Source organism: Heptranchias perlo, chromosome 3 (assembly GCF_035084215.1).
Source record: "Heptranchias perlo isolate sHepPer1 chromosome 3, sHepPer1.hap1, whole genome shotgun sequence".
Taxonomy (NCBI): domain Eukaryota; kingdom Metazoa; phylum Chordata; class Chondrichthyes; order Hexanchiformes; family Hexanchidae; genus Heptranchias; species Heptranchias perlo.
In genome coordinates this window covers 130815162-130921356 of record NC_090327.1, presented here as the reverse complement: position 1 = coordinate 130921356, position 106195 = coordinate 130815162, and the positions used below count along the sequence as shown (strand labels likewise).

Below are 106195 nucleotides of genomic sequence, written 5' to 3'. Positions count from 1 at the left end.
TGTTTCAAGATCTCCTTGAAGCCTACGCATTTATACATATTGAACAATAATACATGGTGTTTACAGACTGCCCCTGCAACTGCCCGTTGCCAAGGCAATCACCGTGTTCAGACAGAGAGGTGTTACCTGCAGAACCTCCGAATACACATTCAACAAAAAAACAAACAGGGTGATTGCCTTGGCAACGGGCAGTCTGTAAACACCATGTATTATTGTTCAATATGTATAAATGCGTAGGCTTCAAGGAGATCTTGAAACATTTGCCTGAGGAAGGAGAAAATCTCCGAAAGCTTGTGAATTTAAAATAAAATTGCTGGACTATAACTTGGTGTTGTAAAATTGTTTACAATTGTCAACCCCAGTCCATCACCGGCATCTCCACATCATGACTACCATCGACACCACAAACTGCCGGCTCACAGTGGAAAGGATATCCAAGAAGATCGCGCATTTAGACACAGACATCAAGTTTTTACAGAGCTGCAAGAAAGCAGACAAGATCCCGAAAGGACTCCAGATCACGAACCCACTCAAGTCCACATACAACTCGGATTACGCTGAGAGCCTCTGCCGCCGTACCTCTCGCACACTCCGCAACCATCTCATACACCAACTCTACAGCAGACGCCACAACCTCGAAACCAAGATAGAGTCCATACTCTCAACCTGTACTCAGGACACAGCAGACCAGCTACGTTATACCGCCAAACAGACGAGGCAACGGAACTACGCTGCCTACATGAAAACCAAGAGCAGGAAGCTTGAGAAACTCGGCATCACCACCAGCAACGACCAAGCTTCCCCTGGTACCACGGTTGCAACCACAGGGAAGTCTATTGTCAATTTATCCGACCACACCCTTCAACCAGACGAAATCGAAGTTCTCAGCCGAGGGCTCAATTTCTGCCCCACTACCAAAATGGACCCCACTAGTCTCGCGGCGGACACAGAGGAATTCATCAGGAGAATGAGGCTCCGGGAATTCTACCACAAACCCCAAGATTTCAGCAGCGAACCCAATGAGACAATCGACGATCCGGAACAGCAGACAGAGGGATCCGCGGTACAGCAACCGAAGAGGAAAGAGTCAAACTGGACTCCTCCGGAGGGTCGCTGCCCTCAGCTGGACATGTATGCTCAAGCTGTCAGGAAATGCGTCAATGCCAGATTCATCAGCCGCACTCAGAAGACAGTCCAGAATGTCACCCGAGCACAACGCAACGCCATCAACGCTCTCAAGACCAACCGCAACATCGTCATCAAACCAGCGGACAAAGGAGGAGCCATAGTCATACAGAACAGAACAGACTATTGCAAAGAAGCATACCGACAACTGGACAACCAGGAACACTACAGACGGTTACCCGCAGATCCGACCAAAGAACACACCCACCAGCTCAACAAACTGATCAAGACCTTCGATCCAGACCTTCAAAGCATCCTACGCATTCTCATCCCACGTAATCCCCGCGTGGGAGACTTCTACTGCCTCCCAAAGATACACAAAGCCAACACACCCGGACGTCCCATCGTATCAGGCAACGGAACCCTGTGTGAGAACCTCTCTGGATACATCGAGGGCATCCTGAAACCCATCGTACAGGGAACCCCCAGCTTCTGTCGTGACACTACAGACTTCCTACAAAAACTCAGTACCCACGGACCAGTTGAACCAGGAACACTTCTCACCACGATGGACGTCTCGGCACTATACACCAGTATCCCCCACGATGACGGCATCGCTGCGACAGCATCAATACTCAACACCAACAACAGCCAATCTCCGGAAGCCATCCTACAACTCATCCGCTTCATCCTGGATCACAATGTCTTCACCTTCGATAACCAGTTCTTTACCCAAACACACGGAACAGCCATGGGGACCAAATTCGCACCCCAATACGCCAACATTTTCATGCACAAGTTCGAGCAGGACTTCTTCACTGCACAAGACCTCCAACCAACACTATACACCAGATACATCGACGACATTTTCTTTCTATGGACCCACGGCAAGGAATCACTAAAGAGACTACACGATAACATCAACAAGTTCCATCCCACCATCAAGCTCACCATGGACTACTCCTCAGAATCAGTTTCTTTCTTGGACACACGAATCTCCATCAAAGACGGGCACCTCAGCACCTCACTCTACCGCAAGCCCACGGACAACCTCACGATGCTCCACTTTTCCAGCTTCCACCCTAACCACGTCAAAGAGGCCATCCCCTATGGACAGGCCCTGCGAATACACAGGGTCTGCTCAGACGAGGAGGAACGCGATGGACACCTACAGACGCTGAAAGACGCCCTAGTAAGAACGGGATATGACGCTCGACTCATCGATCGACAGTTCCGACGGGCCACAGCAAAAAATCGCATAGACCTCCTCAGGAGACTAACACGGGACGCAACCAACAGAGTACCCTTTGTCGTCCAGTACTTCCCCGGAGCGGAGAAACTACGCCATGTTCTCCGCAGCCTTCAACATGTCATCAATGAGGACAAACACCTCGCTATGGCCATCCCCACACCTCCACTACTCGCCTTTAAACAGCCACCCAACCTCAAACAGACCATCGTTCGCAGCAAACTACCTAGCTTTCAAGAGAACAGCGTCCACGACGCCACACAACCCTGCCACGGTAACCTCTGCAAGACATGCCAGATCATCGACACAGATACCACCATCACACGAGATGACACCACCCACCAGGTGCATGGTTCATACTCCTGTGACTCAGCCAACGTTGTCTACCTCATACGTTGCAGGAAAGGATGCCCCAGAGCATGGTACATTGGCGAGACCATGCAGACGCTGCGACAACGGATGAACGGACACCGCGCAACAATCGCCAAACAGGAGGGTTCCCTCCCAGTCGGGGAACACTTCAGCAGTCATGGACATTCATCCACCGACCTTCGGGTAAGCGTACTCCAAGGCGGCCTTCGAGACACACGACAACGCAAAATCGTCGAGCAGAAATTGATAGCCAAGTTCCGCACCCATGAGGACGGCCTCAACCGGGATCTTGGGTTCATGTCACGCTACACGTTACCCCACCAGCGAACAAATGTTATCTGTTTTTAATATAATGGGTCATTTGCTGGCTCTCTCTGCCTTCCGGATGTTTCTGCCTCTCTCTGTGTTTTTTTTTTTCTCTGTTTTTTTTCCCTGTTTGTTTTTTTGTTGAATGTGTATTCGGAGGTTCTGCAGGTAACACCTCTCTGTCTGAACACGGTGATTGCCTTGGCAACGGGCAGTTGCAGGGGCAGTCTGTAAACACCATGTATTATTGTTCAATATGTATAAATGCGTAGGCTTCAAGGAGATCTTGAAACATTTGCCTGAGGAAGGAGAAAATCTCCGAAAGCTTGTGAATTTAAAATAAAATTGCTGGACTATAACTTGGTGTTGTAAAATTGTTTACAATTGTCAACCCCAGTCCATCACCGGCATCTCCACATCACAAAAACAAGGCAGGGCTGAAAAAAACAGCTCGGACTAAAGGCCCTGTCCAAGGTCACTGCTTCAAAGTGAATAGATAAGTTAAATTCATTTTTATTACATTTTTCAGATCATGTTCCACAACAATTCAATGTTTTCTGTGAAAACTAAAACCCATACAATATATGGAAAAAAAGTAGCTACAACGGGTGAACAGCTTGTCCTGACTTAATCTCATCTGGGGAAAAAAAAAGTACATAAAAGTACTTTCTACACTGATGAATTTAGAACTTTTCAAAGGAGGAGGTGAGCAATAATGGTACATTCTTTTTTTCCTGGGGAGGTCAAGGCTCCCACACCACCCCACTCCCCCCCCCCCCCCTATTTTGCCTGCTAAGGTCTACAAGTACCCAAGAAGTTTTGATTTAAAAAAAATTTTTGGTGCTATTTGGGTTGCAATTTTTTGAAGCAAAAAGCAAACTAGATTCCCCGATGGGTCCAGCATATACAGAATATCATCCGTTACATGGAGCATATGTCAGAAATGGCTAGAACTTACACTCTTGAGGCGATCCCTTACTCAGGTTGCCAACTCTGGTTGGACATAATCTTGGAGTTTAATCACATGACCTCCTGCCTCCAACTGCCAGTCAAACAGCCTTCCTCCCCCCATAGCTCCAATATTTTTAGAACCAAAATACAAGTGTTCAAAGAAAATCATCTTTTTTAATGCCGCTATGAATTTCCTCCCAGATTGCTCGCCACAGTGTCCAGATCAATCTTTAAATAGAAAAATAGGCCCTTCGAACCTGCTCCGCCATTCAATATGATCATGGCTGATCCTCTATCTCAAAACCATAGTCCCACTCTCTCCCCATAGCCCTTAATTCCTGGAGACTCTAGGCCAATCCTGGAGGGTTGGCAACCCTACCCTTTCTAGTGACATCTATCATAACACTGATGAGGATATCAAACAAAATGGGTGACTGTGGACAGCCTTGCCTCATCCCTCTTTCTAGAAAGATGGGTTCAGGAAGTCTCCCATCTATCCTTACATGGGTCTGGAAGCTGGAGTACACATCCCAGATAAAATCCAAAATTTGGCCTTGTACTCCCATAACTTCCAGCTTCTTCATTAGGCACCAGGTCAAAAGCCTTACAAAAAAATCAATGAAGTGGAGTTTTCCTGAGCCCTACAATGTTCTGCAATCTCCAATTAAGCCATAACCTATCCGACACATTCTTTACAAGAGCAAAATGCTACCTGTTCCTTTCTGATTGCTTCCAAAGCATCAGATACACATATCATGATAACCCACAACAACTACCTTAAGGACCACTAGTATCACCAAACTCCATGCATGCACACAAGCAAAGTTTGTGGCATTCTGGGGTGACGTAGCAAGAAGTGGAAAAGGCAGCAAAAGCACTCATTTCCATCAGTAAAGCTAACAGACCGCCTTGACTCAGGAAACACCGTCCGCATGAGATGTTGACAGTTGGCATCTTTAGCTCTGCGACTAGAAGTTCCCAGCTTCGATTCCTGGTCTTTAAGGAATTATTTCACCTCAGCCAGGGCAGCCATTGGGCATTACAGTTGTCCTCAGTGCCCATGGAATATAGAGGCGTCAACCAGGGTTCCCAGCCCTGGTTCTGGTCTGCAGCCCTCAGTTGGAAAATATGCATACATTGACATTGGGTGTCATGCCCTCCATCGTGAAATAGCCAGTCAACACTCACTCACAAATGAAGAATGGACACTTCGACCAGATAGTGAAGCAAATAACCATATCAAAATGTGCCTCAGCAACTTCAGCATTGGCAAATAATATTTTCTAAACATTAGATTTATTGATTGAGGGCAAGATTTCATCTCTTCTTCCGCCCCCCCCCTCGCCAACATAGTTATATTTCTTCCATGCCCCTTTTCACTGGTCTTCCTATGCCAGGCATCATCCATGTGCCAGAGGTTGAGTGGGCACCCTCAGGTGGGCATGGTGGAGATGTAAACATAGGAGAGCAGCTTCCAAAACCAGCTACATGGAAGTTTCAAATGATTTGAGCGACAACAACTTGCATTTATAGAGCGCCTTTAACATAGTAAAATGTCCCGAGGAGCAGGGCCCACTCTGCACTTACACCAGGTAAATAACCGCAAAGTCAGCTAAAAAAAGGTATCGCCATCACGACCCACCATAAATCAAAATTTTCAACCACAGTTCCAGAGGTTATTGTAGCAGCGACTTACATTCATCAGCAAGATGACAGTGGCCATTTAACCAGTACCGTACTAAAATAAATACAAAGATCTTGGAAAATACGTGTCTGTGTAGTACAGATTCAGAGATATGGGGAGGTGAAATTGGCCTTGGCGGTAGCGTAAAACGGGCAATAGAGAATCGGCAGCCGGCTCTACATCTCGAACATTTCTCTGACTTCAGTGACCAATTTCACCCCCATCTGATGGATAAGCAGGCTTCACAGCTGGAGTAAACATATTTGTTTAAAAGTCCTGTCATTAAGATATTGAATCAATTGTGATATGATGAAATTTCCATCAGCAAGTCTCTGCAGAGGATCCCTTCTGACTTTGATTTCTTTTTTTTTGTCCTTCAAATTCACACTTTTCAACCCAAAGTATTTTTCTGAGCTGATGAAAGGTAAACCAGAAAAGGTAAACTTCAAAAGTAGGTGGCTATTGAGAAAACAAATAAGGCCCCAGGACATCTGAAGTTGCAAGTCCATTACATGGAATGTGTGCCCTGCAATTATCATCTTGTTAATGAAGGGATCAGCACAACACATAATGTTAACTATTCTTAATCTATACTAAGATGTAAAAGTTAATGTGAGACAGCAAAACAACTTTCTTAGTATGAAGAGATTGATCATGGAATAAATCTAAAGGCCATGTTAGAGGCTGCTTTTTGCTCCCTGGCAGCACTGAGACCTCTGCCTACATTAACAGCTTAATTTACTAGGATGAAAATCTTAACCAAAAAGAATTATTTTATTTTTTATTTTTAAATTCCTTCAAATGAAATTCCCATTAATTGAAAGTGATTTGTGGGACAATGTATCAATTTTCACAATACATCTGGGAAAACCACTGAATGTTTCAACACCACCGAGCATAATCAGAAAGAACTTTTAATAGTCAGCTGTACAATCAAAAATCACCTACATTTCTAAAGTAAAAATGTTTTCTGTTTAGAGGAAGATCAACTTTTTCCCTTTCTAAACAAGGTAATCTCATTCAGTTTTGCTTGAAGTTCCAGTTTTTAAATGGGAGTACAAATGGTAATGTTTTAAACAAAAACATTATTTTTCATAATTTACAGATTAGAATACAATACATTGCAGCCATTAAATTTTGTGTTATTATTGAAGTAAACATTTTTTTTTTACAATTTAGTTTAATCCAAATTTAGATTATGCAGATCTTGCAGCTGTAAGTTTTTTTTTTAAACAGAGGATTCAGCACAAAATGTCACCAAGTCATTGCAAGTACAAAATGGGATTTCCTCCATTGTAGTCGCACCAACTTTATCAGTAAAATTCTCAACAGGAGGAATTTCACCCTTTTGGTGCTTTAGTACAGTCCAAGTCAGGCTTATTCATGTTAACGGAAGATTCCAGCGATTCAGACATTAGTACACACTCCGCTTCACTTCGTTGCAGAGTGATATCTTCATCTCAGAAAACATTACAGAACCGTCCTGAACTCATCAAAGATGAAACTAGGGACGTGTGCTTCCACAACCTAGCAAGGAAAGAACAACAATGTTGGTCAATTCTTCTGATGAACTGTATTACACCAGCACCAATTTAGTCCACCAGAACGATCATGCAAGGACAATCTGGTAAGCAAGTTCTTGCATTTTGCTACCTATCATAATTTGTGCCCTCCCTCAGATTGCCAAATTAGCGCTGAGAATTGTTACCCGTTTTGTGTTACTCGCTGGAAACCAGACAGGGAAAGACAGACAATCTAACTGAGCCAGCTACATTCTTCTAGATTTTCACAGCTAAAGGACCATTATCTTAATCCTGTGTAACATAACTCCTTCCTGTTGTACTGTAACATTCATGTTGATGAATATTTCTCTACCTTTCTGGGCAGTTGTGTGTAATAAACATAATTCTCCAAAAACATCAAGGCAGCCACAGCATCTGCAGGCATTTCTGGGATTTTCTGGCTAAATGAGCAAAAAAAAACATGACTGGGTTAAAAAATACTTAAGTTAAAGAATTTAGATACTATACATTTAAATATCATTGCAATAAAATGTAGAAATGTCAACTTGATTCTCCATTTTTTAAATTCATTCTTTTTGGCCCCAGAATTGTACCGTCCGTAATGAAAATCAGAATTTTAACCTTTGAACTGTGTTTTATGAAACGGCTCAGTAAGTTAAGTGTGCCAGCACTGTGCCTTCCCCCACCCCAAACGTGATACGATGATCCTTACCTGGTGGTGCACTGCTCCACTGTGGAGCGAACAAACTGGCCAATCAAGGCCAGAAAGTGCTCAGTGTAACGTGAATGGAACTGCTTCAGCAGAGTGACGAGTCCGACTACCAGAGGTGGCCAATCTATGGGATCCGTTGCTTTTTTACAAACCATTCCTGCAAACAGACAGAAATACAAAAGAACGATCAGATTATACTGACGTTTTACATGCTGATTATTTGAAATTTGAAAAGTGCTTCTTACGTGCTAGATATTTTTTATTCTCTGGATTCCTGTTGAAAGGAATAATCCAAAACGTACCACCACCTGTAGGAATGGGACTCCACAGTTTCTTTCCTGGGCTGGAGAGGTTGATTGACATTGCAGGAACATAAATATCCTCATGAAGAAAGGTACTTACGCTGTTGAGTAGCAGCCCTAACTTTCTGCGGCGAGTTTGATTGGCAATTAATGTGCAAATGCAGCAATTTCATGAAACTCAGGGAGGTTGAGGGTGAGCTGCCGTTTTCACAAGGCTAACGGCAGAGCGATGCAAATCGTCCAGGAACTTGTGGCGATTCACAATTCACGGGGTCTCTCTTCCTCGCCATAAGTTGCTGGATGATTTACACATTAATAACGGCAAGAGTCATTAAACTCGCCGTTATTTTGGCACCAAAATCTGGGCCATTATGTTGTCCTTGAACCTCTGCCCCATTCTGTTTCCCTCATTTTTTACTCTCTGTGGGCTATGCAACTATTGTGGTGGAATTATTCCCAGGTTTCTGGCCAAACCATTCTCAAGCCGGCAGTAAGGAGGTGTGTGTGTGTGCGTGCGCGAGAGAGAGAGAGAGAGAGAGAGTGTAAGAGGTGTCTCCCAAATGTTGATTTTTGCCTCCAATTTTACTCTCCCTGTGGGAATCTGATTTTCACTTTGTGCTTACTCAAAGCAAGTAATCGGGATTTGAAACTCAGTGGAACGGAGGATCTAACTTGCATTCTAATGTTTTTTGCTTGTAAGAGGAGTATTGCGGAGTACGGGCAGCAAGCAGGAAAGTGGGATCAGACCGGGTGGCTTGTGTGGGATGAAACACTGGCACAGACTCAATGGACCAGATTGCCTGTTTCTGTGCAGTGACATTCTGATTCTACGAAATTGGCCACAAGTTCAAATGGCAGCCCCATCTGTCCCCACAGAGAGCAGAGAATTCACAGCCAGGCCACCAGATGGAGCACTGCATATCATCTTGGGAAAATCTAAAACTGGCACTCACCAGCCTTGCCCTGCAAAATATACAGCAGCATGAGATCAATCACATCTTCGAGACTAAATCACCCACCCATCTAAAAGGAGACGGCAACAGAGGATAATTAAAAGGAGCAAATTAGAGGGGAGAAGTGATTGATAGTTATAATCAGTAATCAAAAGCATCCAGTTCTGGTTTCTGTAAGTTCAAAATCCAGATACCAAATCTATTTTGTGAGTTTTTAAAAAAAAAGCAATTTTGCAGAGTGCATTACCTTGGTTCTTAACGTATTGCATTTTTGGCAACTGAGATATCAAAAACAGGAAGTTCACCACTGGAAAATATGGCAGCCTCTTTGTGGTAATGTAAATCTAGAAAGAAAAGATAACCAGTAAAAAGACAATTCGTTTTAACAAGAGCAGGAGAGAGTCAGGACTCTTGATGACTTACACCACTGAGGCTATGATAGTCTAGTCATAATGGTACAGGACCAGCAAGCCAGAGGTCATGAGTTCAAATCCCATTGTGGCCAATTGTGTTGGCATTAGAAAAATGTTGTAAAAACGCAACTGGTTCACTAATGCTCCTTAGTGAAGGGACCAACGACCACTACCTGGTTTGGCCCATTAGTGATCCCAGTCCCATACCATGTGGTTAATGCCCTTGGGGCAACTATGGATGGGCAATAAATACTGTCTTGTCAGTGTCGCCCACATCCCAAGAATAAACTTGCAAAAGATTCATCCTTGCTGTTTAATTATTCCACGTACCTAATGCAGAGTTTAATATTTTATACTGAACTATTTATTTCACCCTCTAAGATGGGATGATAGAATATGTTCTCGCTCTGCTGACTGTAAGGTCGATACATGAAATTAATTTGGAGCAGTCACAACCTAGTTCAAAGTGATGTGGAGATGCCGGTGATGGACTGGGGTTGACAATTGTAAACAATTTTACAACACCAAGTTATAGTCCAGCAATTTTATTTTAAATTCACAAGCTTTCGGAGGCTTCCTCCTTCGTCAGGTAAACATTTACCTGACGAAGGAGGAAGCCTCCGAAAGCTTGTGAATTTAAAATAAAATTGCTGGACTATAACTTGGTGTTGTAAAATTGTTTACAATAGTTCAAAGTGGGTCTGGGTCCACAGCACAGAACTGCCCCTAATTTGGAAAAACTTAGCCTTAAATTGACTACCTCAGGAAGAGAAGTCACAAGGACAACCGATGTGGTAAATGGATGTGTTGCACGGACAAAAGTAAGGGTGCTCTTACCACCCTGGGACCGAGCAAAGGAAGATTTATTCCACATCAAACCTGTGCTGTACCTGATCTCATCTCGTTTGGTGCAGATACTGGCTACAAAAAAAGGAAAAGTATTTAATGACTTAGTGTCGACACCCCTCATCTTGACAAGCACAAAATAAAATATTTTACAAACTGTTTCTAATATGCCTCTGTGTTTAAAGGAGAACTATATTACGACTTGTGCTGGTGAACTACCATCACCTACAGCCTTAATTTTGAGCCTTGGTGTAAAATTACACCAACATACTTCCAACATACTCCCATCTCTGATGCTGCGCGGACCATCATGTTAGAACCGATCAACCACCTCGGTGGATAAATGGGCTGTGGCACTGAACCATTCTGACAAAGTAGATCCCCGGCATAAACCCCGGTCTGTACCGAGTTACCCAATCTCAGCTGGGGCAACAATGGAGATTCACAACTGGCCTCAGGATCCTCAAGCCAGGGAAGGGGAAAAGAAATAGGTCAGGGTTGACCATCAGCGAACCCTCGAGCATGAGAGTGCGTGCGTGCGACAGAGCGTGCACATATGTCTCAGCTGAGATGTCCCACAGTTGAACAGTTTGTTGGCATTCACTGTTCAGGATCACTCAGGAAGAATGGCTATTTGGGTGAGATACCCCTGCCAGTGTACCTTGGACTCTAGCACGAGTTACCAGGAGGGTGGTGGCAAGGGGGGGGGGGGGGGAAATGGAGGGAAACTAAATAGAAACAGAACTACACCACAAATTGCCACAGATGAAAACATTTCACTCTAATAGGCTACACACAGTAAAACCAATTGCCAGCAAAATGCGAGGAAGCATTTAACGCTTGAATGAGCAAAACTTCATGCAACGAAACGAGAATGACTAACAAGCAGAGACAGAGATAGTGGATGCATTGGTTATGATCTTCCAAAATTCCCCAGATTCTAGAACAGTCCCAGTGGATTGGAAGGTAGCAAATGTAAGACTGCTATTAAAGAAAGGAGGGAGAGCGAAAACAGGGAACTACAGGCCAGTTAGCCCGACATCAGTCATCGGGAAAACGTTGGAATCCATAATAAAGGAAGTGGTAACAGGGCACTTAGAAAATCATAATATGATTAGGCAGAGTCAACATGGTTTTATGAAAGGGAAATAGTGTTTGACAAATCTAAGAGTTTTTTGAGGATGTAACTAGCAGGGTAGATAAAGGGGAACCAGTGGATGGAGTATATTTGGATTTTCAAAAGGTGCCACATAAAAGGTTGTTACGCAACATAAGGGCTCGTGGGATTGGGGGTAATATATTAACATGGTTAGAGAACTGGTTAACGGACAGAAAACAGAGAGTAGGGATAAACGGGTCATTTTCAGGTTGGCAGGCTGTAACTAGTGGGGTGCCGCAAGGATCAGTGCTTGGGCCTCAGCTATTTGCAATCTATATTAATGACTTAGACAAAGGGACTGAGTGTAATATATCCAAGTTTGCTGATGATACAAACCTACGTGGGAAAGTAAGCTGTGAGGGGGACACAAAGAGTCTGCAAAGGGATATAGACAGGTTAAGTGAGTGGGTAAGAAGGTGGCAGATGGAGCATAATGTGGGGAAATGTGAGGTTATTCACTTTGGTAGGAAGAATAGAAAACCAGAATATTTTTTAAATGATGAGAAACTATTAAATGTTGGTGTTCAGAGAGATTTGGGTGCCCTCGTACAAGAAACACAAAGTTAGCATGCAGGTACAGCATGCAATTAGGAAGGCAAATGGCATGTTGGCCTTTATTGCAAGGGGGTTGGAGTACAAGAGTAAGGAAGTCTTACTACAATTGTACAGGGCTTTGGTGAGACCTCACCTGGAGTACTGTGTACAGTTTTGGTCTCCTTACCTAAGGAAGGATATACTTGCCTTAGAGGCGGTGCAACGAAGGTTCACTAGATTGATTCCTGGGATGAGAGGGTTGTCCTATGAGGAGAGATTGAGTAGAATGGGCCTATACTCACTGGAGTTTAGAAGAATGTGAGGTGATCTCATTGAAACATACAAGATTCTGAGGGGACTTGACAGGGTAGATGCTGAGAGGTTGTTTCCCATGAATAGAGAGTGTGGAACTAGGGGGCATAGTCTCAGAATAACGGGTCAGCCATTTAAGACCGAGATGAGGAGGAATTTCTTCACAGAGAGGGTTGTGAATCTTTGGAATTTTCTAGCCCAGAGGGCCGTGGATGCTGAGTCGTTGAATATGTTCAAAACTCAGATCGATAGATTTTTGGACTCTAGGGGAATCAAGGGATATGGGGATCGGGCAGGAAAGTGGAGTTGAGATCGAAGATTAGCTATAAGAACATAAGAACATAAGAAATTGGAGCAGGAGTAGGCCAATCGGCCCCTCGAGCCTGCTCCGCCATTCAATAAGATCATGGCTGATCTGATCCCAACCACAAATCTAAAGAACACAAGAAGTCGGAGCAGGACCCGGCCACATAGCCCCTGGGCCCTCTCCGCCACCCACAGGGCATTGACCAATCCGAACTCAGCTTCATGTCCAATTTCCTGCCCGCTCCCCATAACCCCTAATTCCCTTTACTTCTAGGAAACTGTCTATTTCTGTTTTAAATTTATCTAATGATGTAGCTTCCACAGCTTCCTGGGGCAGCAAATTCCACAGACCTACCACCCTCTGAGTGAAGAAGTTTCTCCTCATCTCAGTTTTGAAAGAGCAGCCCCTTATTCTAAGATTATGCCCCCTAGTTCTAGTTTCACCCATCTTTGGGAACATCCTTACTGCATCCACCCGATCAAGACCCTTCACAATCTTATATGTTTCAATAAGATCGCCTCTCATTCTTCTGAACTCCAATGAGTAGAGTCCCAATCTACTCAACCTCTCCTCATATGTCCGCCCCCTCATCCCCGGGATTAACCGAGTGAACCTTCTTTGTACTGCCTCGAGAGCAAGTATGTCTTTTCTTAAGTATGGAGACCAAAACTGTATGCAGTATTCCAGGTGCGGTCTCACCAATACCTTATATAACTGCAGCAATACCTCCTTGTTTTTATATTCTATCCCCCTAGCAATAAAAGCCAACATTCCGTTGGCTTTCTTGATCACCTGCTGCACCTGCATACCAACTTTTTGATTTTCTTGCACTAGGACCCCCAGATCCCTTTGTACTGCAGTACTTTCCAGTCTCTCGCCATTAAGAAAATAACTTGCTCTCTGATTTTTCCTGCCAAAGTGCATAACCTCACATTTTCCAATATTATATTGCATCTGCCAAATCTCCGCCCACTCACCCAGCCTGTCTATATCCCCTTGCAGGTTTTTTATGTCCTCCTCACTCTCTACTTTCCCTCCCATCTTTGTATCATCTGCAAATTTTGATATGTTGCACTCGGTCCCCTCCTCCAAATCGTTAATATAGATTGTAAAGAGTTGGGGACCCAGCACCGACCCCTGTGGAACACCACTGGTTACTGGTTGCCAGTCCGAAAATGAACCATTTATCCCAACTCTCTGCTTCCTGTTCGATAACCAATCCTCCACCCATGCCAGAATATTACCCCCAATCCCGTGATTTTTTATCTTAAGTAATAATCTTTTATGTGGCACCTTGTCGAATGCCTTCTGGAAGTCTAAATACACTATGTCCACTGGTTCCCCTTTATCCACCCTATACGTTATATCCTCGAAGAACTCAAGCAAATTTGTCAGACATGACTTCCCCTTCATAAAGCCATGCTGACTTTGTCCTATTAAATTATGCTTATCTAAATGTTCCGTTACTGTCTCCTTAATAATAGACTCCAAAATTTTACCCACCACAGATGTTAAGCTAACTGGCCTATAATTTCCAGCCTTCTGCCTACTACCCTTTTTAAATAACGGTGTTACATTAGCAGTTTTCCAATCTGCCGGGACCTCTCCTGAGTCCAGGGAATTTTGGAAAACTATCACCAAAGCATCCACAATCCCTACTGCCACTTCCCTCAAGACCCTAGGATGGAAGCCATCAGGTCCAGGGGATTTATCCGCCTTGAGTCCCATTATTTTACTGAGTACCATCTCCTGAGTGATTTTAATCGTATTTAGCTCCTCCCCCCCGAGAGTCCCCTGTTTGTCCAGTGTTGGGATATTCTTAGTGTCCTCTACTGTAAAGACTGAAACAAAATATTTGTTCAGCATTTTTGCCATCTCCATGTTTCCCACCATTAATTTCCCGGTCTCATCCTCTAAGGGACCTATGTTTGCCTTAGCCACCCTTTTTCTTTTTATATAACTATAGAAACTCTTGCTATCTGTTTTTATATTTTTTGCTAATTTCTTTTCATAATCTAACTTCCCTTTCTTAATCAATCCTTTAGTTACTTTTTGCTGTCTTTTGAAGAATTCCCAATCTTCTATCCTCCCACTAAGTTTGGCTACCTTATATGTCCTTGTTTTTAGTCGGATACGATCCTTGATTTCTTTACTTAGCCACGGATGGCTGTCATTTCTTTTACACCCTTTTTTCCTCAGTGGAATATATTTATTTTGAAAGTTGTAAAATAACTCCCTAAATGAACACCACTGCTCATGTACCGTCTTACCCTTTAATCTATTTTCCAAGTCCACTTTAATCAATTCCGCTCTCATACCATCATAGTCTCCTTTATTCAAGCTCAGTACGCTTGTTTGAGAATCAACCTTCTCACCCTCTAATTGGATATGGAATTCAACCATGTTGTGGTCGCTCGTTCCAAGGGGATCCTTAACTAGGACATTATTAATTAATCCTGACTCATTACACAGGACCAGGTCCAAGGTTGCCTGCCCCCTTGTAGGATCAGTTACATACTGCTCAAGAAATCCATCCCTGATGCACTCAATGAACTCGTCCTCAAGGCTGCTCTGCCCAATTTGATTTGTCCAGTTAATATGATAATTAAAATCCCCCACAATTATGGCTGTTCCCTTATTACATGCCCCGACTATCTCCTGATTAATACTTCTTCCAGCAGAGTTGCAACTATTAGGAGGCCTATATACTACGCCCACTAGTGTTTTTTTTCCCTTATTATTCCTTATCTCCACCCAAACTGTTTCATTATCTTGATGCTTTGTCCCAATATCATTTCTCTGTATTACAGTGATTCCTTCCTTTATTAACATAGCCACCCCACCTCCCCTTCCTTCCTGCCTGTCCTTCCTGATTGTTAAATACCCTGGCATATTTAATTCCCAGTCGTTGTCACCCTGCAGCCATGTTTCTGTAATGGCCACAAGATCATACCCATACGTAGTTATTTGTGCCGTTAACTCGTCCATTTTATTACGAATGCTACGTGCATTCAGATAAAGAACTTTCAAATCTGTTTTGTGACGCTTAGTTCCTGCTTTTTCCTTTTTTAACACTTTACCTATTACTCCATACCTTCTGTCCCTTCCTGTTACGCTTTCCTCTCTCTCCCTGCTCAGGTTCCCAACCCCCTGCCACTTCAGTTTAAACCCTCCCCAACAGCACTAGCAAACACTCCTCCTAGGACAGCGGTCCCGGCCCTGCCCAGGTGCAGACCATCCGGTTTGTACTGGTCCCACCTCCCCCAGAACCGTTTCCAGTGTCCCAGGAATTTGAATCCCTCCCCCTTGCACCATTCCTCTAGCCACGTATTCATTTGAAATATCCTCCTATTTCTACTCTGACTAGCACGTGGCACTGGCAGCAATCCTGAGATTACTACCTTTGAGGTCCTATTTTTTAATTTACCTCCTAACTCCCTATATTCTGCTTTTAGGACCTCATCCCCTTTTTTACCTATATCGTTGGTGCCTATGTGCACCACGACAGCTGGCTGTTCGCCCTCCCCCTCCAAAATGTTCTGTAGCCGCTCCGAGACATCCTTGATCCTTGCACCAGGGAGGCAACACACCATCCTGGAGTCTCGGTTGCGGCCGCAGAAACGCCTGTCTATTCCCCTTACAATTGAGTCCCCTATCACTATAGCTCTGCCACTCTTTTTCCTCCCAGCCTGTGCAGCAGAGCTACCCGTGGTGCCAGGAAGTTGGCTGCTGCTGCCTTCCCCTGATAAGTCATCCCCCCCAACAGCATCCAAAGTGGCATATCTGTTTGAGAGGGGGATGGCCACAGGGGACCCCTGCACTACCTGCCTGCATCTCTTACTCTTCCTGGTGGTCACCCATTCACTTCCTGCCTGTATACCCTTTACCTGCGGTGTGACCAACTCGCTAAACGTGCTATCCACGAGTTTCTCTGCATCGCGAATGCTCCACAGTGAGTCCACCCGCAGCTCCAGCTCCGAGATACGATCGGTCAGTAGCTGCAGGTGGACACACTTCCCGCACACATGGTCGGCAGGGACACTGGTAGTGTCCATGACTTCCCACATCTTGCAGGAGGAGCATATCACGGGTGCGAGGTCTGCTGCCATGACTTGCCTTAGCTTAGTTACCCCTTTTAAATTACGTTGAAATTAGAAAATGTTAACTATACTAGGGACCTAGGTTCACTAAAAAAAAACACTATCTGCTATAAAACCTGCAGATCTTCCCTTTCTTATTACTTTACTTACAGTAAAATGGTAGAAATACTCACCTGAACCTACTCACCAATCAGCTGCCTCCCCTGTGCCGCGTCACTTTCTGACTGGTGACGTCACCCTGAACTCTGCCGCTGGTCTCAGAGTCTCGCTCTCAGAGTAAGCTCTGGTCTCGCTCTCTCCCGCCGCTCACCGACTGGACTCTCGCTCTCTCCGCGCTGTTTATATCTCCGCTCTGGTCTCGCTCTCTCCCGCCGCTCACCGACTGAACTCTCGCTCTCTCCGCGCTGTTTATATCCCCGCTCTGGTCTCGCTCTCTCCCGCCGCTCACCGACTGGACTCTCGCTCTCTCCGCGCTGTTTATATCTCCGCTCTGGTCTCGCTCTCTCCCGCCGCTCACCGACTGAACTCTCGCTCTCTCCGCGGTGTTTATATCCCCGCTCTGGTCTCGCTCTTTACCGCCGCTCACCGCTCTCATTGAACGCCACAGCAGGCTTGAGGGGCCGTATGGCCCACTCCTGCTCCTATTTCTTATGTTCTCTTATGTTCTTATTTCTGAGGAGTTTTAAAACAGGCGCAAAATGAATGCGCCTACCCCAGAAACACCAACACAGTGCAGTGCACCACTGAGTAACCCAGCTGGGACTGGCAAAACTAGAGAAGCTAAGAGTTGAGGCTACAATCTGCTCTCGTGAAGCCCATTTATAGTTGGCATTCTAATAATGTTCTATTAAGCAGCTTAGGTAGAATGTTGCACGATTGTTCACTGATTCAAAAACTATTCCTCCTCCCAAACTTACCTTACTGAGTGGGTTATGAATGCCAGCAGCCTCCATGTAAGCTGTGATTTCATACAACAGTGTGTTGTCGTCTTTTGGGTATGGCAATGTTGGGTCCTGGTAGTGTGCTTCAACATCAGCTAAAAGTGCTCTATACAGAAAACACAATCTACATGTCACAGAAAGATTCCAAAAATATTTAATTTCTACTGATAAAGACTTGTGATTTAATATGTTTTTCTTTCCGATACAAGGTTTAATCAAACCCCCTTGTGTCTGTTGAGGTGGATGTGAAACATCCCATGGCACTATTCAAACAGGAGCAGGGAATTGTCCCAGTGAACTGGCCGACGTTCATCCCTCAAACAAGCCACCAAATTGGATTAAATCAATCAATCATGTATCTCATTGCTGTTTGTGGGACCTTGCTGTGAGCAAACTGGTTGTATTTGCTTACAAAACAGCAATGAACACATTTCAAAAGCAATGCATGGGCTCTGAAGTACCTGCTCTGGACCAGCTCCCTGAAACAAATGATTCTAGAACTCAGTGAAGATAATTGAAAATAAAAATCCAAACATTAATCTTAAAGCCAGGAAATAACTCAACTGGTAAGTGCCATTCAGCGATGGTACTTACCAGCAGAGCTACCTTCCCTTTTAATCAGCATGGGAGCCACTGATTGCTTCATGCGCTAGTGGCAAATGGAAGTTGTATGTAAGAAACTCTTAAGTTCTGTGCTCCTATAACCATTCCTTTCTTTTTTAGTATCCAGGATGACAAGAGTTCTTACTGGTTCAGATTTTCCAATGCTGCTGCAAGGTGCTTCGAGTCAAACTTGCACGAGTAGCTCATTTCATTGGCAATCTGCTGCCTTAGTATCTGCATCTGTCCCACCTACACATTAAAAATAAGCAAGACCATAAAGAATAATCCCAAAAATTAACACCATGGATTAAGACAGCATTTAGCTACTGGATATGTATTCATAACCTGCAAAGCAAATTTAACTTAGTAGTAAATATAATGGATAGGTTTAAAATTCTTCCAACCCAATAATAATCAGGAATTTCCATTATTTTCAATTGCAATTCCAAACAGCTTCAATTCAATATTGACAAATAAATCAGTCATTTTATGATGTGTAAGCCAGGCTATAGAACATTTTACACTATTATAAGCAGCCCATACAGTATAAAAACTAAGTTAAATGTTCAAAATTGCAGAAAAGTACTTAAAAGAAACAAATCTTGTTGACACAAGTCACCATCCTAACTGCCACACAAACAAACTTCTCTAATTAATTAGACATAATGGCATAAAATACGACTCAGGCAAGCCATTAACACACTGCACTGCAAGACAATGGGCTGGATTTCTAGATGCAGTGATACGCTGTGTTTCATCAAGTTACATGAAATCTACAGCACAGAAACAGGCCATTTGGCCCAACTGATCTATGCCCGCGCTTATGCTCCACACAAGCATCCTCCCTCTCTACTTCATCTAACCCTATCAGCATACCCTTCTATTACTTTCATCCACGTAGACTTATCTAGCTCCCCCTTAAATGCATCTATGCTATTTACCTCAACTACTCCTTGTGGTAGGGCGTTCCACATTCTTACAACTCTTTGGGCAAAGAAGTTTCTCCTGAATTCCTTATTGGGTTTATTAATAATTACCTTATATTTATGACCTCTAGTTTTGGACTCCCCCATAAGTGGAAACCCTTTCATTATCTTGAAGACCTCTATCAGGTCACCCCTCAGCCTTCTCTTTTCTAGAGAAATGAGCCCCAGCCTATTCAGCCTTTCCTGATAAGTATAACTTCTCAGTTCTAGAATCATCCTTGTGAATCTTTTTTGCATCTATATCGTTTTTAGAATATGGAGACTAGAACTGTGCATAGTACTCCAAGTGCAGTCTAACCAAGGTTCTATACTAGTTTAACATAACTTCTCTGCTTTTCAATTCTATCCCTCGAGAAATGAATCCCAGTGCTTGGTTTGCTTTTTTTTTTAAATGGCCTTATTAACCTGCGTCGCTACTTTTAGTGATTTATGTATCTGTACCCCTAGATCTCTTTTGCTCCTCTACCACATTTAGACTCTTATTATCCAAGCAATATGTGGCCTCCTTATTCTTCCTACCAAAATGCACACTCTCACATGTATTTATATTGAAATTCATTTACCAATTACACTCCCATTCTGCCAGTTTATTCATATCTCCTTGCATTTTGGCACATTCGTCCTTTGTATGAACTACACCCCCCAATTTGGTGTCGTCCGCAAATTTTGAAATTGTAATTCCGACTCCAGAGTCCAAATCGTTTTGTAACCAACTTGCTATCCATTCTGCTGCCTGTCCCGACTCCACCTGCTCTGACCTTAGTCACGAATCTACAATCAGTACCTTATCGAAGGCCTATTGAAAATCCAAATAGATTACATCTGTTGCCCTTGTCTACTCTTTGTTACTTCTTCAAAGAATTCGATAAGGTTGGTAAAGCATGACTTTCCCTTCTGAAATCCGTGCTATTCTTTATTATATTTTCATTTTCTAGATGTTTTTCGATTACATCTTTGTGTAAAGATTCCATTATCTTTCCTACAAACATTAAGCTAACTGGTCTATGGTTCCCTGGACTTATTCCTATATTTAAAAAGGGAGATAGAACAACATTAGCTGTCCGCCAGTCCTCTGGCAATGTTCCCTTTTCTAATGAGAGATAGAGATATATAAATAAATATAAAACAGTGCCTCTGCTATCTCTTCCCTAACTTCTTTTAAATCGCATGGATGCAATCCATCCGGACCAGGGGTTTTATGGTGTATAAATTTGATTAGTTTATTATCTGGCCCCTTTCTATCTTACACAGTGCTCCAGATGCAGTCTAACCAGAGCTCTGTTCTGCTCTATTCCACCCCTTTGAATTCCAGCCCCCTTGAGATAAAGGCCAACATTCCATTAGCCTTTGTAATTATTTTTTGTACTTGTCCACTAATTTTTAGTAATTTCTGTACATGGACTCCCAAATCTCTCTGCTCCTCCACAGTTCCTAACTTCTCACCATTTAGAAAATACTCTGATTTGTCTTTCTTGGACCCAAAATGGATGACCTCACACTTCCCCACAGTGAACTCCATCTGCAATAGCTTTGCCCACTCATTTATTTATTGTAAAAGAAAAGTCCAGAAAATACAAAACATAACTGAAGTAGAAAACCCAACTTAATAATAATGTACGAACACAAAGCAGTTACCTTTAGAACGGAATCCTGATACGGTGACCAGATCTTCTGGGTTTTTGCCACAGCAGCAGAATACACTTTGCTGGAATTGGCTAAAGTTGATGGAATAAAAAGTAACCTACAGTAAGGCATCCACAAATTAAGGTTTTTTTGTTACTTCCCCCTCGCCCCCCGCAAAGTTCTTCTCTTCCACATTTATAGCATGTCTTTATTTTCTACCCACCAAGACAGAATCACCACACCCGCCTCCTCTCTGAAGCAGCAACAAACTGACTCACTAACTCCTCAATGAGGAACACAGAGGACTGCTGCAAGTAGCTAGCGAGGGAGCAGAACTTATGGGGGCTACTTGTCAGTTTCCGAGATAGAATCATTTTACTCCTGCAGTTGCTGGACATTTTGTAGAAGCAAAGACCAGTAAAATGCAACGGAGGTAAAGGAAAGTTTGTGTTACAGTTCAGGCTATCTCCCAATGCCCTTTGCTCATGCTCACCGTAAAAGGCTGCTTCCATAAACATTTCCACACTTTTTATGATCCAAAAGTTACATGTATTAAGTGGGATGTAGCGCATCTCATGGCTAACAATCTACCCTTTTACTGCAGAATTTTGGTGCAGTCAGTAACTGGATGGCATAATTTAAGATCACCACCAAAAGAACAAAGGGAAGGATTAGGAGAAATTGTTGTACACAATAGGTTTGTTAGGATAGAGAATGCTCTACCAGAAACAGTGGTGGAAGTTGGATCCACAATAGCTTTTAAAAGGGAAGTGGATAAATATTGGAGAAAGAGAAACTTTAAAAGGGTAAGAAGTAAGGGGACGAGAATGGGACTAGGTAAGTAGCTCTTTCAGAGAACCAGCACAAGCGCAACAGGCCGAATGGCCTCTTTCTGTATACCTGGCTTTCTTCAGTACGTTAAACTGTTTTCCTGAATCCAACGCAAGAAGTCATTTTGCGATTCAAAATCCTTTAAAATTCTTTTGATGACGTTTTAAATAAGTGCACACCTTCACCTTCACAGAGCTGTCGCGCTTTAGATCATCTGATGATACAGCTGGTCTAAATGAACTCAAGAAATGGCCAAGAGTTTGTCTGTATATCACAGCCGAAGAGACCCCTGGATACAGAACTGTAAATGAAGACAGTTCAAAGACACAATGGGGCGTCAGGAGTACAGAGACACATGATAAGCAAACGTCTGAACCTCTTCCAGGCCTAGAATATCCAAATAATACTTGGATGAGGCATAATCGGATTAATTTTGGGAACCGTTCTCCACATATGCATTGACTGCAGATAAAGCAACTGGTTTATACTCTGCAAATTGACCCCCCTCAGGCCAGCATACCATTTTGTGACGAGTAGATGAGGCAGCCACCATTTTAACATTAGTCAGTTCAAAATCATTCAAATGTTGACGTTATGATAGAAAAATTAAAACATAATGCCACCATTTTATAGTTTTCAGCAGGATGAAGCTTAGCTTCAGTGACAAGCAATTTGAACCCATGATCTTCAGGTTGAGTTGGGAGAGCCACATATCACACTGGGATTACGCAGTCAGTTTAATTATTTTTCTTCTTACTCTTGCCCTTTCTTGGTTGAAGAGGTGGCAAAACTAAACATGCAGATATCTCCCTAGATCTCAGCAATTCACTCCTCGAGGTGATGTGCTTGTGAAAGTCTTCCAGACGTATCTTCCACAATCTGGCAGAGACACGGAAAGTGCCCCTCAGAAGGAAGACTGCACATGAATCCAATACCCTCTCATCTGTGGAGGATTTTCTCTCTTTCACAAGAAAAAAACATGCGCACGCTGGACGCAGTAAGGGAAATAACTAAACTCTAAATCAACAGGCTTTTGGACCTCCCTAAGAATCTGAAATGGTGGCATTTGTGGTGTAGCAGAAAATGAGTGAAATTCGAATTCTGGTTTGTTGCCAAGTAACATGATAATTTTTTTAAAAAATCTTCACACAATCTTCTGTCCTGAGAATTAACATTATCTCTTCAGCAAATTTTTTTCATATGCGCTTTCCAAATTATTTTTCCATTCATGTAACATCCACTTACAATTACGATAAGGTATTAACTAACCAAGCACATATGATATTGTAAAGTCAGGTGGAAGAGATAATGCCACAAGCTGCCATACAATACAGCCTCAGAAATCCTCCCTTTTCTAAATGACTTACCCACAATTCCTTTTACTGGATTCACGTGATTCTGAAAGGGTTTAATCGTCTCCATCACAGCCTTGTCCCTTAGCACATTTCTATGAAGCATATCTAAGAAAATCTATAAAACAAAGTAATTATTTTCCAACACCAGCACCTCCTTCTCCATCAATAATCTTGCAACACTGGATTTTGCCTGCTTAGTACTGTTGTGCAAAATTTTAAACTAGGTGACTGAACAGGGCATTCCACGTTCAATAACAAACATTTTACAAGCAGTTAGTCTGTTTAAAAGTTGCCTTGCACTAAAACATTGGCTTCCGTTCCTTTTCATTTAAAAGCTAAATGGAAAGATTTCACCTGTTCACTATTTGTATCAAAATCATAAACATGAGCATAAAAAAAAATCCATTTACAATTTTGCAACAAATAGCAAACAGAGCAAATCTCTCCCCAAAGTGCTGACTTCAGGATCCATTAGTATTAATATTGCTTTCCCAATCTATGAACATATGAAAACGGAAAAGGAAACGATTAACCGGTCCTTCTAGCCTGCCCCATCCACAGTGTAGCATATGTGCACCACCCTGTTGCACAATCTCCTGGGAGAGGCAGATGGGCAGAAAAACAATTTAGGCCAATTTAGGATTAAAACAAAAATGGGGAAATCCCTCTCCAACCTCCCCCCACCCCCCCCAATCCCCAAAGTCAAAGTCAATCAAGCAAAGATCCACGAGACTGCAGTAACCGATATCACTAGTTACTGCTAACCTATCTGCTATAACTCGAGAAATGTTCCACACTCAGGATCTTGTCCAGCATCCTTTGGAAGGCCTGTAGCGAATCCATACTTACTGCACATACTGGCAATCTATTCCAGAGGTTGATGATTCTCTTGTCAAAAGAAATAACTTTCTGGCATCTAACCTAACTCTACAGCCCTGATTTTAACTCGGGGCAGAAATCGGGTGAGTGGGGGGTAAACCCCTCTGACCCCAGCAGCTCGAGGCCTGGGCAATTTTAACTCCCGGGCTTCATTTGCATGTCCCCCGATCAGTTGCTCCTCCAAAACTGTCGGGAAGTGGCAGCTGACGTCAACGGAGTCCGATCTGCATGTTTAAAGAGGGATCCCACTGCCTTTCGGTGGGAGATCCTCTCACCTGCTCGGAAGAACAGGTTAAAATCGTAAATTGCGGGAAGGGAGCGGGATGTCGGCAGGTAAGTCTCCTGGGTGATTTTACCTGCCTGTCCGACCGGATTCCTCCGGGCGGGCAGAGTTAAAATCGCCCCTCATGTTTTCATATTTTATGCTGACGTCCCTCAGTCCTTTTCTCCTTATTTAGCTCAAATGACCAATCCACCCAAACACAATCTAGTCCCTTTATCATGTTAAAAACCTCAATTACATTACCTTGAAGTCCACGATTCTACATTGGAAAACAACAATCGTGATCGCGACAAGCCCCGAGACTAGATATCATTCTGGTGGCTCTTCTCTGGACCTCCCCCAAGGCCTCGATATCCCCCACGTATCTTGGATGTTTCTTTTTAATCCTAACTTTACATTGTAACATCCTATTTGCTTTCCCCGTGGCCTCGCAACACTGGGCGTGGGCCTCCAACGTTGCATGAACTACGCTGCTCGGGTCCCTCTCCTGTGCCGCAATCTTAAGTGGGTAACCCTGCACGGTACACGTTTGCCTAGAATTACCCCGGCCCAAAATGTATCATGCTGTTCCTGTTTCCTATTAAAATTAGCAGAGGGTTGATGACATAAGCAGTTGAATTGGTTAGGAAGCACTGAAGATGAGTCAGCAAGTGTGTGTGTTGGGGGGAGGGAGAAACTGCACTGTCAATCCCTAAATGCTACAGAATAGATTATCAACACTGGTTCATATGTGGAAAAGCCCATGAAATAAATAAACACTATTCATTATTATTACAAGCAACAGGAAAAATACACCGAGATTTCTTAAAAATACAAACCCTCCCATAGCTAAGCAACGATACAAATATACAAAATCTGACTAGAGTTGCAGTTAAAATGTGTGAATATCAGATCTACAATAAGGGTATCTTACTTGGATCTCCTTAACAATCATGAAGCAGAGCAGTCTATCCAGTCCATTCAGCCCAAACGTGCCTAAAGAATTTTGGATTTCTGAGAAGAGCTGTTTGTTGGTCACTTCCTGGTGGGTCTTCATATCGTACCACGTGTTTATCTGGTCAATGTAGCAGGTCATTCTGAGCAAAAAGAAATCTAATAAAAAGGACTGCCTTCCATCACTTTAAAAAGGAGTGGTGTGTAGAAAGAGGGGCCTTGGTAGAGTACAGAGAGTTACTTCACTCTAAAAATTCAGCAGGAAGATTGGGAAAAACAACAACTATTTGGAAGCTACGGATTCTTAGTCCAACTCAGCAACTTGAAACTCTGAGTGGAAAAGGACTACCGAGCCCGTTTGCAAGATAATGTACCATTTGGAGAGAGTGGTGAATCGATTGTTTTAAAAGGGAGCTGAATAAATACCATGTTAGGAAAAGTGCTATGAGGATAAACGTAGGCAGGGATCACCAAATGCTGTGTTGAACATAATCATTCTTAAAGTGCTGGAATCGCGGAAAATTTCATTCCAAGGAAGGCTGAAGGATGAATAATGGAGGGTAGAAGATTAGAGTGGTATGCTATACTTTTGCTCGATTTATCTCCGAGTGAGCCAAGGGAATCCGTCCAGTACATTTCATCGAGAGATAAATGAGCTGGATAGAGCAGACTGTACATAATCTGAGGAAGGAACAGGCTTGATGGGCCAAATGGCTTTTTCTCATTTCATGTCTGTTTTCTCATGAGACCATTTCTCCAATGATTCCACTACCCAAAAATGTCAAACTGAAGCATTACGGCTCCCTCATGATACAACATTTAGGTCATAATGTCAGTCCTTAGATAGTCAAGATCCCATCACAATGCTTCATATCTGAACAACAATTACATCCTTATCAACAAGGCTATGGGAGTGAGGAGGATAGTTGAAGTTTACTTTTCACAAACAACATATTCTGGTTGCCATTATTTAATTGTACCCTATTTGCACTCGAAGCTTTACAAAAGTAGTAATGCCCAGACTGATGCAAAATTATTGACGTAAACTATAAACAATATAAACACAGTTCAAATATCTATTTCTAGAGAGAGAGATGGAGTCAGAATGTTTGGAAACTGGGTTGTACATTTCATTACTTAGAATTAAACCAGTACTCATATCCCAAACCTCTTCCTGACCTATAATAGCGACCCATTACCTCAAGCATCTCTGCAAAGATCACCTTACAGATTTAGGGGCTACACTCCGCTAAATACAATAGGTTAAAACTGTCACCATTTAGATGTGTACACCACACATTTGTTAGCTGAGGTAACAGATGATTTTTCTGCTCACTGTTTAAAAATCCATTCTCAGGACGTGGGCATCGCTAACAAGTCCAGCATTTACTGACCATCCATTGTTTCCGAGGAGGTGGTGGTGGGCCGCCTTCTTGAACCGCAGCGATATGATACAACTGAGTGACATGCTAGGCCACTCCAGAGGGCAGTTCAGAGTCAACCTCTTCTGCAAGTTATCAGAATGAGAAATGTAATATAAAAAGTGGCACGATGCCTCGGAGCTGCAAAGCGGTCGGACTAAGATTCACTGCACGTTCCTGACCACAGCCAGGGGAGGCATTGACTGGATGCCAAGCAAATCTCCAAAGAGAAAGGGCACGGGTAGGAAATTAGAGGGAGAGTGGCTCCCAGTCTCTCTCTCAATCCTCCCTTTGGCAGAAGCCTGGAATCAGGTTGCCTTTTTGATCACCTGGACCAAGAGAAGAGTAGAAAATAGATTTTTAAATTTTCCTAATTAAAAAAGTATATATTATATATAGTAAACAGGGAACACAGGTGACATGATGTGAAGTGAAGTGAAATGAGCCTGGTGCTGCAGCATGTTGGAGCATCACTGCATTTTGCCACCCATGGTTTTATTCCTGTGATTCTCTCACATCTCAGGCCTACCAATCTCATCCACAGAACTGTGTGAAAGTGCTGAATGGAAGCAAGGCATTTTCCTGTGGGGTGTGGAAAGAGAGAGATCGTAGGAAGCTTGGTAGGACACACTGTGACATCTCTGAGCATCCAGCTTGGAACAACACTACAGGTCAGCAAGTGCTTGGCTTTGGCGGTGAGGAGAAAAAAAATAGGCGGGGGGGGGCGGTCAGGGGGGAGAAACACCTTTAACTGGTTGTTCAACCATGATTAAGTCATTCTTCTTGTACTGAACTGCCTGGCCTCCATACTTTCAACCAGCATTTAGTTATTATTCTGATCCTCAAATGAAAACAAAGAGCTGCCCAGCGATTAGCGAGATAATGGGACGGAGATTACAAAACACTCACTTGGGATCGGTGATTCTCAGAATTTCTCTGCAAAGTCGACCAATGAACGTCACAGATTCATCAACCGGTTGGAATTTGGGTATGGGAATGTGGGTGGACTGGTACATGCTCTGCCAATCTAGAATCTACAAGAAAAAAAAAGCATCTGTTAATCAGACATGAAAACCTCAGAACCAAAACCTTGCCCTTCAGCTGGTTCATCAACTAGAATTCAGTTATCGCTCGAAGAGGTATTTTAAAAAAATGTTTTAATTTAACATATAATCAAAAGGGTCTAACCCATAATTCAACTGAAAGACTGTTTTTGAAAATTCAAAGCAGGGCAAAAAAAATATTTAGGGTTTGGAAGTTAAAGTCTAAATCAATTTTAAGTGCTAAAAACCAAGAGCATATTTTGGAAAATGCTTTTTTCCCTAACATTGTAACCTGTCCCTATTTGTGTTAACACAGAAAATTAATTCTTCAAAATTACTTGTTCAGTGTTAATATTAACCTATCGTTCTCTTTCAGATGCTGACAGACCTGCTGTGAGTTTCCAGCATTTTGTTTTTTCTATTAGTTTTCCAGCATTCCCAATTTTTCTTTTCATTTCTCAATGTTACGATTACTGTCTTAGGTCACACTTCACCGACCAGTCTCGGTATCTGTGGATTGCAACGAGCAACCAAAAAGACTGGAGTTATACCACCAACCGTGCATCACGATGACAAAGAAGCTCTGCACATGTGTGCTTGGATCTATGCACAGAGTTGCGCTCCAGAGAGGCTAATGTTTTAATGTTAGGAGGAGAGCAGGTGGAGCGTTCAGTTTCTCATTTAACATTCTAAACATTGGGGTGGGGGAAGTAAGGTTTCTCGAGTGCCCAGGAATTCCAAAAGATTTTAAAATGTAAATTCAACCAGGCTGGAGTTACTCAGAATGCAAACTGGGTTGAGATAGCCTTCTTGTGGGGATCTCACACCATTTGGCCTTCCTGCACTTGGGAGTCTGGCCAGACATGAACTGCAAACTTTTGCATCAACAAACAAGTGCACCTATTACATAAATTGTCTCTCTTAAAAAAAAATAAAGTTTTTTTTTAAATTCAAAATTCAAGGGGAATTAAACGGGTCTCAATCATATAGGAACATAGGAATTGCTAGACAAAAAAAGACCAAGGTCCATCTAGTTCGCCATCTACCATCCTGGTAGTCACATAATGGAGTTGTTGACCTATCATGTTAATCAATCTCTATCAATTAGTCTACAACAGACCCAGAAATGACACAAGGGAAACACCAGTGGTGGAGAGCTTTGGGAACCATAGGTCCAAAGTCACCTTTTTCCTCCTAATCATGCTACCTATTCCGAATCATGGTCTCGATATTACCAGGGAGGCGGGATGGCAGTGTGGGATGGGGGGGGGGGGGGGGGTGCGACTGGGCGCGACTGGGTAACGCGCCCAGTAAAATCCGTCCGTTCCCCACGCGATCGCGGGTAAATTGAAGGCACTTACCGTGCCTTCCGGGTTTTCCATCGTCAATCTGCGCAGCGGGCGGACTGCGCACCCACATCACGGGCGACCAGCTGGAGGAGCCCTATTTAAAGGGGCAGTCCTCCAATGCTGCTCCTGCAGCAAAGAACCAAAAGTACAGAATGGAACATACCAGGGAAAGGCTGCTCCCAGATTTACCGATGCCTCACTCCAGGTCCTACTGGGTGGGGTGAGGAGGAGGAGGAGGGATATTTTCTACCCCGCGGATGAGAGGAAGTGGCCTGTCTCTGCCACCAAGAAGGCCTGGCTCAAGGTGGCAGAGGAGATCACCAGCAGCAGCAGCAGCGTGTCCCACACATGGATCCAGTGCAGGAAGCGTTTCAATGACCTGACTAGGTCAGCCAAAGTGAGTACACTTACTCATTCTCCTACACTCCGTCTTCTACATCACCGCCCCCACTCCCCAACTCATTCTGTACATGAAAACACTACTCTATTACATCACTCCTCACACCAACTCAAACCTCATCTTAACTGCACTTACTCACCTCCCCAGTACTCATCCCACCACTATCACTCAACCCAATCCTCATACAATGTCATGGCTCTGTCTCATACTCACCCTCTGAAGCATCTCTTTCACAGTCAGCCTCACACAAACCAATGCATTCAGCGGTTGGCCATGTCACCATCCCTCACTCACGCCTCTCTACTTTCTCCCCTTATAGGAGAGAGCCCAGAATACACAGGAGACGGCAAAGACCGGAGCGGGGCTGCAACATCAGGTCGTCCTCACGGACGCGGAGCAGGAGGCTCTTGAACTAAGCCGTACCCTTGAGTGCCTGTCCGTCGGGAACACCAAGACTGCCACCTGACAAACGGCTGGTGACAGAACTTTAACATTCAGCACTCAATAGCAATCTTCAGCACCTCAACATCTGTCATCATGCTCATTATTGCCTTCTGTTCTCTCACAGGGCCTTCAACGACCGCCATGACGGCGGAGGGCAATTCCTCAGAGGACATGTCAGCCTCTGAGGGGACACGGTCACATCTGAGCGAGCCATCCACCAGCACCTCGATGGGTCCCCGTCATCAGTTAGTTGGGGTTGCACATGGTGAGTCACCACATGTGAGCATGAGCAGACACTGGTGGCAGGGACAGCTGTGGAGAGTCCGTGTTGGTGGGAGCACTCTTCTCCAGGCTCTGCTCAGCTGGACACAGATGCTGAACCCTGGGGGCCATCCTTTAAAAGGAGAATGATCGAGGGACAGTAGCACATTTGCGAGGTGCTGGAACAGGTGCCACGCACACTCTCCACAATCGCGCAGAGGGTGGAGGAGTCCAACTCCTGCATGAGTGGAATGGTGGCACAGGTAGAGGAGGGAATCTCAGATACTGTCACAGGGACGTGAGGGCATCTCTGAGATAGTGTCACAGGGACGTGACCAACTCACTGAGATATTGTCACAGGGACGTGAGGGCATCTCTGAGATAGTGTCACGGGTAAGTGCGGGAATGTCTGCGACGGAGGGAAGGCTAGCCTCCATCGAGCTTCAAGCACGGCTCACCAATGAGTCCATTGAGGCCCTGACAATGACCCTTCAGAATCAGGGTGAGCAACTTTCTGCTGCCTTAAACAGGCAGGCAGATACACTAGCACTGGTCTTACAAGGGTTCACACATGTCCTCCAAACTGTCATCCAGCAGGGTGGTAGGAGTGGTGTGGGCCTGGCCCAGGAGAGGGATAATGGCGAAAGGGGACATGGAAGTGGGGACGTCACTCAAAGCGCTCCCACGTCTCACCTGTTGTCCCCCTCTCAACCAGTACCTGCAATGCTGCCTCCTCTCCGGGTGGTCGAATCTGCCCCTGCACAGGTGCAGGTGGAGCAGTCTTTGGAGGGGCCCTCACGGGCACCAAAACCCAGAGGGCGTAGGCCCAAAGCATCTAATCGGTCAGGGCATGAACAAGAGCAACCTGTCACTACCTCTGCTGCAGCCACAGGGGAAGCACCACGTCGGAGTAGTAGGAAGCATAAGGCAAAGGTTTTGTGAGCACAAAGGGGATGCACAAGGGTGTTTGATGGTTTGTCATGTTTTTTATTTATATTTGATTTTTGTTAATAGCACATTAAATATTATTATTGTCACCACTACTGCCATGTCTTGGCCATTCTTGACTGGCTTGTGTAATAAGTCACTTTCATGAGGTTCACCATGAACACCCACACTTGATGCCACCCACTGGGTCACCCTACGGTGGGTGTATGTGTAGTTGCACGACTATTTTGTGCAGGTGCCTGTGGCGCAGCACTGTGTTGTGTAGCTCCACGTGGCGGAGGTGGACGGCGTGCCTGGCGAGGCTGGTGATGTTGCTAATCCTCGGATGAAGTGATAAATGCAGCTATGGCGACCCCCATCCAGACGGTATGAGTTTGAGGGGGTCCGCAAAGTAGGTAAATGTGTTTGCACAGCAGAGGTTTGGGTATAAATTAAGAATTTTGAGTGGAAAGACAAAGGTGTTGCAGCTAAAACTTTGTCTGAAGTGACAGAGTGCCCTGCTGCAATAAATAAGATATTGCCCCCAACTGTCAAATAATCCTTTGCATCTCCCACTGGCTGCTGGCTGAAACACGTCTGCTCCAACAGGGAGTGTTTCCCACAGCACGGGAAACATGCTGAGGATCCTTCAAAATTGCACCCCTGCCAAAATCTCCACTCAATGAGGTCTGTCAAGAACCTCAACAACCTAAATAACTATGTAAAGTAGCATCCCGCCGGCTTTAATTGCCGGTGGGAGTCCCACATGCAGGAGCTGCGCGCGCACCTGAACGCGTCACTGGGGAGCGCAGAAGTCAGCGGTTTGGAGCCGGACTCCAAACCCGCTCCGGGATTCCGCCATTTTAGGAGCGCCCCCCACCCCCGCCCTCGCTCGGCCATCCAAAAATCAGACCCCATCTCTCAAATTACTCTCACTATATCCCAAAATATTATTTTCTTCAGGAAATCTATGCAATTTGCAAAATCTTTTGAAAATTTCATTCAGGATAGTGCACTCACAATTACTGTTGGACATATGGTGATTCAAAACCAGAGACGAGATGCATTAAAAAGCACAGTAAAATACGAACAGCAATAATTTTTTAAAAGCCTGTAGCGAAAGAATCAAACTAATAACTGATACTGTTCATGCTTCGGAGATCTGCAGGTTCAAATATAAACGTCTAGCAAAATAAGAGCTTTGTTACCTGTAGCTGTACCACCGAGAACAATGATGGAGCACAGATACTCAAACTGAAGCGAGTACTAGATCATTTCCGGTTGGGAGATGGTGGGTGGCCGAGAGAATGGAGGGGAAGGTGCACACCGAGCAGTACCCGGTGCTTTCAGATGGGTGCACTGGTAACAACCTGCCCTCTTGACTACAGAAGTGTCAGGCCATGTTAGACAAAAGGGGATAACATGACAGGGAAAATAGACAGGGCAGAAGAAATCAAAATATTTCAAAAGCAAAAAAATTATACAAACAGTTATGTTAATTTACATGTTCGAGGAACATAGGAACAGGAGTAGGCCATTCAGCTCCTCGTGCCTGCTCCGCCATTTGATAAAATCATGGCTGATCTGTGATCTAACTCCATATACCTGCCTTTGGCCCATATCCCTTAACCTTTGGTTGCCAAAAAGCTATCTATCTCAGATTTAAATTTAGCAATTGAGCTAGTATCAATTGCTGTTTGCGGAAGAGAATTCCAAACTTCTACCACCCTTCTCTAAGAGTTACCTTTGTCCTCAGGAAATTATTGCACTCTTGTTCCACGTTGTAGTTGATAATTCGAGACACCTCCTCCTGCCATATCTTCAGCCCGTAGATGCTAACGTAATCTTGTATGTATTCGAATGAACGGTAGAATCCATCCATTGTGGCAGCCATCTCTCTCAGTTTTGGCATCAGTTCACTAGTCTGTGTTAAAGGAACGCAAAGTATTTGAAACTTTTAAAAGATACTTTAACATATAGGCCCTGGGTTTGCTGGAGCTGGGCATCTCGCGGTGTGCCCCGTTATTTAGAATTTTTCCACATCAAATTGCTGGACATGCGAACTGATAATGAGGGCAATGGGGCGTCTGGGACCTTAGTGAACAACAGGACCAATGGTCCACCTCCTTAACTAATGAGATTTAAGGATGGCAAAAGAAACAGAGGAACAACGGAGAAGGAAATAGGGTGAATTAGAGTCAAATCAGGTACAGAAAGAGAAATAAAGAGACATGGCTGCAGGATGGTCAGGATTGGGAACTAAATATACCAGGTTATAAGGTCTACAGGAGAGATAGGGAAAATGGAAGAGGGGGAGGAGTAGCCTTAGTGATTAGAGATTAAATCAATTCAATGATAAAGAGGATATAACGAGAGGTAAGCAGCCAACAGAGACCTTATGGGTTGAATTGAGAAATAGGAAAGGATCTAAGACTATAGTGGCAGTTGTGTATAGGACCCCTGGTAGCAGCTCTGAAGTGCTAGATTGTATAAATGCAGAGATTAGACAAGCATGTAACAAAGGCATAGTGGTCTTAATGGGGGACTTTAACCTTCACATAGATTAGGGAAAAGCAGACTAGCAACTGTCAGAAAGGTAGTGAATTTCTTGAGTGTGTCCGGGATAGTTTTCGACAGCAGTATGTCCTAGAGGCAACAAGGGGGCAAGCCATACTAGATTTAGTAATGAGTAATGAACCAGATTTAGTTAACAGCTTAACTGTGCGTGACCATCTATCGAATAGCGATCATAACATGATCAAGTTCAATGTAGTGTTTGAAATGGAAAAAAGTGAATCAGCTGCTAAGATTCTAGACTTGGGTAAGGCCGACTTCAATGGGATGAGACAGAGACTGTCCACAGTAAACTGGGCAAATCTGTTAATGGGTAAAACGACTGATGATCAGTGGAAAATGCTTAAAGAAACATTTAACGAGATACAGAACCGGTTTATACCCCTGAGGGGCAAGAACTCTACTTGCCATAAAAAACAGCCATGGACAACTAAAGAGGTGAGGGACAGTATAAGACATAAGGAAAGGGCATACAAAAAGGCAAAAAATGGCACAGATCTCGGCAAATGGGAAAGATACAAAGATCAACAAAGGGTCACAAAACAGATAGTAACAGCTACAAAAAGAGAGGATGAAAAGAAACTTGCAAGGGATATCAAAACCAATACGAAGAACTTTTATAGTTATATTAGGAAAAAGAGGGTGGTCAGGAGCAGTGTTGGCCCCTTAAAAACTGAAAGTGGGGAAATGGCGGACATGTTGAAGAATTACTTTGCGTCAATATTTACAGTAGAAAAAGAGGATAGCATGCCGGAAATCCCAACAAAACTAATAGTGAATCGGGGACAGGGACTCGATAAAATTAACATAAGTAAAACAACAGTAATGAAGAAAATAATAGCACTAAAGAGTGACAAATCCCCAGGACCAGATGGTTTCCATCCCAGGGTTTTAAAGGAAGTAGGGGAGCACATTACAGATGCCCTAACTATAATCTTTCAAAGTTCTCTAGATTCAGGAACTGTCCCTCTAGATTGGAAAATTGCACGTCACTCTGCTTTTTAAGAAAGGAGAGGGGGAAACCGGGGAATTATAGACCAGTTAGCCTAACATCTGTTGTGGGGAAATTGCTGGAGTCTATAATGATGGATCGGGTGACTGAACACCTTGAGAATTTTCAGTTAATCAGAGAGAGCTAGCATGGATTTGTGAAAGGTAGGTCGTGCCTGACAAACCTGATTGAATTTTTTGAAGAGGTGACTAAAGTAGTGGACAGGGGAATGTCAATGGATGTTATTTATATGGACTTCCAGAAGGCATTTGATAAGGTCCCACATAAGAGACTGTTAGCCAAGATAGAAGCCCATGGAATAGAGGGAAAAGTATGGACTTGGTTAGGAAATTGGCTGAGCGAAAGGCGACAGAGAGTAGGGATAATGGGTAAGTATTCACATTGGCAGGATGTGACCAGTGGAGACCCGCAGGGATCGTTCTTGGGGCCTCAATTATTCACAATATTTATTAACGACTTAGATGAAAGCATAGAAAGTCTCATATCTAAGTTTGCCGATGACACAAAGATTGGTGGCATTGTAAGCAGTGTAGATGGAAACATAAAATTACAAAGCGATATTGATAGATTAGGTGAATGGGCAAAACTGTGGCAAATGGAATTCAATGTAGACAAATGTGAGGTCATCCACTTTGGATCAAAAAAGGATAGAACAGGGTACTTTCTGAATGGTAAAAAGTTAAAAACAGTGGATGTCCAAAGGGACTTAGGGTTCAGGTACATAGATCACTGAAGTGTCATGAACAGGTGCAGAAAATAATCAATAAGGCTAATGGAGTACTGGCCTTTATATCTTGGAGGACTAGAGTACAAGGGGGGGCAGAAGTTACGCTGCAGCTATACAAAACCCTGGTTAGACCGCACCTGGAGTACTGTGAGCAGTTCTGGGGCACCGCACCTTTGGAAGGACATATTGGCCTTGGAGGGAGTGCAGCGTAGGTTTACTAGAATGATACCCGGACTTCAAGGGTTAAGTTACGAGGAGAGATTACAGAAATTGGGGTTGTTTTCTCTCGAGTTTCAAAGGTTAAGGGGTGATCTGATCGAAGTTTATAAGATATTAAGGGGAACGGATAGGGTGGATAGAGAGAAACTATTTCCGCTGGTTGGGGATTCTAGGAGTTGGGGGCACAGTCTAAAAATTAGAGCCAGACCTTTCAGGAGTGAGATTAGAAAACATTTCTACACACAAAGGGTGGTAGAAGTTTGGAACTCCCTTCCGCAAACGGCAATTGATAGTAGCTCAATTGCTAAATTTAAATGCGAGATAGATAGCTTTTTGGCAACCAAAGGTATTAAGGGATATGGGCCAAAGGCAGGTATATGGAGTTAGATCACAGATCAGCCATGATCTTATCAAATGATGGAGCAGGCACGAGGAGCTGAATGGCCTACTCCTGTTCCTATGTTCCTGTGGAAAGAAAGTTTGGATTAAGGGAGAGAGAAAAAAAAAAGGAAAAGTAAGAAAAGAATTTAAAAATTTTGAATTAAAATTTGCTGCCGTTTTCGCGAGGCTAACGGCAGAGCAGCGCAAATCGTCCACCAACCTATGGCGATTCGCAACTCATTGGGTATCTCTTCCTCGCCACGAATTGCTGGACGATTTATACACTAATAACTGCGTGCGCATTAAATCCGTCGTTATTTTGCTCTGGCCCAATAGTTCCACAATAGGTATGATTATCAGCACTTTTCACCTAGATTGTCAGTAAATTCTTATATATTGAAATTCTGAATAACGAGCAATTTAGAATGCATTCTAAAGCCAAAATAATTCTACGGCCTATACACAACATGGACAGCCTTCTGAAATAAAAATGTCTCAAGTAACTACATAATAAGATGCAAGAATGGTAAATGATGATCTCAATCTTAAAAGGAGCCTGTGCCCATCTTCCTTTTCCCAGTTGACAAATCTCCACCCAAAAGTTAACCTGAGTTTTCTCTTATCAGATCCACGCAGGGTAGCTTGCAATGCGCCCATAACTTTCACATTCTAGACGTCTAGGCTATGGTGTGAGGCTGACTTCCCCTACAGGGTACCGAGTGACAAGTCAGCGGAGGCCAGAGCCCTCCCTCCTTGCACGTTTTCCCTTTTCGTCACAAATCTAACTCACAGCTTGGCCCTGGACCTCGCACCTGGGCCTAAAAAACCCTTCCATTGCATACCCAGAAGTTCTGAAGCATCAAGAAGAATTACTGCTTAGCATAATTGTCATATCCTCTCACCTTGGCTTTAGGGTTAAAAATGAGCCCTTTGTGAAGAGCGAAGGCAACTCTTCTGACCAATTCCTTCCGAATCCCATCTTCTAACAGCTGCTTAGGATCCACCTAATTTTAAAAAAAGGAAGAGATATTTAATTCATACAAAGCCTCTTTTAGGCTGAATTCTTCTGAACAAGCTGAAATGCTGAATTTCCCTGAAAAACTGTCTTACCCTCAGCACGCCCTTTACAAAAAAAATATAAATTGATTAGCAAATCTGACTAAACATCTGGTTAACATATTCAAAAAACAAAGCAAAAATTAAAACAATGATGTTGATAAGTGGGGGAACGGGAACAGGAACCAGACCGAAGAGGTTACGCAGTCCAAGAGTGTGAAGCAGCTGAATTGATGTGGGCATTGCTGGGTTACCTAATGCTGATTTTAATGGGCGATAAAGAACCAAGCAATTTTTAAAAAACTGCATAAACACTTATTAGTTAGTTCCACTGGAAAAAAAAATAGGATGTTCTATTTATTCTCAAAAATTCTTGGACCCCAGATTTCTTTTTGAAAAGATTATTCAATGAGGCCCCGCCCAGCCCCCTCTCCCCGCCCCCTCTTTAAGCTAGTTTTTAAGGCAGCTGAACGGAATTATTGGTGTGCAGTCTGAATAGTGTTTATGCTTCAGAAAGCTAAAGACTACCTTTTAAATATGAATCAAGAAACATTCTGTAAGTCTGAACATTTCCCCAGATGAAATGCACGATTTAAAATTGAGGTTTCTAAAAAAAAGTTAAATGTATTTTATAACTCTCCCTCTATTTGTACTTGTGTCACTATTCAATCACTGATCAAAAGGATGGGAAGGCAACCTGCCTCTCGCCCTCTAAGCAGTCGTTCGGAAGTTGGCTTTGCAAATCGTACCTCCCGCAACAACCCCAAACCCCACCCTCCACCCAGGGTTTTGCCACCCTCTCTGTAACAAAGCACTTGGCCTGTGCACAGCATCGCTCCGAGGTTGTCAGGAACTCACTGTACAAGAAACTGCTACAAATCCACATCCTCCTCTCACCAAGTGGTACAACACTTTGAAGCTTCAGCATGCTGCATCACCCTATAATTAGTTATTTTAGTGGAGACTAGGAGTCAAGACATTGCCACGTTTTGATCTTTCGCTGTTCAGTGTTGTAAAACCAGCATCCGTGAGAACGCCGAGATTAAAAAAAGCATTTCATCCAACGTAATGTGATGTTTGAGTATGGCATCAGTCAGCCGGGAATGTCACAAGGTCAATTTCCCACTGTAAGGTGACCAAGGAATAATAACTGTTTAACTAAAATGACAGTATATTGTGGGATAGTCTCAACTGAATTCTCCACTGCAGAACAGAATTTTTTTTTTAAATCTGCAAAATGAGAAGCTGTGAAGCAGACCGAAAGCTGACAGCAGCATCAGACTTTATTCCAAAAAAGGGGATAACTACAACTGTGGTTTTTTTTGAACACTTTCTTGTTTTACCATCAACATTAAAATCTAAACCAGTTTATCCCAATCCAATCTACTTTTTTCATTTAACATTCTTACTAATGGAGCAAAATTAGGAATAACTTCCTATTTGGTGAGAAATTTATGAAGAAAGTTTTATTGTTGTCCAGAACCATTATGTTTTGAGAATTTCTATAAATACTGCCCTTTGCCCTGATGTTACACAATCCAGTTATTTGGATACTGATTCAGATAATGGCTCTGGAAAGCTCCCTGTAGCATTTGGATTAAATATCGATGAGCCTCATATGTTTCAGTCGCAGAGACTTCCAGAGGGCAAGTCAAATTCCTGTTCAAGGCATAACTAACGAACAGAAACAAAAATGAAATGAAGAAGTGAGAGTGTATACTGCATCAAACACTCTCATCAATAAACTAGACCACCCAGAAATAAGTTAGCGACTGGAACTTAATGTGAAGCACGGGACAATTGTAGAAGTGTCTACACTTGCCAGCTCAACCCAGCTTACGTTCATGAAAATGGACCTAAGGAGCTGATGGATTGTATTGGCAAGCTCTGAGGTAGTGACGAATAAAATAACCAGTGAAGATAGACAACATTGACAGCGCTTGTGTGTCAACTGATGTGCTCCAGCATTTGAAGGTGGAGCCAATGCACACATTAAAATTACTTGATTGATTGTCATGTGGTGAAGGCAACCAACTAAGAACAGTAAGCCAAGTGGTGACAGGCAACATTCAAAAAAAATGATCAATCCACTGAAAGTCTCAGCATTTGTAACTGATTACGTAAGTTACTGTATAAAGCACGGGATTGTGGCTTGAAAGCATGTTTTGTCAGTCCGATATGAATTACGTGCATTTCACACATAGTGGGATCCAAAAGGAATTTGGCGCATTCAGCGAGTTTGTTGTTGTTGCTGCTGCAAAGAAAGGTTTCACTGAATGCCTAGCCTGGAAAGCTCGCTTCAGAAACTTTACAACATCAAGGCATGGCATTCATCAAATCCCACTTCAGACCACAATTTGCGGTTGGAAGTGGCAGGATACCGCAAGCACATTCTTCTTTTCTTCCTCTATCTTTTTATTGCCTCAATTAGATGATCTTTTATATCGGTGAACATGTTCCATTTCCTCCATGAAGCAGTTTGCAGGTCATTCAATCAACGCACTCCACCCCATTGTGTCTTTCCTTCCCCTCTTCCTTTTTAGTCCCCTCTTCCACATTACAAAGGGACTTGCTTATCTTTTATATTTCAGCTCTGAAGTAGGATCTACACCCAAACCATTAACCGCTTTACAGATGCTGACGGACCTGCTGCGCAAATCCAGCATCTTCTATTTTGGATTCAGGTTTCTGTTTTCTTTCCCCCCTATTGATTAGCAAATACACTGACCTCTTCGAAGCTAACAGTGCAAGCGAAGCACCGCAAAATGCTTCCGATTTGTCTGCAGATGACATTGCGAAAGCCCCGCTGACACGTTCATTACTCTCATCCAGAAAAACCCCACAAAAAACACGGAAAAACAAAAAGCAACTGTTTGCAATGACATTTTTGACTTGCGCTACAGCTCAAGCCAATTCAGCTCTCGAAGTCACAACTATGGCATTCAAGAGGCATCTCGAGGGACTGAAGTTGTATATGTAACAAGGACACAGATGTAGCACGGTTCAGGCATTAAGGCGAGCAGGTTGGTGTCTTCTTCAATCCAGCACAGGCTGCAGTTATGCAGATTAACCCAATGGAAAATTGTGATCGCATTTCCTGGCTTAAAAGAATGCCTTGCAGCAAAAGTGGAATTGGCACTTTTTCTAAGCAACCTCCATGAACCAGTAGAATCATTAATACTTTGGGGCAAAGTAACACATAGCTGGTAAAAATCATGATGAACGGTCTGTATTCCTGTGCACAATGCTGATGGCAAAGAAAAGCCTGAGTTTTAACCTGGCCTGTTCAGCGGGAACAGGACAAATTTGGGTCCCGCTTTACCCCCCAACCCCCCCCCCGCCTGATTTTACACTCCAGATTGGAGCATAAAATCGGGGTGAGGTGTAAAACAGTCGTCTGACCTGAACCCCCCCCATTCCCGCCGGGCTGGTTGGGTTAAAATCGGGGCTAAAGCACAGTGATAGACAACCAATGGAGCACTCTCTCCCCAGAATCTCTGCGTGTGTAACTAGGAGGTACAAAAGGTGGCATGCTGAACTAGTAGCACTTCAATATATCACAATCTCTGAACTGGAAGACTTGACTCATTTCAATATAATATGGAATGAATTTTGTTCATTTGTTTCATACTATTTAACTCCAAGGCTAGCGAGTTTCTATGAATTTTCACTAACTGATACTTTAACTCAGCTCCCTTCGATAAATATTTTAACAGTAACTGTCTTTTTATAGAAGAGACTCACCGATATTAAGAACTCATGCATACAACTTGCACTTTAGGCTAGTGTCACGCATCAAGAAGTCTTGTTCAGCACTGGGCTGAGGAAGCATTTGATATTTCATAGAATGATACAGCACAAAGTAGGCTATTTGGCCCATCGTGCCTGTGCCGGCTCTTTGAAAGAGCTATCCAATTAGACCCTCTCACCTGCTTTTTCCCCCCCCATAGCCCTGCAAATTTTTCCCCTTCAAGTAGTTATTCAATTCCCTTTTAAAAGTTAATACTGAATCTGCTTCCAACACTCTTTCAGGCAGTGCAATCCAGATCATCATAACTCACTGCGTAAAAAAAAATCTCATCTCCTCTCTGCTTTTTTTGCCAGCTACCTTAAACCTGTGTCCTCTGATTACCAACCCTCCTGCCAGTGGAAACAGTTTCTCCCGATTTACTCTATCAAGGCTCCTCAATTTTGAGCACCTCTATTAAATCGCCCCTTAAACTTCTCTGCTCCAAGAACAATCCCAGCTTCTCCAACCTCTCCAGTCAACCATGGCTTACAAAAGAAATTAGGGATAGAATTGGATCCAAAGAGGAGACATATAAAATTGCCAGAAAAAGCAGCAAGCCTGAGGATTGGGAGCAGTTCAGAATTCAGCAAAGGAGGACAAAGACATTGATTAAGAGGGGAAAAATAGAGTACGAGAGTAAACTCGCAGGGAACATAAAAACTGACTGTAAAACCTTCTATAAATATGTCAAGAGAAAAAGATTAGTGAAGACAAATGTAGGTCCCTTACAGTCAGAAATGGGGAAATTATAATGGGTAACAAAGAAATGGCAGAACAATTAAACACATACTTTGGTTCTGTCTTCACAAAGGAGGACACAAATAACCTCCCAGAAATGTTAGGGAACCAAGGGTCTAGTGAGAGGGAGGAACTGAAGGAAACCAGTATTAGTAAAAAAAAAGTGCTAGGGAAATGAATGGGGCTAAAGGCTAACAAATCCCCAGGGCCTGATAATCTACATCCCAGAGTACTAAAGGAAGTGGCCCTGGAAATAGTGGATGCATTGGTGATCATCTTCCAAAATTCTATAGACTCTGGAACAGTTCCTACAGATTGGAGGGTGGCAAATGTAACCCCACTATTTAAAAAAGGAGGGAGGAAAAAAAAAGGGAATTACAGGCCAGTTAGCCTAACATCAGTAGTGGGGAAAATGCTAGAGTCTATTATAAAAGATGTGATAACAGAACACTTGGAGGGCATTAACAGGATTGGACAGTCAGCATGGGTTTATGAAAGGGAAATCATGCTTAACAAATCTACTGGAGTTTTTTGAGGAGGTAACTAGTAGAATAGATAGGGAAGAACCAGTGGATGTGGTGTATTTGGATTTTCAGAAGGCTTTTGATAAGGTTCCACACAAGAGGTTAGTGTGCAAAATTAAAGCACATGGATTGAGAATTGGTTGACAGACAGGAAACAGAGTAGGAATAAACGGGTCTTTTTCCGGGTGGCAGGCAGTGACTAGTGGGGTACCGCAGAGATCAGTGCTTGGGCCCCAGCTATTCACAATACATATCAATGATTTGGATGAGGGAACTAGATGTAACATTTCCAAGTTTGCAGACGACACAAAGCTGGGGTGGAATATAAGCTGTGAGGAGGATGCAAAGAGGCTCCAATGTGATTTAGACAAGCTGGGTGAGTGGGCAAGAACATGGCAGATGCAATATAACGTGGTTGTAAAAACAGAAAGGCAGATTATCTGAATGGTGATAGATTGGGAAAAGGGGAGGTGCAATGAGCCCTGGGTGTCCTTGTACACCAGTCGCTGAAAGCGAGCATTCAGGTGCAGCAAGAAGTTAGGAAGGCAAATGGTATGTTGGCGTTCATTGCAAGAGGATTTGAGTACAGGAGCAGGGATGTCTTACTGCAGTTATACAGGGCCTTGGTGAGACCACATCTGGAGTACTTTGTGCAGTTTTGGTCTCCTTATCTGAGGAAGGATGTCCTTGCCATGGAGGGAGTGCAACGAAGGTTTACCAGACTGATTCCTGGGATGGCAGGACTGACGTATGAGGAGAGATTGGGTCGACTAGGCCTATATTCAGTAGAGTTTAGAAGAACGAGAGGTGATCTCATCGAGACATATAAAATTCTAACAGGACTAGACAGACTAGATGCAAGGAGGATGTTCCCGATGGCTGGGGAGTCCAGAACCAGGGGTCACAATCTCAGGATACGGGGTATGCCATTTGGAACCGAGATGAGGAGAAATTTCTTCAATCAGAGGGTGGTGAACCTGTGAAATTCTCTACCACAGAAGGCAGTGGAGGCCAAGTCATTAAATGTATTCAAGAAGGAGATAGATATATTTCTTAATGCTAAAGGGATCAAGGGATATGGGGAAAAAGCGGGAACAGGGTACTGAGTTCGATGATCAGCCATGATCATTTTGAATGGCGGAGCAGGCCCGAGGGGCCAAATGGCCTACTCTTGCTCCTATTTTCTATGTTTCTATGTTTCACATAGCCAAAGTCCCTCATCACTGGTACCATTCTAGTAAATCTCCTCTGCACCCTTTCCAAGGCCATGACATCCTTCCTAAAGTGCAGTGCCCAGAATTGGACACTACTCCATTTAAAGTGCATACTGTAAGCATTTATAATAGTGTATGACAATTCCTACACTATTATAATAATAAAAAAAATTGAAATAGCCGAGGATTGCAACGGGATCTTGATAAATTGGGCCAGTGGGCCGATGAATGGCAGATGGAGTTTAATTTAGATAAATGTGAGGTGATGCATTTTGGTAGATCGAATCGGGCCAGGACCTACTCCGTTAATGGTAGGGCGTTGGGGAGAGTTATAGAACAAAGAGATCTAGGAGTACAGGTTCATAGCTCCTTGAAAGTGGAGTCACAGGTGGATAGGGTGGTGAAGAAGGCATTCGGCATGCTTGGTTTCATTGGTCAGAACATTGAATACAGGAGTTGGGATGTCTTGTTGAAGTTGTACAGGACATTAGTAAGGCCACACTTGGAATACTGTGTACAGTTCTGGTCACCCTATTATAGAAAGGATATTATTAAACTAGAAAGAGTGCAGAAAAGATTTACTAGGATGCTACCGGGACTTGATGGTTTGACTTATAGGGAGAGGTTGGATGGACTGGGACTTTTTTCCCTGGAGAGTAGGAGGTTTAGGGGTGATCTTATAGAAGTCTATAAAATAATGAGGGGCATAGATAAGGTAGATAGTCAAAATCTTTTCCCAAAGGTAGGGGAGTCTATAACGAGGGGACAGATACAAAAAGGTCCAGAGGGGCAATTTTTTCACTCAAAGGGTGGTGAGTGTCTGGAACGAGCTGCCAGAGGCAGTAGTAGAGGCGGGTACAATTTTGTCTTTTAAAACGCATTTGGATAGTTACATGGGTAAGATGGGTATAGAGGGATATGGGCTAAGTGCAGGCAATTGGGACTAGCTTAGTGGTATAAACTGGGCGACATGGTCATGTTGGGCCGAAGGGCCTGTTTCCATGTTGTAAACTTCTATGACTCTATGACTATGACTATTCCTCAGCTCAGTGCCAGGTGAGCCCTTTTGTATAATTTCAAGATTGTGGGGGTGGGGGTGGAGAAATAGAGGAAATGATGCAGGCTTACAGCCTTATTTTCCTTCAACACCACCCCCCACTCCCTTCCATTCTCAACCCAAACTCTTCCAAGAACCCATGTCTTTTACCCAGCTCCTCAAAACCTGCTCTTTCAGGCTGCCTCTAGTCACTCCAGCGCCATTCCATTACCCACAAAATGACCACGTTGCCAGCAGGTTTATGTCCACCTGAACAGGCAGATGAGACCTCGGTTTAACGTCCCATCCAAAAGATGGCACCTCTGACAATGCAGAGCTCCCTAGGTAATGCAGTGAAGTGTCAGCCTAGAATATCTGAAGTCCCGCAGTGAGAACCTAACCCACAACTTGACTCACCGTCGAGAGTGCATCTAGCAATTCTGCTCTGGGGACTGCGGATTCCTGAACAGTGATGGTCCCTACCACCAGTCCCAGGTAGAACAGTCTCTCAGAACACTAATGCAGTAAGGGTATCACCTCCCTTGGTAAGCACTCACACTCCTTATGAACCAAAGTGTGACGTCTCACATACAATAAGCTGGGATCTCATGCCCTTTACAAACATTAGACCCATTTATTGTCTCTGGATTCACACTCAGGATTCCCATTACGCAAACACGTCACTTCAGAAGATGATTACCATCAGTCACCCCACACACTTCAATACCAGCTGAAACTACAAAACAGGTTTATTCACAAAATAGTGTCATTTACATTAGCATTACAGCCAGTTCTCAAATTGAAAGGGAGAAACCCGTATCAGCTACTAAGATTCTAAATTTAAGTAAGGCCGACTTCAATGGGATGAGACAGAGACTGTCCACAATAAACTGGACAAATCTGTTAATGGGTAAAATGACAGAAGATCAGTGGGAAGTGTTCAAAAAAGAATTTAATGTGATACAGAACCAGTTTATACCCCTAAGGGGCAAGAGCTCTACTTGCCAAGAAAAAAGCCATGGACAACAAAAGAGGTAAGGGACAAAATAAAACTAAAAGAAAAAGCATACAAAAATGCAAAAAATAGCACAGATCCTGGTGACTGGGAGAGGTACAAAGAACAGCAAAGGGTGACAAAACAGATAGTGAGAGCTACAAAAAGGGAATATGAAAAGAAACTTGCAAGGGAAATCAAAATCAACACAAAAAATGTTTACAATTATATTAGGAAAAGGAGGGTGGTCAACAGCAATGTGGGTCCCTTAAAAACTGATAAAGGTGATATTGTAAATGAAAATAAGGAAATGGCAGACACGTTAAAAAATTACTTTGCATCAGCATTTACAGTAACCCCTCAGATAATGAAACAGTCCGTGCCCACATGCAGCAAGACCTGAACAACATCCAGGCTTGGGCTGATAAGTGGCAAGTAACATTCGCGCCAGACAAGTACGAAACAATGACCATCTCCAACAAGAGAGAGTCTAACCACCTCCCCTTGACATTCAATGGCATTACCATCGCAGAATCCCCCACCAACATCCTGGGGGGCACCGTTGATCAGAAACTTAACTGGACCAGCCACATAAATACCGTGGCTACAAGAGAAGGTCAGAGGCTGGGCATTCTGCGGCGAGTGACTCACCTCCTGACTCCCCAAAGCCATCAACAAGACATAAGTCAGGAGTGTGATGGAATACTCTCCACTTGCCTGGATGAGTGCAGCTCCAACAACACTCAAGAAGCTCGACACCATCCAGGACAAAGTAGCCCGCTTGATTGCGATCCCATCCACCACCCTAAACATTCACTCCCTTCACCACCGGCGCACTGTGGCTGCAGTGTGTACCATCCACAGGATGCACTGCAGCAACTCACCAAGGCTTTTTCGACAGCACCTCCCAAACCCGCGACCTCTACCACCTAGAAGGACAAGGGCAGCAGACACATGGGAACAACACCACCTGCACGTTCCCCTCCAAGTCACACATCATCCTGACTTGGAAATATATCGCCGTTCCTTCATCGTCGCTAGGTCAAAATCCTGGAACTCCCTACCTATCAGCACTGTGGGAGAACCGTCACCACACGGACTGCAGCGGTTGAAGGCGGCAGCTCACCACCACCTTCTCAAGGGCAATTAGGGATGGGCAATAAATGCTGGCCTTATCAGCGATCCCACATCCCATGAACGAATAAAAAAAGTATCCAAGCATAACATTAACATCCCTTGAAATACAATCCCACCTTTTGGAAGGCAACCTGTGATATCAAGGCATTTTTCTTTTACAATACACAGCCAGTTCCATAATACATTAACAAAGGCATGCCAATGGACACCAGTGGTGGCTGTTTAGATTATAACATTACTTAATAGCCTGGTGAGATATGTTAATTGGTTCTAGCATTTGGACGATTGTTAATAATTCCTTATTGGCTTGATTGACTTATTTTTGAAATGCTTCAGTCAAAGCCAGAAGAATCGATGGCAGTTTGCCAGTATGCAATTGTAGAAGCCATTTTGAGGGTGGTATATTTCTTGAAAGTACCTTCTTTTAAGCTAAGTAATGTAGTATGAAGAGGGACCCATAAACAATGGGCAGAAATGGTCCACGTGGCACCATTTTGTCAATTTAAATATCAGATGCTATCTATATCAAACAGACATCGTAATGTTTCAAGATCTGAAACAGAGCTGAAGACTTGCACTTGGAAAGCAAAACATGTAGATAAGCTCCAATTACTAAATTAATCTTGAAAATACATTAAAAGCACAAAGTATTGGAATTGAGGAGTTGAGGTTTCGGGCTCAGGTGTAGAAAACATGTAGTATTTCATTTCTTGCTTCCTATCCACAGTCAGTAAAGGAGGACTAGCCGTAGGGTGGCAGAGAGCCACAGCGGTGGAATTCAGGTGCGGTTCCTGATCACAACCACATTATTGTGGAGAGGCTGCAAGCAAAAGTCAGGCGCTGGTTTTATAGAGAAAGGAGTAAAGTCAAGTTGTCACAAACTCCTTGTTCATACCTCCCTGTGGCTAGTTTCAGTCACAATAACAAAGGCCTGGCAGCTGGCTGCCCAACTGCAGGAAACGTCACTTCCCCTACAAATATGAAAATATAAAAACACCTCGGCCTTTCCCCTCTCGACAAAAGCAACCAAACAAACAGAAGGCACGTGGAAATATCAGTGTCAGCGCACCATCAATTCTTTCTCGATCAGCTTAGTTCAGAATTTTGTAAGATGAATACTTTCACGGGTAAACAAAAAATACTGGCAACAGGAAATAGTAAAAAAAACATTACCTTTAAAGGAAATGTCAAAATGTAAAGCAGGAACCAATCTCCATTAATCCACATTTAAAAAGTTGTAAACCTGGATCAGAAGTTGCAATTTATCCCAATCATTTTACTATAAACTGTAGATATATTGGAGTGATGAAGACCACAAATGAGTGTAGCTGCTGAAACAATGTCTAGTATTTGTGTTTCAGAAACATAAACGTACAATAACCTCAAAATCGCCACCATGACACAAACGTAGCGGCAAAAGTTGTCACTTGCCTTAATGATGCCAACAAGGGTAGTCTTCATCATGAGAATGCCTTCAGTGAAAATTGATATTGCATGAGTAAGTCTAGCAACCTTTGAGTAAAGGGGAAATAAAAGAAAATGGCAATAATGTTAAAAAGATAATAAACAATCAATTTTCTTTCGGTGTTTAGACATGTCAGCTTAGCTCAGTTGGTAGCACATTCAGCGGTGGTTTGTAGTTTCAAAGCCCACTCCAGGATCCTAGCCCATAATCTAGACCGACAGTTCAGTGCAGCATTGAGGGACTCGTGCTTTGTCAAACAAGATGTGAGCTGTGCAGGTAGATGTGGATATGATACGTTCTCTCTTTATTAAAAGGGGCACTGTATTCATTAAAAATTGACTGGCAAATCTTTTATTGTTTGAGAGGGGAGCAGGAAAAGCTGTTTTATGTTCCTCAAACATAAACACTAGTCGTTGTCATCGTGAGATCACCTGCAGGTGACATAACGATTCTGCACAATGTTAACACGTTACGTTTGTAAACAAAAAAAAAGAGTTTGCCAAACACCTTATGAAGATTGAGCCCATTTAATAATTTACTTCAAAAAGTGCACCAGAAAAAAAATAGCAACGGCCACTTCAAAGACAAACTGCATTAACGGCTGTGTTTTTAATGCCGCCAAACAAAAATATAGTTTTTAATGCTATTCTCACCACCCTCCTTAAGGTCTACCCCCAGTTCCCACACCAACAGCACGGTTTTCATTCAGTTAAGTCTAATGGCTATTGTACTCTCTGAACCATCCAAATTCTGTTGCGCCCTCATACCTCGTATCTTGCACCAAGCTGGGCATAGTCCTTCAGCTTGTCTTTATCCAGTCGAGTTGGCACTTCCATAATGTTATGCGTTTGGAGTTTGATAATCTTTGCCAAGGATGTAAACATACTCTCTGGAATAATCTGCAAAACCTAGAACGCAATAATTTTTTATTTTAAAAAAGTAGTAATGTTACATTTATCAGTGATATCACTGCTAATAGTAAAAATAACAGGCAAGTTGCATTTGGTTAAAGGCAAGGTTTTCCATTTATAGTGAAGTACCACGTGGCTCAAAAATTCAACTCAAAAGGTTGAGTTAATTCCTAATTAAACATTGAACCAACACGAAACACTATGAATTTGATGGAATGAAACACTGTGATTTGAATGGGCATGAAATACTAAACAAACACATAACTGTTCACTGAACCAATGCAGAACAAGTTACACTAAATGGGATGAAAGTGTGCATTGCACCAATACAAAGCAGCACAGCTTGAATTTATACAGCACCTTTAACATAGAAAAAATGTCCAAAAGGTGCTTCACAGAGGTGTGGGAAAAAATGGGCACTGAACCAAAGGATGTATTAGGTGAGGTGGCCAGAAGCTTGGTCAAAGGAGGGAGTTTTAAAGGAGCATCTTTAAAGAAGAGGGACGTGCCAAGGTGCAGGGGTTTAGGCAGGGAGTTACAGAGCATGGGCCCTCAATGGTGGACCAAGGGGTAGGATTGCATGGATGACCGAAGAGTTGGTTGGGGGGGGGGGGGGGGGGGGGGGGGGGGGAGGGGAGGAGAAGGAAGATTTGTAGAGCTTGAGGAGGTTACAAAGATAGGGAGGGCTAGGCCACGAAGAAATTTAAACGCACAGATCAGAATTTTAAATATGAGGCAATGTAAGGCAGCGAGGACATGGGAAATGGCCAAGTGAGACTTGTGTAGGATAGGATGTGGGCAGCAGAGCTTTGGATGAGCTGAGATTTGCATAGGGTGCAGGGTAGAGGCTGGCAGGAAAGATTAGCGGTGACAAAACCATGAATTAGGGCATCAGCAGCAGGTGGGCTGAGGTAGGGGCAAAGGCAGGAAACGTTACAGAACTGGACGTAAACGGTCTTTGCGATGGAGGACATTGGGTCGGAACCTCAGCTCAGGGTCAAATAGGATGCAGAGGTTGCGAACAGTCTGGTTCAGTCAGAGACAGTGACCAAGGAGGGGAATGGAGCAAGTGGCAAGGGTATGGAGTTTGTGCCAGGAGCTGAATATGATGCCTTTTTTGTTTTGAGGAGGAGGTGATGATGATAGCAGTTCTAAAGGGGAGGAGAAGGCCCGAGGAGATGGAACCTTTTACAATGCAAGATAGCCCGGAGTGGGGGTGGGGATTGAGTGCCAGGAAGGGACATTGAGTAGTAAGGAGTATAGTGGGAATGGGGTTAACAGCAGCAGGCAGGTCTCAAATAAGATGAGGTTGGTGAGGGTTTGCGGGGTCGGCGGGGGGGGGGGGTGTGGGGAAGAGGGGGAAGATGGAGAGAAAGTAGAGATAGAGAAAGATTCAGGGCTAGGGCAGAGAAAAGAACAAAGGAACGGAGGGAGTGAGAGAGCGGGAAAAAAACGAGGGAGAGGATTGGGAAGGGATGGACAGACAGAAAAGTAGAGTTGTAGTGAAGGATACAAGGAAGTGGTTGGAGATGGCCTTGTTGGTGATTGAAACCACAGGAGAGGCCACGAGAGACAGTGAGACTGAGGAGATGAATACGAGTGAGAGAATTTCTGTGATGGGAGAAGTTTATAGGGAAGAAGAATTATACAGCTCTGTATTCAAAGTGCACGGCTAGCTGGAACAACTGAATACTTCAAAGCAAACATTCATCCTGCAAGCTCACAAGACTCACCTTTCTAACATAGGCTACAAGTTCTCCGGAGTAATACTGGGACACGCTCACAAGGTCAGGACTGTTGCCCTGATTTATTCGCATCAGTGGAAGATCAAGGGCTGATGCCAACTGAAAACAACAGAACAAATTATCCACCAATATAAAACCTTATTTGTCATAAAACCTCAGGTCTACTGACAATACTTAGAACAAAACAATCAGTTTCACTTTCGAAAAGGTTATTTTTAATTCATTCTCGGGAGGTGGGCATTGCTGGCAAGGCCGGCATTTTTTGCCCATCCGTAGTTGCCCTACAAAAGGTGGTGGTGGGCCTTACGTGAAGGAATAGAGAGCCATATATCCACGTTTGCTGACGACGCTAAGTTAGGTGGCACAGTAAATAGTGTAGATGGGAGCAGAAAATTGCAAAAGGGACATTGATGGATTAAGTGAGTGGGCAAAACTGTGGCAGATGGAGTTCAATTTGGGGAAGTGTGAGGCCATCCACTTTGGATCCCAGAAAGATAAATCAGGAGCTAGGAACTGTGGAGGAGCAGAGAGATTTCGGGGTCCATGTACAGAAATCATTAAAACTAGTGGACAGGTACAAAAAATAATTTAAAAGGCTAATGGAATGTTGGCCTTTATCTCAAGGGGGCTGGAATACAAAAGGTTGGAAGTTATGCTACACAGCTGCATGAAGCTCTGGTTAGACCCAATCTGGAGCACTACATTCAGTTCTGGGCACCACACCTCAGGAAGGATATACTGGTCTTGGAGAGGGTGCAGCGCAGATTCACCAGAATTATACTGGGGTTAAAAGGGCAAAGAAAATAGAGTCACATCCAAATATAATATTCAAAGAGCGTGGTTTCCAAGCATAACACAGTGTGTTAGGAACATCAGCAACCTGTACAATAGACTGCCAAGACAAAGGTACCATTCACAATTCACCACACAATGAGCAGCCAATCTCAGCCAAGCTGTCAGCGGAAGGCACGCTACAAGCATCAGTTGCTTTGGCACAGCAAAGGAGGGAGAATCTGAGCACAAATCACTCACTCGGTCTTTCCTTTTAATATTTGGATAAACAGCAGCAATAACAGAAGTCAGGGCACAGGCTGCCTGCTCATCTCCTCACCTGTTGTATGGCATGTAAGGCCGAGCAATGAAAGAAATAGGAAAGGACAAGGGAGGGCTCAGCTTTCGATTAAATATAATCGAATTCATGATTTCTTGTCATTCTTAAGATCGCTGGTGGCATAATGACATCATCAGAGTGAGACTTTCAGATGACTCAGGCAGGGAAACTTAGTGCCAACATTTTCAGAACGAGCTCATTACCAAACTCCATTCACTCATCAAGTGATCCCATCAATCCAATGTTTTATCCATTTCTGGGTTCTACTACATTCTCACTCCTCGCCACTCACCTTTAAAAATGTTGCTTTAAGTTTGGTTACCATGAAGGGGCTAACTCGGATACCTTCCTGCATGATAGTTGTGTAGCTGTGTGGATAAGTAGCATTATGTTAGCCATAGCCCAAACATACAGGTTAACTGCAGCAATGCATGTCTTGATCGGCATAAGTGAAAGTCGGAAAATTGAAACAAAAATTAATAAATAAGAAAACAGTTATCAGCCAACCATTTCTAATTACATGACCAGAAATAGTTTTATGAAGTTTGGGAGTAAAATTCATGGAATTCAGTCAGCGACTACCAAAGGCAGTTTCTTTGTTTTGATTTCAATGTGTTCAACTTTAGAGCTTCCAATAATTTTGGCAGAGATTGCTGAAGTTTCACATCTTATCTGAAGCCTGGAGCAATTGTATCTTCGCATTATAAAATATATCGAAGACTTAGGAGAGGGCAGAAGGAATTCAGAAGGTCCACTCTACTTTTCCTTTTTCAATAGCTCCAACCTTTTCAAAAGCCAGCTTTGGCCATGTCATCACTGTTAGCACCTTCCAAATTGGTAAACTCACCTGGTTAGTTCTGTCTATTTTGTTAAAATTCTTATTGAATTGAATTCATTTTGTTCACAAACTGCTGCATGGCTGTGTAGTTCTAGTGTTGAAAGCAAAAAATGAAAACACCAACCCAAACACAAATACGGCCTGTGCCACCTGGAGTCAAACTTGTTCAAACCAAATATGGTTTGGTATTCGTGACAAAGATAAAATTGCAACAACTTTTCTGCACCAAAGCAAGGAATAAGCAATACAATTTTTAACCTCTTTGAATGAACACACGCACACACACAATTAAGTTAAGGGTGGTTCTGTGAATTTACTAAATTCTACTTCAGCAATACTACATAGGAACAGGAGTAGGCCATTCATCCCCTTGAGCCTGTTCCACCATTCAATTAGATCATGGCTGATCTGTACCTAACAAAAATCTATCAATCTCAGCTTTGAAACTGTCAATTGACTCCCAGCCTCAACCGCTTTTTGAAGGAAGAGTTCCAGATTTCCACTACCCTTTGTGTGAAGAAGTGCTCCCTGAACAGCCTAGCTCTAATTTTAAAGTTATGCCCCCTTGTTCGGCACTCCCCCACCAGACGAAATAGATTTTCTCTCAGTTACTTTTGCAGAAATGTGAAACTTCAGCAATCTCTGCCATGATTGTTGGGATTGCCCTCTGCTTGTCCAGACCAAAGTACACTGAAATTTGGTGGGCTGGGCCTTTAACATGACCCAGTCATACCCCTGGTAGGGCTTCACACCAGGAACTGGGGGACGGAATCAGGCGCATAGCTGCAGGCCTTAGATATTACTGTACGTGGGGACAACCATTTCAAGCTTTAAGATTCAAAATGGATTTAAAATTATTTGTCAGCCTTTGTCAAGGCTTGTTGGGGGCAGGAGAAAGAAGTGACAGGCAAAATTGAAGTGAAAGGAAACCCAAAGCGGAGAACCAAAATGGATATTGTGGGCAAGTGACAGGACAGCAGGGCACCCGACCCCGTTTGATGATCTGCCAAAGTGGATGCATTATTGCAGGAAGTGGGTACTTGGAGCTTATGCTAATTATCCAAATGAGTTGAACCTGCAAAATTGTGTGCAGTTTGCAGGGGTGCACTTTTGACTAGCTTTGCGCCGGCAGCTAGCAAATCCCAGGCACAATATTTTGCTGGGACCACAAAATTGGGGCTTATTAGCTCTCCCACACTCCTGGGATACGTTGATCAAACAAAGTGAAGAACACTTCTGAAATTACGAAGAACAAAGCTGAATGTAGCAAGTGTATGAAAGGGGCAATAGGCCAAGAGAGGTGTCACAACTAAAAAGGGCTGCTACAAAACAGAAAGCTCCCACACTCTTATGAAAAAGAGGAGACTACGTCAAAGGAGTAATTTTTTTTTGTAAGAACAGGGCTGGTTCTGCAGGTCACAGAATTTTACAGCACAGAAGGAGGCCATTCAGCCCGTAGTGCCTGTGCCGGCTCATTGAAAGAGTCGTCCAATTTAGTCCCACAACCCAGCTTTCTCCCCATAACCCTGCAATTTAGTCCTCTTCAAGTACATGTCCAATTGCCTTTTGAAAGTTCCTATGGAATCTGCTTCTACCACCCTTTCAGGTTCCAGACCATAACAACTCTGAAAAAAAATTCTTATTTCCCCTCTAGTTCTTTTGTCAATTATTTTAAATCTATGTCCTCTGGCTACCAACCCACTTGTCAGAGGAAACAATTTCTCCCTGTTTGCTCTATCATAGAATCATAAAAAGGTTACAGCACGGAAGGAGGCCATTCGGCCCAAATCGAGTCCGTGCCGGCTCTATGCAAGAGCAATCCAGCTAGTCCCACTCCCCCGCCCTATCCAGTGGTCCTGCAATTTTTTTCCTTTCAAGAACTTATCCAGTTCCCTCGAGAGCCACGATTGAATCTGCCTCCACCGCTCGTCCTGGCAGCGCATTCCAGATCCTAACCACTCACTGTGTAAAAAACGTTTTTCCTCATATCACCTTTGGCAAAAAAAAAAATCACCTTAAATTTATGACTTCTGGTTCTTGACTCTTCCGCCAATGGGAACAGTTTCTCTCTATCTACTCTGTCTAGACCCTTCATGATTTTAAATACTTCTATCAAATCTCCTCTCAACCTTCTCTGTTCGAAGGAGAACAACCCCAGCTTCTCCAGTCTATCCACATAACTAAAGTCCCTCATCCCTGGAATCATCCCAGTATATCTTTTCTGCATGCTCTCTAAGGCCTTCACATCTTTCCTAAGGTGCGGTGCGCAGAACTAGTTGCAATACTCCAGTTGTGGTCAATGACTTCCATACTTTTGTACTCTTTGCCTCTATTTATAAAGCCCAGGATCCCATATGCTTTTTTAACCGCTTTCTCAACCTGCCCTGCCACCTTCAATGATTTGTGCACATATATCTCCAGATCTCTGTTCCTGTACCCCTTTTAGAATTGTGGCCTCTAGTTTATATTGCCTCTCCTCGTTCTTCCTACCGAAATGTATCACTTCACATTCTTCTGCATTAAATTTCATCTGTCACGTGTCCGCCCATTCCACCAGCCTTGTCTATATCCTCTTGAAGTCTATCACTATCCACCTCACTGTTGGCTACACTTCCAAGTTTTGAATCATTTGCAAATTTTGAAATTGTGCCCTGTACTTCCCTTGTGCCAAGTCATTAATATATATCAAGAAAAGCAGTGGTCCCCGTACCAACCCCTGGGGAACACCACTCTATACCTTCCTCCAGTCCGAAAAACAACCGTTCACCACTACTCTGTTTCCTGACACTTAGCCAATTTTATATCAATGCTGCTACTGCCCTTTTTATTCCATCGGCTTCAATCTTTATGACAAGCCTATTATGCGGCACTTTATCAAACGCCTTTTCAAAGTCCACATACACCACATAAACCGCATTGCCCTCAGCTATCCTCTCTGTTACCTCATCAAAAAATTCAATCAAGTTAGTTAAACACAATTTGCCTTAAACAAATCCGTGCTGACTTTCCCTAATCAATCCACACTTGTCCAAGTGACTGTTAATTCTGTCCCGGATTATTGTTTCTAAAAGTTTCCCCACCGAGGTTAAACTGACTGATCTGCAGTTGCTGGGTTTATCCTTACACCCTTTTCTGAACATTTGTAATTCTCCAGTCTCTGGCTCTACCCCCGTATCTAAGGATGATTGGAAGATTATGGCCAGCGTCTCCGCAATTTCCACCTTTACTTCCCTCAGCAAACTACGATGCATCCCATCCGGACCAGGTGACTTATCTATTTTAAGTACAGCCAGCCTTTCTAGTACCTCCACTTTATCAATTTTTAGCCCATCCAGTATCTCAACTACCTCCTCCTTACTGAGACTGGCAGCATCTTCTTCCTTGGTAAAGACAGATGCAAAATACTCATTTAGTTCCTCAGCTGCGCCCTCTGCCTCCGTGAGTCGATCTTTTTGGTCCCTGATTGGCCCCACCCCTCCTCTTACTACCCGTTTACTGTTTATATGCCTATAGAAGGCTTTTGGATTCCCTTTTATGTCTGCCGCCAGTCTATTCTCATACTCTCTCTTTACCCCTCTTATTTCCTTTTTCACTTCCCCTCTGAACTTTCGATATTCAGCCTGATTCTCACTTCTATTATCAGCCTAACATCTGTCATACGCCTCTTTTTTCTGCTTCATCTTACTCTCTTTCTCTTGTCATCCAGGGAGCTCTGGCTTTAGTTGCCCTACCTTTCTGCCTCGTGGGAATGTGCCTAGACTATACCCGAACCATCTCCTCCTTAAAGGCTGCTCACTGTTCAATTACAGTTTTGCCTGCCAATCTTTGATTCCAATTTACCGAGGCCAGATCTGCTCTCATCCCACTGAAATTGGCCCTCCTCCAATTGAATATTTTTATTTTAGACTGGTCCATGTCCTTTTCCATTGCTATTCGAAACCTTATGATACTATGATCGCTGTTCCCTAAATGTTCCCCATTCACACTTGCCCCGCCTCATTCCCCAGAACCAAGTCCGGCAATGCTTCGTTCCTCGTTGGGCTGGAAATATACTGGTCAATAAAGTTCTCCTGAACACACTTAAAAAATTCCTCCCCCTCTTTGCCTCTCATATCATTACTATCCCAGTCTATATTAGGATAGTTGAAGTCCCCTGTTATCATAACTCTATGGCTTTAGCACCTCTCTGTAATTTCCCTGCAAATTTGCTCTTCTATATCCTTCCCACTAGCTGGTGGCCTACACCCAGTAGTGTAATGGCGCCTCTTTTGTTTCTTAACTCTAACCAAATAGATTCTGTTCTTGACCCCTCCAGGACATCCTCTCTCTCCAGCACTGCATTATTCTCATTAATCAATACTGCCACCACCCCTCCTTTCTTTCCTTCCCTATCTTTCCTGAACACCTTGTATCCAGGAATATTTAGTACCCAATCCTTTTTTGAGCCAGGTCTCCGTTATCGCCATGACATCGTATTCCCATGTGGCTAATTGCACCTGCAGCTCACCAACCTTGTTTACCACACTTTGTGCATTTACACACTTGCACTGTAAACCTATCTTAGACTTTCTTGTACTCTCTCTTAGTCTAGTTCCATCTAATACCGTACTATTTCTTACTCTAGTGCTATCTGTCTCTCCCAATCCTTTGTGCACCATGTTTCTCCTTTCCAATGCTACATCCTGGTGCCCATCCCCCAGCCAAATCAAAACCTCTCATTATTTTGAATACCTCTATCAGGTCTCCCCTTTACCTTCTTTGCTCTAAGGAGAACAATTCCAGCTGCTCCAACCTCTCCACACAACTGAACTCCCTCATCCCTGGTATCATCCCGGTAAACCTCCTCTGTACCCGCTCTAAGGCCTGTTGCAGTGGCAGTGGGATCATTGCTCCTCAATCACAACACCTGTCTCTAGTGCGCTGACCTGACCTCATCCGAGTTCACAATATCAGCTGGCTTAAATAATTTTAACACACTCCTGCACACATTGGTTCAAGCACAAGGGAGTGCACAGATGATGGGTACAAGATATTGATGGACTGTGACAGCAGGACAGGGCATTCGATACTGAAAAGGATTCATCTGCAGCATCACCTGTGCGGACGATCCACATGAAAAAGAGAAGCACGTTCTAATTACCTGATATTCTGCAACAAAGAATATCCCAGACATCTTTAATCCAACAGAAGATTTGAGAGGAGTTTCATGTATATAAACTCGTAACATTTAAAGAAGAGATTTCAAGGCTTCCCTCCATTTCTTAGCATGGTCTTACCTGTCAATAAGCTGCCAGGCATACGACAGATCCCCAATGATCTGCATGGTGATGAGGACCTCTTCTTTAATGTTTATGGTGCGAATCATCTGATGGAGAAACTTGCGAGTGTCAGCCAGGAACTGACAGATCTGCAAATTTGATTCCAGTTGGTGGAACTCTTGGACCTGTTTTAAGAAAATACAAAATTCTCACCACTAGCAACAGAGAGATGAGGCATATTTGTAAGTTACTGAAGGCTGTACTTGAACCTTTAATAATGCCATTATTGCGATACTCAAAAAATATCCAACACTGGAACTTAATAATACTTGATAGCACCTTACATAAATTTATAAACTTGCAGCAACAGGTATATTTGCGTGTATATACGTTATAGGGTTTTCAAATTTTAGTCTTATCTTAGCAGTTGAAATAAATTTATAAAATAAGCCACATCCATTGTAGTAATGTAACTGAGTCTGTCACTGCCACTTTCCTGAAAATAATTTTTTCTCCTGTCACCTCCCCCTTTCTCTTACCTTGGAGATGTTTTAAGGAGTTATGGGTGTAAAATTAAGAGTGTAAAATTGAGCATGAATTCACAGATCTCCCCGTCCCACTAGGTTCCTGATCTCAGTTGCAGCGTTGTGTAGAGATGCCGAGTGGAAGACAGGGGGATGTTGTACGTGGAAAACAAAATGGAGGGACTCACATTGCTCGCCCTCTGTCACGCACTTCCTAGTAACACTGGCAGAGGCCTGGAAAGAGGTCATCCAACAATCCGCTTAGTTACAATTAGTGCAAGACCCAGAGACACCAAAGGGGGTTTGGAACGTTTTTAAGGAATTTCATGTCATCAAATAAAATTAGAGTGACAAAAGAAAACAAAAAGACAGAGAAGGTAAAATTATTATTTTTTTTAAAAATGATTTTCATATTTTGACAATATTATTACAAGTTTCAGTCTGCCTTATTTTCTCGGGTACAGCAGTACTGGTTACTGCCATAAGCAATCTGACTGTCCTACGCTCAGGAGTGTGCCCATACTGCTCAATATCTAATTATACAATGGTGTAACAATAAGGTCCCTTTGTGATCTGAACTCGATATACTGTCTTTCACACATGCCCTCACCTGCACTTCTCCAATCTTTCCGATCGCAGACTGAAACACTTCGGCGAGACCACGCCAGGTACAAATTATTAAAACTACTTTATTTTACACAGTAACAGACGTAATCAAATCTCACCTTAATTCAACTAACAACTGAACGTTCCTGTTCCCAGCCAATGAGAGGGCAGTCCCTCTGACTTCTTCCTGGTTCAGTGATTAGTCAGTAGGCCAGTCAATAAAACTGGCCAGTTCACCTTCTCCCTTGGAATGTGGCATTAGGGGAAAAACATCTCCTGCTATTCTCACAATGAAAAAGGGCCATCCTGGCTTAACAGGCCTGAGACGAGACAACAGATCCTCAACTATCTCAGTCTGAATTAAAGCTGCGAGTCGTGACATTCCACAAACTGGCTCATCTGGTTTTAACATACATCTTCAGTGCCTGACACATTAACAAACAAACCCTTTATCTAAGTGGCTTCAGCTAGTGATTTTTTAAACCTGTGCAAAATAATTGTTTTAAAGCACAACGCACATTACTGATGTCCAATTCCTTTGCATCAAGACTACAAAAAGTAAAAGCAAAAACCCTGAAGTGAGACAATTATACCATTACAGATGTTTTAATGGGAAAACATAAAAGCATCTCAACTGCTCTTCTGTGATGTTTTCCGAGTGGGGCCGAATTTTTTGGACTCCTCACTAAATCTCCATTTCAACTTACAGACTGTAACAGATCTGTTCAAAACTCTGACTCAACTCACCTCTTCCAAAGCTTGGATTAGCTGCACGGTTTTCCTCCCAGCTGCTGTCGAGTCCTCGTAATTCAAGGAGGAAATCTGCTTAGAGATCTCCCTGAACCAGGCTTGCAGATTTTCTGGACAAAAATAATAGTTTGAGGGGGTAATGATTCTGTTGCATCAACATAAAATGCAAATATATATAATGCGCCATCATAATTTTTCATTTTCCTCCCCCTCTGACCTTCCTGCATCACATACCTCCAGCAGGCGAGAGGGGGAAAGAGGCCCGCTCCCAGGCCACAGCTGCTCTAAACCAGCTATTGGCACATCCAGGGGAAGTCGACCAGTTGACAATTTCCTTCCTCTGTGAGGACGAAAAGGGAAATACTCATCCCAGTACCACCGCATAGCAACACTGCCAACAATGGTAATTCAATGGGGTAATTGAACCGGTCACCCTGGCACTCTGTAGCTCCACTGCTCATGGAATGTACTTTTAGATAAAATATACTCCTTGGTAGCAACCCTCTTTGAGCCGGTAATACTCCAGTTCTAACGCATGCCCGTGACCATATTTGGCAAAGATATTAGTGAAATTATCAATGCAGAGGGGGAAAAAAAGCAAGCACTGGCAGGATGCGAGGTTTTACCTGAAATTCCCCACAAGCTGAGCACCCGATCTTAGCAGGACCACTGAGATATATCACACTGAGGAAAGGAGGAAAACCGTAATGCAAGTCAAACTGGTTGGCGCTCTCACATCTGCTGCTGCTTAGTTACATAACAAAACTGACAAATGGCTTAAGGCAAGCTCACTTGCCCATCTTCTTAGTTAGCATGTGGTGCAGGGGAGACCCAAGATAAATGAATAAACGCACAAAAGGAAATATCCTATAGATTGCACAGCAGTTAGTCTTCACTAGGATACAGTTAAAGCACTCAATAAAACTCATGAAATACAGAGGGAGGATATTCTCTGCTGCCATGGCATAAGCAATTATTGAAGCTGCAACTAAATTAAGTATTCTCGTCATAAGTGTGCTACTTTCAAGTGCATTGTCAGCAGGAAATGATGCACGCATTTGTTTTATGAGGAGTGGCAGATCCGCTGATGGGGGGAAAAAAAATCAAGAACAAGGGGATATAATCTTAAAATTAGAACCAGGCCATTTAGGAGGAAATCAGGAAGCATTTTTTCCCACACAAAGGGTGGTAGAAATCTGAAATTCTCTCTCCCAAAAGGCTGTCTATGCAGGGACAATTGGAGCTTTCAAGACTGAGATCAATAGATCTTTGTTAGGTAAGGATATCAGGGGATATGGAGCTACAGTAAGGAAATGAAATTGAGGTACAGATCAGCCATGATCTAACTGAATGGCGGAGTAGGCTCGAAGGACTGATTTCCTACAGCTGTTCCTATCAGATTCAGGGTGGAAACAGAGACCACGCAGGTCAATTCAGAAAGCCCCAAAGTTGCCAAAGTTCAGGGCATTTTAGGTTTGAGCAACTTTGGACACGAAAAAAAATGGTGGGTGAGAATCTCTGTGCAGATTGGATGTGTATTTTGTCTGCCCATCACCGACCACCTTTTGCCTTTGAAGTATCCATCCTTAGCTCTCCTCAGTCTATTAACAACATTCATAGTCTAAAGCTGCCATCTAAAAAGGTGCAATTTCCTCTTTCATGCCAAACATTTAATTTCCCTTAATAACTCTCTATAAAGCCCAAATCCATCCAAAACTTGAATTCTGCTCCAGAATCTTGGAAAATTTTCTATCACTTGTCTCACATTTTAGGAACAGATACAAGAAAGATCTTGTTGTCTGACGCACAATCCCTGCATCACAGCCTTTCTTGTCCCTATTTGATCGATATTACTATGGCCAGTACTATGTTTCCCCTCAATCCTGCATTTTCACAGAGTTGAAAACAACTCTCATTGCACAACTTCCTTTGCCAACTCATAATTGTAGAACTCCTTACATCCTTCAGCCTTCCTTTCTTTGTCTGACTTAAGAGTCTTTTAAAGCCCCAGCTTTGTGTCAGCTAATCACTAGTTCCTGACTTACTTCACCTTTGCTCCTTTTTATTCAACTTTAATGCCCTGCACTGTGAATCTTCACCAATGAATTAGATCCATATTGCAGGAGCGGGAGCGCGGAAAAAGCAGGAGGGAGGAAGAGAGAAGTCCACATTGCTATGACAGTTCAGTGAAGTAGTGAGGAACTACTGTCTCTGCTAAATCAAGATCTGAATTTACAGCTTCCTGGTCAAAAAACAAATATCAATACTTGTCACCACAGGCAGGAAGCCCCATTACTTTCTACACATTTGGCAAAGAGACTGAATATTTCAACCGAATGTTAACTAAAATCAGTTACTTATAAAACCAAAAACTAATAGCGAGTGGTTAGGATCTGGAATGCACTGCCAGAGGGGGTGATGGAGGCAGATTCAATCCTGACTTTCAAAAGGGAACTGGACAAGTACTTGAAAGGAAAAAATTTGCAGGGCTACGGGGAAAGGGCGGGGGAGTGGGACTAGCTGGATCGCTCTCGCATAGAGCCGGTGCAAACTCGATGGGCCGAATGGCCTCCTTCCGTGCTGTAACCTTTCTACGATAACAGAATTTGGCCGTATATTTCACATATGCATGGAGCACAAATCACATACCATTTTTTTCCACTCTGGTGAGAGGCTTTACACCAGAGAACACCTCTGCCAGCTCAGTCATTCTCTCAGAGCCCTCTTTCTGATAGCTTTCCCATTTTGCTTGCTTTTCAGACAGCATTTGCCTGAACATCTAAATGATAAATGAAATAAACATTACTTAATAAAAGACAACTAGCGTTTATTACTGCAAAATGAAAAGAAACTGAAGTCATCATTAGGAAAAACATTCCAGGCTGGAGTGGTAGAGTGGTATGGTACATTGGAAAAGCAATATCCAGGCCCAACTTCACTTATCTCTGCCATGCTGTTCAAGGAGGCAACTCCTTGCTTGCGAAATGGGTGGAAAGAAAAGGCACAAAAATTTCAAGATGCAGGGGCACCTGCTGGCCAGCCAAGCAAACCACCCACTCTCTTAGCCACCATTAATGCGTGCACTGTACTCCATTATTTAAGAAGGGGAGGGAGATACCAGGTATTTACTTGCCAGTTTAACATCAATTGGGGGGGGGGGGGGTGGGAGTTACTCGAATCTGTGAAACAGAGCGACTGAACACTTAGACAAGTATGAGCTCATCAAAGAGAGTCAGCATGGATTTGTGAAGGGTAGGTCGTGTCTGACTAATCTAGTTGATTTTTTTTTTAAAAGATCACTAGCATGGTGGATAGCAAGTGCCTATGGATGTTGTCCATGTGGACTTCCAGAAGGCACTTGATAAGAGGTTATTACCAAAAATGAAAGTGCACATAATTGGAGGACTTGTCACCAAGTTAGGAGACATAGAAAGCTGTGTAGATAGGAGCAGGAAGTTAAACAAGGACATGGACAGACTAAGTGGGTCGGCAAAACAATGGCAGATGGGAGTTCAATGCAGGGAAGTGCAAAGTCATCCACTATGGATCAGAGAAAGACAATTCGGAATAATTTCTTAATGGACAGAGATTATGAGCTGTGGGGGAGGAAAGGGATTTGGGTGTCGGGGTGCACAAATCACTAAAAGCTAGTACATAGGTATTCGAATCAATACTGAGAGATAGGATAAACTGTCACTTGGAAAGGCATGGTTTAATCAGGGATAGTCAGCATGGATTTGTTTAGGGAACGTCATGCCGTACAAATCTGATTGAATTCTTTGAGGAAGTGACAAGGAGGATTGATGAGTGGATGTTGTCTACATGGATTTTAGTAAGGCATTTGACAAGGTCCCACATGGCAGACTGGTCAGAAAGGTAAAAGCCCATGGGATACAGGGAAATGTGGCAAATTGGATTCAAAATTGGCTCAGTAACAGGAAACAAAGGGTAAAAGTCGACGGATGTCTTTGCGAATGGAAATCCATTTCCAGTGGTGTGCCAGAGGGCTCAGTGTTGGGTCCTTTGCTGTTTGTGGTATATATTAACGATTTGGACTTGAATGTAGGGGGCATGATTGGCAAATTTGCAGACGACACAAAAATTGGACTTGTAGTTGATAGCGAAGAGTATAGCTGTAGACTCCAAGAAGATATCAATGGATTGGTGGAGTGGGCGGAAAAGTGGCAAATGGAATTCAACCCGGAGAAGTGTGAGGCAATACATTTAGGGAGGGCAAACAATAAAAGGGAATACGCAGTAAACGGGAATATATTGAGAAGGGTAGAGGAAGAGAGAGACCATGGAGTGCATGTGCACAGGTCCCTGAAGGTGGCAGTACAGGTAGATAAGGTTGTGAAGAGGGCATACGGAATGCTCTCCATTATTAGCCGAGGTATAGAATACAAAAGCAGGGATGTAATGATGGAACTGTATAAAACGCTGGTAAGGCCACAGCTGGAGTATTGTGCGCAGTTCTGGTCACCACATTACAGGAAGGACGTAATTGCTCTGGAGAGAGTGCAGAGAAGATTTACAAGAATGTTGCCAGGGCTTGAAAATTGCAGCAGCAAGGAGAGATTGGATAGGCTGGGGTTATTTTCCTTGGAGCAGAGGAGGCTGAGGGGAGACTTGATTGAGGTGTACAATATTATGAGGGGCCCAGATTGAGTAGACAGGAAGCATCTGTTTCCCCTAGCGGAGAGTTCAAGAACCAGAGGACATAGATTTAAGCTGATTGGCAGAAGGATTAGAGGGGACATGAGGAAAAACTTTTTACCCAGAGGGTGGTGGGTGTATGGAATTCGCTGCCCGAAATGGTGGAAGAGGCAGGGACCGTCAACTCTTTTAAAAAGTACCTGGACCTGCACCTAAAGTGCTGCAAGCTGCAGGGCTACGGACCAGGTGCTGGAAGGTGGGATTAGAATGGGCACCTGTTGTTCTTCGAGCCGGCGTGGACACGATGGGCCGAATGGCCCCCTTCTGTGCTGTATCTTTTCTATGGTTCTATTGGTACAGAAAGTAATCAAAAAGACTGAAGTAATGTTGCCGTTTATCTCAAGGAAGCTGGAATGCAAGTGAGGAAATGATGCTTCAGTTGTACAAAGTTTTGGTCAAACCCCACCTGGAGTACTGTGTTCAGTTTTGGGCACTGATCCTCAAGAAAGATATACTGCCCTTGTGGGGGGGTGGTACAGTGCAGATTCACCAGAATGATACCAGCACTTAAAGAATTAAATTAAGAGGATAGGGTGCAAAAACTTGGCTTGTATTCCCTTAAGTTTAGATGGTTATGGGGTGATCGAGGTCTTGAAAATGATAACCGGATTGGATAGGGTCGGTACAGACAAGCTATGTCCTCTGGTGGGGTAAATGCAAACAAGGAGGCACAATCTTAGCATCAGAGCTAAACCAACCATTCAGAAGTGAAATTAGGAAGCACTTTTGTACACAAAGGGTGGTGGAAATCTGGAACCCTCTCCCCTGAAAGGCTGTGGATGCTGGGTCAATTGAAATTTTCCAAGACCGAGGTCGACAGATTTTTGTTAGGCACGGAGCAACAGCAGGTAAATGGAACTGAAGTACAGATCAGCCGTGATCTAATTGAATGGCGGCACACACTCCAGGGGCTGAATGGGCCACTCCTGTTCCTATGTACTGGAGGTGGGGGGCGCGGGGGAGACAAATGAAACAAGAGATAAAGAGCAAAAGAGAATGTATGGTCTTTACCGGAGGTGATATACCATCAAAGCATAATTACTAAATCGGACAGCATCAATGAAATGATAAAAATTTATTCCAAACTATAAAACATGATTATGAGAATTCAGAGGATTGTGGGAAGAGAGGGAGTAGAGGAACAGGATCAGATGAAAAAAAGATAAATCTACACATAAAGTACTTCATCACTTCTCAGGAACATTTTAAATTGCTTCACATCTGGAGTTGCTTCTTTTGGTGTGCAATGACTATTGTTATGCAGCCAATTTCACACAATGCACCAAGTTAGGAGATGAATGGCCAGGTTCCCTATTTTGGGAGGTTAGCCAGGCCCCTCGAGGACTCCTTGCTCTTACTCAAAAAGAGCCATTGCATATTTAATACCTACCTGAACCATCACAACAAACAGACGGGACCTCAGTTTAATATCTCAGCTGCGGAACGGCACTTTCAACAACGCAGCCTTCCCTCAGTACTGCACTGGAGTGTTAGCTTAGATTACGTGCTCAAGCCTTGGAGTGGGACTTGCACAATCTTCCAACTCAGAGGCAAGGTTGCTATCATCAGTGTCTAAGATTCATCATATTTAAAATGTTATGTTTGTAATAGGACAATCTGTTTTGTGGGTGTTATCATGTGGAGCACTCTATTTTTCAGCTATTCTGGAGGATGCCTACTAGTCTTAAAAAGGAAATAATAAAATTTCAAGATAGCAAGCATCTGAATCACAGCATTTAAAATATTTAATGTTACTATCTACAAAGAGCATGGACAGGACCAATGACCTTAGTATCAGGGAGGGGCAATGACCCCATGGCAAGAAAGGGAACAGCAAAATGGAAATTAAATGGGAAGATTGAAGTGCTGAGCATTTCCCCCCCAAGGCACACAGTGCATATTAAAATTTAGATTGTGCAATGACAAAAGTAGATTTTTGGGATTAATAGCAATAACAAGAGAAAGATTTTATAAACAGGACAGGCAAAATAGATTTAGGCCGAGAATTTCCTGGGAGCTGCTCCCGCTCCGCCACCTTAACTTTGCCGGAGGTGTGGCAGAAATGGGATTTCCACTGCACTTCCTGCAAAGTCTCGGCGGCAGAGCTGCAGCAGCTCCAGGGAAATTTCCTGTAAAACTTGGTGTTACCATTTCCAGCCCAACACTCCCTCACCCCCACTCACAACTGGTCAGCACTTTTCAGCTGGTCGATATTATGAGTTTAGTTTTCTCCTTGCATGTTCGAGAGCGGCATGTCGTTATTATTTATAGAAATGACAGCCACAAAGAGCAAGAGTAGCATACCTCCTTCAAAACAAACTCAAACTGGGCACTGTCCAGCAAAAGCTGGAAAAGAGTTTTGGGACTGTATTTCGAGTCGATGAAAACTTGATCCTTAATCTGGCGCAAACGCTTGTTGTTCGGATCATACACTGTAAAAAAGGAAGACAAAAAAAGGTATTCAAACATTAATTAAAAAACAATGCTTTGTGTTGAATTATTTGAGCGCTGAGGTCATGGAGGTGAACTGGCTGGTATAGTGGGTTACAAAGGTGTCTTTTCACCAGTAGGGCTGCAAGAAGCTAGGTGTGAATCCAGCCTCGACCGACGAGATCAAGTCTTTTCTCTTTACTGCCTGCCACGTCCGATACGAAGCAGATTTTAAATCAGCCTCAACCAAAGCTTATTTTACGTTGGTCTTCCACCTTCGCACAGGTCTCGCACAGCCACACGGTAAACATAAATCTGCCAGATTTCTTGGACTGGTAATCAAAAAGACCAGTGTTTTTTTTTTAAAACTGGGGTTTCCGAGCTGCCACCAGTGTCAGCAGCACGCGCATGGGCACGGGCCAAGTCTGAACATGCGTGGAATGGGGGCCCCCCCCACACAGGAAGACGGGCTACACATTAGAAAAGGTTAATGTGTGACCACCGCATAGTTAGCTTCTTCTCCCAACACCGGGCTGCAACGTCAGAGTGGCTCAAGTTCCTACTGGCTGCACATCCACTGACTTCAGGTGCCTGCAAGGGCCACAATAACTTGGAGAAGCTGCAATGGAGCACCGATGCCAAATCACAGATATTCCGCTGAATTCTATAGCTGCTCATGGTATACCTGAGCCGCTGTTTTAAAAAAAAACAAATTTAACACAATATCAAGGCATGGCAACTTTAGCAAAAGATACTTCATGTGCAATATTTCCTCCCTTTCGGAGAGAGTGAAAAGGAGAAGCAAATCGTGGGTTTCAGCACTTGTACAATATTTTAGCAGACATGGTTTCTACTTCACTTATGGTCTTCTCTGAAGGCCCTTTTTATCTTGTGATGTTCGTTTAATGTAATTTTTCTCTCTCTAGAGTTATTCTCAAAGATTTTTAGACTTAGCAATTACAAATCAATCAGGTAGATGCTGGACGCTATAAATAAAGCTCGTAATGTTCCTAAAACCTTCTGGGATCTCAAGTGTCCTTTTTTTTTTGTTGTTGAACATATTCTCTCACATTTACCCGATTCTGCAGTGTGAAGCATCAACCAGCGAATAGTCACGTTACAATCTCTCAGGCAGTTTAGTAGTTTAGGAATGTGATCCAGCACAAACTCTTCTCTCAAGAAGCCTTCCTTCAGAAACTGCTGAACCTGCTGGCGCAGCCGCTCAACATTCGCACCGTATCGGCTCGCCTGCCAAAGAAAACCCACATTAACCTAGGCATCTCACACATAGTCAGCGCGTTGTATTTTACACACCGGGAAAGGTAGCAGGGGGTGAAATGAATCTTCGGCAGCGAGGCGAAAATGGGCGATAGCGAATCGGCAGTCCTTTTTACACCCGTACCAAGTCAATGGAAAAAAAGTGGCAAAACCAGCTGTCCATTCACTATCAACCATTTTGCGTCACTGCCAAAGATCAATTAACACCACCCCTGTGCATTTCACGCAGGGCGCAAAAAATAAAATTCAAAATACACAATGCATTGATTACAACACCCCAACCCTTCAGAGATCATACCTGCTCCTTGATGTTCGACTGCTCCAGTGTATAATTAAGGGCCGTCTTTGCAGCTTTGTATGGCTCCCAGGCCTCAATCAGATTGACTGTGATCCCCATGTAAATGCTGATCACCTGATGTGAGAAAGGAAACCCAAAACACTCAATTCTTGTTCAGATATCGCGCCTTTGCAAATGCATCCCAATGGCATAGAACAAACCACAAGCATTGAAATGTTGTACGATGCTTTAGGAGAACCGATCCAATGGAAGGTCACAAGAGATCCTCTGGAAACCCATCCAACAGCATGTACTGAAACCTGCCCGTTAAAAAAAGCCTTTGAAAATGGGACTAGGCAGTTTTATGATTTCAGTCAGTTGCTCCATTAGAACATTTTAGTTATTTTTTTCTTTGAACGGTCTGTCTGCGTCATGCAGATCAGCAGGAATAAGTAGCTTTTATGCATTGCTACTGTTTTATCTAATAATGTTAATCTAACCTGTAAGTGAAGTTTTGGGATCCATGCAGCTCACTTTCACTTACCCAGTTGTCTGGAAAGTATTTATCCACTATCTCTCTCATCTTGGCTGGCTGTGTGTGAAGAATGGATGGTTCAAAGTAGAGGATGACATACAGCATAGCAGCCTGAGTAGCTAGGGCCGTGCTACGGTGTTCTGGCAGTGGGTACGCCGAGACCTAATATAAAGAAAACCACATAAATAGAAGGGAAAATTCACAGTTGAAGATTTACGTTACACATCATCAAATGATTCGGTTACCAGCAAAAGTTGTTTTAGTATTCAAAGTCTTCAATACTGTTTTTGTAGCTGTTACCCTCTTCTTTGTACGTGTGGTTGATGTTCCTGAAGTTCTGCCATATGTTACCTGGAGTGGGAAGTGTGAACTCGCCCAATGTTTACTTAATAGCATACTTAACGGTCCCTATGTAGTTTTAAGGGGACACATGCCTGCACTTAAGCGGAACAATTGTACATTGGCCCCAAAATTCCGATCGGGAGAATACCTGAAGATCTCGGGATTGTCCGCAGGATAACGGGACGGAAGCTGGCTCCGTCAGGATTCAGCCCAGTGTTCCTCATGCTGCCGCTTTCTGGCGGCAGGGATTGGGGAGGTCAGATCCTCCACCCAACCCATCCACATCTGAGGGAGTTCCTAGGCTACCTTGGGAATTCCACTCTTCGTGCTCTCTGTTGGTCGACAGCAGAACTCATCGAGGCCTGGCACAAGTCTCGCTGAGGCCTGTAAAAGGGCCCCAAATCTGAACTGGGGAAAGGTAAATCGAAGCAGCCCACTTGCTCCATTTGAAGCAGAACAACAGAAGAGGAATTATTTCTTCCAGGCCTCCTATCCCCGGCAATGCAAATGACCCCATCGCTGGGGGTTGGAATGGGGCCTCCAGCCTGGGGCTAAGGCAATGTTTCAGGCCTACATTGTGTGTATAATGTGCCTGTCTTCACAAAATACTGTATCCTCCAACTTACTGGATTTTCTACAAATGTATTAAAAATGTTACGTCTAGAATTCACAGACGTCACGCTCCAGATGTCACAGTTCGCTTTGTGTCTGTGACAATTTTAAAATGCTGTGCTCCTGAGCTGCAGCTCGAAACTGACCAGCACATTCCAATCTACAAGTTCCCCGAACAAACAATTAGCTTTAATTAACCTAAGCCTTGATTGTAGCAACCACATTTCGAGAAATAACTGACCCAAGCACTGATTTTAAGAATGCAGAACAATTTCACCTTGTTAAAGAGCATACTTTAGGAACAGAATCGTACATTGTGCGTTATATGTTCCGATTCCCTTGTCCTTCTAAAAACAGCACATCCAGTAGCTGTACACCAGACGACCCGGTAGTTAGGCCGGTAACCAGATAATCCAGATCCCGACCTCCTCTGCCAGTTTCCATGGAGCCCTGTTTGATGTGGAACCTCTGCCTGCTATAAACGGCGTCATTCATATCAAAAGGGGGCATGGCTAGCGGAGGGGGAGTCCCAGGTCAGGAGTTTCCTCATGACTGGCCTGAGATTCACTGGGCGGCCAGTACACCAAGTGAAAAGGGCTGCAGAAGTGCAGACCACCTGCGATGTGGCCTGGAGCTCCAAAGATTTCGCTTAATTTCAGCCCTTTATTATAAGGAGGCCGATGAAGCCTTACGGAAGTCATTTTTTTTTTTGGTGGGGGCGGATCCCTGGAGTAGCCAGCCTTCAGCGCAATTACAGGCCTCCCTGGTCAGATGAGAGCCTGTGATGCGCCATTGGTATCTCTAACGCCCACTGGTACTGTTTAGATAAGGTGACCTTCCCCTGACCCCACATACTCTGGAAGGATCAGAAGTCATCGGCGGGCACTGACGCTGAGCTATTAGCCCTGCGGATTTTCAGCCCCGCTGCATGCAATGCCATCGGAGATATATTAATATATTACATGATTTTATATGAATACAGTAATATTTTATATTGCTAATATAAAAACTATACATCAGATGTCACACTTCATTCAGATGAAAAACTTTAAAATGCTGTGCGTTTCCCGTCTGCAACCTGAAACTGACAAGCATATTCCAATCGCCACAATTCCCTGATCAAACAATAATTAAATCCTGAATGACCTTCAAGCCGCTGCTTACTTGACAATTAGACTTTTGTGGCCTGTAAATCAACCCAAGCATTTACTTCTTGCACCTTATTGCTCTAAAGGGACACGCTGTAGCCGCAGAATAACACACAGTGTTAATATTGACTTTATAATGCAGAATTTATTATAATTTATAACTAATTTATGACAACTTACTATGAATTCTCCGACTTACCACGAGCAGCACCACGGGAGATCCATTGGTAATATATTAGAAACGCTAGATCAGCGTGCAGAGTCCACACACTCCAGATGTCACTCTGGGTGCTTCAGAGTTCTGCAAAGTTCCCTGACCAAACAGCCAGCCTCAGTAACCTCAAGCACCGATCACAGTAAGGCAGAAGATGCACGTTTTAGGAGAGGAAGATCATATGATTTAAAGCACAATGGGGCCGATTTTCAACTACCATCCGCCCATTTCTCGCCTGAAATACAAGCAATTGGAAATCGAGGGAGCACGACGTCTTTCCCCATTGACTGCCAACGTCCACATGATGCAATTTTCAGGCAGATCTGAAAACGGGCAAGCAGCATGCCTACCTATGCACCACGCACACATCGTCCATTTATACCAGGCTCTGAGCAGCCTGAACAGTGGTCCTTAAAGAGACGTCTAGTGTTCGCTTGAGAAAAGGCCCAGAATTTTTGGGAGGACAGAATTTATGGGGGGGCCAACAGGAGCAGGAGTACTCCTCCTGGCTCCTCAAAAAACACAGTAGCCTGCCGAGGGCCCATGCACGAGACTCTCCGGGATCAGATCACCTCCCCACCCACTCCGGCCCCAAAGGGCCGGCCGATTTCCTGCCCTCCCACAACCGACGAGCTGCAACGGGACATCCACAGCTCACCGGTAGCATTCAAATGAAAATGGTTCACGTCTTCAGACGCCGGCTTCGGACAGACGACACGGCCACTCCGCCATCTTTACCACCATTTCGGGCAGAAATCGAATGCTCCCACCCTGGGTATTGTTCATCTGCTTAAGTTTGGTGTGTGCCTATTAAAGCTGCAAAATCGAACTGTTGTTAAGCAAATACTGCAAGAGGTTATAAGAAGAGATCAGTTATGGGGCTGGAGACATTGCAGATTCAATACTGTGTTCCTGGGCAGCTTTTTTTTTTGAAGGGCAAGGCAGAGATTGGAGTGTGATACTTGAACAGGAAATGCATGCTAGACTTACCGATATATAAACATACACAAGACGGATCGCATGTCGCGTTGCTCACAGTAACTTGGAAGATACAGAGTTTCAGAAGGATATTAGGGTTATATCATGTAACAGATAATGTATTAATCTGCTACAGTGGAGCTGTACCCCTTTAAGCCCACAAATTCTAATTGTTAAAAAAAGTGTGATTCAGGTCAAAGTTCAATTGTTGTTTGGTCAGAGAACTTTGTATATTGGAATGTGTTTGTCAGTTTAAGAATGAAAATTAGATGTACAGGTTGAAAGCACCCAGTATTTTAATATTATTTTGTATCTGTAACAAAGTATGACGTCTGCTGACGTACCATATTTTAATATATGGATGGATTTACGAGAAAGCTATTTGTAACAACAGAGCAGGACTAATGGTCAACTTGACATTATCAAGCATATTTTAGTGTGAATGATGATTTACCCATCCCAAAGTACTAGGCTCAGTAAGCAACCACAAGCCTGTTAAGTTTTCCATTTGGTCTGCATCTCAGTAATGGCGATTGGTCTACTAGCGCTGTTTTACTGGTAAATATAATCTTCAGCTGTCACTGACATTATTTATCTTGGGTAATTCGAACATACGCATCTCTCACCTGATTGTAAATGTCATCTGATCGTAGTCGACCAACCACCATTGAGATGAACGTCGTGCTAATTGGCAGTCTCTGAAAGTAGCTCTCTGGGTAGTTTAAGGGACGCTTTGTCCCTGCCAGACTTGAATAACCTGTGCTTCGCAGCAGCTTGCAAATATCATCCAGGTTGGAATCAGAAGAAGAACGAGCAGCACTGTGAAAGATACAAGCACGTTATCCTCTTACAGCGAGGACACAAAACCAAAAGGCTGTTTGGGAGCGCGAGTGAGAGAGTCAAAAGAATTTCAAACACTTTGAGCACACCAGTAGGAACGTTTTTACAAATGAAATGGTTGGAAATTATGGATTATTTTTAACATCTTTTCCTTTTGGTTTAAAAAGATACATACATTTTTAGTTAAATGGTCAGTGCTAATGACATCATGTGGATGTGATTGAAGAAGCTGAATTATACTCCACAGATATCATAGCAAACCTCTTCATAGCTAGCTCGCCTGATGAAATCATATTTTAAAAATTCTTCAATAGTTTGGAATGGTGATAATTGAAATTAAAAATGAATCACAAAAGGGAGAGTTTTAGAATCAGTATAAAATAGTACCATATCAGGAGCAAGGATCGCAACCATATCAGTAGCAAGGACTGTCACTTACTCATACAAGGTGCATACCTGGAATGGGGTAGCCTACAGATCTGCAATTTACAGCTCTATCGGGGTGGGGGAGGGGCGGTTGGAAAACAACAGAGTTTGGAGTAACCCATCCCTGTGCCACCAAAGTTGGCCTGTTAGTGCGACAGCACGATGTGCAGACAACAGTGTGAACTGCTGAGAGTTTGGTAAGTGTGGGAGTTTAAGGGTTAATCTCGTCACAATCTAGTGCATATTGCTTTCAACTGTTTAAGTCCAATTGCTATCAACTGTTTAAGTTCAATTTTAAAGTTTAAATTTTTAAGTTTGTGTCAGGCATCAGCAGAGAGAGCTGCTGTAGTAAGTTAACTGGTTAGCTAGATTAAACTGGTACCTGTAGGTGGGGCAGGCCTGACTCATCTGAGTCACAAACTGTAGAAATACAGGGGCCTGTCGGTGCGACAGCACGGTGTGCGGACAACACAGTGTGAACTGCTGAGAGTTTGGTAAGTGTGGGAGTTTGGTGAAGTGGGGGAAGGAGGTGCTGCTTAGCCTTGCTTTTCCTAACTTTATCCACAGAGCGGCAGTGGACCTGAGCGTAGAAGACTGAGATTGGGGAATAAATGCAGCAGTAGACCTGCAGCAAGAGAAAACTACTCGAGCGGCGGTACTAAAGGTGAGTCCCGAGGGGGTGATTGACAAATCCAGGTTCCGGGAGAGGGAAGCAAAAAGTATTCGTAGTGTGACGTCACCAAAAAGCAGGTAAGTGATTGGTTGGTGAGTATTTTCTTTCTCAATTTTTCTGAACTTATATTTTGTGGTTACTACGGTCTCTGTGTGTAGCGGGGACGACTGTTAAGCAGGGACCCTTGAGTATATCACTTAATTCCAGTGAGGTTGGTGGGATCCATTTAATTTTAATTTAATTTAAATCAATTAAAGGGTAAGTCATGGCAGGACAGCTCGGCCCCGTGGCATGCTCCTCCTGCTCTATGTGGGAAATCAGGGACACTTTCTGTGTCCCTGACGACCATGTGCGCGGGAAGTGTATCCAGCTACAGCTACTAACAGACCGCATTGCGGCACTGGAGCTGCGGATGGATACATATTGGTGCATTCGCGATGCTGAGAACCACGTGGATAGCACGAGTTGGTCACACCGCAGGTAAAGGGTGTACAGGCAGGAAGTGAATGGGTGACCACCAGGCAGGGTAAGAGGTGCAGGCAGGTAGTGCAGGGGTCCCCTGTGGCCATCCCCCTCTCAAACAGATATACCACTTTGGATACTGTTGGGGGGGGGGGGGGGGGGGGGGGGATGACTTATCAGGGGAAGGCAGCAGCAGCCAACTTCCTGGCACCACGGGTAGCTCTGCTGCACAGGCTGGGAGGAAAAAGAGTGGAAGAGCTATAGTGATAGGGGACTCAATTGTAAGGGGAATAGACAGGCGTTTCTGCGGCCGCAACCGAGACTCCAGGATGGTGTGTTGCCTCCCTGGTGCAAGGGTCAAGGACGTCTTGGAGCGGCTACAGAACATTTTGGAGGGGGAGGGCGAACAGCCAGCTGTCGTGGTGCACATAGGCACCAACGATATAGGTAAAAAAGGGTATGAGGTCCTAAAAGCAGAATATAGGGAGTTAGGAGGTAAATTAAACAATAGGACCTCAAAAGGTAGTAATCTCAGGATTGCTACCAGTGCCACGTGCTAGTCAGAGTAGAAATAGGAGGATATTTCAAATGAATACGTGGCTAGAGGAGTGGTGCAAGGAGGAGGGATTCAAATTCCTGGGGAATTGAAACCGGTTCTGGGGGAGGTGGGACCAGTACAAACCGGACGGTCTGCACCTGGGCAGGGCCGGGACCGCTGTCCTAGGAGGAGTGTTTGCTAGTGCTGTTGGGGAGGGTTTAAACTGAAGTGGCAGGGGGTTGGGAACCTGAGCAGGGAGACAGAGGAAAGCGTGTCAGGAAGGGACAGAAGGTATGGAGTAAAAGGTAAAGTGTTAAAAAAGGAAAAAGCAGGAACTAAGTGTCACAAAACATATTTGAAAGTTCTTTATCTGAATGCACGTAGCATTCGTAACAAAATGGACGAGTTAACGGCACAAATAACTACGTATGGGTATGATCTTGTGGCCATTACAGAAACATGGCTGCAGGGTGACAACGACTGGGAATTAAATATGCCAGGGTATTTAACAATCAGGAAGGACAGGCAGGAAGGAAGGGGAGGTGGGGTGGCTATGTTAATAAAGGAAGGAATCACTAATACTGAGAAATGATATTGGGACAAAGGATCAGGATAATGAAACAGTTTGGGTAGAGATAAAGAATAATAAGGGGAAAAAAACTAGTGGGCGTAGTATATAGGCCTCCTAATAGTTGCAACTCTGCTGGAAGAAGTATTAATCAGGAAATAGGCGGGGCATGTAATAAGGGAACAGCTATAATTATGGGGGATTTTAACTATCATATTAACTGGACAAATCAAATTGGGCAGGGCAGCCTTGAGCAAGAGTTTACTGAGTGTATTAGGGATGGATTTCTTGTGCAGTATGTAACTGATCCTACAAGGGGGCAAGCAACCTTGGACCTGGTCCTGTGTAATGAGCCAGGATTAATTAATAATGTCCTAGTTAAGGAGCCCCTTGGAATGAGTGACCATAACATGGTTACATTCCATATCCAATTCGAGGATGAGAAGGTTGGTTCTCAAAGAAGCGTACTGAGCTTGAATAAAGGAGACTATGATGGTATGAGAGCAGAATTGATTAAAGTAGACTGGGAAAATAGATTAAAGGGTAAGACGGTACATGAGCAGTGGTGTTCATTTAAGGAGTTATTTTTCAACTTTCAAAAAAAAAAATATTCCACTGAGGAAAAAAGGGTGTAAAAGAAATGACAGCCATCCGTGGCTAAGTAAAGAAATTAAGGATAGTATCCGACTAAAAACAAGGACATATAAGGTAGCCAAACTTAGTGGGAGGATAGAAGATTGGGAAGTCTTCAAAAGACAGCAAAAAGTAACGAAAGGATTGATTAAGAAAGGGAAGATAGATTATGAAAATAAATTAGCAAAAAATATAAAAACAGATAGCAAGAGTTTCTACAGTTATATAAAAAGAAAAAGGGTGGCTAAGGCAAACGTCGGTCCTTTAGAGGATGAGACCGGGAAATTAATGGTGGGAAACATGGAGATGGCAAAAATGCTGAACAAATATTTTGTTTCAGTCTTTATGGTAGAGGACACTAAGAATATCCCAACACTGGACAAACAGGGGGCTCTAGTGGGGGAAGAGCTAAATACGATTAAAATCACTAAGGAATTGGTACTCAGTAAAATAATGGGACTCAAGGCGGATAAATCCCCTGGACCTGATGGCTTACATCCTAAGGTCTTGAGGGAAGTGGCAGTAGGGATTGTGGATGCTTTGGTAATAATTTTCCAAAATTCTCTGGACTCAGCAAAGGTCCTGGCAGATTGGAAAACTGCTACTGTAACACCCTTATTTAAAAAGGGTAGTAGGCAGAAGGCTGGAAATTATAGACCAGTTAGCTTAACATCTGTGGTGGGTAAAATTTGAGTCTATTATTAAGGAGACAGTAACGGAACATTTGGATAAACATAATTTAATAGGATAAAGTCAGCATGGCTTTATGAAGGGGAAGTCATGTCTGACAAATTTGCTTGAGTTCTTTGAGGACATAACGTACAGAGTGGATAAAGGGGAACCAGTGGACGTAGTGTATTTAGACTTCCAGACGGCATTCGACAAGGTGCCACATAAAAGATTATTGCTCAAGATAAAGAATCACTGGATTGGGGGTAATATTCTGGCATGGGTGGAGGATTGGTTATCTAACAGGAAACAGAGAGTTGGGATAAATGGTTCATTCTCGGACTGGCAACCAGTAGCCAGTGGTGTTCCGCAGGGGTCGGTGCTGGGTCCCCAACTCTTTACAATCTATATTAACGATTTGGAGGGGGGGACCGAGTGCAACGTATCAAAGTTTGCAGATGATACAAAGATGGGAGGGAAAGTAGAGAGTGAAGAGGACATAAAAAACCTACAAGGGGATATCGACAGGCTGGGTGAGTGGGCGGAGATTTGGCAGATGCAACACAATACTGGAAAATGTGAGGTTATGCACTTTGGCAGGAAAAATCAGAGAGCAAGTTATCTTAAAGGCGAGAAACAGGAAAGTGCTGCAGTACAAAGGGATCTGGGGGTCCTAGTGCAAGAAAATCAAAAAGTTAGTATGCAGGTGATCAAGAAGGCCAACGGAATGTTGGCGTTTATCGCTAGGGGGATAGAATATAAAAACAGGGAGGTATTGCTGCAGTTATATAAGGTATTGGTGAGACCGCACCTGGAATACTGCATACAGTTTTGGTCTCCATACTTAAGAAAAGACATACTTGCTCTCGAGGCAGTACAAAGAAGGTTCACTTGGTTAATCCCGGGGATGAGGGGGCGGACATATGAGGAGAGGTTGAGTAGATTGGGACTCTACTCATTGGAGTTCAGAAGAATGAGAGGCGATCTTATTGAAACATATAAGATTGTGAAGGGGCTTGATCAGGTGGATGCGGTAAGGATGTTCCCAAGGATGGGTGAAACTAGAACTAGGGGGCATAATCTTAGAATAAGGGGCTGCTCTTTCAAAACTGAGATGAGGAGAAACTTCTTCACTTAGAGGGTAGTAGGTCTGTGGAATTTGCTGCCCCAGGAAGCTGTGGAAGCTACATCATTAAATAAATTTAAAACAGAAATAGACAGTTTCCTAGAAGTAAAGGGAATTAGGGGTTACGGGGAGCAGGCAGGAAATTGGACATGAAGCTGAGTTCGGATCGGTCAAGGCCCTGTGGGTGGCGGAGAGGGCCCAGGGGCTGTGTGGCCGGGTCCTGTTCCTACTTCTTGTGTTCTTTAGATTTGAGGTTAGGATCAGATCAGCCATGATCTTATTGAATGGCGGAGCAGGCTCGAGGGGCCGATTGGCCTACTCCTGCTCCTATTTCTTATGTTCTTAAATTAGAACAACTTCTCATATCGGTTCAGGTAATATATGTGAATAATAAATGTCACTTCTCAGCATACCTATTAGAGGGAATAATCCACTTTTAGGAATGCCATGCCACTCAACTGAAGATCTTCCCGCCTGCAACAGAGCTGCGCTAATGGTCAGAAAACATCGCGGGGGGGGGGGGGGGGGGGTGGTGAGCGTGAGCACATAACAGCAGAGTTCTTATAAATTTGCAAAGAGAGAGACGGACAATGCCAAAATAGATCAGGAATAAAGACAACTGATAATAACTTAGGAAACAGAGAACACCATTCTTTACAGGACTTGATACATTAGAGGAGCCCTGGTCAAATCCAGCTATATCCCTTGAAGCCAACACAACGGTTGGAAGGTATGAATAGCAGACTTTTAAAAAAAAATGCATCAAAAAATCTTTCAATGCACCTGAATTGTAATGATGTACACCCCTTGTGTACTGTAGTAACAAACTAAAAGGACTGGCTGAAAGCCAAGGCTAAAATCTGACTCCACTAAAAGTCTATCCCAACTGGACGCAAGCACTTACAGCCTTATCAACCATTAAAGAAGTCTGGATGTACGTCATCAGAATTTTTCTTCATTTAAAGCACACAGCAGCAGAAAGTTGAGGATTCAAATAGAAACAGAGTTCTTGACTGGCAAGGTGTGACAATGGTGTTCTCCCCAAGGATCTGTACTGGGGCCTCAGTTTTTCAGCATATATATATTAATGATTCGGATGAAGTAAAAGAGTTGTATATCCAGGTTTGTAGATGACACTAGCTTACGAGGCACAGTAATTTGTGTCGATGGGAGCAGGATGTTACAAAGGGACATAGACGGGCAAAACTATGGCAGATGGAGTTAAATGTCAGGAAGCTTGAGGTCACCCACAAATTGGAAATATTTTCTTAATGGCGAGACTAGGAGCTGTGGAGGAGCAAAGGGATTTGGGTGTTCAGGTACACATATCACTAAAAGCTAGTGCACAGGTACAAAAAGTAATCAAAATTGCTAATGGAATGTTGGTCTTTATCTCAAGGAGACTGGAATTCAAAAGTAAAGAAGTGATGCTTCAGTTGTACAGAGCCTTGGTCAGACTCCATCTGAAATACTGCAGAGAAACTATTTCCTCTGTTGGGGGAAATCCAGAAGAGACATAATCTTATTTTATTTTCGTGGAATATGGGCGTCGCTGGCGAGCCCAGCATTTATTGCCCATCCCTAATTGCCCTTGAGAAGGTGGTGGTGAGCTGCTGCCTTGAACCGCTGCAGTCCGTGTGGTGAAGGTTCTCCCACAGTGCTGTTACGAAGGGAGTTCCAGGATTTTGACCCAGCGACGATGAAGGAACGGCGACATATTTCCAAGTCAGGATGGAGTGTCAATTGGAGGGGAATGAGGTGGTGGTGTTCCCATGCGCCTGCTGCCCATGTCCTCCTAGGTGGTAGAGGTTGCAGGTTTAGGAAGTGCTGTCGAAGAAGCATTGGCGAGTTACTGCAGTGCATCTTGCAGATGGTACACACTGCAGCCACGGTGTGCCGGTGGTGGAGGGAATGAATGTTTAGGGTGGTAGATGGGGTGCCAATCAAGCAGGCTGCTTTGTCAAGGATGGTGTTGAGCTTCTTGAGTGTTGTTGGAGCTGCACTCATCCAAACAAGTGGAGAGTATTCTAACACACTCCTGACTTGTGCTTTGTAGATGGTGGAAAGACTTTGGGGAGTCAGGAGGTGAGTCACTCACTGCAGGATACCCAGCCTCTGACTTGCTCCCATAGCCACAGTATTTATATGGCTGGTCCAGTTAAGTTTCTGGTCAATGGTGACCCCCAGGATGTTGATGGTGGGGGATTCAGCGATGGTAATGCCATTGAATGTCAAGGGGAGATGGTTGGACTCTCTCTTGTTGGAGATGGTCATTGCCTGGCACTTGTCTGGTGTGAACGTTACTTGCAACTTATCAGCCCAAGCCTGGATGTTGTCCAGGTCTTGCTGCATGCAGGCACGGACTGCTTCATTATCTGAGGGGTTGTGAATGGAGCAGAATACATCAGCAAACATCCCCACTTCTGACCTTATGTTCTTATGTCAGCAGAACAACTTGCAAAGTGAAGAGTGACTGCCCTCCCGGAAACTGCACATGCTCAAGACATGTAATTGGGGATAAGATTTTAATTCTGAGCAATACTAACCATCTTAGGCTTTAATACTGAGATCAAACTACATAATTATACTGTCTGGCTGTCTAGGAATGAGTCACCCTGTACTCTTGCAAACCTAATAGCAAATGTTGTAGCACCATTATCAACAATCTGGAAGCAGATTGCCCACCCATTTAGTGAGGAAAGTAGAAGGCAAGGTAATCTGCATGAATTTTTAATGTGTTTTTCTAAAAAAAAGTACATTACATAGAATGAAGCATTTCGAAGCGCGTTTCAAGATAACACATCTAAGAATTCAGATCATAATCAGACTCTCAATGTTCTCTCAGTTTACAATGCCATCTGGATTCAGTTTGTTACTGCCTTGCAACACACACTGCATCAATATGTTACATTATGTACAATAAAAATTTGAAATGGCAGGATCTTGTGTGTACTGCCTTCATAGAGCGTACGGTACCTGTATCTGTAGTAGGAAACCAGCATCCTTTCTCTAACCTCTCCTTCAATCTTGTGGTCAATAACCAGCAGCATGACTCCATACAAGTATAAGGCTTCACACTGAACAATGACAAACAGGAAACATATTCAGCCAAGGAAAAGAATCAAATAGAAGTACATGATTTTGTTGCAGTACACACAAGTTTATTAGGACTGTAAAAACACAACAAATGACACTTTTCTTCAAGAACTTTAGGGATAAGAAAAAATAAAATAGACGATGAAGCTGTTCAATGCAGAGGTAGAAAGTCGATTCACACTTGTAATTCCCCAGATACTCCCACTTCTGGGCAAAATGCAAGGGAAAGTGGGAAAAGAAATGCAACACAGGAAATTCACCCTCCTTTACAGCTCCCAGAAACTGAGGAATGATACAAGGATACTTACTAAAAGGGGATAGGGTAAAAAAAATAAAAACAGCTTCATTTACAATTTGATGCCCTTCACTATTTTTATTATGCATATTACTATTTGGTTATTTTTCCAACGTAAAATAGGCTGAACTATTACTTGCTTATACAATAAAGGGAAAGGGAAAAAAGTGAACCGTAAATGACTTGAAATCCTAGGCTGAGGTCTGGAAAAAGAGAAAGAACAAACGTTGATGTCAGGAGAAACAATTCCAGCAGAGCAAGCTTGATTACATCTCTTAAGCCCCATCACTTTGTTCTTTCTTTTCCTGTTAAGGATTTACCCATTTGCCACAATAAGGAACATGTCAAAAGAATCTTCAGTTCAAACAAAATAAAAATCAAACTTTCTAACTCTTATTTTGTACAAACAAACTTTTTGGTGATTTGTAGTGCTTATCAAGGTGAATCATGCCAGCCTTGTGGGATGTAATATTTCCCCACTTTTTGGCCCCAAACATCAAACATTCCCTGGTCAACGACAGCACTTGTTGCTTGTTAAGTAAAGTTCTGCCCCAACCACATATCTTAACCCTCAACTTCAGATCAACACCCAGTGAGACAATTCCTGCTCACATAATAACCACCCTGTGGCCTCACCTGCAGTGCACTGCTAACCTTGCTCATACTCTTTTGAATTAAATTCTCGATTTCCATCATGAATGGCTTCAACAGGTCATTTCAAAATTGACAAAATTACAGCCCGTTAAAGAGATGGTCTCAGGCCTGGACCAGTTCATACAGAGTTGCAGATCTCTAATGAATTTACTTAATTTCTCTTCATATTACTTTGAGTTCACATTTGCTGTGCCAGTGGAAAATTAGCTCTGAGAGCAGAAGCCAGCGCCAAAATGGCAGTTGGGAATCACCATTTGCATCAGGAGGTATTTACAATATTAAAAAAAAGTTGCTTTACGAATCAGAAGGCAACAAATTTAAATGTTGATCCCAGAGATTGGCTCTTGGTCCCAATATAAATCACTTATTAAATTACGGGTAGTTTCACAACGCGAGTCCATGTTCACTATAGGCTGGATGGAGGCTGCAAGAAAACTTTCTGCCAATCAGCCTCAGATGTGTTTGTACTCAAGTGAAGCAAAGTGCATGAACTCATTTGTGTCTCACCGTGCTTGTTTCTCCTTCTTCCCATGCAAATTTCAACAGTTACTAGTGCTCTAGAAATGTTATACTAACTTACAAGAAGTTGCTTTCCATCTTCATTTAGCAGTACTGTTTCAAGGGTCTGCTGAATGTATACACCTTCATTGAGATCGTCAAGGAATCTGAAATAATCCATCAGAACAGTAGAATTCAATGTTGATTACAAATTTCATCTCAACAGTTAAAGCTGAAACAGCCATTGCACAACTCATGGAATCAGTTAGTCATAACGCACTCACAGCTGCATCACTTAGTCTGTCATGCAGTTTGGTCCACACACTGTACAAAATCATTCATCGCACTCGTAGTTGTGCTGTATTATATGTATGAAACACACAAATTAAATTTAAATTAAAATAAAAGGGAAATTTGTCAAGCACATCACATATTTTGTTCCCTACTTACCACGTGACCACCTGCTGTTCTTTTAAGACAACCAATTTCTTTACAGATAATTTCCAAACAGGAAAACAAAACTCCCACTGCCTACCAATGTATTAAATCAATGCCGGGTACCCAAACATTATCCTCTAATTAAGATGCTGAAATTCAACTCTGTAAATACAGGTATTAACAGCAGACACATGTACACATTTACCTGTTCAGATCAAATATGTATTTGTGAACACTTTCAAAGGCAAGGTAGAATCTTGTCAATATTTCAATGTGATTTTCACGAAATTCTTCATCCAAATCCTGAAGATCTGGTTTAGACTCCAACTTGCCCTCATAGTACTCAGGACCCTAAAATGAAATCCATTTTGTTAAAAAAGCAGGGTCATTCCTTAAAAAGGTATAGAATAGAATCATAAAATGGTTACAAGCTCAGAAGGAGGCCATTTGGCCCATCGAGCCTGTGCTGGCTCTTTGTGAGAGCAATCCAGTTTGTCCCATTCCCCCGTAGCCCTGCAAATTTTTTCCCTTCAAGTATTTATCCCAATTCCTTTTTGAAAGCCATGACTGCATCTGCTTCCACTGCCCTTTCAAGCAGCACATTCCAGATCATAACTACTCGCTGCATTAAAAAGTTTCTCCTCGTGTCATCTTTGGTTCTTTTGCCAAACACCTTAAATCTGTGTCCTCTGGTTCATGACCTTTCTGCCAATGGGAACAGTTTCTCTTTATTTATTTTATCTAAACCCCTCATGATTTTAATACTTCTATCAAATCTCCTCTCAACCGTCTCTGCTCTAAGAACAACCCCAGCTTCTCCACCCTATCCACATAACTGAAGTCCCTCATCCCTGGAACCATTCTAGTAAATCTTTTCTGTGCCCTCTCTAAGCCCTTCACATCCTTCCTAAAGTGCAGTGCCCAGAATTGGACACAATATTCCAGCTGTAGCCGAACCAGTGTTTTGTGAAGGTTCAATATAATTTCCTTGCTTTTGTACTCTATACCTCAATTTATAAAGCCCAGGATCCTGTATGCTTTTTAACTGCTTTCTCAACATGTTCTGCCACCTTCAAAGATTAGTGCACATATAACCCCAGATCTGTTTCCACAGCCCCTTTAGAATTGTACCATTTAGTTTATATTGCCTCTCCTCATCCTTCCTACCAAAATGCATCACTTCACACTTCTCTGCGTTAAATTTCATCTGCCACATGTCCGCCCATTCCAGCAGCCTATGTCCTCTTGAAGTCCATTATTATCCTCCTTACTTTACTACATTTCCAAGTTTTGTGTCATCTGCAAATTTTGAAATTGTGTCCTGTACACCCAAGTCCAAGTCATTAATATATACAAAAAATAATATATACACGGGGCGCAACCAACAGAGTACCCTTCGTCGTCCAGTACTTCCCCGGAGCGGAGAAACTACGCCATGTTCTCCGCAGCCTTCAACATGTCATTGATGACGACGAACACCTCGCTAAGGCCATCCCCACGCCTCCACTACTCGCCTTCAAACAGCCACCCAACCTCAAACAGACCATCGTTCGCAGCAAATTACCCAGCTTTCAGGAGAACAGCGTCCACGACACCACACAACCCTGCCACGGTAACCTCTGCAAGACATGCCAGATCATCGACACAGATACCACCATCACACGAGAGGACACCACCCACCAGGTACATGGTTCATACTCCTGTGACTCGGCCAACGTTGTCTACCTCATACGTTGCAGGAAAGATGCCCCAGAGCATGGTACATTGCGAGACCATGCAGACACTGCGACAACGGATGAACGGACACCGTGCAACAATCGCCAAACAGGAGGGTTCCCTCCCAGTCAGGGAACACTTCAGCAGTCAAGGACATTCAGCCACCGTTCTTCGGGTAAGCGTTCTCCAAGGCGGCCTTTGAGACACACGACAACGCAAAATCGTCGAGCAGAAATTGATAGCCAAGTTCCGCACCCATGAGACGGCCTCAACCGGGATCTTGGGTTCGTGTCACGCTACACGTAAGCCCACCAGCAGGGGGAAAAAAAAGTTATCTGTTTTTAATACAACTGGACATTCTCTCTCTCTCTCTCTCTCTGCCTTTCGGGTCTCTTTGTCTCTCTGGCTTTGTGGTCTGGCCCATTGTGTATTCAGAGCTGTTTTCCATGGCTGACCTGTCTGAACACCAACAACACCTTTGATTGGTGTGAGCATGTCCCAGCCTAATATAAGATATGCGATTTGAGAACCTTTCACTCACTCACTCACCTGAAGAAGGAGATAATCTCCTAAAGCTTGTGATTTTAAAATAAAATTGTTGGACTATAACCTGGTGTTGTAAGATTCCTTACATATACAAAAAAAAGCAGTGGTCCTAGTACCGACCCCTGGGGAACACCACTGTGCACCTTCCTCCAGACCGAAAAACCGTTCACCACTACTCTCTGTTTCCTGTCATTTAGCCAATTTCCTATCCATGTTGCCACTGCCTTTTATTCCATGGGCTTCAATTTTATTGACTTTATGTGGCACTTTAACAAATGCCTTTTGAAAGTCCACATACACCACATCAACCCTCTCTGTTACCTCATCAAAAAACTCAATCGGGTTAGTTAAACACAATTTGCCTTTAACAAATTCATGATGGCTTTCCTTTATTAATCCACAATTGTCCAATTGACTATTTTGTCCCGGATTATTGTTTCTAAAAGCTTCCCCACCAAGGTTAAACTGACTGGCCTGTAGTTGCTGGGTTTATCCTTACACCTTTTTTTGAACAAGGGTGTATATTATAATTACTCATCAAGGGAGACTAATTGTGATTAAATTATTTAATCAGTTGTCAGAAGTATAACAGCACCCCAAGATGGTTTTCCCTGATTTTTCCTTCATTCCAATATTGCAGCACCTAGTGTTTTTCCAATGCAATTTCCAAGGTGAGGGATAGGCATCCTACTACTTTTGGCAAAATAAATTTCAGCACCAACTCATACATACAAGTTGACTTTAGTTACTAATAAATTGGCTGTGGCATTGCCCACAGGCAGTTGTGTAGCATAGTTTTTTTAAAATATACAAGATGGCAACAGAGTTAGATCCACCTAATGGCTAAAGCCATTATGTAAAGTTGCCAACATTGTGGGAGTTGGCATAGGAAAACTGAATGGGAAATTATGATGTGAACATTTCTGGTAAATGTTTGAGAGAAAAGCATAACCAAAAATGGTGACAACAGGAAGTAAAGTTTATGGACACAAAGTGCACATCCTACAGAAGATTTTCAACATACAGATATATGCAATGTCTTCAAATATGCTGATATTTCACCTGCAAAAAAAAATCAAAAATATTTTTAATGGTGACATCTTAATGCTTTGCTCCCTGTAAATCTATTTAATTTTATTTTAATGCCTGTCTCGTGATCTGTAAACAATTTTACAACACCAAGTTATAGTCCAGCAATTTTATTTTAAATTCACCTGAGGAAGGAGGAAGCCTCCGAAAGCTTGTGAATTTAAAATAAAATTGCTGGACTATAACTTGGTGTTGTAAAATTGTTTACAATTGTCAACCCCAGTCCATCACCGGCATCTCCACATCGTGATCTGTAGGTGGGGACCACTGGCTAAATAAGAGACAAAATGCTTTCCTCCAAAGATTGGGAGGGTGTGCTAAAACTAGAAAGCGTAACAAGCAAGAGGCAACGTTGCCCGTGTTAAAACTTTAAGATTTAAAATCGCTGCATTAATATCTGTGGCCAAATGTAACACGGAGAACGAAGTGACGAACTTCAGTGTCGTTGTTTTTCTTGTTTGCACACACCAGATACTGGGGGGGGGGGAAAAAACGATGTCGAAAGGACAGTCGAGACCACAAGCTCTCACCTTGAAGTAACTAAAGTCACAGATGATGTCTCCGTACTTCTGCTGCTCGGCCTTGTCTCGGAGTCTGTAAACGCTCGGGATGAATTCGGACAGTCTCAAAAGTTCTGCTATGATGGCGTTGCCGCGGGACACGATCCGGAGGATAGCCTGCCCGCAGAGGTTGTTCTCCGCCAGAAAGTCTACCATGATTGAAGAGAGGAGAGGGGAGAGGAGAGGAGAGGGGGGGCAACTTGCAACAGCCAAGGGGAGAAAGAGTGGGGTTTGGGTTTGGGTTTGAGTGAGTGGGGGATGCACCGGGAGAGGAGAACCTTGCACCGAAGGAAGACCCGATCCCCGCTGGGTTTATTGCACCGACCCTGTGTTCGTGCTCCAATGCTCCTGCCCGCAGTTCCTTCCTCTTCTGCCTGCTGCTGCTGCTGCTCCGCAAAGGGTCTTCAGACAAATGCAACGGGCAAGAGTCATTCGGTCTCCGCGACTCGCCCCCGCATCTTTTTGCTAAGACTCAGAGACGGGGAGGGGGGGGGGGGGGGAGAAAGGATTTTGTTTTTGGTTTTGTTTTGTTTTCTTTCTTTTAGCAGGGTTCAGAGCACAGATCTCACACCAGCTCTTCCATGTTGATCATATGACTCCTTCCTGTCAACCCAACATGTGACCAACAGGCGCACTTTGGTGATGCCGACCAAGCAGCCAAGGCAAGGGAAGTCCTGTCACTGGTTTGCCTTTTCTGAATAAACCAATCCCAGTGTCATCCATCGAAAACCAAGCCAAAGTGCCTCCTTGTTGAGAAAGGCACAAAAAAATCAAAAGGAAACTTGCCTTTGGTTTGCAGAATGAATGCTCACTCCTTTTTGGCACCTCGGTTTTTATTTTAAAAGTTGATCTCATTCAAAAGATACCAAATCTAAGCTGTGGCTTCCTTTGAAAAACAAAATGTTGTCAAGAATGCAATTATTTTTAAATTCGATGTTCAGCTTGGTTTTATTTTTCTAGGAAGTTATGAAAAAAATAAATTGATGAGTTTCAACAATTTTCAGTGCTAAAGTCACTCATAAAACATGCAAATGTACAGAGTCGTACAACACCAGGTTATAGTCCAACAGCTTTATTTTAAATCACAAGCTTTCGGAGCTTAGCTCCTTCGTCAGGTGAGTGAAGAAGGGTTTCCATAAAAGCATCGCATATATAGTCAGAGAACAATGTCTGGTGATTACAGATAATCTTTCCAACTGCCCGTTATCACCCCTCGGCAGAGAGATAATTACAGCAATCAAAGGAGTGGATGGTGTTCAGACAGGTTTAGTCTGGGACACCTTACATTCAAGAATATTGAATACACACGGGGTCAGATAACAAAGACAGAGAGAGAGAGAGGAATCCGAAAGGTAGAGAGAGAGAGAGAGAGAATGACCCGTTGTATTAAAAACAGATAACTTTTATTCGCTGGTGGGGTTACGTGTAGCGTGACATGAACCTAAGATCCCGGTTGAGGCCGTCCTCATGGGTGCGGAACTTGGCTATCAATTTCTGCTCGACGATTTTGCGTTGTTGTGTGTCTCGAAGGCCGCCTATATATGCGATGCTTTTATGGAAACCCTTCTTCACTCACCTGACGAAGGAGTTAAGCTCCGAAAGCTTGTGATTTAAAATAAAGCTGTTGGACTATAACCTGGTGTTGTACGACTCTGTACATTTGTCCACCCCAGTCCATCACCGGCATCTCCACATCATAAAACATGCAAACAGCAGGGCCGGGTCAAGGCATCTTGGTGCCCTCTGCAACAGCCGCTGCATGCTCCTTTCCTCTTTCCCCTGACTAAACGTGAGGGCTGGTACTCTAATTCAAGAGCTTGAGTTATAAAATCCTGGGAAATTTATAATTTAATGTGTAAAATGCTGTGATTTAGTATATTTTCAGGTACACATGCCAACCCAACCCAAAGATGTTTTATAAACACATAAAGAGCAAGAGGACAACTAAGGAAAGAGTAGGGCCGATTAGAGACCAAAAAGGTAACTTATGTGCGGAGGCGTAAGATGTGGGTATGGTTCTTGATTAATACTATGTGTCGGTCTTCACAAAAGAGGGGCATGATGCAGACATTGTAGTTAAGAAGGAGGAGTGTGAAATATTGGATGGGATAAACATAGTGAGAGAGGAAGTATTAAGGGGTTTAGCATCTTTGAAAGTAAATAAATCGCCAGGACCGGATGAAATGTTAAGAGAAGCAAGGGAGGAAATAGTGGATGCTCTGAATATAATTTTCCAATCCTCTCTGGCTACAGGCTTGATGCCAGAGGTGTGCTCATGTTGTACCATTGTTTAAAAAGGGAGGAAGGGATAGACCGAGTTATTACAGGCCAGTCAGCCTAACCTCGGTGGTGGGCAAATTATTGGAATCAATTCTGAGGGACAGTATTAATCGTCATTTAGAAAGGCACGGATTAACCCAGGACAGTCATCATGGATTTGTTAAGGGAAGGTCGTGCCCGACTAGCTTGATTGAATTTTTTGAAGAGGTAACAAGGAGAGTCGATGAGGATAGCGTGTTTGACGTAGTCTACATGGATTTTTGTAAACAATTTTACAACACCAAGTTATAGTCCAACGATTTTATTTGAAATCTACAAGCTTTCGGAGGCTTCCTCCTTCCTCAGGACATTTACCTGAGGAAGGAGGAAGCCTCCGAAAGCTTGTAGATTTCAAATAAAATCGTTGGACTATAACTTGGTGTTGTAAAATTGTTTACAATTGTCAACCCCAGTCCATCACAGGCATCTCTACATGGATTTTGGCAAGGCTTTTTTCAAGGTCCCACATGGCAGACTGGTCAAAAAAGTAAAAGCCCATGGGATCCAAGGGAAAGTGGCAAGTTGGATCCAAAATTGGTTCAATGGAGGGAAGCAAAGGGTAATGGTTGACGGGTGTTTTTGTGACTGGAAGGCTGTTTCCAGTGGGGTTCTGCAGGGCTCAGTACTAGGTCCCTTGCTTTTTGTGGTATATATTAATGATTTAGACCTAAATGTAGGGGGTATGATTAAGAAGTTTGCAGATGATACAAAAATTGGCCATGTGGTTGATAGTGAGGAAAAAAGCTGTAGACTGCAGGAAGATATCAATGGACTGGTCAGGTGGGCAGAAAAGTGTCAAATGGAATTCAATCTGGAGAAGTGTGAGGTAATGCATTTGGGGAGGGCAAACAAGGCGAGGGAGTACACAATAAATGTGAGGATATTGAGAGGTGTAGAGGAACAGAGGGACCTTGGAGTGCATGTCCACAGATCTCTGAAGGTAGCAGGATAGGTAGAGAAGGTGGTTAAGAAGGCATACAGGATACTTTCCTTTATTAGCCGAGACATAGAATTTAAGAGCAGGGAGGTTATGCTGGAACTGTATAAAACACTGGTTAGGCCACAGTTTGAGTATTGCGTACAGTTCTGATCACCACATCACAGGAAAGATGTGATTGCACTAGAGAGGGTACAGAGGAGATTTACGAGGATGTTGCCAGGACTCGAGAATTTTAATTATGAGGAAAGATTGGATAGGTTGGGTGGTTTTCTTTGGAACAGAGGAGGCTGAGGGGAGATTTAATTGCGATGTATAAAATTATGAGGGGCCTAGATAGAGTGGATAGGAAGGACCTATTTCCCTTGGCAGAGAGGTCAATAACCAGGGGGCATAGATTTAAAGTAATTGGCAGAAGAATTAGAGGGGAGCTGCGGAGAAATTTTTTTACCCAGAGGTTGGTGGGGGGTCTGGAACTCACCGTCTGAAAAGGTGATAGAGGCAGAAACCCTCAACTCATTTAAAAAGCGGATATGCACTTCAAGTGCTATAACCCACAAGGCTATGGACCAAGTGCTGGAAAGTGGGATTAGACTGGATAGCTCATTTTCGGCCGGCACAGACACAATGGGCCGAATGGCCTCCTTCTGTGCTGTAAATTTCTATGATTCTATGAACCGAGAAAACTAGCAAAAGCTGACCAACAGCTTCATAAAAGCTGACACCAGCACCAAAAAGCTGACAAATTCCTCCCTGTATCAGCATCTTAGCTAGTTATGTGCCAATGACGTGAAAACAAGTAGTTACATGGGCTTTGTAACTTAACCTGTTGGTACATCCAACATTTCTTCAGTCGTATTGGTGGAAAAGAAATGTAAGGGTATAAAAGCCTGATAGGAGAAATCAAATGTTGAAAGCACAAAAATGGTGATACATTTCTAAGGGCCCTGGAAACGTTGAATTTTTACATCAAAAGTGGTGCACTCTAGTTCATTTTAAGCACTTTTATACCTCACAGTTGATAGATTTTTAATCATAAAAAGGAAAAACAGTGGCATTTGGTTTCAGCAGACCTTCACTTTCCCAAAAGTTACCTTACGTCCAACCCTTACTTTCCCCTGCTCCAGTTCACAGTGACACTCCACCACCGCTGGACCCAATTCAAAGACAGGTTAACTCATCCAATGCCCCAGTCTTTCACAGAGACATTCTCTCCCAGTTCATACTGGCACTCTTCTGCCGCTCCTCTCTCAATTCAGCCTGGCATTTGTAAGGTGTTCTGCTCCCTTCCGCCTTGGACCTCGGAATTACAAGAACAAAATTGCACGCGACAAACAGGCTTTGGCTCAACCCAAACTTGTTAGTTTATTAGACCAACAAAACCCCAGTACAAACCCTTCTATGATTTGACTGAAACTTACAATCACCCATGCAGCTCGTTAATTGTGATATTGATTGGGGTATGATCCGAGATAGGGATTATCCTTTCTTGTACTACCCGGACCTCCGCCTGGGGTCTGAATCTTGAACTGGGCACCAGGTATCATTGTGTACCCTATATCAGCTTTCACTAGTAGTGACACAGTAAGTTCCATTACTCTTATATGCAACCTGGGGCGGGACATGGCCCTGAGCCATTATTTCCATGGTACAGTTGATAGGCTGTCTGCCCCCAAATTCGAACCCACATACTGAAAGATCGAAAAGATTCAGGTGGTATGGGCACAACACCACATGTGTACCTTCTCCTTGGCATCTTTCCAGATTGGTGTCGGTTATAGAGTTTCCCATTTTAACCACATACGGAGGAATCTTATGATGTACCCCATTCCGAATAACACCGACATTCTCTACCCGGTATACCGGCGCGGGTCGTTGTGACTGATCCATCACCGGCATCCTAAGGACTATTCCCATTACTGTTTGTTTATTATGACCACAGTTGACCAGGACCGGGTATGCTTCGGAGGCCGACCGTAACTGACACGGATTCATACGGTTGTTATATGCACTTTTAGCTCTTAGGTGTCTGTTGCCAATCCATGACAGTACGCGGCCTTGTTTTAAATCCTCTTGATTACTGCACCCCTCGTTTAACAGCCAGGCGCTGTACATGACACGTCATTTCGGGCGGCCTGGTCCGGCACATTTCGGTCCTCCCTTATTAATTTATTTATTGTCTGGGCGTGGGTTTCCAACTCAGCTATTGTTTCCTTCAAGTGAATTGTTACCACTTGGCCTTCCTGCAACTCTTGTCCCTCAATATTATTACCCTTTAGGGTATTCACCTGCAATTGCAGCTGAGCATTATTCATACTGTTGACCAGTGACGTCCCTGTATTAAATACCGTGGCCACATTGATCAATCCCTTTTTTCATCTCCCCGTACCTGGGTGACTATTTTTACCAGTTTATATAAATCTTCCTGACTCTCGTCCCCATAGTTGTTCTCATAAAATTGCTGGAACATCTCCTTTAGAAGTTTCTCGTACAACCTCTCCATTTCTGGTGGGTACCATCTGGGCAACCATAACTCTGTTAAATTGAGAATGACTGAGGCTACCTCGTAATGCACATCGTGATACACCACTTTCCCTGTTGGAATCAACACCATCCCATTTCTAGGTCTGGGTGTTGTTATGGGAATCTTAACCTCTGTATCCCAAGTCTTTGGGGACTTTATTTCGTGCGTGATCAGTTCGGTAGCATTGACTATCCCTGGAGGATAGGAGACCACACAAGAGTCGAAACTCTGGGTCCAATTCATTCCTGACTTGGAGTCTTGCCATTGTCGTTTAAAAGCAATGGTGAACCCTTCTTAACATTTATGCCTCAACCCGACCACACACACATAAACTCCTTGCTCCCTCTTCCACCATTTGTCTCAACATAATTTTACCCCTTCCTGAGTTCCCACAGTCCGTCTGTTTGAGTTGTGACCCAGTTTTTCCCAATCCGTGGATGCATCACTTTGCTTTTCTTCTGTCTTTCGTAACCACCACCACCATCACAAGGAGGTGCTCCCTTGGCATTCTAGACAAACCCGTCTACCCTCCTTCACCTGTACCTTGCTGGCTGTGATATTTACTTTTGGACAGGACACCGATACTTCCCTAATTTTGTACCCGGTTTGACCTGAGTACTTGGTGGAATTTGACCCTAGCCAGCCTGGCCAATTCCCATCGTGGGAGTATGTATCCGTACCATTGTTACCTCGTGTCTTCCCCCCCTTAGTTACAGTGGGACCGATTCCTCCCATACATCCGTAAACGAGAGACATCTCGATGTCCCCCTGGCTCCCCTGCCCTGCTCCAATTTGGATCATCAACACGTCCAGCCACAGCGTCCACTTCATCTCGCGCCCTTGGTTCGACTCGCTATTACAAAAGAAAAACAAAATACAAAGCACTGCTCTGTGAGGGGTCTGCCCTTCACAGGTTCGACTAAAGTTATTCACATATTTACTTAGTACAGCTTAATCACCGCTTTCTTTTTCCTTTCCCTTGAGGTTTGGGCTGTTTGGGGCCCGGGGGTGGCGTAGGAGGAGGTGTCCAGGGCACCCTGGGCCAAGGTATGCGACTACTCCTTCTCACCTCCCCTCCCCCTGAGTTATCCTCTTCATGGGACATTTAGGACTGAGATGAGGAGAAATTTTGTTACTCAGAGGGTGGTGAACCTGTGGAATTCTCCACCACTGAAGGCTGTGGAGGCCAAGTCACTGAATATATTTAAGAAGGAGCTAGATAGATTTCTAGACACAAAAGGCATCATGGGGTATGGGGAGAGAGTGGGAATATGGTATTGAGATAGAGGATCAGCCACGATCATATTGAATGGCGGAGCAGGCTCGAAGGGCCGAATGGCCTACTCCTGCTCCTATTTTCTATCCCACAACATGGGAGGAAGGCTTGATCGTTCCCTGGGCTTCAGTTTGTTTTGTTCTCCTCTCTTCGAGGTCATAGAGCTTACACTGGTTAATATGGAACCATTTTACCCATTTCAGCAGTTGTACCGCATATACTATGGGACTTGCCTCATCCACAATACTGTACGGCCCTTTATACAGTGGTTCGAATGCTCCTATTCTCACATAATTTCTGATCTGGTCCCGTACTTTCCATTCTTGTGCTTTCCACGGTTCCATCAGCATTTTATTCTTTTGGTGCTGTTTTCCCATGTTATTAGCTGCCTCCCAATGCAGCTTCCTTAAAGTACCATACAGATCCCTCACAAACCTGTCTCGGGTGACGTCCTTAGTCTGCGTTTCTGTGAGGATCGGCAACAGCACATGAGTCAGAGTCCTCATTGGCCTCCCTGTCATCAGCTCGTGCGGGGAATGTCCCGTAATTTTAGAGAGATTGGCCCTGATGTTCATTAGGACTAGGGGCAGGACCGCATCCCACTTCTTCGGGTCCTCTCCTATCTCTTTCCTAATCCTCCCTTTTATAGTGCGGTTCATTCTCTCTACTATACCCGATGATTGGGGGTTATGGGCCACAAGCCATTTTCCCTGTATTCCTAGGAACTTCAGGGTGCCTGCATGACCCGTCCAGTAAAATGACTTCTCTGATCTGATTCTACTATCTGGGGCAGTCCCCATCGGGAGAACGCTTCCCTCACCAGAATCCCAGCCGTGTTTCATGCCGTGGCGCCCTACAAGGGAAAGCCTCTACCCACTTAGAGAATGTATCTACCAGCACCAGACAATAATTATGGCCTCTTTTTGTGTTGGGCAGTAGCCCAATGAAGTCTATTTGTATAGACTGCCACAGTCCCTCTACCCCCAACGGGGTTTGGATTATTTGCAGCACACACAAAACAGTTATTACAATACTCCTTTACATCCTCCTTGAGATGGGGCCACCATCCCACTTCCTCTACTTTCCTCCACGTCATTTCTGGTCCTGGGTGTCCGGCTCCCGGACCCCCATGAGCTGCATGAATTTTTCCCTGTACTGCGTGGGCACAATCCACTTATCTCCCTTAAACAACATTCCTTCTTTAACTAACACGTCTGCTGCCCCAAAGGGTCCCTCAATCGGTTCCCCTTCTTCCTTTTCTCTAATTACCGCTTTTAGTGCCACATCTTGTGTTTGGACCTGTGTCAAGTCTGGGGGCAATTTCACCTCCTGGTGTCCCTCTCTTTTCCTTATGGCCGTAACTTGTCCAGATTGGTACGGGTTCCAAGGCACTCCTTCCATGGCCCCCTTTTTGGCCAGTTCATCAGCCTTTTGGTTACCTTCCCGTTTTTGAATGTGCCTTAACCTTCTGAATGTAATAGTCCTTCTGGTTATTATCCGTGACGTTTAAGATAGTTTCCAGCAGAGGGGCCGTTACCAACGGTTTCCCATCTGAAGACTTAAAACCTCGTCTAGCCCTTATCGCCAAATATTCGGTGTAGGAGTTGCAGGTGAACATATGGTATAGGGGATTGGAAATTCATTGGGGTGCGTTACTACACAGGTCACGGCCGCCAGGTCGGTCTACTGCGCACTCAGTGTGTCGGGATGTTTTGTGGCCCTTTCTATTCCTGTCTCTGGGTCATAAATCCCACACCCTGTCCTACATTCTCCATTCATTACTGAGCTGGACCCATCCACATAAATATCCCTACCTGTCGGGTGTTCCCCTGCTCGGAATCCCACATCTACGTCCCACACTCCCTCTACTGAACACACGTGACCCATCCCCGAATAGATCATGTTTGGGGCTAGCTTTGGTTTCCCTAATCTCTCCACTTTCAAGTTTGTCTGAGAGAGCAACAGCGTCCAACAGGCTATTCGACTGCTGCTCACTGTCCCATCTTTCATTCTACCATCCAGTAACATTTGTGACGGGGTATGGCAGGTCAACGGGGTCACCAAGGATGACCCCATGAACAACTGAAAGTGTTTGGCGGCCCAAAAGGTCACTAAGAGATGTTGTTCACAATTTGAGAAGCCCCTTTCTACGTCTGTCAGGACTCGGGAGGCATGGGCCACCTGTTTCAACTTGCTGTGGCACTCTTGGAGCAAGACTGCGCTCAAACTGTCCCCAGCAGCTGCTACCTCCAGGTAAAAGTCCTGGTTCCCATTTATCGCTCCAAACGTGAGTGCAGTTTGTAGGGCTTCTTTTAGGCAAGTGAATGCCTCCTGAAAACTTCCGTCCCATTCCCATTCTACCCCTTTTCTAAGGAGCCTAAGTAAAGGGGCTGCCATGGCTGCATAGCCTTCAGTGAACTCCCTGCAGTATCCCGTTACTCCCAGAAAGGACCTTACTCCAGATACATCCTGCGGGGCTGGTAGTTCCTGAACTGCCTTTCTTTTTGCCCCGTCTATAGCCCTTTCTCCTGCTCTAATTGTCAGTCCTAGAAATTGCATCTCCTCTTGTCCAATGTGGGCTTTCTTGGGATTCACCTTAAAACCTGTCTCCTGTAACAGCTTCAATAGTTCACTCAGTAATAGCCTGTGATCCTCCATACCTTCGGAGAATAACAAGTCGTCCACATACTGGATTAGCTCGTTGGGCTGACTGAAACCCTTTAACGCATCAGCCGTACACTGGTGAAAAATTGAACGACTGTTGTGAAACCCTTGTGGGAGACATGTCCAGGCGTACTGTTGTCCCTTGAATGCAAAGACGAATTTATACTGATCCTCCCGCCTCACGGGGATCGACCAAAACCCATTTGATATGTCAAGTACGGTAAATGTCATTGCCGTCGCGGGGATGCTTCCTGTCATATCTGCTACTGCTGCTACAGTGGGCGCACAGGCTGGAATATTTTTATTGAGAACCCGGTAGTCCACCGTGGCTCTCCACGACTGATCGGGTTTCTTAACCGGCCAAAGGGGTGAATTTACGTGGGTTGCTATTCTTCTCAGTATGCCTTGGTCTACCAAGGAGTTTATCGCAGTTCCCAAATCCTTTTCTGCTTCTCGGGAGAAATTGTACTGTTTCTGAGGCAGTGACATTGGATCCCCATCTACCCTCACCTCTACCCCTGTCACCCATTGGATCCCCATCTACCCTCACCTCTACCCCTGTCACCCATTGGATCCCCATCTACCCTCACCTCTACCTCTGTCACCCATTGGATCCCCATCTACCCTCACCTCTACCCCTGTCACCCATTGGATCCCCATCTACCCTCACCTCTACCCCTGTCACCCATTGTATCCCCATCTACCCTCACCTCTACCCCTGTCACCCATTGGATCCCCATCTACCCTCACCTCCACCCGTCACTCTTCCACAATCATGTCTGTGAGTGGCGAACACGGAGAGATAATCCCGTACATTCGTTCAATACCTCGCCGGGATGCTATCGACCAACTGTTCCAGGTCATAGCTCCCCTTTGGTTTCATCGTGCAGGCACTGCCTTTAACCTTTTCATCTTTGGGAATGACCAAAATCTCCTCTAGCTTGTCCGAATCAGCTGCCGCCCATAGGCAATTATTTTTCATATCTACAACCATGTGGTGGAGCAACATGTAACTGGCTCCAAGAACTCCCGAGCCGGGTTGTTCCCACTTCATAAGGTGGAGATGCCGGTGATGGACTGGGGTGGACAAATGTAAGGAATCTTACAACACCAGGTTATAGTCCAACAATTTTATTTTAAAATCACAAGCTTTCGGAGATTAACCCCTTCGTCAGGTGAATGAGTGGAAGGTTCTCAAATTGCATATCTTATATTAGGCTGGGACAGCATCACACCAATCAAAAGGTGTCGTTAGTGTTCAAACAGGCCAGTCACGGAGAACAGCACGTCCCAGTATACTGGATATACATTGTGTCAATTACACAGACAGAAAGAAAGAGACCCAAATGGCAGAGAGAGAGAGAGAATATTAAAACACATAACTTTTTTTTCCCCCTTTTTGCTGGTGGGGTTACGTGTAGCGTGACATGAACCCAAGATCCCGGTTGATGCTGTCCCAGCCTAATATAAGATATGCAATTTGAGAACCTTCCACTCATTCACCTGACGAAGGGGATAATCTTCGAAAGTTTGTGATTTTAAAATAAAATTGTTGGACTATAACCTGGTGTTGTAAGATTCCTTACATTTGCCCACTTCATAAGCACATTGGTGACAACAGGTCCTAATTCTATAGTCAAGGGTATCGATACCATCCCTGCCTGTTCATTACCTGTAAAACCTGTCAATTTAAACGGGACCCATCTCAACCAAGGAGAAGTGGTCGGGTTGGGTGAATGAACCACCAATGTCAAGGCTCCAGTGTCCACTAGATAACTTCCCTGAGTGGTCCCTACTTTAATATTGACGGTCTGCCCCACTCATAGGTCAGTGGGCACAGATATTCTGGCTGTGCGCAGCTTAGTCATTGTGGGGGTGTAGACACACCAGATCCCTCCTTACTTACTGCAGTATCCAGTTTTCCTTGATCCCTACACATAACCTGCTGTAGTGCAGCCACTAAGAGTTTTACTCGATCTTTTGCCTTCTCTTGCTTTGTTTCCACCACCCGTGGTTTTGACCCTCCAAGACCCTCGTATTTACTAGGATGCTACCGGGACTTGATGGTTTGACTTATAGGGAGAGGTTAGATAGACTGGGAATTTTTTCCCTGGAGAGTAGGAGGTTTAGGGGTGATCTTATAGAAGTCTATAAAATAAGGAGGGGCATAGATAAGGTAGATAGTCAAAATCTTTTCCCAAAGGTAGGGGAGTCTATAACGAGGGGGCATAGATTTAAGGTGAGAGGGGAGAGATACAAAAAGGTCCAGAGGGGCAATTTTTTCACTCAAAGGCTGGTGAGTGTCTGGAACGAGCTGCCAGAGGCAGTAGTAGAGGCGGGTACAATTTTGTCTTTTAAAAAGCATTTGGACAGTTACATGGGTAAGATGGGTATAGAGGGATATGGGCCAAGTGCAGGCAATTGGGACTAGCTTAGTGGTATAAACTGGGCGACATGGACATGTTGTAAACTTCTATGATTCTATTCTATTCTATCCTGGTTTCCCTCCTTTCGGGAACCCACACTCCTTATTCCCACAATTAAAACACGCTTGGGATCTGCCTGCATTACCCCCCTCTTGTCTCCAATCCTTTTTACCTCCCACATTCCCTCTGACTTCGTGCGCCTTCCCTTTTTGTTAATTCTCTTCCCCTTTGTCTGACTTAAAAGCTAAAGTAAGCTTTCTTAGCACACCCGCCTCTGTATTATCATCTTCCTCAGGGTCAAACCATGGCTTGGCTTTTGCCCTGATCCACGGCAAACTGTTGGACACTACGGTTCTCAGCCAATGATCCCTGGGAACCCTATTATCTGCGCGCGCATTAGATTTCCTCCAGTCGCTTTCACGTATACCGGCCACAATCTATCCGCAAATGCGCCCGGCGACTCGCCTGCCTGCTGCCTAGTCTGCTCAACTTGTAAGAAAGGACTACCTTGGCTATGTCCCAGCGCTGTTAAAATTTCACGGAACCTCTCCCCAATTTATTTGCTGTCGACAAACTCTGATACAGCTTCCCGTATCAGCTTTGTCATTTCGTCCTCATTACAATTATTGATACCGCCTAACTGCTCTTCATTGGCGAAAAGGACGGAAGCATCTCCCCCATGTTTTAACTTCGCTACGCTAGTTAGCATTTCTTATAACTGGAGGGCCATATATGGAAGTACATAATCACTCTGTAACGGCGCTGGGCCACCATCCGTCGGTGGTGGACTGTACTTTTGCTGTTGTAGGGGGCACATTGGTCTCGGTGGGCCCGGTGCTTCGGGAGTCAACCGACACTCGCTATACTGGGGCCCATCATCCGGTTCTTTCTCCCTCTCATCCCAGACTTGCCCAACGTCTCCATGCGCCATGAGACAAACCATACCAACTGCGTGGGTGATTGTAAACCACTAAGGGGTTTGCACTGGGGAGGCTGCAGTCAAGGGAAGAAGGACGGAAACTGGTCATTTCCAGGTCCAGGCCTACGATCAGCATCGGTAACGACTAGCCGCATGGGTGATTGTAAGTTTCAGTCAAATTATAGAAGGGTTTGTACAGGGGTTTTGTTGGTCTAATAAACTAACAAGCTTGGGTTGAGCCAAAGCCCGTTTGTCGCGTGCAATTTAGTTCTTGTAATTCCGAGGTCCAAGAACCGGTGTAAGGCGGAAGGGAACGGAACACCTTACAGATCTTGGCGACCACGAAGGGACCTCAAGGTCTAGAACAAAATGACGAATAAGGTCAGAAGCAAGAAACCCTTAATGGAGGATAGGATATCCTGATATGTGTGTAAAAAAGTAAATATTTCTGAGACAAACCATACCTCTGGCCCTGGATAGTGCTAGGGTCAGTTTCCGAATTTTTTCAGCACAGGGCTCGTGATCCGCCCCTTCATATCCCTGTCTATGTGCCACCCTATATGCCTCCTTAATATCCCCCAACTGCTCCTCTGTCTCTTTGGCTCTTTTTAGGTTCTTTGCACTCTCCTCACAATGAGTCTGGCACTGCCTCTTACACTCCATAACCTGACATTGCAAATACTCTATCATATTACGTGCCATTTCTTCCTTTCTTTTCTTTTCTTGTCTTTTCTCCCATAAATCTCTCATCAACTGATCTACCACTGCTTCTCTGTCAATTGCCTTACTCTCCAGTTACCTTTTCCCTTCTTCTAACTGTCTTACTCTCTTCATGAGAATTTTGTTTTGCTTTTGCAGACACCCATAGCCAAATCGCCTTTTCCCTCGATTTTCTACGGCTACTACCCATTGTCTACTCTGCCGCTTTCTCCTCCGGATTCTCAGAGTGCATCGTTTCTTGTGCCCATGGCTCAGAAATGTTTACTTTTTTACACACATATCAGGATATCCTATCCTCCATTAAGGGTTTCTTGCTTCTGACCTTATTCGTCATTTTGTTCTAGACCTTGAGGTCCCTTCGTGGTCGCTAAGATCTGTAAGGTGTTCCGTTCCCTTCCGACTCACACCGGTTCTTGGACCTCGGAATTACAAGAACTAAATTGCACGCGACAAACAGGCTTTGGCTCAACCCAAACTTGTTAGTTTATTAGACCAACAAAACCCCAGTACAAACCCTTCTATGATTTGACTGAAACTTACAATCACCCAAGCGGCTAGTCGTTACCAATGCTGATCGTAGGCCTGGACCTGGAAATGACCAGTTTCCGTCTTTCTTCCCTTGACTACAACCTCCCCAGTGCAAACCCCTTAGTGGTTTGCCTGGAACTTACAATCACCCACGTGGCTGGTCGTTACCGATGCTGATTTTAGGTCTGGATCTGAAGGTGACTGGTCTCCATCCGTCTTCAGCTGACTGCAGCCTCCATGTGCTGCTGTTGTACCTTCTTATAGTGTTCCAGTCATGCAAACCCCCACCTGGGCCTCATCTGTGGTTTCAGCTATCAATCTGTCGGATTGCTTGACAGTCACACCTCTTCATCTGGGCATCTCAGTGATTCAAAACTCCTTAGTTGTGCAGAGCTGTGAGGTCGAGAGACAACTCCTTATCTCCTCCCCGCCACCTGCACAGCATCAGGACAATGCGGTATTCCTCACTGTGATGGGCCCTTGACTCACAGCATTGTTTCGGTGTAAAAGGCCTTCCATTCTTGTCCGAGACTGAGCATGGCTCAGAGGCTCAGTTTGATTATACATTGTCTCCATGTTAATGTGTCTTCACCAGGGCCTCATTGTTTGATGTAAATAAGTCTCCGAAACTGATCATGGGCTTGAGTCTCTGTGACTGGCACCTGGGGTTAACTGTTTCATATCTCGCAGCCTGTTTCATGTCTTGCAGTTTTACAGTGTTTTTACAGTATTTTCCATATTTGTAGTCTTACACATTCCTCCCACTGCAACTCAAATCTGGGACTTTCTGGTCAGTGTGCTCAGTACCACATTAGACAGTGCATTTACTCATTAAGCCAATGGACGAGTTTAGCACATATTCTCAACTGAAATGGGTGCAAATTAGAGATGTCCAAATCTTCTGTACCAATTGTAGCCCCTCCTATGCTGGAATAGGCTGTTGGAGTCCTTCATCCTCCCTGGCCACGGCATGGGTCCCTTCTTCATTGACTTATAAATGAGTGTTCCTCTGAGTGGCAAGACTATACAGATTGTAGCAGACTTAGACTCAAAGCTCCCCTGAACAATCACAGCACCAAAATCACTATTTGACCATGCCAAACATTTGCCCTACGATGCATTGGTTTGCTTGTCTGGCTTTGTTCCAAATTTCTGCTGGACTGTGTTAGTTGTGTAATGGGTGAAAAGCCATGGTTTATGACCACAGCCATGGTCCCTTAACAGCTAGCCTTCCAGTTGTTTATCTCTTTCAACCTTCCCAGGCATGTGACTCTCTAAGAATGATGGAGTCCCAGGCATCCTTTTACAGGAATGAAAATCACCTGCATATTGAAGGAATGAAAGCCCTTATAGTTGACGTACACCTGCAGATTGATTGTTGACATCCATATTTTCAGTGCCATAGAAGTCACCGCCTACTGTATGGAAATCCCGATAGCCAGAACGTTGTCACAACCACAGTAAGAACTGTGAATGTCACCGAAGATCCCCCTTTTTCCCTCTTGACTTTCTCCCTTCTCTCCTGAAGACATTAACTGTTGCTGGGGTACCAGCAGCCCTCCAGTGCCTCACCCAAGTGGCCATTCGTTATATGTGAGACTAGACAGTGAACTTGACTAGGCTATTTGATAACAGAAGACACTGTACCCCAATCTTGCCCTTACCCAATGTCCATTCGCATGCAATTCCCAGCAGGGATCACTGGATAGTGATCAGGAGCAGGAACCCAAGGCTGATATTGCCCCTCCCTAACCCAGAGGTGCTAAGCACCCAGCTGAGGTTAGCTATATCAGCACACTTAGTAATACACTGGGCAGTGTGTTCACACACTAGGGTATCAAGAGAGTTAATACCCTCTTAATTATTTTCTGGTGTTGTACATCAAAGGCTCCATGAAGATTCTGAACATCAGTGTACCACGTTCATTTGATATGCACTATGCGACATCAGTGAAACAAATTAATTAAAAATGAAATAACTAATTGGTGTTTTCTGAAGAAAAATTTACATTATTCCATAGTATGCCTTTCTTTGGAGACATTTCAATGAAAGCAAAAACTGCTAATTAAAAACAATGGACAAATTCTATTTTAAAGTCCCAAGTACTATGCGAGAAAGTTGATGTTTGAAAAAGTCAGCCAGACTTTGTTCTCACATGACTGCCACACACGTGCACTTTTCAGCAGGATGATCAACAGTGGGAGCCGTGGCTCGTCGTTCCATCCATTGCACCACAGATAATATTTTTTGTAAAAACATTATTTCTGCCATGGGTAATTCCATGATTTGAGCTGTCTGTAGTCTAGTTTATAATTTTATGCTATGTATATATACTGTAAAGACCCCAATCACTTTAAATATTTGCTGTATTCATGTAATTATGTATTAAATTGGAAACGGCTTAGTAAATATTATACCTCCATATCATTTTAATTGTATTAATTATATTTCCACATGGTCCTCATCAAGTCCTATTAATAAAATGGGCACTATATTATTTTAAATATACTAGTTGATTCCCACCATCTCATTCCAGTCATTTAAGAGAATTGTACAGACCGAAATACACGTGCAGAGAGTAAGAGATTGAAGAGAGAGGGAGGTTAGAGGTGCCCGAGGAAGATAATTTAATTTGTAATGCTGACCCTATCTCATCATCTGTGCCTTGTGAATTATTCAGTCAGCCCACATGAAAATAAAAGTAAAAATAACATCCCTTACTCCTCCACATCTATCCCATCTGTAACAAATTCTTACTTATATATGTGATCCTGCACGTAGAGGTGCGGATTGGATGTTGGGGAAATCGGGAAATTTCCCGAGCGCAACCATGAATGACTCACGATTTTTTTTAAAGATTTACTCGAAAAAGAGAAATGGAAGGCATTATCCACATCTGCAACCTCCACAGCTGCAGTTGTAGCATTTTAAGCCAGTCTGATAAAGTCTTGCAGTGCCCTAGTCCAGCACATATTTTTGAGTGTTCGATTTGTTTCCGGGAAGTTTTTCTATCTGTATTTGGTGCAGGCAAAAAAGTAGATTGCATCAATTAAAACAAAAAGATTGTGCTTTCGTGAGCTGACCAATGTCCAAGTTTGCTGAGTGCAACTTTCGCCCTTAGCAGGCTAGCAGTTAACAAGAGTAAGTGAAACTACTAACTGAAATTTCAAACAGGCACCTCGATGTTACTAAGACTCGTGGAGCAGGCCGCACATAGGAGAATTAATTTTAGTTAAGGTTCATGCTTACATTTCGCTGCTAGATATGACCGTATTTTAAAACGCTTCAATTTTAGAATTCTCATCCTTGTTTGCAAATCCCTCCATGGCCTCGCCCCCCCCCCCACTATTTCTGTAACCTCCTCCAGCCCTCCAACCCTCCGAGATCCCTTGCGCGCCTCCAATTCTGGCCTCTTGCACATCCCCGATTTTTATCGCTCCACCATTGGCGGCCGTGCCTCAAGCTGCCTAGGCCCTAAACTCTGGAATTCCCTCCTTAAACTCTCCCACCTCCTTTAAGTCGCTGCTTAAAACCTACCTCTTCGAACAAGCTTTTGGTCACCTGACCCAATATCTCCTTATGTGCCTCGGTGACAAATTTTGTTTGAAAATGCTTCTGTGAGGCATCTTGGGGCGGTTACATTGTTAAAGGTACCATATAAATTGTGGTGGTTGTTGTTGTTTATTTCTAGTCCTCTTGGTAAAGCTGCCAGTGACAAATTCCATTCCTGAAGGAAGCAGATTTGTTGGCTATTAGTCATGAGTTCTTTGCATTTATTATTTACTTGTTATCTGCATTTCATGCAAGTACTGTGTTCATTTCCGAACCGCAGTCACCTGCACCAACAAACATGCAGTCTTGCTTTCCTGGCTAATAAGATCCTCTGCACTTTGTCTGTAACTCAGGTAGCTTGTGAGTGATAGTTCTCGAAACTCGAAAAGAATCACGATGGCCATTCGGAGTTTCCTAGCTCAAGAAGATTTTGTGGATATCATGATGATGTGCACGAAAACAGACTAAGTGATAAACCTTGACAATCAAAAAAATTGTCGATATAATTGCAAGGAAGAGTGCTGAACTTGCATGCCTTTTATCACTTGAATGAACTGTTTTTTTCCTCAGATTGGAATGTTCTTCCTGCAATTTTTATTATTCATTATGATAATGAAAGATTTTGTTCTTAATTCACTCATCTCTTTATGTGGAATAAAATATTGTTGTTTTATGCTCTTTGGTGCTGTAAGAATTAACTCAATAACAGATATAATTTAGTATAATTATCATCAATAGTAGAAATAAAATGAACTGTACTATGAATCTACGTATCTATAAATGTAAATTGTACTGTGTATTAATATAGTATGAACCACGTAATGTGTGTTTAATAATAAAGTGCTGGAGGGGCAAGAAGGATGCATGATGGTTATTATAGTCAAGTTTGCAGTTAAAACTAACAGAATGCTGACAACATGAAAGTAGAAAAGAGACCTTGGGGACATGTTATCACAGGGCTGAGGAAGGATGTGCTGTAATTGCATAGTGTCTAAAGACTGAAAGTTTAATTAAATCAAGGAGTCGCTCAGGCTCAGGCCTCTCTATCTCGAGCCCCCGCAAGCTAGTGAATAGAAGTCTGTTTATACAAACGGTCCTGTGAAGGCTGGCAATGTAAACTCTAAGATAAGGTACCGTTAAGTCTGTAACAACAAGGCACAGATGGTACCAGGAGTTGCTTGGGATGTAACTTCTGAAGGTTGAGAGACATGATTAATGGTAAGGCTGAGAGATGTG

General features: G+C 43.6%; 1 protein-coding gene across 1 annotated transcript; it reads right to left on the bottom strand.

The window, feature by feature from the left end:
* Positions 1–6455: 6455 nt before the first annotated feature.
* Positions 6456–87712, bottom strand: washc5 (WASH complex subunit 5). Its single transcript, XM_067981979.1, has 28 exons — positions 87065–87712; positions 83389–83534; positions 82828–82912; positions 81179–81279; positions 72894–73086; positions 68983–69135; positions 68460–68573; positions 67960–68131; positions 66758–66885; positions 62387–62516; positions 59735–59847; positions 57876–58042; positions 52054–52129; positions 50639–50749; positions 48762–48902; positions 47961–48041; positions 36943–37044; positions 32872–33051; positions 27613–27737; positions 25263–25425; positions 23200–23302; positions 21014–21093; positions 18538–18641; positions 17766–17895; positions 9425–9521; positions 7923–8079; positions 7563–7650; positions 6456–7214 (listed from the first exon to the last, which is right to left on the bottom strand). The coding sequence occupies exons 1-28, from the start codon at positions 87248–87250 to the stop codon at positions 7158–7160; spliced, it is 3483 nt and encodes a 1160-aa protein (XP_067838080.1). The 5' UTR covers positions 87251–87712; the 3' UTR covers positions 6456–7157.
* Positions 87713–106195: the final 18483 nt, after the last annotated feature.

Coding starts and splice junctions, on each gene's coding strand:
- washc5 (XM_067981979.1), bottom strand. CDS start 87,250: ATGGTAGACTTTCTGGCGGAGAACAACCTCTGCGGGCAGGCTATCCTC. Junction 18,642..21,013: donor ATCAGGATTCCGTTCTAAAG/GTAACTGCTTTG, acceptor TTTAATGTGTAG/GTGGGACAGATGCAGATACT. Junction 9,522..17,765: donor TTCATAACCCACTCAGTAAG/GTAAGTTTGGGA, acceptor TTTTCTTTCTAG/ATTTACATTACCACAAAGAG.